Source organism: Mytilus edulis, chromosome 6 (assembly GCF_963676685.1).
Source record: "Mytilus edulis chromosome 6, xbMytEdul2.2, whole genome shotgun sequence".
Classification (NCBI taxonomy): Eukaryota; Metazoa; Mollusca; class Bivalvia; order Mytilida; family Mytilidae; genus Mytilus; species Mytilus edulis.
This window is the reverse complement of record NC_092349.1, coordinates 55,529,330-55,673,508: the sequence shown is the minus strand read 5'-3', so window position 1 is coordinate 55,673,508 and position 144,179 is coordinate 55,529,330. Positions and strand designations below refer to the sequence as shown.

The window sequence follows — 144,179 nt, the reverse complement described above, 5'->3', positions numbered from 1 at the left end:
AAGATCAATTTAGAGAAAAATAAGAACATTTTTGAAAATAGATTTGAAATAAAAACTTTGCTAAAAACTGTATACTCAAATGTGTCACATAGAGAGTTAGTGGTCATAAAATTTTAGAAATAGAAAATAGTGGACAATATAAAATTCCTTGAAAAGATAGAATATGTAAATTGTGCCACTTGCTGGACAATGAAGACCACTCCTTCCTTAATTGTAAAATTAAAAAAACAACTTGAGATAATCTATTTGAAAATTGTTCACTTCTCATAATATTGTCTCTTACTGAAGAACAAAAAGTGAAAGAAATGAAAAAAAATAAAAGGGCAGAAACCTAAAAAAAAATCCATGTGTTTTAATTTCTTATAGAATTGTTAATTCTTTGCATTATAATTGTTTTTTTGTTGTTTTTTTGTTGTTTTTTTTTGGTCACAAACTAAAAACCATATGTTTATATGACAATACAGACAATACAAATATTATCAAATTTTGTTGAATTAATGAATATTTTGAATATATTTATTCAATAGAGAAATAAGGAATTGCCTAAATTTTATTTAGAATAAGTTCTAAAGACAATCTTTAACATTTGTAAAACAGTATTGAATGCAGATAAGTCTATCTACTATGATTTAAGTATAAATCATTTTGATTTAAGAAAATTAATTTGAGAAACAACTTTTCAATAGAAAAAGGCAGGCATTAGGAAAGTTTGCATTATATTAGAAGATGATATTCATTTATTCTTCACTTACCATAAAGTACATGTAAAAAATAACTTAAATTCATTAAACAGGTAAAATGTCAAAACAAGTATTCGTGAGTCAAAATAAAAAAAAAAATCAACTAGTTATATTATTTAATTTATTTTTGAATTTTCTTGTCATAATCACAGTAATTAAATTTCACAAACACATACATGTATATTTTACCTGAGACACATGACCTGTAAGTTATATAATTTTAACACCTCAATGCAGTCAAGATTTACCTTTATCCTTGACTAGTTTTTGGTTTTAATACCTTGTGTATTAATTAAGCAACAGGGGGTATAATGATGGACATATAGGGCCACCATGGTGGACATAACTTTTATGGCCACCATGAATAAGATAATGTCACAGGTAGTACTGTAAAAGCGCGTGACGTTTAGCGCGGTGAATAACACTTTCACAGGTGAATATGCTTTTTTTATTCAAAATCCAATTCATATAGAAAAGCCTACTAAAATAATACCAATATGGAATAATATACAATTACTGTCTTTTGATGAGGTAAATATGCGGTTTTATTGACTTTTGAAAAAAATGATATTCATTGAGGCCGACGGCCGAAGTGAATATCAGTTTTTCAAAAGTCAATAAAACCCCATATTTACCGAAACAAAAGACAGTAATTGTTTTATTCCATATTCCGAGAAAAGAAAATGTATTTAATGACAAACATATACCAAAACAAATTTTTACACGAAACATTTTACCATAACGTTGCATGTAAAAGCGCGTGACGTTTAGCGCGGTGAATAACACTTTCTCAGGTGAATATGCTTTTTTTATTCAAAATCCAATTCATATAGAGAAACCTTCTAAAATAATTCCAATATAGAATAAACTGTTTTATTGACTTTTGAACAACTGTATTCAATGAGGCCAACATATGGCAGAGGTCATATTAAGTGCAGTATTGCGGAGCATGTATGAACGGATATGAACTCTAGCTGCGCCGGAGATTGACGTGTTTTACCAAAATTATGCACGTCATGACAAGCACGCCAATTTTGGGCGGTGGATATACTTTTTCCGCAGGTGAATATACGCGTATTTATTCAAAATCCCATTCAAATAGAAAAACCTACTAAAATTTTATTAATATGGATAAACATATATAAAAATTGATTCTACAGATCCCGTTATTTATGCAAACTCCGTCAGTGTCGCTTCTGAAAGACGTTCTGGTTTTTAGGCAGTTAAGCTGCCTTATGCGAGCACTCTGGATTTGTGTGCTACCCAATAAATGCTGAAATACGTGCCATTGTTATAATCTAGCTGGCTACTATATTATTTGTTACTTATTGGACAGTTTTTTTATACTTTTTATTCTGAATTACAAAAAATATGACCAGAAAAACCTTAAATGATCGTCGATTTTCCCAAAAGTTTTGAAGTTGCACATAGGAAGTAGAACACATTAGGAATCCTTATGTAGTTTATTATCCTCTGAGCTTTTGGCTAAGATGTCAAAGAACAAATGTATGAAATATCTAATCGCCGAAAATCTCTAAAGACAAGTAGTTAAGATTTCCCAAATTGCAAAAGTCGTAGGAATATTGTTTGTCGACAATACGTAGTCAACTACGTATATAAGTTCAACTGTTGGCGGCAATTTTGAATTTAAAAGAAGACGAAATTTTCGTATCTTTTCAATTTGGACGCAGGGGTTTAAATTAGCGGTGGTCCAAGGTCTGTGACCTTCCACTTTTGCAGTCGGACTTTCTACTTTGTTACTAGCTACGCACGACATGCCCGACGGACCTTGAAATAATATAAAAAAATAACTTTGCAAACATTTTTACCAAAGTTTCCTAATAAACGATCTCAAACTTATATTCATCATTACTATTCATGACAGCCATGTTCAATTTGTTCTACCGCTAGCTTTATACATAAAATCGCCGATAAATAATGTGTAAATCCGAGTAAAATCGTATCTCACTATCTGTCAAAAACAACATTGAAACCAAAATGGCTGCCACGAGATTACAATATCGGATCCGATTCCGGAAGCGGATGAGGGTAATCCCGGATTTGGCTACTAAAAAAATCCAGACAGGTTACAAAATACATCTATGCATCTATGCATGTTAATAAATATAAACACTAGAATTAAAAACCAAAAGACTTATATGAAAAAGAAAGAAAAAGCAGAAAATATTTTGTACACCAATTTTAATGTGAAAATCCAATACATTGTGACAGCTGGGAACAGTTTATCTAACAATATATATGTTCCTGGTAACAGTATAATTTTTTTTCATCAGTGATAAATGTTGGTAATGCATGTTAAATGCTTTTCAAGTTGAACATATTACTGCAATTTCAAGGGGTATTTTTTGGGGAAAGACGGCTTCAAGCCGTCAATTCCCTAATGGGGTTGGCCAGAGTATCGATCATTCCCTCACGTCAATCATTTTGTTTTGATAGTTTGGAAACCCCCTCAAAATGTCATACTGAAATTGATTACAAGGAGAACAGATTGACTTTAAATACATTTTTTACACATTTCCCTTCTGTTTCTCGTGAAATTATCGTATATTGAGCTTTCCCATACACTATATACGTTTCTTCTACAGTCCGGAAAAAACAGTATTACGAAATATTCTAAATATATCTAACCTAGTGACGTCATTGTTGGAATGCCACACTACACAGGGATATCCTTTATTCATTATAAAAATCATTCACAGTTTGTATACTAATTAAACATCCGTATTTGTTAAATGTAAACCTAATGATGTTTGCTGTAGTGAAGATGATTCACACACCAACATGCAATGCTTTAATCTGAGGCTATAATCAGATAATTTATAGGTCAACTTTCGCGGTAAACAATGTCAATGGGGATACATGAGATTGGGGAGAAAAACGTCAGTTTTCATTGTTTCTGTAAAGTTCTGTTTTTAGAATCTTCCTCCAATTCAGGAGCACCTCAATTGATGAGTACTTATACACTAAAGTCAAAGTAAATGTTTCTGAGCACTTAAAATGTGACATTTAGTATATGATAAGTAGTCTTCTATATAAAAAAAATTTGTGTACCAACATAATTATTGAAATGGTTAAAAAAAAAAATAAAAAAAAAAAATGTTGCTTTTTGTAGTTTATACCTATTGAGATTGGGGAGAGCAACTGCAGTTTTCATTCTTTCTGTAAAGTTATGTTTTTAGAATCTTTCTCCAATTAAGGAGTACCTCAATTGATGAGTAATTACCCACTTAATGAAAGTTAATGTATCTAAACACTAAAAATGTCACATTAAGTATATATATGATAAGTAGTCATCGATTAAAAAATAATTTTGCGTACCAACATAATTATTGTAGTGGTCATTTTTTTTTTTTGTCATTTTTTTTTTTTTTTAAATATTGCTTTTTGTAGTTTAAAGCTATTTATTCATGAATTTTACAGATATATCAAAATGTGGGATCTGGAAACAAACTTCACACAGCTTATATCAATCATATTTGATTTTATAAGTACATGTATCCCTGTGATGAGAGTTGTAACTGGGAACTTTATCAATGGAAAATTAAAACTGAATAGATTTTTCAGTCCTCACTTTCTTGAGAATACTGTCACAAAAAATTGAGAAAGGTCTTAGCCTGCCCTTCAGTTGTACATAATTAAAATTCTAAAATATAGTGTAGTAGTTGTTAAATTCAATTGAATTTTAGATAATTAACTCCCAACTTTAATCAAATGTTTTGATTTAGAAGGTGCAGATCTCATTGGTCCAAATTGTCTCTATGATGAATTCTTGACTAAGGAAATGAAATAACAATAAACAACAATTAGTTTCATTATTGTCAGCCTTTCTATATGTTCTAGCTGTTCTTTTGTTCATTCTTTGTATGTAGACTATCAAAAGATACCCCCCTAAAAATTGAAACAATGGCCGTCTTTTCCCTCAGAGCTCTTCAGCTCTTTGATTCCTTCTCAATTTTGATAGGTCAGTTAAAATAGCTGGAAGTTTCTTATATAAAAAATAAAGATGTGGTATGATTGCCAATGAGACAACTATCCACAAGAGACAAAAATGACAAAAACTTGGTAAAGGACAAGATCCCCACCCCTAAATCATATATATATATTCATGTATGGGACAATATAACAAATCATATGAAATATAGGTGGAGTTCGTGGGGCCACTCTGTTTGAGAATATATAATGGTCGAGATCCACAATCTTAAACAATATATATATTTATGTATGGGACAATATTACAAATCAAATGAATTATAAGGGGGTCCCTATGGTCACTGTACCCCCTCCTGTTTGAGAACTTGGAAACATTCGAGATCACCACCCCTTAACTATATATACTCATGTATAAGACTATATAACAAATCAAATGAAATATAGGGGAAGTCCCTGTTGTCACCCTACCCCTCATGTTGAAGAACTTTGAAACAGTTGGGATCCCCAACTCTAAATTAAATGAAATATAGGGGGAGTCCCTGCAGTCACCTGATTAAGAAATTGGAAAGAGTCGAGATCCCAACCTTTAAATTAAACCATATATATTCATGTATGAGCACTAATCAAATGAAATATAGGGAGGGTCCTTAAGGTCACCCTACCCACTCCTGTTTGATAACTTAGAAACATTCATTCATTCATATCTTTATTTCCTTTATCCCCACCCCTCAACCATATATATTCATGTATTGGACAATTTAACAAATCGAATGAAATATAGGGGAAGTCACTGGGGTCCCCCACCCCTCCTGTTGGAAAACTTGATAACGGCCGAGATCCCCACCCATAAACCATATAATTATATTCATATATGGGACAATAAAAAAAATCAAATGAAAAATAGGGATAGTCCCTAGGGTCACCCCACACCCTCTTGTGTGTGTTTTTAAAACTTGCAAAAGATTGAGATACCAACGCCTAAACCATATTCATTCCTGTTTGTCATTTCAGAAAAGATTGAATGACATACAAGGTCAATCTCATATGTGACACATATGCATATCACTTTGCTAGACCCTAACACCTGTCATTTTATTCCAAACTTAGACATCGTTGATTTGGGGTGAAGGTGGGAGTCGTTTACATTTACTATGGACAGGTCAGTCAGACCTCACCATTGATCCCTGTAGTAGTAAACATTTGTCTGATTTGTGTCTCATAACTTTTGTACTGTACAACACAAACTCAGTTTGCTTTCCAGGGAAGCAAGTCCATTCATACTTTTACAAGCTCGTACTAAAGTCATCTTGAACTACTAACAGTCAACTAATACGAACAATTACGATCAACTAGAAGAACTGCAATCATTGCAAATTTGTACCACTGCTGACTCATGAAAGACTCATGACCACGAATGGTCATGTGCGTTGCTATTGAAAACCTTAATAAAATGTGAATTATTTGCCTTAATAATTAATTCATTAAATGAACATAAATGTACAATTATATATGAATGTTTGATGTTTGTTCTTTTAAATCTTTAAAAAATGTTGAAGCAACATTGCCACAGTTTTCGTAATTATGTTTGCCTTGGTTTTTGGTTAACTGCCTACAGTGCTTACAGCGCTTTGATTTTTAGCTGGTTTTGCTTTGAATTTTGCTACTTATATATATATATATAAACATGTTTATTTACTACATGATATATGCCTTGATATATGATAAAACAGTGCTTTCTTTTTATAAATTTAAAAATTTGTCATATTAAACTTTTTAATTTGTTCTAAATTATTATTTAAAGTGCACCCAACCATATTTTTTCTTAAATTTATTCCGATGCTTATGTGTGTTTATCATGTGAACATTTGATATGTGTGATGTGTGATAACATTTGGGTGCATATGCGTACTTTACTTGTCTAAGTTGACATTTTGCAGCATTGTTTTGATTGATTGATAGATAGATTTATTGATATTTAAAACCCCCTTTTGAATGTTTTGGCATTGATTTCATGACCTTTTAAGTAGTTGATGTTTGAAATGTTGATTGTATTATGATAAAGAACACTATGACGACAGATGGCGCTCGGTTTCTTCTTCGGTATATAAGTCTCATGTAAGTAGGAGCGCCTCCACATAGAATAAAGGTCCAGGTCTAATAAAATCTGTGAGACAAACATGTACATCATGACATGTTTCCATACCAAATATAGTTGACCTATGGCATATAGCATCAGAAAAAAATACCAAAACTTTAAAATATAATTTTGACCACTGAACCATGAAAATGAGGCCAAGATCAGATGATACCGGCCAGTTGGACACGTACACATTACAATCCTTCCATACACCAATTAAAGTAGACCTATTGCTTACAGTATAACAAAAACAGACCACATCAGAAACAACTATAACCACTGAACCATGAAAATGTGGTAAAGATCAGATGATACCTGCCAGTTCGACATGTTTTCCATACAATCCTTCCATAAACCAACTATACAAGACCTATTGCGTATAGTATCTGAGATATGGACTTGACGACCATAACTTAACCTTGTTTACTGGTCCATGAAATGGGGTCAAGGTTAAGTGAAAACTGTCTGACAGGCATGATGACCTTGCAAAGTTATCCTATTACTCATCATAAGAGAGAAATTAACATAACAAAACATCTTAACTTTTAGGTAGTCACTGAACCCTTTAAATGAGGTCAAGGACAATGAACATGTGACAAACAGAAACAACGTATCATAAGGCATTATATACGAAGTTTGAAGCATATTGGTCTTCCACTTTCTAAAATATAAAGCTTTAATGAAGTTAGTTAACGCCGCCTCCCTCTCCCTATGTCGAGCTTTCTGCGTCATAAGTCGCAGGCTCGACAAAAACTTAACTTTGAACACTGAACCATGAAAATAAGGTCAAGGTCAGATGACGCCTGCTAGTTGGACATGTACAATTTACAGTCCTTCCATCGATACACCGAATATAGTAGACATATTGCTTATAGTATCTGAGATATGAATTGACCACCCAAACTTAACCTTGTTAACTTCAATAAATGAGGGCGAGGTCTGACGGGCATGCAGACCTTGCAAGGTACGCATATATACTAAATATAGTTACTAGTATTCTATTACTCATAATAATATAAACATTACAAAAAATTCAGACTTTTTTTTCAAATAGTCACTGAACCATGAAAATGAAATCAAGGAAAATCAGGCATGTAACACACAGAAACTTCGTAACATGAGGCATCTATATACAAAGTATGAAGCATGCAGGTCCTCCACCTTCTAAATTATAAAGCTTTTTTAAAAGAAGTTATCTAACGCCACCGGCGGATAACTATCCCTATGTCGGGCTTTCTGCGACAAAACAGGCTTTTTTTACTTTAGGAGAAAACCATTAACCATAACCCTTTTGAAGTTGAATGGTCGTTTCATAAAGAATAAAACTACAAAAGACAAACAAGACACTGCATTACAATCTAAAGACCCAACAAAAAGAGTGCATGCTCAGAAATAGTTTGCATATTCAGCTATACTATGACACCATTCTTGTTGCTCAGGCAAATACATCTTCAGTTCTGATTCTCATTAATTTTGGGGTTGACACAATATCAGACGTTATTGTGGTTACGATAATTTGGTGTACATCAATGGTCATCTGTACAGGAGTTATCCTATGATGATTAACTAACTCGTGATGATGTCAATAAACATATTCAAAGGGATAACTTGAAAATTACCGCTGGGAACGGACTATTTTTATTTGTTCGTTCTTATGTTGTACTGTTATACCACTGTCCCAGGTTGGGGGGAGGGTTGGATCCCGCTAACATGTTTAACCCCGCCACATTATTTATGTATGTGCCTGTCCGAAGTCAGGAGCCTGTAATTCAGTGGTTGTCGTTTGTTTATGTGTTATATATTTGTTTTTCGTTCATTTTTTTACATAAATAATGCCGTTAGTTTTCTCGTTTGAATTGTTTTACATTGTCTTATCGGGGCCTTTTATAGCTGACTATGCGGTATTGGCTTTGCTCATTGTTGAAGGCCGTACGGTGACCTATAGTTGTTAATGTCTGTGTCATTTTGGTATTTTGTAAATAGTTGTCTCATTGGCAATCATACCACATCTTCTTTTTTATATTGGTCTCCTCCTTGCAAACAGCAAAACCTTTCAATGAAATTATGACAGAAAACGCAAGCTATGGATGTTCGTATCAACTGAGATACAATGCAAGATAAAACCTAAGACTAATATATAAACCTAATAATCATTCCGTAAATCAAATATACTCCATTCTCAATTCTATCGACTTGTTTTCTTTTAATAAACATAGATACTTAATAATAATCACTAATCCATGAAAGGAAGTAAAATAACCTATGAGTCTCATCTCAATTAACTTTATTAATATCAGTAAAACCTTCTTTCTCAGTGGCTCCATTTAATAGCTGCAAGTCAATCACATTTTCAAGTTGGCTTTCATTTTTTCCACAGTCACCGTTGCAGGCTTTTGATAGTATCGGGGGCATGTCATTTATCAAATCTTTGGTGAATGGATACATTCCAGTATGTTTAAAACCAGTCTGCAAATTACTAGCATGCCAAAGAGCAAATATCATTGAGAGAAAGTGTACATCTCTTTGTTCTGATAGTTTCATGACACATATTGTTGAATTCATTTTGAAAGGGTCCATAACAACTTACGTGGAGTGGTTGTAAAAAGTTGCTAGTGAGTGCCGGAATTAATTGTAGTATAATATTATGACGCCTTGCCCATAGAAGTGTGCCAATAGGGATATGAGATTTATCTCCATCTAACAATAACAGTAAATGTCCTTCACCTGGGACAATTTTTTAAATGATTGCAGAGGAAATCCATAAAAATTTCAGAATTTGACCATCCATCCTTTGAGACTGAACAGGAAGTCCCCGACGGAGACCCGTCTAACAATTTATCATTCATTCGCTGCCCTGGTAAGATAAAGAAAGGAGGCAATGCACTACCAGCTGCGTTTCCACATCCCAAAATAGTGACGGTTTCATTCTTTCCACATATGGCAACAACCTTCTCGTCAACATTGTAGATTAAATGAGGTTTGTCAATGAGATCGAATTTTAGAAATGTTTTCTCCGGTTCATTAAAAAACTTAATAATGATTCCCTTGTATTCAGATTTTGTCCTTGCAACTGAAAATGCCCTTTGACTAACATCTTTAAAATCTGGCCACCGTCGAAGCATATTTCGAAACCATGTCAAACTTAAGGCCATACAATCTTTAGTTTTCCGAGCAAGCACTATTGCATAGTCGTTAGCTATGGTCGCCATTTCCTGACGACTAAGGTCATATCCTAGTTCATCCATTTCTATCAAGCGAGTCATTAATATGAGTTCTTCCTCTGGAGTAAATATAGGCATATTTGCCAAGTTAGAACACGCAGGAACTATTTTTTCAGCCACCATATATCTCAGTGTCTCGTATGGAACACCATACGACGTCGCTGCTGAATGGACTGGAAGCTTGTCATCGATAACAGCCTTATAAGCTTTTGACATTGCTGATGGATTGTACCCTCGAAAATGTTCCCTCTTCATCATGTTCATCTATAAAAGTAACCATAAAAATAGAGATATACACATATGTTATTATATTTTAAACAATATGTTTTCCAAGCTCTTAAAGAAGCACTAGCTGTCATATTCATGTTCACCGATTCTAATCAAATTCTCATATTTGATTTATAACAATGAAAAACATTTATCCAAACTATTAAAAGTCAAAATAAAACAATAAACAAGGCACAGGCATCAAAATACATAGCTTCGTTTCGTGTGTATTTGAGTCTAGACGTCATCTAATTATTTATCGAGTTGACCGTTAGTCATTCAATGACCATAAACGCGATGTAAACATAAATATAGATATAAAAAGATTAAGCAAACGTGTGCTGTTGAATTATTCTAGGTCTATTTAATTTCATATTACAGATAAAAAATAAATGTTTATCATCGTTTTTGCCTGTATTATAATGTTTATTTGTGGATCGAATCAGTCAATCAAATGATTTACCTTAATTTTGTTTCACTTTCAATGTTGACATTCTCTTCCTTTAAATAAATTTACACATACAATTCACGTGTTATTTATCTCAAGCTAAGGGGTTAAATTAAAGTTCACATGAACCCAATACGGATTCAATGAGGTCAAACTATTCATTTACAAGTGAATAATTTCATAATCAACGTTTTTTTGCTTATTTCAACAAAATTGAACTTTGTTGGCTACTAAAAAGGAATGATTATTGCACTATTTCTATTTCATTACTTATTGAACCAAAAAAAAATATATATATATTAGGTTTTTCATATATCTCGTACCTAGTGCCCCTTTAAGTCGTTTACCTGTCTAGACATATAACTTGTGCTGTTGGCAAATAAATAAAAAAAAATCCTACCTACCCAACCCTACAAGGTAATAGGTATGGACAAGTAACATCAAACAAATAATTTACTAATTTACTAAGAGTTTTCCAAATTTCTACCAAGATATGCTGTGTTCGTACAATTTGTTTTCCCTCACAGTATTTTTCGTACAAGAACACATGTGTGTTAAAATATTTCAAAATTACCTTTACTATCAACTTTTTGTAGTCATTTTGTCTCATCTTTAACATTGTCATGAGCTAAATCATTCTTTAATCATCCAGGTACACACATGGAGCTTTTAACTATCGAATTCAGTAAAGATTGAAACACCTTCTGGCATGAAATACAATTAGTTCAGTTGAAAATTACCATCTGTGTAGTTTTTTCTCATCCGATTAAAACATCATAATTTTACATTTTATAATAAGATGAAAAACGAAATGTTGTAAAAAAATCAAGGTACAATTCATTTTTGCATTCATTTTTTCAAATTCTTCAAGGTTTGGAAGACCTTCAATTAAGTTTAATTGACCACTTTTTCCATATTATTTTTAGTTTGCTTACAATTTTCTATTTACGTGTGTTACAGTCAACAGGAGTACAGTAGTAATTCAAATGTTTTAATGCATCATTTTTATGTAAAAGAAATGAGAGCTGCTACTAGCACATATAGGCGTGATTCAACAAGTCTTACTGGGCAAATGCTAGATTTAAGATCTCTTACACTATTCATTAATATAGAAGTTCTTGATTTGTGATCAGCACTATAGTCAATGTTTATTGCATTGTCGTGCTTTTTTGCTCTTTATTCAAAGTATCCGAAAACAAGACGTAAGTGACCAACACATAAAAAACAAAAACAAAAACAGATGCTCCGTAGGGCGCAGCTTTATACGACCGCAGAGGTCAAACCCTGAACGGTTGGGGCAAGTATGGACACAACGTTTAAGCTTGATACAGCTCTGAATTTGGATTGTTATTAAATAGTTGACACAACATAGGTTTCTGACGCAGAATGAATGTGGTCTAAGAACTTATACTTTAAAACTTCAAAATTTTAAATTGGACATTTATCTATTATGGTAAAATATTCAAAATCTAAATACATAGTTAGATTCAGCATATCATAGAACTCCAAGAATTGAACTTTTGATGAAATCAAATAATGTTCAATTTTAGATCATTTAGACCTCAATGCTATATCCCTACGTCAATACTTTTGTCTGCACTAGGTGCAAACGGAAGTTAGGGACTTATGACCTGCTTCACCATAGTTACAAGGTGGGGTATAGCATTTTATTTTGGCTTGGGACCTAGGGTTTGCTTGACCAAAATTCCACGACGGTAAATGTATATAGCACGTTTTTTTTCAATATCTAATTTAATATCTAATTAATCACAAAATTATCAGCTTCCGATCCACGAGTGACTGCTAACTTGAGCCTACTTGGATCTCGTTTTTGTAATTATATCTCCATTGCGAAAGGGACTGATAAACTTTATCCTGAATTACTCGAGTGCAAAGGACGCTCCGGAGTAGCATTTCTCATATCAAAAGCCATTTATCCGTTTACATCTTTAATTGAGGTTAACGCCGTAAGAATTATCGATATTGAAGTACATATATACCAAACAGTGAAAAATATCATGCGTTCTCTTTATACTTACCTGCAGTTGCACAACCGTACGAGTATTACCGTGAGGATGTAGATTTGCTGTTCAAACTGTCGTTCGTCTAGAAAAATTTGGTTCTGTTATTTTGAATGGGGGACTTCAATTCAAAAACTGGTGGTCCAAGGTGTAAAATAAAAAAACGACAAAAGAAGAAAACTTTGTAAAACTTTGATGTCAACACATAATATTTGTTAAGTAAATATGGAATAACGTTTAAAGGACCTGTTAATACGTTCCATCTTACGAAGGTGGTCTTCGACTTGTATACATTACGTCTTGATTAACTGTAAAAAATGTAACACGTTAAATAAGCTAAGGTAAGTCATGTAAGTGACCAGCATTCATTCGGCACGTCCGATCATCACCTTATATTATGTACCTTAGGGACAGAATCTTATCTTCATAATGCAGTGACCTAACTGTATATTGGGAACGTGCACGAAGTACAAAACTGTATAGTGGATTACAATTTTGCAGCATCAACAAATCTAAGGACGGTCCAATTTCCAAATACAGCCTTACCCGATGTGATCGAATCAGACTATTCTTGCATTGTATTGCATAGTCTGTGCTATAAAGAAAGACAAAAAAGCACTTATAACTATATAACAAGTTCAATCGCCACTCGAAACCGTATTGGAATCACAACCTTACAGTCTTCCGAGACCCGACGCGTAGTATTTGGAATGAAAAGACAAACAATTGTCACTGTCATGATGCAAACTGAGTTTTTTGTCAAAATTACAAGTCTGGAAATAAAGAATGTCGTACAGCTTTAGGAAACCCATTTGATAAATATGAAAGTTATTTAGCAAAAACTATCGAAAGTTACCTTAATAAGTGGCAGAAAACGGTTTGGAAAATCATAAATACGCAGTGCGTTTGTAAAAGATGGTGTTACTTAAATCGATCACAAAAAGATCAATGATATCTGGTTGTCTGATTTCCGTGATGTATTTTCGCCGTAGACATATACCGACCCGAAGCGTGAAACTGAAATTGCCGATACACTGTCATCCGTGATGATAACAACATAATTAAATTGTGAGATGTGAATGGAATTTGTTAAAGACTAAAGAACAACAAAGCTTGTTGCCATGACGGCTTGTTGAATAAGCACATACGATATGGCGGTAAATTACTTATAAAACACTTAAATCACCTTTTCTACTTGTGTATACAATGTGCGTACATTCCGAATGACTGGAGAAAGAGTACGATAATACTTCTTTATAAAGGTATTAACAAACAAAAACAGATACCAACTCATACAGAGGCATATCGTTAGTGCTGAGTATCACAAAGATCTTCGAGAGTATGATTGACTTGATACTTACCTTATTACGTTCTGACATTCTGAATGTCCAACGGGTAGCTTACAAAAAATCCTGTTTATTTTAAGTGCTTCATTCAACCTGAATATGTAGGCGAGTGACATTTTTCAAAAAGACTCATAGTTAACGACTATAATGCACCCACCTAACATACGGCTACATCATATATCATTTGAATGATTACTAGCTGTACTATCTGTTTTGCCCGGTCTTCAAAATGACGGTGCAATTTTCGTGAAATTTACCTCTGTTCGAAATTCATCAATCGATTGAGAGAAAAACACACCTCCAGGTTACAAGCTTAACCCGAGGGAAACGCATCAAATATAAGAGGAAAACTACTACACAAGAGAAACTCAACATTAAAATGTAACACACACAGAAACGAACTATGATATAACAATGGTTGTTTTAACCTGGTTTTGTGGCATGCCAAACCTCCCGCATTTATGGCCGTGTAAAATATAACATAGAAACGACAACATTACAAGACAGGACTACAATACAAATAAATGGGAGAACATATAGGACAGAGAAACACATGAATAATAGCTAACAAAAGGTACCAGGTTTAAAATTTAACACGCCAGACGCGCGCTCCGTCCACACAAGACTAACCAGTGAAAGTCAGATGAAAAAAGTTCGAAAGTCCAAACAAGTACAAAGTTGAAGAGCACTGAGCACTAAAAGTTCCAAAAAGTTGTTTTTCATAAAATCTAGATATTTTCTGAAGTTTGAATATTTGTAATTTTAAAATAGAATAGATTTATCGTGTAAAGGCCGAGGGATTTTTTTCATCATTTTAAACTGCAACTTATATGATATAGGTCAAAATGCATCCTTCCAGTGAAGCTTTTGCAGTTACCTTAACCAGGCATAAAGAACATTTCAGTGGCTAGCTTATGATAATTTTCACTTCCCAAGTCATTGCAAGATGCAGTATAATCAACCGAGAAAACATGTTAAAATTGATATATTGAAATGTCAAAGAGTTTCTCCAAAACTTTCCACTAAAAGCATGTCATTGAATGACATGTGTATTCTGTCCTTTAACGTTTTAGCCCTTTTTAGATCTGTGTTTTTCAACCTATTATCGACTACATACAAAATGTTTTAACAAGGGACAACTAAAAACCTTTCTTTTCGCAGATGGCGTTAGTTTGGGCAACTGCTTGGTTGTTAAAAATTGGCTGTTTTATAAACAAGAAGCGTAATTGCAGTAATATAATTATGTCAAAAACATCCTCAGCACTTTAGCTAAGTAAATGAAATTGAGAATGGAAATGGGGAATGTGCCAAAAAGACAACAACCCGACCATAGAAAAAAAAAAAAAAAAAAAAAAAAGGTCACCAACAGGTCTTCAATGTAGCGAGAAATTCCCACACCCGGAGGCGTCCTTCAACTGGCCCCTAAACAAATATATACTAGTTCAGTGATAATGAACGCCATACTAATTTCCAAAAGTATGTTATTTGGTTTTTGGTTTTATCAGTTTAATCACAGACAACAATATTGGTTTTCATGCATTTTTGTGATTTTCAATGGGATTTCTGGAGAGCGGCGCTATTCATCAAAAATCCGACATTCATATTTACAACTACTTTGGATAAGTTAGTATTAAAACCTGTTCTAACAGATTCTCATATATCTATACAACATATTAATATTCAGAAGACAGAATATGCAAATATGCTGACATCTTGAAACATTAGAAGTTGTCTGTCCGTGACCTTTCGTTGTAACTAGACAGAAACTGCACCATACGAATTTTTGACGACCGGGTAAAAAGATAGAACGTATGTCGTACGTTCGAATGGTATATGATTTAGCTATATTGTAGGTGGGTGCATTAAAAATAAAAATAAAATATGGTTAATGTCACTTGTCTAGTAGCTTGATAAAATCATTGATATAGCATTTGATACATTTTAACCATTACATGTAGTACCGTTGAGTGATACTTGTAAAGAATGGTTTGTTCGTAGAACGAATATATGTCCAGTTAAATGAAAAATAAAGCAAACTTTTAAAAGATTTACCATTTTTATCAGGTGGACAAAAATGGTGGAAGCAGATGACATATTTTACAAGACCTCGAGATGACTGTTATCAGTTATTTGGAATGTAAAACAAGATGGGCATTTGTCAGTGGTGCTACTATCAACAGTGGACATATTTATATACACGAAACTGGTATATCTGCCTACAGTGTAAGTTTCTATAGTTATTTACCACGACATGACGTTTTCAGATTAAATAAAGTGTTCCGCAATGACTGTGTTAAGCTAGCATTTGCAGATGAAGGTCAGGGATATAAAAAATGTTGAATAATAAAAAAAACCAGATACACACAGGAAAGAGGAACATAATAATATAAAACCGTTAAACGTCGTATTAGCCCGTACGATTTGTTATTTTAGTTTTTGTGATAAAAAAAATGAATAATAGAAGAAGAAGGATGTAAGAGTGCCATGGAGGACTATTTATGGAGTCTATGAGATATACTGTATAACATGTCCTTTTTTGTTGCAATGCGTTGGTAGGAGCGTTTTGAAACCATGCAAAAATATTTTGATGCCATTAATGTATTTAATAAGGCCTTAATTCGAAAACGATGTTTGCCGACTAGAACTAGGATATCCGTTGTCTATCGCATTTGTGTGGAGTTTAAATATATCGGCCGCGAGTTTCATATGAGAGACATGGTTTAATGAAATTGCATCTAGTGCAATACAATTGTTACCGTGAATTTTTCTGTAAAAGCACACTCCTCCGGGTGCGGGAATTTCTCGCTACATTGAAGACCTGTTGGTGACCCTCTGCTGTTGTTTTTTATTTGGTCGGGTTGTTGTCTCTTTGACACATTCCCCATTTCCATTCTCAATTTTATCATAGTACCTAAAATATTTGATTGACAATAAAATCCGACATGTTAGCATACGTATTGAATATGTACATCTTAGAAGGCTTTTAACTGTTTTTTTTTATTACAGGATGATAGTGGTGGTCCAATGACATGCTACTCTGGAAATACTCCATATCTCGCTGGAGCTACGTCTTGGGGAATTAGCACGTGCTATGGAAGCTTCCCAAGTGTCTACGCCAGACTGACATATTTCAGGTCATGGATCAGTACCTACGTCAGCATCTAATGTCAAGAGACAGATGGTTATTTGAACTAACTGCTATGATGAAATAAATACAATAACGCATCGAAATGTAGTTTATTTTATTAGATTCCTTTAACCATAAACATGTCAAAATTGAGGTTAAACAGCATCGGGGAACCAAATCGTTACTCTGCCTATAAAAACCTCAAAAAGATTAGTCTGTACCTATCATTTCTTACACCTATACCAAACCAATAGCAACCAAAACTTATAATTACAATTATATCTAGAAATTTACAATAATGATCTGTTAAAAAAACAAAACTTAACAACAAAATAGATCATTTCATCACCCAAAATGTGAATTTTTCTATCTAAATATCAACATTCCAGTCACACCTGCATACGGAGTAATATCTCCTAGTTAATGCATTATAACAGAGCTTTTATTTCCCATCATGATTTCCTTGATAGATGGTTGCTGCTCACGTGGAGGCTATCAAACCAATAGTACTTAGTTGTGAAATCATCCCTTTATAAATTTAACAGACGGCATCACGAGTTGATTGACCTTTATGGTATATCCGTTTTACAGATGACAGGATATATGTTCAAAATGTTAAAAACTACAATTCCGTCCTTTTTTCCAGAAATGTGACCTACGGAATTAGATTTGTTACCGGGTTTATACTTTTCACTAACATGATCAAAACGACGGGTGCCACATGTGGAGCAAGATCGGTTTACCCTTCCGGAATACCTGAGATCACTCCTAGTTTTCTGTTGGGTTTCGTGTTGCTCAGTGATTAGTTTACTATAATGTGTTTATTCTTTTGTTGTTCAGCCGTTTGTTAGTTGATGTTTTACCTATGAGTTTGAATGTACATTTGGTATCTTTCGTCTTTCTTTTTAAACTGTATTACAAGTATTTAGAAGACAATATCAAATGCAATCATTTTGAGTTTGTTTTATCTTCATCTGCAGTGATTAAAGCAATCCAACAAAGCTCCAAAAGCAGATTTCATTTTTCTGAAACACAAAATACATTAAACTGATATCTAGTGGATATAACGTTTTTAACTGCACAGGTTTGTCTGTACTCTGAGTACTTTATTACGTGGTTTTTGGGATTAGTGAGAAAACAAATCTATATAATCATTTCAGTTTAACAGATAATTATCATATACTGTTAATAGTTCAAATATTGCAATTTGTAAATAACAAAAACATAAATAGTACATTCGTTCAGTGGTTACAGTCACGGGGGACCGACAGTGTGTTAACTAGAAGTTATAGTTCGACTTGCAATAAATAATTTATTCAGTATTGTTTAAGTAGTCAAGACAGTATATAATGGAACAAGGATTTTGTTAACTCATTGTTCCCTGAAAAAAAAATGAGGACATTGCAAATAAGAGCCCATATCACGAATTTTCAAATCATGTATATGTTGATTGATTTTGCATTCTATATTTGCTTTAAGTGGTTGAAATTGAATAATTACTCAGTTTTAAATACCAATGATAATGATAACATAAACACCAAAGGTGAAACATGAGCATTATAAAACATTTAAACAGTAAATTTCTCGATCATAACAAAACACATCGTACTCATTCATATTTTATTATTTCCATCTCATATATTAACAAATTGTCTGAGGCTACAAGAAAATGTAATTTTCTCAGCAATGATCCTTCATAACTTAAGATGAATTGGCATTGCAAGGAAAATCAAAAGTAGCAAGTCCTTAATTTCAATTGTTTGACCAAATGATAACTAATATATTAATATGTTGTTAAAATATGTTGCTATGCGTCAATTTTCATGCTAATACTATATATGACACACTAGTTAAATACTTCCTTATCATTGAATTGTTTTCAAACATGTTATTGTTCAATTTCATGTTATTATCAATTGACGTTGTATGGCTAAAACGGTTATGAATATTATTTATCTGGCAAATATGTTAATTGTGTTAAGTAAAATTCAGTTTTCTTTGCAACTTAGTGGTGGTGTTTGTGATGACAAAGGGTATGTAAACTTTTATATAAATAGAATTGTGACTTGGCACACTCGTATTCCTGACTTGGTACAGGCATGATTCATGTAGAAAATGCTGGAATTGACCTAGTTGCATAGCATAGCTAGATTTTCTCTCACAAATATGTAATAAGAAATATACCTTCATGTGCTACTTTTAGAGATAAAAGGTGTAGAAATTTAAGACAATTTACTCAAAATTTAGTTTTTTAACATCCCTATCCTTTGGATAGACACAGCTAACTTCTTTATTTCAACATATAAACACAAGCGGATCTAATGTTGGAACATTATAAAAATCTACTTCTCATAAAAGTATTTTTAAAATGCACAACAGTTCTTTTAAAATACTGAACTTTTAACAGAGTTTCAGAAATTAGGTAATAAACGGCATTTGTTGCGATATTTATCAAATCTAAAAGAATTCTGACTTTTTCATCATAATAATCTAACACATAATTTTCCTACGTAATCAAACCTTATCCCATTTTAAATAAGAAGGGTCAATGTACTCGTTTTGTAGTTTAAATGATAAAAATCGGTCGAAAAGTTGATTCATATCGGTTGAATTTGACTATTTTTTATGGACTGACCCTTTTTGAATTTTACTTGGAGTTCGCTTAAATTGTTTATCTTTTATACTGAACAGAAACATTTACATTTTTACCAGAACAGAAGTACTAAACACTAAGAAAGATATTATAAATTGAGAAAATTGTACAAAAGATATTATTTTTTTTACAGACATGATGTATGTTGTTATAACTTTCAAAATATCAACAATGTGTGTACACGTAAGTGGTTATTATACTTATGGTTAAAATATTTGTGAAATGTATTCATCGAACTCCGATCAAAGTTATTAAATTCGTTCATTATTGGTAATGTTTTTAATATATCAAACTTTGGTTTGGCACTTCTTTTTCGGATATGAGGCCATTTACGTATTGATTTTTCAATCAAAATTTACAATAGTTACATGCAGATAAACACACTGAGCTGAAGCAAAAGCAAAATTGTAAACTGTTAAGTTCGACAAAATAATTACTTCAAAAGCATCTTAACAATTTTGCACACTTTGAAACGACGAAAAATGGGTTAATTGTCTGATGTAAAACAGTTAAACCGTTTACTGTGTTAACAAATCATTTTGGCTCAATTTCAGCGTGCGAAGTTGGAACTATTTCCCCGCAGGACGGACTATGTTTTCCATGCAAAGAAAATAAGTACGGCTACAAATGCTTGAATGATTGTATGTGCAATCATTCAGAGAGGTAACTGATATTTAGGACAAACCTTTATTAATTATAAATGCTGATGCATATCATTTCATATATTTTAACACATAATATACATAAACTATAACGATTACGCCATTTTATGGTGAGCTAAGTAGATTTCACAAATATCTGATGCATTTGAAATTGTGGTTGTTTGCTTTAAGATTGGTACTTTCAATTAGTTTGTATTTTGTGCTTTATATAGCTCAATCTTATTAAAGATCGAGTAATCTAAGTCTATTGGATGTCCCGAAAAGCATTAAAATCATTGAAATCTTAAAAGTGTTCTGTCAAAACTGTCTATGACTACAATGGACCAGCGTTATCAGGGGTTTGAAAAACAAAAAGTTTTCATGAATTAAATAAATATTTTATATACAGGTAGTACTGGCTAATTACCGCATTTTTAATAATTTATGTAAGCACACATACATATATGTCTGGGGAGACTCTGGGACCAAACGTTCATTATTAATGTCGAAGCAGTGGAAGTAGTTTTTTTCTAATGTTGTCACAACCTGTTATCCCTTTTTTATGTTATACCAACTCTTCCAAATTGGAATATCGTTTTTGAATTTTGAATCAACGAAAATAAATTTATTGTCGAAATACGTATTTGAAGCATCTTGAGCAGAAGAATTGAAACCGATAATTTATCAGACTGCCACTTGACCATTTCACTTCTATTGCACTGTAAGTCCAGGTTAATGCCAAGCTAAGTAAAAGGTGTAAAGATAGTACAAATTATTGAAGCTAGTTGATTGTTGGTGTATCAGAAATGAATTTTATTATTTCCTACATTTGTATTTTGATTGTTTAAGATTAGAAGTTGCCTACCATTTCATATTGAAATTTTCATTTTGGTTTTTTTCCAGGTGTGACGCAAAACTAGGATGTATTAGAATGACAGTAACAACAGTAGATGCCGGAAATAAAGGTATTTACTTTTAATTTGAGGGGAACATACCTATTTGAAACTATATGAAATCCAACAAATAAAAATTAAAACAGGTAAATGATGAAGTATAAAATATCTTACATATCTCATGTGAAAAAAACTAGACAACTAGGAACAAATGTAAAGGGGACATTAGTTACAATTAAGACAACATTTTTGTTTTGTTTCAAACATAACTTAATCATGTTAATGCGTTGTATTGAATTAATAACTTGCTATTAGCAGCAAGTAAGATTAATTTGCTGTAGCCAAAAAATAATCACTTGATATAGATACATAATTACGAATGTATTATGCATTGCATATTTTTTCCTTTGATATTTTTGTAATTCTGGTAAATATGATAGTAAGTTATAAACAAATTTAACATTTGAGTTCATACAGATTGCATTTGGCAGCTAATACAAAATAAGGAAATGTGGCAAAAAAAAAACACAATGAGAAAATTATCTACCAGAGTTGAAATGAAATGAATGTAATCAATTACAGAGAACCATACGGGCGTCAATAATGAGTAAAACCTATGCTATAAAAGGCCCCATCGTAAGAAATATGTAACAATTCAAACCGAAATACTTATTTACAACGAAATTATTTACGACAAACAATATGACAGACATACACCATGTACACCAATTCCAACCACTGTACTACAGGCCCTTTGGTACAGTTTACAAGGAGTTATAACGTTGAAAATTAGGAGTAGACTTATTATTAATGGTTTTATAGATGTATGAAATCTTTGAACAACAATAATAAAAACTACAACAACAAAAGCTATAATGCAAAGGAATGTAAAAGATCATTGACATAAAAAAAAAGACGATGTGATATGACAACTATAGGTCACCTTACGGCATTCAACACTGAACTGAAGTCCTTACGGCGTATTCAGCTTATGGTATGCTGATCAATTAAATTGAGAAATCGAAAATAAAAATAGTTAATTTCCTGAGAGGATTGTCATTTTTAAGGTATTGCAAATTATTGCAATACAAGTGATTCGTTGGGCAGGACAAGACCTTTAAATTTATTGACTGCACTTCATTAAAAAAAACCCGATGTCTTCGATTAGAAGCATCTTTCATTGAAAACAGAATATAAGAATTTAAAAATCAGTTACTTATACAAACACGTTCGGATTGATAAATAACATTGGTATGAATCCTAACCGAAGGCAACATACATTTTGTAAGGATATGTTTTGACATCAGCTTGTTTTATTAGTAAAATATAGTTACACATCACAGAATGTTACTACCAGTTATCTGTTCCGAGACAAAGCTTCAAACAGAGAAGGTCAGTAAATGTATAGTGGTATATAACATGCAATTATACATTTTCTTTTTGGTTGCACCGTAATGTTATTTCTTTTTTGCAAATATCGGGTAATTGTTTTTCGTAATGGGAAACATATTCAAATTCTGTGTGTAGATTTAGAAATCGTTGTAAAGCGAACAATAAGAAGGAGGAAAAAAGCAAAACAAATCACATTTTGAGTTTATCATCTTGTAAAACATCAGAAATCATACGCATAATATGGGAAAAATAAAACAAGTTGAATGTACGTCACTAAAGACCAATGATTAGCCACTAAAACAAAAGTCCTTAAACCACAAACTACGTTATTCATAACTGAAGAAAATTCAACAGGGATCATGTGATAATTTTGAAGCATGCGATAAATTTCATTTGATATTAGCTTACGTAAGTCAAGTGAATGTATTTTCTTCAAAAGTTTAACATAATCGGACATAAAAGACACAAGTAAAAAATACAAATAGTTATCAAAGGAAGCAGGATTATTATTTAATACGCCAGACGCGCGTTCCATCTACATAAGACTCATCAGTGACGCTCAGATCAAAATAGTTATAAAGCCAAAACAAGTACCAGGTTGAAAAGCATTGACGACCCAAACTTCCCCAAAATTGTACCATATACGGCTAAGGAAATTCATACAAAGGAACTTTTGAAATGTGGCCGATCTATATCAACATAGTTTTTCAAGTTGATTATCTGTTATAATATATGATTTTCCAAAATCAACCCTTGTTTGTAAAAGCAACTCCTGATAATTTTTTAGCTTGACGTCTTTCAAAAACTAGTGTTTGATTAAATTATGGTAAAATATTTTTCTGTAATCCGAAAAGTTTTAATAGTGTTATTCATAAGACGTTCGGACACAAAAACCTAATACAGTATTCCCAATAAGCAGTTTGATTTAATTTTACTTTTTCTTTTGCATTTTTGTCAACCTTAGCAATTCACATTTAAGAGCAGTAAACCTTGAAATCTACTTGTTGCATTCTTATAACTACAGATTTGAAATGCATCCTTCTGTGTGTTTAATTTTTTGAAAGCGGCAATTAAAAAATGACAAGGCAAGACAATCCATATTACTTAGGTTTATTAGATAAACCAATTAAACATTTCTAAAACAATTCTGACTAGAAGTGCCCGAAAACAAAGCAAAATAAACAATGTACGAACTATCAAATATTCACCGAAGATCTCTGGAATTTATTTGAAAAACCAATCGATGATGAATAATTATTCATTAGTCATAGATATATAAACATAAGCTTGGGATCTCACTATACATGTTCAACCCTGACGCATGTTTGCGCCAGTGCTTTATCACGAGCGTATGGCCTTTGTACTTTTATATAAGTTTTAGGTAATTCATATATTTTGGAGTTGAGTGTGACGTCCATTTCCACTGAACTATTACACCGGGTTGGGATTTTTTATCGCTGCGTTGAAAACCTTTTGATGGCATTCGGCTGTTGTCTGCTCTTTGGTCGGGTTGTCTCATTGACATACTCCCCATTTCCATTCTCAATTTCATTATACGACTTGTACAGAAACCCATCATATGGTTTTATTTTGTTGCGTCACTTAACTTTTAATGTTATGCTCTTCTTGAGTTCTGCTATTTTATCATAACGCTTTATTTTGTTGATCTTGTAGTTTCTTCAAACATGGACTTGATTGTTTACACACTCTGCGTTATTGGATTTCTGATAATTACTGGATTAAGTCATTTTGTTCGTTCTTACCGTAAACGATTTTCAATTAACTTACCAAAGGAAAACAGAGAAGATATAGGAAGTAGACCAGAAAGTGCTGAACTGTCATATATTGAAATATACGATGAAATTGACGAGAACTTAATGGGAGAGGACATCCGGGACACTGCAGTAAAACCACAATTAAGGAATACCAATGCAACTGTATCAAATGCTCGTCCTGATAAAACAACAAGTAGTCACGATGATACATCGAGTTATCTTGATCCATGTTTTACAGTAGAAGAAACCGATAATAAAAGTTCATCTAGTAAGGAATCCAGTTCAAGTCATTCCTCGAACTGTGACCTTGTCATTCCAGATCATACAGGATATCTTAATCCCTACCAACCTCTTCGTGAAAGACAACTGATATCAGATGGCTATGAAGTTACGGTTCATGTTCATAAAGATTCCGATAGTTCGTCTCGTTCCGAGTCATCGGAAGAAAGGAGTTCTAGTTATAAATATTCTCACGTTTATCAACAACTGCAAAAAGATCAAAGTACACAGAATCATGAATACGAGAAAGCAACGAAAACGTCTAATGAAATGAATATTGATTTGAGTGAGAAAAATGAGATACAAGACTATAGAAACAAAGTCAGTAAGGACGATAAATCTATCGATCTGCTAAACGGGAAGGAAGCATATGGAATAGATAATGAAAAAGGACAATTCAACGCAGATTTATTCTTTGGAGAAAAAATAGGGGATGTTTGTCGTGGAGTTTCAGAGAAATCATTAAATGAAGACAACGATTACATTGACTACACTGATAAGTCACTGAACACAGATATAAATCAGATGATGTGTGCCGGGGACTGTGACGAAGACCATGCACACGTTCAACGTTTCGATATTTCGACTGATTATTTAGATATGAGCAATTCTGTAAATACAGAAGAAATATAACACTAGCAAAATCTAAGTTTTATCAAACATCCAGACAGCTAAAACATAACCTGATCTAATTTGCAATAAAGTTATTTCGTAAATTTAACGGTATCATACCATTATATGACATCAATTGTTATAAAGGGCATTTAAGTTGTTTTTCATTGTATGGATTGAAGGTAATATAATGTGTGCTTTTGAATGAAATAACGTGGCAAAAATAAATTAAACTGATTTGTCAGTAGTGCCATTTTATGTCTGATATCTACCTTACGTCAGACTACGAGGACGTTACGCCCGTTAATGGTACTAGTCAGCGTTACACGACTTTCCTTATAATACGGTGATTTGGACGATTTCAAAGAACGTTTCAAGCTTTCGAGCGTGTAGTTGACGAGGTCAATTAATTGTTGTGTATTAGGTGTCCAGATTTTGATTGGTCGATAAATGAATAATTTTTACAAATGAAACTTAAAGTGCTCGTAAATATGAATTTACAAGAGTTGTCAGTCTTCTCCGGCCATAACCGAAAATTTTTCCTTTTTCCTTTTGCCAGCAGCTCACAGGAAGGAATGAATACACCAATTTTCAAATTTATACAGATTTATTTTAATACAAATTGGAGACATCGAATTTACATTCCCTACTTGTGAATATATTTATAAGTACTCCTTTTGTCGCATTTCTATCTGTTTCCGTTATTTTTTCCTTTTATTTTTATGTTTTATTATTTCCCGGTGCTTTCTTTGTCGCAACATATTTATGTAGTTAAACATTTTGGAGTATTTTTTTTTGCAATGCTTATTTGTTTGGCAGTCATCTGAAAAAAGTAAAATGGAATCATCTATTTAAGCAAACATTATTAGAGGTGTAACAAAATACGATAAATACATACATGTGTAACATAAAATCACTTTTTTTTTTATGTCTGTTGGAAATACACAAATACAGATTAGTTCTGTTCTAAAAAGGTAAAGGTTTGATATGAGTAATTCCTTCTATCCCTTCCCGGCCAACCTAAAAATGGAAAACAACTGAGTGAAGATTATCCATTTATTTCGTTTTTAACTTTTAGGAAACAATCACGTTTTTGATTGTTGACGTCAGCAAATAATGCAGCTTAGACGTCACTGAAAAGTACCTTAAAACAGATATAATATTGTAATCTGCTGTATAGTATTTATCTCCGATAATATATGGGACAATTATGAACTTAATAATGAATTTGCAAAAATGTTTGTCATATAAATATCTCCCTCGTGCACATATTTTGTGGCTCTTACATGTTCTAAATATAATAAAGACTAAATTATGAGTAAACATGAACAATGTTGACAATTCTCGCATCTTATGGTATTAATAATACGTGTAAGATAATACAGTTGAAATGTGCACATACTTTTGAATTATCCTTACACAAAAATTGCTTATATTTTATTAATTTATGGCATTTGCATTTGAACGAAGTTTCTAAAATAGTTTTAGATTTTTACTGCTGAAACCTTATGAATAAATATTAAGTAGATGGTACTTCGGTACAGAAATTAGCTGTTTTACAATTTAAAAAACAACTAGGGAATGTATCTCTGAATTGCATAGCTCTAATTGCTTGTCAGGGTTTGGCTTTTTACTTTTGATCTTTTTTGTTGTATAAGGTGTTTAATGCTAGTATATATGTTACGGCTTTTTCACATATTTTGTCATCGAACAGATACATACTGTGTCAAAACTCAATCTGATATCGGTAATGTTATAAACCAAATAGTTAAAGGTTCATATCCATTTAATCGTACGTATTCCTTTCTCCAACCCCTACAACCTCTTTCAACAAACCAAAAAAGAAAAGAAAAAGAGAGCATATCTTCATTTTTTATTTAAATAATCTTAAAAACAACGACGATAAGACAATCGGAAGGTTAATAAAGAAGGAAGGAAACAAAATCATATTATGAAAACATATTATCCAAAAATCATCAAAGATTCGTATTGCGATAAATGTGTACACCCAACACACGTTTGGTTTTACACTAAATATGCAAATACAATGTAGAAAAATAGGTTTTATACCACTTATTTGGGTCTTGTCTCAGAAAGATAGTTTCTACACATGGGTGTAAGGTGCAGGAACCTGTACTGTCTCATACGCAATTCGATACAATTTTAATACGAGAAACTATATAGTGTTGGTTTTTCAAGAAATGACTTTCACTTCAATTGAATTCAGAAGGTTTAATAGCTGCTTCTACTTAACGCTGAGGAATTAAACACAAAAAGCAAGGTAGCAAGGGGAGTTAAAGATTGAGAAGAGAAACATTTGATTTACAGTTTACTTAATATTTTAAATTTGGGTACATCTCTTCTCGGTTCATATCCTTCTAAGCATATTATTGATTTTTTTCAAAAAGTACACCGAACGGAAATAAAACTATAGAAGGTATAGGATATACGTCAATAAGGGATACACCATTTGATTTTTATGTGGAGGCTATGATGAAATTTGAAAGAAAGTAGAACAGAAGTTTTTAGTAAAAAAAAAAAGGCAGGATGATACACTTTGAAAAAAGGTCGGCATGACGATTTATGTATAAAAAAGTCAGGATGAACTATACAAAGAAACATAACCGAACAGTGATAGATAAAAAGACAGAACAGAAATTACAATTAAAGTAAATCCCACCCTCCTCCAAATCAAATCAATCTACTCATATGGTAGATCCTTACGACAGCAATCAACGACAAAAACAAACTAATTATAAGAATGAAGATGTGGTATGATTGCTAATGAGACAACTGTCCACCAGAGACCAACATGACACAGGAATTAACAACTATACAGCTATATATCACCATAAGGCATTCAACAATTAGCAAAGCCCATAATGCATAGTCAGTTATAAAAGACCCCGAAATGACAATGTAAAACAATTCAAACGAGAAAACTAACGGCCTTATTTATGTAAAGAAATATATAGTATAGTTTTCAACGACAGACAGACATTTACACGATATCGTCACTAATCTATATAAATATGGAGAACTTGATATAAAGTTAAACGAAAACGATGAAAAAAAATCTACCATTAAATGTAACTATTTAAGCCCAAGTCCCACTATACCACGATCGCACCACGCTCACCGCGATCTAAATTAAATTCAGATCGTGGTGAGGTCGCGGTATGAGCGGCATGAAAATGTAAATTTTCGTTGCTTTCACGATGCTACTACGTCCTCATTACGCTTCTACAACGATCCCGCTACGATTATAACACGTTCTCACCGCGCTTATTCAGCGACCTTACTACGCTTATCAAGATCTTTCTACGCTCGTCACGTTCTCACTACGACCATACCACGAGTTATCCGATTGCAACACGATCTTACCACGCTTCTACTGCGATTATAGCACGTTCTTACCACGATTACACTACGTTCAAACCGCGATCTTACTACGCTCTCAGCAATAACGTCAACATCGTGTTCCATATCAATACAGTATCATTCCTTCAGTTCTATTTCTAATTAATATGTAGATTTCTCGAAAAAAATACAATCAAGCCACCAAAATCTACTAGAACACGTGGGTGTGGTGTTAGGGTTGATGTAGAGGCAGATTGAGCTCTGATAGTAACGAATCTTGATCAAGTAGAGATGTCGGACCGACCAATCCGACCTATATTACAACCTATTACTGGTCCATAAAGCTGAAATGACGATATTTTAGTGAACCATAGGCTTAGCAGATATGAAACAGATGTGTCAATAGATATAGGAAGATGTGGTATGAGTGCCAATGAGACAACTCTCAATCCAAGTAACAATTTTTAAAAGTAACAATTATTGGCCAAGATACGGCCTTCAACACGGAGCCTTGGCTTACACCGAACAGCAAGTTATAACCGGCTCCACAAATTACTAGTGTAAAACCATTCTAACGGGAAAACCAACGGTCTGATCTATATGAAAACAAGAAGCATGGTTGAGCCGTTAGATAAAATGGACAAGAAGTCCCAATTACATACAGACAAACAAAACCTGAAGAGAATTTATATATTTTATGGGTAAATGACAATGAGAATATTGGTCGTAGTAAGAACGTAGTCAGGTCGTAAGAAGAGCGTGATGAGGACGGCAAGGGCGTGTTAGAATCGTACTATGGTCGTGAACAGTGTGGTATAGTCGTAGTGGAAGCGTAGTTTGGTCGCGGTGAGAACGTGATGATCGTAGTGAGGTCGTAATAACGTCGCAATGAGATCGTAGCGCAGTTTCTCCGAATAGAATCCCGCTTTCGCTACGCTCTCACTACGATGGTACAGCGACCTTTGCGATCTTACTACGATCTTAGTGCGCTCTCACTACGCTTCTACTACGACCTGATTTGGCCACGACCGCACCACGATTGTTTTGAACATGTTCAAAGTTGGCCACGCTCATCACGATCTTGAAGACCTCACCACGACCGTGATACGACCTTACTGCGATCTACACGATCGTACTACGATCATCAAAATTTTCCTTTTTTTAACAGATCGTAGTGCGATCGTGGCCTAGTGGGACTGGGGTATAACGAAGAAGCCTAAATTAAAAAAAAAAAAGAAAAGAAAAGCAATACCTTCCAACCTTCAACTACATAAAAGCGTATTTTCCCCTTTTTTTACCCCTGGCATAAGAAACTGTTATGAGAGCCATTGATTGCGGAATATCGACCACACATTTTTAAAATGATTATGTAAATTGATGACGGCAACATTTATTGACCAATCAAATCGGTATATATGGTTGAATCTGCACACTCAAGATGACACTTTAACCCGAACTCCTACTTTGTTCGGTTAATTAGGGTCACCTGAACTGTGCAGATTAAATTATATATACCGAATTGCTTGGTAAATATATATAACTTATATTTCTCTGCAATTAGACAATTTTACAATTAAAGGACCATTAAAAAAAACACTCAGAAAATCTTCATTGAACACAAGTGTCAGTACAATTGTATCTAATAAAATTGTATGACAGTTATTCTAGTCAATTAAAATCAAGAAAAGGTTTTTTATCCATTGACAACCGAATAGTGAACACTCATTTTCCATATTTTTTAATTCACTTTCAAGAATGCATTTCTTAAAAAAAAATCGCACTTTTCTCACTCAAATGAAATCTTTACTCCCTCATCCTTTCGAAAAAACAAATCTTCTACTGCAATGATCGAAGTAGATTACTTGAATAATACAAACTAGTTTCAAAATCATGCATGAACTAATTATAATACGAACACTACACAATTTTGACACGTTAACAAATATAACCAACACCAGTATCTTGTGTTTTAGAAATTAGTTTATAGTTATAATTTTAATTATACCAACATTGTCCAAAGTCTGTAAGAAAACATTGTTTTTCTATAAATAAACGAAACCTTAAAAATAACAAAATCGCAGATCTATATTTGGAATATGAAGGCCGTGTAAACTCAGTTTAAGGTCCGTGTGATTCATGCACCTGTGAATAACTAAGTTATCCCAGAAAGAATCATAAACGAAGTGTTCTAGAAACGTGGAAATCGTTATCAAATAAATCGTTAAACCAGCTTTTGGGTAATATGTATTTCAATTCTTTTAGTTTTATCACGATGAAGAAAATTATTTCATGCATTCAAAACAGCACCAACGGTTGTGTTACGTACCAACCGTACCAGATACGAAGCAAATCGGGAAACCTCTAATAAGAGCTGCAACAGGTGAGCTGCTTTATCTAAGCAATACCTCTGTTAATAAAAGATCGGTTAGTAAAATGTAGCCCGTTTCATAAACTGTCAATCGTTAGATATATTAGGCATAGTGTCATGGTGCAATTTATAAATGTTCATGTATAAATAATTGTTTTTGGTAAAACATAGTTTTAAATAATATGTATTAAGCTTTATCTGTCGTTATAACTTATATCTAAACACAAGTGATATTGTGTTTTGTTTACTAGTGATCAACAGTTCAAATATATCTACTTGTAACACTTTTATCATATATCACATGATCAAGAAAATCTATACGTTTACAATGTATTGACGCAAGTGTTAGCACATTATACTACTCTTTGCATCAGGTTCCCCGAAACGGTACCACTTTAATTATTTAAAATCAATTATGTACGCAGAAGTTGAACAGTGAGTATAAAAACGATTATGTATTGAAAAACAATACAATTAAGCTATTAAGGAATGTTAGTACCTTACTGCTTTGACAGTTCACCTATCATTAGCTTGATTGATTTGATCCGATCAGTTTTTTTAATTGTGTTTTCCACAAATAAAAAATTATAAAACAATATATTCAGATAAATCTGAATATTTCAACTTGATATTACATAAAACTTTAATTGAACGAAAGCGATATGTCTACAAAGTACACAATGTACCACAGAAAATAAAACGTTAAAATAGATTACATATAGTCTAATAAACGACCTACAAATTATCAGCCCTTATATCTTGCAAGATCAAAAGGCTGTCTATAACTGTTATTCCATGTTGTGTTAAGGGGGTTCGCGGGTCTAAATCATTTATATAGGATTTCTCTATATTTTTCTATAAATGAACTTTATCTTATAGTTAATAGAAAAATAAAATAAAAAAGTGGGGTCAACGTTTATTTGCGCTCACAATCTGCTTTCGAAAGAAGCATACATTTTTGTAAAGGTGGTTTTTTTTCTGTTGAAGTAATAGGAGAAATAAAGGTAATATCGAAAAGAAAAAAAAGAAATTTATTACAGAAATCGCTCAAATTTTACAATAATTTAGTTTAAGTACAGCTTATATGGAAATTATATTAAAAAATATAGGTCACCGATGAGTAAAAAAAGATATTTCAATTTTAAAGCCAGAAAAGGGCATTTTTCCACCAAAGGGAGATAATTTGGAACTTTTTCAATGATGGATACATTTTAAAAGTCATCCAACACGAATGGTTTGTTTTGAATGATTTTTGTACCATATGATAAGTAACAACTACAAAAGGTAACAAATACAATTTGAAACGAAAACAAATGTTTATTTTTTTTTCTGAAATTTTTATACCCTCGAGCCTCCTTAAGAAGCAATGAAGGTCACAGAAACACAACTTAGAATAAAAAAAATTATATTTGTATATTTACCAATCTTAAGAAATTCGCAGCAGTATAACCTCTAAACAAAATGATTTTTCTGAATCCCTTAACACAAATAGTCCTTTCTGTAAACAAAAGAAAACACAGAAATTGTTTATTACTGTCATTTAACTAATTTAGCGATCAATGTACTTTTACTGTCATTCAACTAATTTAGCGATCAATGTACTTTTACTGTCATCCAACTAATTTAGCGATCAATGTACTTAATGCAACTTTCGTGGGTAGGAAATAACACGAATATAAATTCGTTGCGAATGTGAAAATCAAGGAGATTCGATGATTAAAATACATCAAGTGAATTAGACAAATCGCGATATGAGATCGCTGTAAAGTGGCATAAAAGGGTACGCATGCGAAATAATATTACCTCAAAAAGGAATTGGTATACAGTATTTTGTATTTTAGATTATTGAAACGGTAATTGCATATGACTTCAAATGCCCAGCTAAAGCAGAATGGAGAATAAGAGCAAACGAATCCTGTTTTTCGGAAGACAAATATGTTTGTTTGTTTCATGTTCTAGAACAGAAATACCAGGACAATTGTTTAGGTTCAGAACGAAGTAGTATAGGTAAATCGTGTTTAGAGGTTTACTTCTCTATATATCTTAAACAGATAAGCGTTTTTCTGGCAAAAAATAAGTACTCACAAGAGTTCAATCGTATTGCTCAACAATCCTCCCTGTGTGTTGATTTTGATATTTTGTTATATCTTGAATTTGTGTAGTAAAGAAACCGACCATGAATGTATCGATAATAGTGGTATTTTCAAGGCTAAAATACTTGAAAATACAAAATATTGTATCCAATCGTGGAAAGCTAATAAAATCACGAAAAACCAAAAGGTATATATCAGATATGGAAATATAATCAGATTTTCTTGTATACATGATGGTGAATACATTTCTAAATTTGATATTATTTACAATAATTCCGTCACTTGCAATAACACATTATTTAAATACATAATTTCAAATAAACAACATCCGAAACGATTTTAAACACATAAAAAGCTATTTTCACTGATGACTGTTTTGTCTGTGTGAAAAAAGAGGAAAACAATACATAAACTAATTGAAAATAAACTCATCATAGATACCAGAATTGAAATTTTATATTTACGCCAGACGCGCGTTTCATCTACAAAAGACTCATCAGTGACTCTCGAAAAAAAATGTTGAAAAGGTAAAATAAAATACGAATTTGAAGGCATTGTGGACCTAAAAAACCTAAAAGTTTTGCCAAATACAGCTAAGGTAATTGAACATTGTTACACCATAACATCTGTTTGTGACGTAATACATCTTGTTATTTTTAGAATGTTTTTTTTAGAGCAACACTCTTTTCTAACCTCTGGTATGTATCATTTATCTTGTATCGGAATAAAACAAACCACGGATGTAACGGTTATTGCAAACAGAACAGAAATCTACGGAATACACATATATTTGTTTTCATTTTAAGGAAGTAAACTAGTGTTCCAACCACTGTTTAATATCGCAGAATGTAAGGCAAGGCGATATCAACCTATCATTTTCACCACCCATGGCAACGGTGAATGTATCTTATTCAAATCAAACTGTGACGAGTTGTTTACAGCAATGGTTCTGCTAGAACCGATACTACGTGCCGCTGTGACTACACAAAAGGATATACGTTTGTTTCGAAACCCCAACACAGTTGTTTTTGTATACCATCCGAAAAAGATTGCTTTTGTTTCAAAGTTGATTGTACACAACTATCACAAGGTAAGTTGTTTTGTCAAAGGCTATGCATAATAATAAATTGAGGAGAAACAATGTATATCATATACAGTGTATTTCCTTATGAAATATCTTTATTTCATCAATTCAAAGCAAAGTAAGCGGATTATCAGTCGTTACACTAGCCTTTGTGCTGGTGCAAAGATACAAGGAAAAGTTTCAATTGAAGAGCAAACACACAAATTATTGCGTAAACCACCATTTATTAAAGTATTGTTTAACTGAATCAAACGAATTTTATTAATATGAAAAATAAGAAGTGTGACATGATTGCCGATGTGACAACTATCCGCCATAGTTCAAATGAAGTGGATGCAATTATAGGCAATTGTTTTTTATCAGACATTAACGAACAACAACCACTAAATTAAAGGCTTCTAACATGGGGCTTTACTTATCAGTTCGATACAAAGACGAAAACCATCGATCAAATAACATAGACCGAATGGGAAGGATATTTATACATCCAAACAACAAAAAAGACACTTATACAATTGAGAATGGAACTATTACATATCTGAGAGTAATCTCATCTTTAGGCATCAAGTTCAAATAGAACAAATAAAAAAGGTTATTTATCTTAGACTAAAATATCAATCAGTACACATCCAACGTCCAATGAATTAAGTGTACAGACGCCATTAACAGTCAAATCGTCTTAATACAAATCATTAAATGAAGTATTCACATGACTCTTATATTCCTTGCAGATTACCAATGCATCCCTGACGAAAAGATAATAACGAATGTCAATTGTGAGGAAATACATCTGCAAATGTAAGTTCACTTGCCATTTGTCACTTGGAAATGTTTACCTTAGATACGGAATACTAATATTTGCTGTATGTAAAAAAAGACACAAAAAAACATGAAAATCCTTGAACTCCACACGAACCATAATTGGTACTTGGGCATGTTTTGTGTTTTTTGCGACATAGACGTAACAGCCAAGGCAAAAAATATCACTTAATGTCACGATAAAGGAGACTAAAGGTATAATCAGTTCTTAGATATAAGAAGATGCGGTATGAGTGTCAGTGATACAACAATCCATCCAAGTCACAATTTGGAAAGGGATTAATATAAGTTGCAAAACTTGTTTTCCAATCAACTATAAATAAATATGTTTAAACTAAGTCACAATTTGTAAAAGTAAATCATTGTAGGACAAAGTACAAAGTCTTCAACACACCAAACAGTAAGCTATATAGGACCCCAAAATAACTTGTGGTAAACCATTTATTTACATTTTTATCTGTACATAAAAAAAACTAAATACACTTATGAACCACATCAAGAAACGACAACCAGTGATCATATAGTGCCAGACTTAGAACAAGTGCAATCAACATGAACAAAACAGCTTACCTATTTCAAAATACACAAGGAATTGTGGAGAGAACTGTTCTAGAATATTTCAGAAAATAGTTTTAAACATTGTGTGATAGTCAGTTCTATTATGATAAGTCATTTTTAAAACATTTTTATTGTTACTGTTTTTCATTATTTTAATATATAACCATCTATTATTACTAGCGATTGCCACTATTTGCTTTAAAAAACCACACATGCAGCATTACATAAGAGTTTATTGTGTCGAGTAAATCCGTGTATAAAACACTTTCGAGAAAAAAGAAACGGTTATTATACAAACCATTTAACCTTAGAATAAGTATTCCAAATAGTTAACCTGTCATGAGTACCCGCTTCCCTATGTAAAATATTTATACATAAAATTTAAAAAAATAACTTCTCAAAGTAACACAATTACCGCAATAATTAAGCAATCGTATAATTTATAACTATATAAGTGTTTTCTCAAAGAGACACAGTTGTGCCACTTGAACATGTTGAAACAACCAAGTTGGAAGGCCAATTGAATAAAACAGTGCAATTTTTAAAAAAAATGTTTTTCTGAGCAGAATATAAGTAAAATTGTCATTTATAAATATCCTGATAGGTATCTCTGGTCTGAACATGTTAAAAGGGCAATTAGCTGTCGAAATCACGTTCACCGATTTAACTTAAAATCTCATATTTACCTTATAACATACTAAAGCGTATATAAAAAAAGTAAAAAATGCACAACGCATGCACCCGATGATATGTTTATGCGTTTCGTGTGTGTTTTAGTCAAAGTAATGTTTCATTTCACTGCATTATTTTTCACTTTTACAATAAATGAATTATTTAAAAGTCTGTCATTTTGTATCTTTTTAGGTTATACAGCAGACAAGACAATACCAAACTGTGAGAATCATTCAACATTAAAATTTTATATATTTCTGTTTACTTATACTAAAGTTATTGTGCGAAAACCAAGAAAAATGCTTATTTGAGACCTTTTTGACCCCTAATTTCTAAACTGTTTGGACCAAAACTCCCCAAATCAACCCCAACCTTTTTTTTGTGGTCATAAACCATTGTAAACCTTGTGTTAAAATTGTATAGATTTCTATTTAACTATACTAAAGTTATAGTGCGAAAACCAAATGTCTTCGGACGACGACGACTACGACGCCAACGTCATACCAATATACGACCCAAAAAATTTCAATTTTTGCGGTCGTATAAAAATCACAAAAAATAATGAGCTCCGAGGAAAAGGCAAAACGGAAAGTTTATAATTAAAAGGCAAAACACATCAAACGAATGGACATCAACTGTCATATTCCTGACTTGGTACAAGCATTTACAAATGTAGAAAATGGTGGATAAACCCGGGTGTTATCGCGCTAAACATCTCACTTGTATGACACATCAAATTCCATTATAAGCGCACGTACATTTCTGTTCATCGCTGTTGAGATCTTCAGATACTTTCTCAATATGTATTAAGTTCCGTATACTACAATAAGAGAAATGAGTGACGACAAAATAATTTCCTAATAAATTTGAAATTTAAATTCAAATGTCCATTACCTGGAATTTCAAAGTTTTGCCACATTATAAAGGTTAAAACTGTCACGCTGTTGATAAGAAAGCATTATGTGTAACAGCGTGACTCTTTATAAAAACTGTGAGGAAAGCCTTTTATCGCTGACCATGTGGTTTGGGCTTTGCTCATTGTTGAAGCCTGTATTGTGACCTATAGCTGTTAATTTTTATGTCATTTGGTCTGTTGTGAAGAGTTGTCTCATTGGCAATCATACCGCATATTCTTTTTTTTATATGTATGACGAGAAAAGCTCACTAACAAAATATCATACTCTCGTTATTTCGACATAATGAGCAATAGGCGGACAACTTATAATACAAATGTCGTTAATACAAATCAGAATTAAGAAACTGAATGGGTCCATCAATGCCCAAGCTACGTCAATCTTTAAAGACCCAAATGTTGCTAAACACTTATCCGACCTCCATGATAAATATGTTGTTGTCCCCGCAGACAAAGCCCCAAATAACATCGTTTTTGTCTGTAATAAAGTCACTACATTAATTGCTTGATAAACGAATTAGGTATAGACAATTCACTTGAAAACTCAACATATACCCTCACGACACTTACCAAAGAGGAAATCCTGGATAATCATAGGTCTGTTCTTTGTTCCTTTGGTATTTCAACCAAAGATGAAGAACTGGATCTTCCATCACTGTATTGGATACATAAACTACATAAGTGTCCTTACAAACAACGGTATATTGCTGGGTCTTCCAAGTGCTCCACGAAACCTCTTTCTAAATTATTAACATCTATTTTATCAGCAATCAAAGACGGGATTCAAAGTTATTTTGAAACTGCCTATTCTAGAGGTGGCGTGAATCAGATGTGGATACTTAAAAATTCCAAAGATCTTTTAGAGTACATACAATCTAACTCTCTTTCATCTTGTAACAGTATTAAAACATTTGACTTTTCTACTCTTTACACAAGTATTCCACATTCCAAACTAAAAGACAAATTGAAAGAGTTGGTATTACTTTGCTTCATAAAAAAGAATGGCCAACGTAGATACAAGTATCTTGTCTTAGGGAGGGATAAATCATACTTTGTAAAGAATCACTCTGATTCAAACAAAAAATTCTCTGAAACCGATATTATCAAGATGCTTGATTTCTTGATTGACAACATATTTGTAACGGTAGGAGGACGTGTTTTTCAACAGACTGTCGGCATCCCAATGGGAACAAATTGTGCGCCCTTCTACCTGCCGACTTGTTTCTTTATTATTATGAGGCTGACTTCATGCAGGAACTTATTAGGAAGAAAGAGAAGAAGTTAGCAATATCCTTTAACTGTACTTTCCGCTATATAGATGACGTTCTTTCACTAAACAATTCAAAATTTGGTGACTATGTGGAACGCATCTATCCCAATCGAGCTAGAGATAAAGGATACTACAGATACAGTTAAGTCGGCTTCATATCTTGACTTACATCTAGAAATTGACAATGAGGGTCGGTTGAAAACAAAACTTCACGACAAGAGAGATGATTTCAGCTTTCCAATTGTGAACTTTCCATTTCTAAGTAGCAACATTCCAGCAGCACCTGCATACGGGGTATATATCTCCCAATTGATACAATATTCCCGTGCTTGCATTTCCTATCATGATTTTCTAGATAGAGGGTTACTGCTCACAAGGAAGCTATTAAACCAAGAGTTCCAAATGGTGAAGTTGAAATCATCCCTTCGTAAGTTTTACGGACGCCATCACGAGTTGGTTGACCGTTATGGAATAACCGTTTCACAAATGATATCGAATATGTTCCTTACGTCGTAACTACAATCCCCGTCCCTTTCATGAATGTGACCTACCGAATTAGACTATTTACCGGATTTGTAATCACATAAGCAACACGACGGGTGCCACATGTGGAGCAGGATCTGCTTACCCTTCCGGAGCACCTGAGATCACCCCTAGTTTTTGGTGGGGTTCGGGTTGTTTATTCTTTAGTTTTCTATGTTGTGTCATGTGTACTATTGTTTTTCTGTTTGTCTTTTTCATTTTTAGCCATGGCGTTGTCAGTTTGTTTTAGGTTTATGAGTTTGACTGTCCTTTTGGTATCTTTCGTCCCTCTTTTATAAGGTATATTTAACACAAAACAAAATTACATTTTTAAGAAAGCAAATAGTTAAAACAGATATTTACTCAAAATCAGATTCGTACATTACAAGAAACAAGACAATATGTATGCTGTGATGAAAATTCATCATAATATGTATTTAAACATGATCGGCTTTTTATGTTCTCGGGACTGCTAAACAGCAGAATTATTTTCAATGCTGCATAAACCAGATTTTACAAATGCTTCGCCAAGAATTTCTTGAGAGAATGCTTCGTTGTATGCTTCACATGCCACATCACAAAAACAAATTTGTTCATTTGAATGAATTTTTCTAAGACAAAGTTCGTCATAACATTCCTGAAGCTGAGCACTACAGCATTGTTCTATTGGGCTGAGACTCGTATCGCAATTAGCAGGTATAAACAGTGTTAAAATGTTATTGTCTTTAGTAAAACCAATCAATTCAACGCAAAGGTGCGACTTAAATCCATCTAAAATCAATAGCACAGATTCGTTTGTGCGTTCTGGTAAAAACTTGATAAAATGGTTTTTCATGTAGTCCACAAATACAAAACTAGTGTATCCATTCTCCGACACAACAGTTGGGATATTATTCATGCTGTTTACGGCATTATCGTGAGTTTCTTGTTCTTGGAATACGAAATATGGAGGAATAGCGATTCCAGACGCACTTCCACATCCAATCACTCCTATACTTTGAGATTCTTTGGTTTTGATAACTGATACATGTAAATTGAATACGAAATTTGGCTTAAAAGTAAAATCATGTTTATCTAATAAATCTCCAAACTCTTTGAAAAATCTGTCCTTATTCTCAGCTGCCGCGGCTAATATATTACGCTTTCTAGGTCTTTTAGTATATAGCATTTGCAATTCTGGCCAGCGATTGAAGAATCCACGGTACCATTTGAGAGTCAGATGTTGATCACTGGTTCTCTTTTCCATCAGAACACAATAATCTGTGGCGATATCTGTAATCTCTTTACACGAATAAAAATAACCACATTTTGCCATACGACTGACCTCATCGGCTAATTTGTTCTCTTCTTCTTTGGTGAACAAAGTTCCTCGACCGATATTCTCACAATCTATACTCCTTTTCCCGTCTAATCGATCTCGGAGTGTTTCCCGGGGAATACCATAAAGTCTACAGGCGGTACGCACTGGTATTCCTCCATCTATTACGGCATAATAAGCATCTATTAAGGCTTGGTGGTGATACTGCCTATTCTTTCTTTTAGATTTTGGAGTATCAAATAAATCCTGAAAAATAGAGTCAAAAGATACGATGGGGACAATAAAAGTCATTACACCAAGCCACAAATAGTACAGATGACCCGTATCATTGTTCCGAATCCGACAGATTTTCTCTTAATTTAAGTTTCTAAATTAACTGACAGGAGTTCTGTTTCACTTCTGTAGTCTAAATGGGAAGGTATATTAATACAAGAATGTGTCAATAGTACACGGATTCCCCAATCGCACTAACCAAGGATCCATTAAGATTAAGTCAAAATTAACCACGTTTAAAGATTATTCAAATCGAAATTACATAATTATCTTGGTAAGGAACATCAGTATTCATTTGCAAACAAAATCCATCTAGATGCCTTCCAATACTGGGAGCCCTCTTCATTCATAAAAAAAAAAACAAGAATGTGTCCCCAGTACACGGATGCCCCACTCGCACTATTTTGGCATTAAAATATAAAATATTAAACTGTAAAGCAGTATTACATAATTATTTTATAGAATAAGATTATATAAATTACACGAATAAGTAGTGTGTGATCTCATTAAGAAGAAATTGGTAGCTCATCGTAATGAAATAAATATTATGCAAAGGGAATTATTTATTTGTGCTCTAAATTTTTCTTTTATGTCATGCTCATTTGGTAATCACTACGAAAATCCTTCGTATATGAATAACATGTGATATTTTTTAATACAAATAAATTAATGTTTTTATTCTTATTAATCTACTATAATACTGCTTATTCATGCGGGTTTTTTCCCATGCTGCGTGCTTTTAAGTTTTTTTGTACTCTATTCGTGTCATGTTGTCATTATAGCGATATTTTTAAATATAGCCATATAAGCGGCAGGTTCGGCTAGATATTTAACCTGTTCAACCATCATTTTTTTTTCAAATGTCTTGATCCAAGTCAAGAATATGATAGATGTTATCAAATAGTCTGTTTTTAGTAGGAATGTCAACTCGGTGAATATCTACTACTCCATTACTCGTTGGATTTACCGAGCGATACTAGAGTACTCGCTCGGTAAAACATTTACAAAATAAAAACTTACTGCCATTTAATGTACATGTATATTGTTTTTCGTTGTCTAATGAACGTATATTATTACCTAGGAAGAAATAATATTCCAAGGAGTTTTATATCATAGCATATAGCTCATTCACTACATGTTCTTATTACGTAAGCTGGTAATAATCTAATCAAGAAATTAATTAATATCTATAGAAAAAATATTACTCAAACAACAGTATTTAAGAACTGTAAAACACACACATTTAATGATCAACAAACAAAGGGATAATGATTAGAAATTTCTCATACCATTAATCATTTTTCTGGGGGTCGATACAGGGTGAAACAAGTTTGTCAAGGTCAACCTTTTCAGGACGTAGCAATTTCTCAAATGTGTTAGGTAGCTAACAGTTCTGCTGATGAAAATGTATGCTCTGACTGTACAGAGGTCGGGGAGTGGTTTAAATTTGCTAGAAGTGTCAGCCGTAGAAAAATGCTCATGTTCATATATCGTTTTATAAATATTTATTTATTTTGAAAAAATATATAATTTCCAGGAAGGTGCTATGAATACAAATATGTTTTACTTAAACTAAAGAAAGAAACAACACTCTTACATGCAGCCGATTAGTCGAGTACTAATTTGGTAATCGATACTCGGTACTACCGAGCGATACTCGAGTATTCGTTGACATTCCTAGTTTTGAGTCATGTAATGGCGTTACAGGTCGGGTCCTTTTTTCATGCGAACAAAAGTTATAACATATGTTTTAATATATATATGATTTTTGGTATTCAGTTGATTGGTTCATACATGTTTAGACTATGGAGAAGTGTCAGCCGTAGAAAAATGCTCATGTTCATACATCGTTTTATAAATATTTATTTATAAAAATATATAATTTCCAGAAAGGTGCTATGAATACAAATATGTTTTACTTAAACTAAAGAAAGAAACAACACTCTTACATGCAGCCGATTAGTCGAGTACTATTCTGGTAATCGATACTCGGTACTACCGAGCGATACTCGAGTACTCGTTGACATTCCTAGTTTTGAGTCATGTAATGGCGTTACAGGTCGGGTCCTTTTTTCATGCGAACAAAAGTTATAACATATGTTTTAATATATATATATGATTTTTGGTATTCAGATGATTGGTTCATAAATGTTTAGACTATGGTGTTTGAACATGTTGAACATCGTTAAACTACTGTTTCCTAATATATGATAGTATTACTAGTATTTGCAAACATTTACTTGCAATGCAATATCACTATTTATCATGTTCATTGTATCACCACCTGATCATGCAGAATACTTGTTATTCATTAGGCACTAACATATCTTTATTTATATATAAATCACTTATTGACTCTATATTTTTCCCTTGTAAATGTTGCCTTCGTACACCACGGCCTGTCAAGTACCTTTTACTCGCCCTTCTTTACTAACCACCAACAGAAAGGAGTTGAATGAACTTGTATCTTCTACATGTGCAGTGGAATTATGCCGTAGCGTATTACAAAGTTTTAAAAAGTGTAAAATTGGTACTTTGTATATGGCAAACCTCATACTCGCCAAGCGACAGGAGTTGTAAGATAAAAAAACATTTTTCTTTATAAGCAATTGACAAATAAGTGTATCAACGCCACATTGTTAATGTACATGTGACAAACGGGAAAAGGGAAATGCAGATTATAAACTCTAAGTACTGGAGATCGTTATGGAAATTCCTACTTTCCAATAGATAAAACACACTAAAGCGATTAAACATGTTAAAGGGAAGAAGTGTTGTAAATGATGATGCTATTCCTCTTGCAGAACTAACATCTGGGAAGAGCTTTTCAAACTATTTTCGTCGAACATCTCATGCGTAGGACTTGTCAACTTCAACATTGTCCAAAGAGTAATGAAATCATTTCACTTTAAAATTGGGTTACTGTAGGAGGAATGGGGCTGCCTGGAACATCAGTTTAACGATTAGCCAATCCTGGCCGTGATGTCTTCAGTTCTTTTGAAGATGCCAGTAACCATGTAACGAGGTTACAGACAATATATCTCTTGATGCAAGAAGAGGTTCGCATACTTCTACAGAAAAGTAAATTGGAAATTGTGAATGTGATGCTCAAGGTTACCATTCCTGTCATTTTGTTTCTTCCAATTATAAATCTCTCTCCCGACTACCAGTTTTTTATGGAAACTCATTTTATGATAGAGACCAGCAGATCTAAAAATAGCTTAATTAATTTCGAAATAATGTATCCACTAGTCTAATTTAAACCTTGTTAAGTTGTGTTACATACGTTTGCGTAGTTATTCCTATCCATCTATTGGATCAATATTCTAAATAATTTGAAGATCCAAATACAAAATATTCGCGTGATTTTCTTTTTTTGTAAAATAAATTGCTAACGAAAAATTTCAAAATAATCAGCTTTATATCCCCCGGAGAACCTTAGACACCCCCCCAATTTTACTGGCATACATATATTATTATAATCAGATAATCGTGCGATCTTTGTTGAGCTACGTCTATCTTGTGGGCCGATGCCACAGTGGATGAAGGTTCCTACCCTTAGGGTATCACCAGACCAGTGAGTCAGCAAATAGACATGTTAATTCTGTTAACATGAAATATCATTGATAATATATGTTCTTTTACATTTTTTGTCAGTTTACGGTTGATGAATGGATATCATTACTTGGCACAACTTTTTGGGGAGTATTCGGTTTTCATGTTCTTCATATCGCATTTTGTTTTGCCTTACAACTGTTTTGATTCAAGCGTCAACATGGTCACTATTGGCATGATTGAATCTTATGTTAACAAAGCACGCGCCTATTTTACAAATTTTAAGCCTGGTATCTTTTATGAATTTTTACAATCAATGTACATGTATAAATGTACGACGTGACTGGAGCTGCCAGACACTTATTTTCACATCCCTACTTCACATGGATTTCAAAAGTTCATAAGGTTTGCAATGAAAGGACTATATGTAAGGTTTCAATCAAATGAAAGATGGATTCTCTGATATATATATATATATATATACTTGTCGTCTAGGAAGTAGCACCTCACTAACATAAATAATGTACCGCCAATTGTTCATTAGTGTGGCTCTCGCTAGACGATTCACTTGTACAAATGTTTTAGTGTCCCATCTGTCTTTGGAACACTTTCAGACCAGCATTTGTTGTCAACTACTGATACCTAAAACGACAGTTGCCTTTCTTCATTACTATAAGGTCCTTAGAATTTCTTATTTTTCTTCTCTTTTCTGTCCTTACAAGTTACAAAGATAATCTCTTGTTTTGTGACAATCGCCATGCTCCATCTTAATTCCCTATTCTAGTGAATAGAAGTGGAAGCTCCTACTATCAGTATACCTCTAGTCTTTAATGGATACCTTGTTGCAATCAGTTTGAATCACAAATTGCACACATAACTTTCTGTAATACAGTCACATCAACATGTATGTGCAATGGATGAAAGGGCTGTTCAATTACATCCTTCCATCCTATCGAGTTTTTTTATGAAATCGTTGCAAGACCATTTGTATATCTCCAGCTTAACAAAAGCATGCATGATTTCCAAATGAACTTCAATATCTTCATGTTTTACAGACACTTCGTCTTTTCACAGGATAGAATTTTCTTTTTCGTTTGGACAAAGCTGCAAAACCATATATATATATTATATATTTCCATGCTTTGCTAAATTGCAGCTGTAAGGTCTCTTCAGATAGACATGATAAAAAGAAAATTCTGGTAAAACAGCAAGTTGTACTACAGGAGCAATCTGACTAACTTCATGTGCTGTTCATTTTTCAAAATTGTTAATTGTATCATGCGTACCAAAGAATATTGATCTAAACAGTCACTGTCATGAGTGTTCAAAAGTTAGCTGAAATATTTCTATGTTTCTTTTCAGAAAATGTTTGACACAAATTTACTAGCAACATAAGCAAAGGTTTCAGATAGGCTGTATGTAGAATTATCCAGATCTCTGGAGCTGAGAGAAAGTCACGGTGTCAGATAAGCTGTGTGTAGAAGTACCCATCTCTCTGGAGTTGAGAGAAGGTCACGGTTTCAGATAAGCTGTATGTAGAAGTATCCATCTCTCTGGAGCTGAGTGCAGGTCGCGGTTTCAGATAGGCTGTATGTAGAAGTATCAATCTCTCTGGAACTGAGTGAACGCCACGGTTTCAGATAGGCTGTATGAAGAAGTATCCATCTTTATAGAGCTGAGTGAAGGTCACGGTTTCAGATCTATAGGCTGTATGAAAAAGTATCCATCTCTCTGGAGCTGAGTGAAGGTCACGGTTTCACATAGGCTGTATGTAGAAGTATCCATCTCTCTGGAGCTGAGTGAAGGTCCCGGTTTCAGATAGGCTGTATGAACTATGGAGAAGTATCCATCTCTCTTGAGCTGAGTGAAGGTCGTGGTTTCAGATAGGCTGTATGAACTATGGAGAAGTATCCATCTCTCTGAAGCTGAGTGAAGGTCACGGTTTCAGATAGGCTGTATGTAGAAGTATCCATCTCTCTGGAGCTGAGTGAAAGTCACGGTTTCAGATAGGCTGTATGATGAAGTATCCATCTCTCTAGAGCTGACTGAAGGTCACGGTTTCAGATGTATGTAGACGTATCCATCTGTCTGGAGCTGAGTGAAGGTCATGGTTTCAAATAGGCTGTATGTAGAAGTATCCATCTCCCTGGAGCTGAGTGAAGGTCACGGTTTCAGATAGGCTGTATGTAGAAGTATCCATCTCTCTGGAGCTGAGTGAAGGTCGTGGTTTCAGATAGGCTGTATAAACTATGCAAATAAATAAAAAAAATCCTACCTATCCAACCCTTCAAGGTAATAGGTATGGATAAGTAACATCAAACAAATAATTTACTAATTTACTAAGAGTTTCCCAAATTTCTACCAAGATATGCTGGGTTCGTACTAATTTTTTTTCCCTCACAGTATTTTTCGTACAAGAACACATATGTGTTAAAATATTTTAAAATAACCTTTTCTATCAATTTTTTGTAGTCATTTTGTCTCATCTTTAACATTGAGCTAAATCATTCTTTAAGCATCCAGGTACACACATGGAGTTTTTAATTATGGATTTCAGTAAAGATTAAAACACCTTCTGACAATGAAATACAATTAATTCAGTTGAAAATGACCATCTGTGTAGTTTTTTCTCATCCGAATAATCATAATTTTACATTTTATAATAAGATGACAAACGAAAGTGTTGTCAAAAACTCAAGGTACAATTCATTTTTGCATTCATTTGTGAGATCTCAATAAACATGCAGTCCTTTTTTAAAGACAAAATAATTTCCAAAAATTTTCAAATTATTCAAGGTTTGGAAGACCTTCAATTAAGTTTAATTTACCACTTTTTCCATATTATTTTTAGTTTGCTTACAATTTTCTATTTAAATGTGTTACAGTCAACAGTACAATAGTAATTCAAATGTTGTAATGCATCATTTGTATCCAAAAGAAATGAGAGCTGCTACTAGCACATGTAGGCGCGATTCAACAAGTCTTACTGGGCAAATAATAGGTTTAAGATCTCTTACAATATTCATTAATATAGAAGTTCTTGTTTTGTGGTCAGCACTATAGTCAATGTGTATTGTCGTGCTTTTTGCTCTTTATTCAAAGTATCAGAAAACAAGACATCAAAAAAAAAAAAATATATAAGAAATCACAAAAAATAATGAGCTCCGAGGAAAATTCAAAACTGAAAGGCCATAATCAAATGGCCAAACACATCAAACGACTGGACAACAACTGTCATATTCCCGACTTAGTACAGGCATTTACAAATGTAGAAAATGGTGGATTGAACCGGGTGTTATCGCGCTAAACCTCTCACTTGTATGACACATACAGTCGCATCAAATTCAATTATAAGCGCACATACACTTCTGTTTATCGCTGTTGATATCTTGAGATACTTTCTCAATATATGTATTATGTTCCGTATACTACAATAAGAGAAATGAGTGACAACAAAATAATTTCCTAATAAATTTGAAATTTAAATTCAAATGTCCATTACCTGGATTTTCAAAGTTTTGGCACTTTATAAAGGTTAACAAGTCACTGTCACGCTGTTGATATGAAAGCATTATGTGTAACAGCGTGACCCTTATTAAAACTGTGAGGAAAGCCTTTTATCACTGACCGTGTGGTTTGTGCTTTGCTCATTGTTGAAGGCCGTATTGTGACCTATAGCTGTTAATTTTTATGTCATTTGGTCTGCTGTGAAGAGTTGTCTCATTGGCAATCCTACCGCATATCTTTTATTTGTATATGTATGACGAGAAAAGCTCACTAACAAAATATCATGCTCTCGTTATTTCGACATAATGAGCAATACGGACAACTTATAAGGTATATTTTACACAAAACAAAATTACATTTTTAAGGAAGCAAATAGTTAAAACAGATATCTACTCAAAATCAGATTCGTACATAACAAGAAACAAGACAATATGTATGCTGTGATGAAAATTCATCATAATATGTATTTAAACATGAACGGCTTTTTATGTTCTCGGGACTGCTAAATAGCAGAATTATTTTCAATGCTGCATAAACCAGATTTTACAAATGCTTCACCAAGAATTTCTTGAGAGAATGCTTTGTTGTATGCTTCACATGCCACATCACAAAAACAAATTTGTTCATTGGAATGAATTTTTCTAAGACAAAGTTCGTCATAACATTCCTGAAGCTGAGCACTACAGCATTGTTCTATTGGGCTGAGACTCGTATCGCAATTAGCAGGTATAAACAGTGTTAAAATGTTATTGTCTTTAGTAAAACCAATCAATTCAACGCAAAGGTGCGACTTAAATCCATCTAAAATCAATAGCACAGATTCGTTTGTGCGTTCTGGTAAAAACTTGATAAAATGGTTTTTCATGTAGTCCACAAATACAAAACTAGTGTAACCATTCTCCGACACAACAGTTGGGATATTATTCATGCTGTTTACGGCATTATCGTGAGTTTCTTGTTCTTGGAATATGAAATATGGAGGAATAGCGATTCCAGACGCACTTCCACATCCAATCACTCCTATACTTTGAGATTCTTTGGTTTTGATAACTGATACATGCAAATTGAACACGAAATTTGGTTTAAAAGTAAAATCGTGTCTATCTAATAAATCTCCAAACTCTTTAAAAAATCTGTCTTTATTCTCAGCTGCCGCGGCCAATATATTACGCTTTCTAGGTCTTTTAGTATATAGCATTTGCAATTCTGGCCAGCGATTGAAGAATCCACGGTACCATTTGAGAGTCAGATGTTGATCACTGGTTCTCTTTTCCGTCAGAACACAATAATCTGTGGCGATATCTGTAATCTCTTTACACGAATAAAAATAACCACATTTTGCCATACGACTGACCTCATCTGCTAATTTGTTCTCTTCTTCTTTAGTGAACAAAGTTCCTCGACCGATATTCTCACAATCTATACTCCTTTTCCCGTCTAATCGATCTCGGAGTGTTTCCCGGGGAATACCATAAAGTCTACAGGCGGTAAGCACTGGTATATCTCCATCTATTACGGCATAATAAGCATCTCTTAAGGCTTGGTGGTGATACTGCCTATTCTTTCTTTTAGCTTTTGGAGTATCAAATAAATCCTGAAAAATAGAGGCAAAAGATACGATGGGGACAATAAAAACAAGAAAAATACCATCAAACACGACTACATCCTTCACGGCCACACTCTAGAATCTGTCTCCTCCGCAAAATATCACAGCAATCAGACTTAAAATGGACACAGCATACAAACAACATGGCTTTCTAAAAAGAAATCTGAAAACATCCATTACAAACATTAAGTCTCAGGTAATCTAGCACTTGTCCGACCTAAACTAGAATATGCTTGTTCGGTTTGGAACCCTCATACTGCTGAACAATGCAATAAACTTGAGATGGGTCAACGTCAGGCTGCTAGATATGCCTGTAATCGTTATCACAACACCAGTAGCGTTACAGACATGCTCAATACTCTAAATTGGCCTACATTACAACAACGCAGACTTAAAATAAGACTTATAATGTTTTATAAAATTGTACCATCAACATTACTCATACAAACAGACAAGAGAATCCGACAATTTCATCCACAAACTTTCAGACACATACTTACATTTAAAGATTAATTGTTACAAATATTCATTTTTTCCGTATACTATTACACAATGGAATGTACGCTACCTCCAAAGGTAGTACTTTCTCCCACTCTAAATATTTTTAGAGAACAGTTGACACCTACTGTTCTCTACAATATAGAACAGTAAACCTAGGTAGTTATGTAAATAGTTTTAACCACATGTCATGTTAGTATTTGTTTATTTTTTGGCACTTTTATTTTGTAAATATTTATTTATTATTATCCTACGCATGCGCAGCAGTTAGTAATCATCAAAAATCTGATGGATAACTGGATACTATAAGAAGAAGAAGAGCTTTGTCTAAATTGTGGGTCGATGCCACAGTGGATGAAGGTTAATTACTACCCGTAGGGTATCACCAGACCAGTGAGTCAGCAAATATACATGTTAATTTTATTTACATGAAATATCATTGATAATATATGTTCATTTTACATTTTTTGTCAGTTTACGGTTGATGAATGGATATCATTACTTGGTACAACTTTTTGGGGGCTATTCGGTTTTCATGCTCGTCATATCGCATTTTGCTTACCCTTCCAAAGTTCTGCTTTGATTCAAGCATCAACATGGTCACTATTGGCATGATTGAATCTTATGTTAACAAAGCACGTGTCTAGTTTACAAAATTTAAGCCTGGTATCTTTTATAAATTTTTAAAATTAATGTACATGTATAAGTGTACTACGTGACTGGAGCTTTCAGATACTTATTTTCACATCCCTACTTTACCTAGATTTCAAAAGTTCATGAGGTTTGCAATGAAAGGACTATATGTCAGGTTTCAATCAAATGAAATATGGATTCTCTGATATATATACCTATCGTCTAGGAAGTAGCACCTCACTAACATAAATAATGTGCCGGCAATTTTTCCTTAGTGTGGCTCCCACTAGACGATTCACTTTTACAAATGTTTTAGTGTCACATCTGTCTTTGAAACACTTTCAGACTAGCATTTGTTGTCAACTACTGACACCTAAAACGACAGTTGCCTTTCTTCATTACTATAAGGTCCTTGTCATTTCTTATTTTTCTTATCTTTTCTGTCTTTTCAAGTTACAAAGATAATCTCTTGTTTTGTGACAATCGCCATGCTCCATCTTAATTCCATATTCTAGTGAATATGAAGTGGAAGCTCATACTAGCAGTATACCTCTAGTCTTTATTTGGATACCTTGTTGGAATCAGTTTGAATCACAAATTGCACACATAACTTTCTGTAATACAGTCACATCAACATGTATCTGCAATGGATGAAAGGGCTGTTCAATTACATCTCTCCATCCTATCGCCTTTTTCATGTAAACATTGCAAGACCATTTGTATATCTCCAGCTTAACAAAGACATGCATGATTTCCAAATGAACTTCAATATCTTCATGTTTTACGGACACTTCGTCTTTTCACAGGATAGAATTTTCATTTTCGTTTGGACAAAGTTGGAAAACAATATATATATTCATCCTTTGCTAAATTGCAGCTGTAAGGTCTCTTCAGATAGATATGATAAAAAGAAAAGTCTGGTAAAACAGCAAGTTGTACTACAGGAGCAATCTGGCTAACTTCATGTGCTGTTTATTTTTCAAACTTATTAATCGTATCATGCATACCAAGGAATATTGATCTAAACAGTCACTGTCATGAGTGTTCAAAAGTTAGCTGAAAAATTTCTATGTTTCTTTTAAGAAAATGTTTGACACAAATTTACTAGCAACATAAGTACAGGCTTCAAATAAGCTGTATGTAGAAGTATCCATCTCTCTGGAGCTGAATGAAGGTCACGGTTTTAGATAAGCTGTGTGTAGAAGTATCCATCTCTCTGGAGCTGAGTGAAGGTCACGGTTTCTCTCTGGAGCTGAGTGAAGGTCATGGTTTCAGATATTAAAGCTGTGTGTAGAAGTATCCATCTCTCTGGAGCTGAGTGAAGGTCACGGTTTCAGATAAGCTGTGTGTAGAATTATCCATCTCTCTGGAGCTTAGTGAAGGTCATGGTTTCAGATAAGCTGTGTGTAGAAGTATCCATCTCTCTGGATCTGAGTGGAGGTCACGGTTTCAGATAAAGCTGTACAAAATGTATGTAGAAGTATCCATCTTTCTGGAGCTGAGTGAAGGTCATGATTTCAGAGAAAATTATTTTTTAAGTTTTTTTTTTTTTAATATAAGTTGTGAATGTTTACTACATGTACTAGGGCGCGTGTCTATACATTTTTAAGTGCCTGTCATATATATGCCGGGATAGATTTGAACAAGACAATTTAAGTTAAAAGTATTCCTTATAATGAGATACACATAATTATTAACAAAAACGCACCATGTACACTGACTAGTCTAAAAGTTGGGATTTCATTAATGAGCATAAAAAGTATATAAGCAAGATATGAAAACAGGGAATTAAAATAAAATAACATAAAAAATGAATAATGTTAATATAAAAAGAAGCTGTGGTATGACATGTATGAGGCATCACTCCACAAGAGACCAAATGACACAGAAATTAACAACCATAGATCACTGTACAGCCTTCAACAATGACCTTGCTTTACAGTCAAAGAGAACAATAGAGTACATACACATGTATGATTTAACTGGGGTATTATTTTCTGACTCCAAGGTGAAATGTTCCCTCAAGAGTATCTGGTCGTGGTTAAAACCCTGTTCATATCAAACCACTATTTGATCTTATTACTACTAGTAATCAGAGAAACAGCAAATTTATACATGTTTTCTTCCAGAATATATTTGCATTTAAGTTGCTGATGAACGTAAAACAGCTATCCATTTCCATCATCCGGACTCCAAACTGACTTGAGTTATTTCATTGGCAATCACACCACACCTTCTTTTTCATATTGTCAGGACTCCCATTTTTACTTGGTAAAATTCATGGGAGTCTCTTAAACATATACATGATATATATGCATACATGTATGTTAAAACTTTGAGAACCCTGCATTTTTGTATTTTATGGCTTTCATTGTAAAATTTACTCATTTTCCTGTTTTTGTATTTTTCTCTTAGTAGATGTACATGTAGACTTCTAATACGTTCAGGTATTTCACATCCAATTTGTTATGGTAATATTCTTTATAAAGCACAAAGGTGTCAGTATTCACCCCAGAAACTTACAAAACCTTTGAATAGACTTATTAAGAAGGGATATAATTACGATACTGTTGTCAAGTCATTAAAGATTGCATATTTTGGCGTTAATATTGAGTCACTGATAAGGTCTTTGCATCGGAACTAAACACATTATTTTTAAAAACAGTTGTTGGCATGACACGGGTTATGTTCTTCTCATATATGTTATGATGGTATGATACTAAACCCCTAACGGGAAGGATTGTGCCTGATGTTCATATGATGAAATCATAATCTTTCAGTCAGTTTAATTGAAGTCTGGAGCTGGCATGTCAGTTAACTGCTAGTAGTCTGTTGTTATTTATGTATTATTGTCATTTTGTTTATTTTCTTTGGTTACATCTTCTGACATCAGACTCGGATTTCTCTGGAACTGAATTTTAATGTGCGTATTGTTATGCGTTTACTTTACTACATTGGTTAGAGGTATAGGGGGAGGGTTGAGATCTCACAAACATGTTTAACCCCGCCGCATTTTTGCGCCTGTCCCAAGTCAGGAGCCTCTGGCCTTTGTTAGTCTTGTATTACTTTAATTTTAGTTTCTTGTGTACAATTTGGAAATTAGTATGGCATTCATTATCACTGGACTAGTATATATTTGTTTAGGGGCCAGCTGAAGGACACCTCCGGGTGCGGGAATTTCTCGCTACATTGAAGACCTGTTGGTGACCCTCTGCTGTTGTTTTTTATTTGGTCGGGTTGTTGTCTCTTTGACACATTCCCCATTTCCATTCTCAATTTTTTTTTACATGGTAACCCAGCAATTACTTTTATTCCAGTTAAATGTCACTTGTAAACATATGTACATATTACACAATGTGGTATGAGTGCCAATGAGAAAACTTTTTTTGAAAGTCTCAATTTGTAAATGTAAACCATTATAGGTCATAGTACAGTCTTAAACACAGAGCCTGGGCTCACACTGCTTTATTTACATTTTAACATGTTTAATTTGTTTTTAAACATGTTCATCTTTTCTATTAATTCTATATTGTGTAATTAAAATTTATTTGTTTGTTGTATATACATGATATACAAATGATATATATGTGTATGTCTTTTGGATGGAGTAGAGCAATTTCAATTGATATTCAATAGACAATAGTGCATGTACTGATGTAGTGTCTTCTCACGTTGTCATGTGACATTTATTTCAAGTTAGGATGAAGGTTGACTCCTGTTTACATGTTTGTAAACCAGATGCGTTGATATGTACCTGTCACAAGTCAGAAGTCTGTTTTTTCTATGTTTACTAGTTGCCATTTGTTGGTGTGGTTCATTATTCATTAGTGTTTCTCATTTCTCGTTTTTTTTTATATAGATTTGAACGTTGGTTTTCCTATTTGAATCGTTTTACACTAGTCATTCTGTGGTCTTTTATAGCTTGCTGTTCATGGGTAAGCCAAGTATCTGTGTTGAAGGTGGTACTTTCACCTTAAACTGTTAATTTTTAATACATTGAGACTTGGATGGAGAATTGTATCATTGGCGCTCATACCACACCTTCGTATTTATCTCAACAAATTAATATTTGGAACATGTGGAATGTTGGAAATCAAAATTCAAGAAACAAAACAAGTTTGATCATACTTTTTTTCAGTGTGGTAATAATCATGTATTCATATTGAAGTAAATTACCTTTGTTTCCTTCTTTCCCTTTCGTCCTCTTTTCTTCTTTTCTCCATTTGTCTGGGAATCTCCTCCAGTAAACAGGCTTACACAACCTTTACATATGTACTGTCCATTCTTTTCCACTGCATCTTCTGATACTTTCTGACAAAGTTGACATGATTCCTGTTGCATTCCATCTTTACCTGATCTTCTCATGTCTGTGCTTGATAAGTTTTCATCTATATCTGACAACTCAATACATGCTGAATCAGTACTGGTTGACAGGTTTTTAGCTATATTCAACAACTCTGTTGTATTGTCTGCTTCATATGTGTGATCACTTTGTACAGGACTATTTGAAACATTTTTTGGAGATATCTTGACAAGTTTTGTCTGGGGTTGGAAAATATTTGGACTTGTTTGAACAACATTAAGTGTCTGCTTTGAAACTTTTGCCTGCTTTTTTGGAATGCAATCATCAGAATGTGTGGCCTCTGTATTGTTTTTTCTTTTAGTTTTTTCATTTGTATCCAATTTTATAACCATGATCCTATTTCTCCGTGGACTTTCTACACCAGATTGAGAAAATATATCTTTGGTTTTTAAACTATTGTCTACTATTTTTTCCATAATAATATTCGATTTCTGTACCTTTACAGGTACTTTAAATGGAGCAAAAGATGAGTCTTTGGCCATTTCTACTTCATAAAATATACGATTCATATTATTGCTTCTTCCACCTTTATCAAATTCTCGTTTTAAATTTGGATCATTATCAACAACACTTTGAATAGTAGTTGCAAATACTTTAACATTCAAAAATGTGCAGAGTTTCAAAGTATCAATTGCTCGATCATGACACAATGTCAAATTTCCTGTATAAAGAGCTTGTACAAAATCATAAACAGTTTTCAATGAGTAATCTTTCAAGAAAACTTGACATTGGGAACTAGAACTGGTATCTGCTGAAAGTTGCTGCTGAAGGTAAGCACTGCCACATGCCATTAGTACCAGTTTATGTACAAAGACTACCCCATCTTTACACACAAGCCATACATCACACAACACACCTGTCTGTTGTAACTGGTACATGTGTTTTGATAGATCTTGAGAGTATTCAGGAATGGTGATATCATAATCCATCATGGACACTGCTCCCTAAAAAAAAATGTGTGTTCGTTAATATTTTCAGATAAAAGCTCAATAGATTATAGAGCTTATGTTTATATGTCTGTGTTTTTATAAACTTGAAAGTGGTCTAATTAGTTTAAGGAGGATTGAGGGTACAAAAATTTCAGCAAAAATTAAAAAAAAAAAAATTTCATTACAAATTTTAATTATTACACTGTTGCAATGTATTGGTTGCTACTTTATGATATGGTACAAAAATCAATCAAACAAATCAATTCGTTTTGGCCCCAGATGACTTTTAAAATGTTTAAACCATTGAAAAAGCTCCTAATTATCTCCCTTTGGTCCAAAAATGTCATTTTTTGGCATTAAAAATCAAAATAACGTTTTTTAGCTCATCAGTGACCTGTATTTTTTTTTAAATCAAATGAGCTGTACATGTACATGTACTTAAACTAAACAATTGTAAAATTTAAGCAATTCTGTAATTTAGTCCTTTTTTATTTCCATATTACCAATTACCTATATATTTCTCCTATTAGTTCAACAGAAAAAAAGTACCTATATGTGAGCTTAATCAAATGGGGACCCCATTTTTTTTTATTTTTCTATTACATGTATTAAGACTATATATAAAGTTCTTTGATAGAAAAAAATAGCAAAATCCTATATTTAAAAAAAAAACATTTATTATTTTACCCTTGAGCCCCTTTAAGCTGTTATTGATAGGATACCTCTTATTAAATCAAAATATTTTTTTTAAATTAATAAAATTAATTAATATATAATTAAGATCGACTTGCATGAGTCAGGTATAAGTTGATGTTTAGTTTCAAATGATAATGATGATATATAATAGAGATATTGAACATATTGGGACTTTGGGTGATGGGAAAGGTCAGGAAAATCATTTTTCTTGACATTGTTTACTGTTGGCATCTAAAAAAATCAATTTTGAGCAGTTTTAGGATTGAATGATGTGTTGGAAGTGCAGAATAAAATTATAATTCTAAGTTCAAAGGATGTTAGAATTATATTACATGTACTATAATGAATTGAAGTATTATTTTGGGTGCAAAATGGGATAATAATACATTGTATCATCATTCAATCATTCATTGGATAAAATGGTGGCATAAAATTAATGGGTAATTGTGGTTTCTAGGATTATAATACTTAGTGGTGAAGATGTTATCTTACAGTGTACATGATGTGTATAACCAATCAGATTTGTGAATTTGTGTTTAGAATTGTTCTGAAAAGTCAATTCATGTTGTGTAGTGGATTTTCATCAAATTGTGGGTTGAGTTATTTCCCTTTGAACAGATCTAGAAATTATATCAATGCATTATATGTGTGGATCAATAATTATAGAAGTTTATAATATAATTAGTTCATAATTTGGGTGCTGCATCTTTTAACCTATTTATGTAGTAGAAAATTGATGAGGTAATTTTAATTGTTTAAATTATTAGTTTAATGTATGACACCGTTAACTGGACATGATGATTGACATCTAGGGTATACCGTATATATACATCTTATAAACATGATAAAGTGAAAATGTATTTTATATTCATGATAGTTGACTTGTATTTGTATTATAATTTAAGAAAAATTGTTTTATAGTCTCTCATAAGTCTTTCTAGAGTGGCTCTTGTTAACCATGTTAACTTGCGTTTTAAAAAGCTGTATATTTTATATATTGTAACAAGTGGTGAGACTTTAATAAAGTATTTGTCTTGTCTTGTCTATAAATGGTAATTAGGGTGGTGTAATTCATCTTTAATCAGACATATATATATACAAACATGCCTGTGCTTTTCCTAAATTTTGTAATGTACTTTTAAAAAAAATGAAAGTTTTAAAATAAAATGCAGATTGTTGTAACAAGGGTGTTTATTCTTGATCAATATTGCATGCATTTACTTATCTGAATACCCGATACCATACACTGTACAATACTAAATATAAATTAAATATAATAGGGAATAAAGATAACTTTTGTTAAAAGCATTTTGACCAGTTCAGTCCAAGTATTGGACTTTCTTTACATATTAATAACAAGGTAAACATGGTAAAGTATAGGATATTTTATATATTTATATATTATAAGTCTTTTAAGAAATTGCCTCTGATTAAAACATATCAATTTTTTGGAGGTAACAGAATAAACATGATAAATTTATAAGTTGAATTTGAAAGTTACTGTTTTACGTCTATTTGCATGCAAATTTACTGCGTCCAGTTCATAGCAGATACTATTAAGCATGCTAAGAAACTATTTCAACCAGAATATATTAGTTAAAAAGGTTGAAACGTTATTTACCATTAAAGTGTCTTAAATTCTTATTTACAATAGCTATATAATTATTACCCATTATTGACTACTGTTGTACAGTATGGGGTCTTACCACAAACTGTATTCTGGAGAGGATACATAAGCTCTAAAAACGTGCTGCAATACTAGTTGTATCTATTTCTTTTGATTTTCCATCAACATTAATGTTTAAAAAGCTTGCATGGATGACTATATTTACGAGGTTACACTATTTTCAAGCTGTGTTAATTTGTAAATGTATGAATGGCAGTCAGGGGTACTACTTGTACAAGTAATTTTTATCTACTAATTCAAGAAGAAGTAAAAAAAAATATACTTATATGAGTAAATTTGTAGGATACTTATACAAGTGAATTTTATTTACTGTTACTACATGTATAAGTAAAAAACAATTGACATAGTTATGTCCCTTAGACATTCAGATCTGTTTACTTAAATATAAGTGAAAAGGTCATCTTAATAAATCTAATCTTCATTTTCTTAAATTCATACCATTTCTTTGCTCTTATAAAATTTTAATGTTTCTGCCCATTGCAGATGTCTTCACTAATCAGTCAGAGCTCAGACATATAAACAAGTCGATTTTTGTTTTTGACTTAAAGAAGTCAAAACATGTATTTATCATAAAAATGTAATTTCAATTTTTGACCAACAAGTTAGGTCTATTTATGTTGATAAAAGAACTTAATTTTACTTGGTGGCCAAAGCACACCACCTATGAAAGCAAAAACCTGTCTGAGAGTTCACAAGGACTTGAGCTATCTATATTTAATTATCTAATTGAACATCTTTACTTAATTAACACAGATGTTTTACCTCATTAAGTGTGGTGCAGGTGGTTGCATTGTAAGGTTAATTAACATTATCTCCGATTTTTTAGACTCTCATTCATATTTTTCTTAGAAAGACAATTACAGCATTGTCTTTCAATGTTGTCATTATTTGATTACGATGCATGACCTTTTTATAAATATGCGTGGGTCTTGAAGTTAACCAATTTTGATAACTTATCGACTTGTACATGTAGGAGTCGATATTTGCAACTTTTTGCTTAATAACAATATTAGACTTATTCAAGTCATGTTTTGTCTTGCATGAAAGGGAGACAAATCCCAAAACTTACAAATTTAGACCTGTATGAGTCAAAAGCAGATTCAGACTTATTTATGTCTGAGCTCTGACTGCTAATCCTTTAAGTGTAATTTCATGGACAATGGAAATCCCATTTATCTTCAGAACACTGGTCATTTATAACATTTAATAGCCTCAAAGGAGCAATTTTTGAAGGCTTTGCGCAAATACATGTACATGTACTTCAGATATTTGAGCAATCAGTTTCTTTGTTGAATTAATATATGAAAAAATATGAGCTAACCTGGGAAAAATCATTAAACATGTTAAAGGCATGATTATACAGATCTCAAAACTTGAGAATTTTGGTGGGATTGAAAAAAAAAAAAAATTTAAATTAAGGGGAAATTATTTAAACATTATAAGTTACTTATATTAATATATTTTTTACTTCTTCAATTAAATAAAATTCCCTTGTACAAGTAGTACCCCTGAATGAATGCATGGTCTAGCACCTGATCATCTATCTGCTAAATTTACTGTGTGTACTGATCTTTATAATTATTGTTTCAGGATGACAATTAACATCAGGACTTCTTCATGTTTGAAGACCTAATTCTGAATGTTTACAAGGAACATTTATATAGTCTGGTCTTATTACCTGGAATAATTTAACAAATAATATTAAAAAATAGATAATTTAGAAAAATGTCAATGATTTGAGACCAAATGTTCAAGGGGTTGAAACCTCCCTTTTTTTGGATGATCAACGCAATTGAATGGGGACATACAGTTGGAACCCTCCTTTTAAAATGGCTGGATCCGCCCCTGAAAATTATATTCCAAGAAGTGAAACATCATTCAAATTACAGAATAATCATTTATTTAATTTTGGATTGTTTTGTATTCTGATAGATAAGTGGGGCTAGTTGGTACAGATTAGAAGAGTAGGGCGAGTTGGTGAAAAGTGGGGCGATTTGCCAGGAGGACGAGTTGTCTTGCTTCATTATCATTACTTGAAGGCAATAGTTAGAATTGAATATTATGTTATGACACCAGGCACTTGTTTTCTGTACATGACAATCTACTATCCCTATATATGACTTGCTCATAATAGAGAGATGGCAGATTTTGCCATGATTAGATAACAAGTGCCTGTGTTTTGGCGTCACGGAAGTGACAATTTTAGGGTGTAGTTAGGTCAGTCCACAGATTTGTCGTTCAATAAAACAAAGATTACCGTTGTTTTACTTAAACAACAACTACAATATGCGTGTATAATAAATTCATGTTTACCTGTTTAAACTAAACTGACTGCTATGTGTAACCCTTTCACTTTAACAATGTTTAAAACCAACTTCTATGTTTCGTCCATAGGCGAGGGCAAGGTCTTCGTGTATCAAATTGCGCCATAAGCAATAGTGTCCCTGACCAGATTGCTTCCAAGTATGGAGGCAAAAGATACGTGTACAAACCACTCAAAAGTTTAATTCACAACGCACCACAACGAATTGGCAATAAACCAAAAAAATGTTAGATCCAACATAACCATGCAATATATTATTAAAATAACTGATTAACACTAACGGTCTGGGTTCCGCGGTAACAAGGACTCTACTATAACTCATTTAATTATATTATATGATGAAATTTACGGTGAAAAATCCTGACATGCAAAGGGAACGATATTCGATTTATTTTGTGGTGTGTGCCAATAGCATTGCGATCGGGTTTGGCATATGATACCGTTTAAATTTGTTTATAAATATAAATATGGGATAAAGGTTAATTTGTTTCACTGGTTCAAAGGTTATCTTTCTAATAGACAACAAAAGGTTAGAGTAACTTAGATGGTCCATCTTGTGTCTTTTTCTGTCTTTGTTGTTTGTAAATGACAAAGAAGATGTAAGTTAAAAGCTAAATAGATAAGTTTTCAGATGATATATTATGGATTTTTGTAAAACTGAAATTGATTGGCAGTAATTGGAACTGAAAACTTAATTTTGCCTTTCTTATACCCATTTTGGAATATGGCACATAATCTGGGATAACTGAACAAAAGAAGAATCAGATCTTATTGATTCTGTACATCTATCTGTGGTGCTAAAATGGTATCTGGACTTCGAAAGGAAACACCTAGCTATGATATAGATGGCAATTATATACACGGAACTAGGTTTGGGATTGCCTCTGGAATAGGTGACAGAAATTAAATTATTGTTTCTTCATATCCATAAAACCGTTTCATTCCCCCCCCCCTTATTCCATTGCTGCTAATGTCTTGTCGTATGCAAACACTAGTGTCCAAATGGTGTAAGAAATAAAAAATAGTAAAGAAGTCTTAATATAAGTGTCGAACCACAGACTATGAGAACAGTCAGAATTATTCCACATACTCTTGAAAGTGGAATTAACTTGTCATGATGTAGAATAAAAAATATAATAAACTTTTAAGGATTCAAAATAAAGCTTTTCTTTTCCACTGTCTCATGGAAAATTGACATAATTCACTACCAGTTGAGAAATGCGTGTGGCGACCCGACAGAAAATAAACAGTTTCATTTCTTTTATGTTTGCCCATTTAACATATATCAGATATGGGCTCTTTCAAAAACTGAGGATATCTAACAAAAGCAACCTTGATGTCCTACTACATGACTACCGCGTGTTGCTCAGATCTAAATATTGATGAAAACACAGAGATAAACAAACTAGTACGCATTATATTCATAAGATAAGATAAGAAATTATTTTGATTCGGCATAAGTACAAATAAGTAACACAAGCTCTAAGGAGCTTTTGACCGATTATAAAAACATATAAATAACATAAAAACAGTGCATTTAGACATATAAAACAACCTGTAATACAAAGTTGAAATCTCACATACATATAGCATGCAATAAAAATAAGCAACACATTTTCGAATGAAGTAAAAACATGCTAGACCAGAGCAATCAAAAATAGCATAAATAATAAAGCATTATGGTGACATCCCATTAGTCCGACAACCATTATTCCGACAGCCCATTACTCCAACAGCCCACTATTCCGACAACCCATTACTCCGACAGCCCATTATTCCGACAGCTCATTATTCCGACAATGCATTTTTCTTATATATGTATGGATACATTTTCTCTAAAAAGACCAACTTCTTTCTCTATAATATTTGTGGTTGTCCGTTTTGATTCCAATTATTCTTTCCATGCGGGATATTTGTCTCAGTATATTGGAGTTGATACACATGATTATTGCAACCGCTCAGTCCTTACCCACGTCCATTTTTCGTTTTACGTGTCTGGGTATTTTATTTGTCTTTATATTTCGTCGTTTGTGTACGTGTCAACTGTCAGTCTGTGCTGATCTTGATCGCTGTATTTTTGTGTGTCTTGATCTACCTTCTTTCACTAGATCTTCGGTTTCCCCCTTTCGCGTATCAGGGGAGTGAGGTTTCATCAGTATTAACTGTATCAGTGTTGGATAACACTATATATAGCTTCCTGCCCCCTTTTGGTCGCAACACTTTCTTCCCCTTGTATCTGGCACTCATCAGAGTTTTATTTAAATTAATTTTGTCGCAGAAATAAGGGACTAATGTAATGTCAGTCAAAATGAGAAAAACAAGGAGACAAATACATGTCCAGATCCTTAAAAATAAGATGACAAATAGGACGAAATATATATGTGCTCAGAAAAGATGAGCAATACGGTATCATGTTCGGGAATGTGAATCCACGAAATACGGAGACAGTAGGCTACACAGCACTTCCAATAGCAATCGATCAGACATAGTCTGAAAGATGACACTCAATATATTTGTAGGGATACCGATTTTATATCCCGAGCTTATTTTAAAATCTAGAAAAATATGCCTCTTTTAAAATGGTTGGTGGAGATGCAGGAGTCAGCAGGACTGGTGATTTACAACAAAACTTATTACGGAAAACAAATAAGACGGACATGAACATTTCGGCAACTTCTATCTAAATATTCATAAGGAAAAGTGATATCGGGTTAGTGACTGTATATGACATAGAAATATACAGTCAACGCATTTTGACTTCTCAAATAGAACGAGTGCAGTATATATAAAAGCCAATAACAACTAGTAAAAAATCTAAGACAATGTCACGGTGACATTCTTGTCCCGCTTGTTTCTTTGTGAAATTGTCTAAATAAATTGTAAAAACTTAGTACATTATGTGTTTTGTGGCAACTTGACATTTATTTTTTATTTAAAGATTGTTTTCAAGAAGAAAAATATTTAGATATCATTGATTTTAAGAAAGGTAACCAGTACTTACCCATTACATGAAAAATTGAAAATGCCAGATACTCATAAAATCGTATTGTACAGCTGATCAAGTTGAGGATGAACGTCATTTTGCAATCGAATGCGCACTTCCTAATAGTTTGAGGGAGGAACTCTTTCAGCATATTTCTAGCACATGTCATAACTTTAAAAAGTTAGATAAATATGATAAATCTTCGATGTTAACACAAGAAAACTTTACTATTAGGGGGGGGGGGGGGGGGGGGAATGATGATTATATTGTTAGTTTTGAATTATGTAGTACATGTCTTGATACTGACTGTTATTTGATATTAATGTGATAGTTTTTTCTATTTTGTCATTGGCTCCGATTGTGACTGAGGCTTATGGTGCTATAAAGATTATTATATCATAGTAGTATTGTAATGTCTTAATAATAAATTGAGAATAGAAATGGGGAATGTGTCAAAGAGACAACAACCCGACCATAGAACAGACAACAACAGAAGGTCACCACTAGGTCTTAAATGCAGCGAGAAATTCTCGCACCCGGAGGCGTCCTTCAGCTGGCCCCTTAATAAATATATATACTAGTTCAGTGATAATGAACGCCATACTAAACTCCAAATTATACACAAGAAACTAAAATTAAAAATAATACAAGACTAACAAAGGCCAGAGGCTCCTGACTTGGGACAGGCGCAAAAATGCGGCGGGGTTAAACATGTTTATGAGATCTCAACCCTCCCCCTATACCTTTAGACAATGTAGAAAAGTAAATGAATACGCACATTAAAATTCAGTTCAAGAGAACAAGTCTGATGTCAGAAGATGTTACAAAAGAAAATAAACAAAATGACAAAAATACATAAATAACAACAGACTACTACTACATATTATTGTGAGGCAGGCAGTCAAAAGCCTTAGACTTATGTACTGGTTTTTATCAAGAGCTTCAAGCGAGTCTTCTAACACTCTGAGAAGTGTGGTCTGACATCCATGTCCACCTCTAAATGCACACAAAAATGGATTAAATATTCTATTAAAATAATCAGTTAATTGAATTTCATATTTTTTCAAAGATTTTAGAAAATATGGGTAAGACACTAACTGGTATATAATTTGTTTTTAATAATGTGTCACTCTTTTTATGAAGGGGGGGTCACTTGGGCTTCTTTAAGTTTATCAGGGAAACAGTTATTTTCAATTGACAAATTTACAAGAGTTTTCAGCTGTGGTGCAATATAAGATTTACAATTTTTTACTATTTTTGCTGGAATATCATCAGCTCCTGTAGCCTTCTTTATTGTTCATTTTATTTTGAAAAAATCTTCATTATCTTTAGATACTTTTTTAAATTCAAAATCAGGATCATGCTTTCTGTTATTTAAATTTCTTTTATACTTGGGTGATTCGAGGGGTCATATACCACATCTGCAGAGGCGGATTTAGGGGGGGGGGCAGGGGGGCCCCCTTTTTGGGAAAAAAATTGGTTGCTTATATAGGGAATCACTGAAGCGTGACCGGAGAGGGCCCCCTCTTAGGCAGTCAGTGGGCCCCCACTTATGAAAATTTCTGGGTCCGCCAGTGATCTGCTCCAATTTTGTCTGCTACTGTGGCATGTGTGGAGAAAAAATTATTAAATACATTTGAAACTTCATTTGAACAATTTACAATTTTGTCATTTTCACATAATAAAATTTTTTGCTCTCCACAGATCCCCTTTTTTGAGAAAAATGGTTTGACTGTTTTCCAAAAATCGCAAGATTTTGACCCACCAGAGCAACGTTCTAAAAAGTATACTTGTTACCAAATTTCTTTGTTTTCTAAATTTCTCCCAATTTTTGTCACTCCGATTTTGAGTATATTGTGAATAAAGCATTTGTTTCTATATATGGCCCCTCATGAACCTGAAAGATTTTTATACTATCTGATTTCAAATATTTTATGCCAAGTTGAAAATGAGTCTATAATCATAGTGTACTTTGTACCCGCACTCTTTATGAAATAATAATAATACCTGTGTCAAAAAAAAAAACCAGGAAATTGATAGTCTTTGTAGCAAGATGGTTTGCTAATTTACTTACGTTTTGCCGGAGACGTATTCCGTATATAGACATAGGAAAATGTGTACATGTATATATATGTCTCTGCCGTCTGGTATTACAAAACAAGGGGCATTCTAACATGACGTCCTTCAAACGCTTTGAGTACACACCCGTGGTAAAATATGAATATATTGCCAGTGCTGTTCCGATTGTACTCCCACGTCATATGCTTTTTTATGAATGAGATACCCGACGTCATAGAACAATGACGTTAGAATGTAAGCATTTTACGGGAAAATACACGCTTGTGAATCCGAAAATCATCACAAGGAAACATACACAAATGATGCTAAAATGTGGCAAAAGCCCTTTATTGTACATCATATAAGACATATAAATAAATTATCATTCAAATTCATCCAAAACTGTCTAAATACATTATTTTAAATAGTTTAAGCATGTCACTAATGCAGTTTGCTCCGTTCTTTTACGCTAGTTTATTAGTGCGTTTATTTATGGGAACGGCAAATATTTGCCTACACCTAGAGCGCTTCGATCCAAAAGAATTGCCGTATGTGTCCTATCAGAATCGAAATAATTCATGGGGGCTTGAATATATCTAGATTTTACCACGGGTTGTCCCTTTATGCCGATATTTTACCCCTCGCTATCGCTCAGGGGTAAAATATTTGTCATAAAGGGCCAACCCGTGGTAAAATCACGATATATTCAAGCCCCCATGAATTATTTCTTAAATAATTCTGATCATTTATACAAATAGAACAACTTTGTTGCAATTGTGAATGAGTAAATAAATCTGATAAGATTCCTATGAATATGTCATATACACAATTTTTGAAATAAAATATGTTTAAAATTGTAATGAATAAAATTAATTAACGTCCGTTGTTCTTCTGTTATGCTGTTTTCTTTTTGGGTCTATTTGTACGTCTAATTGATTCTATGAAGATACATACTTCTTAAGTGACGACGTCTGTACACCGGAAACTTAAGATGAAAGCAAAAGACCAAAAAATCGAGGTAGCGTCATGTCTGACCAACACAATTTATGAACTATCGTTTTGACAGTCTATACATGCTAAAACTATATAGTAAAGGGTTAGTATAGAAAAGCATATTTTTGTTCATCTGATGAGTTAAGCCTTTTTCAACAGATTTTTATAGTTCGTTCTTATGTTGTACTGTTATACCACTGTCCCAGGTTAGGGGGAGGGTTGGGATCCCGCTAACATGTTTAACCCCGCCACATTATTTATGTATGTGCCTGTCCCAAGTCAGGAGCCTGTAATTCAGTGGTTGTCGTTTGTTTATGTGTTACATATTTGTTTTTTGTTCATTTTTTTCATAAATAAGGCCGTTAGTTTTCTCGTTTGAATTGTTTTATATTTGTCTTATCGGGGCCTATTATAGCTGACTATGCGGTATGGGCTTTGCTCATTGTTGAAGGTCGTACAGTGACCTATAGTTGTTTATGTCTGTGTCTTTTTGGTCTTTTGTGGATAGTTGTCTCATTGGCAATCATACCACATCTTCTTTTTTATATTAGCTTTGAACTTGCTTTATTGTTTTATTTTAAAGACAGTGTCTACGAGACCCCATATGCGGGGATAAGTACACAGGCTGGAAGGCTTCCCAGAAACAACAAAATATAGCCTTGCCAGACATCATAATTATTTGGACTATGGCAGGGGGTAAGTCTACTGACTTGTTTTCATCTAAGACCCATGGCAAGATGTTATCGAGTTCATTAACCCTGATTACTGGCTAGAAATTTACCAACATCCACATTAGTAAGAAACGTAAATGGTTGCTAGATTTATACTGGTTTTGCATACAATTAGTCAAACCAATATATTCTTGGTGTTGGGGTCTTGACCGTTTAGTTTAAACAGGTTTATTTATAGTGGATTGGGAAACAAGTTATTACAACCAGAGACATAAGTCTCTGTTGCAACTTACATCAATTCCTTTCCACTTTACGGGTGCAAGTGCTGACTTGTAGCGGCATACTAGCATCTGAGCATGCTCTTTTTCGAAATCTACAAGGATTTTACTTGAATTGCAAGAGATAGTGCTCTCTCTTAACACAGGTCAGCCATTTATTGTTACCTTCCAACGGACTATCATCGTTTCTCAAGACCATACTTGTGACTGTCAAGGGAGAGCAGAACATTCAATCCCTGAAATTTTCTCATTGGAACAGTTATCAATGCACCAACCTCATGCCTTGGCAAAATTTATAGGTAACAAGTCATGCAAGTGAGAAAAATATATCGACACAGAGATATTGAATAATGGTACAAATTAATAAACTAAGCTTTCGCTTGAACCAGTATTTCTATCTTTCATTTATAGAAAAAATCTTACCTAGACTGTTTTCTTGGCCGAGCCATGATGAAATAACCAACCCAACAGTGAGCAGGGCGCTTATGTAAATGCTCTTTTGTTCCGACGTTGGAAAGTTCCGGGCGGAAAGAACTAACTAGCCGAAAAGTTCCAGAGGAACTTATTACCTACATGTAGTTACTTTGTTCTTCCTCTGGTTTAAAAGTTCCACCGGAACAAAGTGACTAGTTGAAAAGTTCCAACGGAACATATCAACTAGTTAAAAAGTTCCTTTTTTGCCAAATTAGTCAAAACCGGAACATGCGGAACTAACAAACTAACCTCAAAGTTCCTCTTTGTCAAATTAGTCATAACCAGAACCAACAAACTAGCCAAAAAGTTCCAACAGAACTTATCAACCAGTCACAAAGTTCCATTTGGAGAATTGATGCAAAGTAAAATAACAGAATAAGTTATAATTTATTCATACCCGTAGCCAGGGGGGTTTGGCGGACAAACCCCCCTTGAAAACAAATAAGCACTGTTAAAGTCAATGTTCTGTTTGGAATTGTGACTGTTAAAGTCCAGTTTGTGAGTCCATATAACCCCCCCTTGGAAATTCCTTGCTACGGGCCTCAGTTATTGTTATACATTAACCTGAAATTGATATTTTTAAAAGTATCCACATGAGGAGGGGGGTATTCTTCCATCTCTTCAGAGTACTATATGAATACTAAATTTGCATGATAATGCAACTTACATTGTATTCCGTTTTATGTGAGCTATGAAATACAACTTAAATTTTGCTACATGTAACTAGTTGCTCTGTTCAGCCAGAACTATTCATTTAGCTACATCATGTACATTGTTCTAGCTACTTTTTCCGGAACTTTTCGACTGCATTCGGAATAAAACAACTAGTTGGAAAGTTCCATCGGAATGAAATAACTAGTTGAAAGTTCCGCTGGAACAAAGTAACTGACGGAACACAGTGGCTGTTACACTTCCACCTACTTCATGGGAAAGTGAGTTGGGGATGTTTTGAAACACAACTACACTGTCACAATTATTTTAGTTATAGAACTTAAATAAAAGTTTGTTGCTTAGTTATCACGTTGATTCTGTTAACTTACTGTTTTATATATACGTCTTGGAATATTAAAACGGAGGGAATGTGACAACATTAATTTATGTCGTCTCAACAAATACTTTGTTATGCTGAGGACAACACATGCTTTGCAAGTCTTGAAAGCCTCCCAGGTGGAAAATACCTTGGGTTATACATAAGAATGATTAGCAAGGCGAGAACGTATAAACCAGACCACAGCAAAAGCTTCCAGATCTGTTGGATTCCTACATAGGAACCTCAGGAGTTGTCCTCAGGAAGTTAAAAGCCAAGCCTACACAACTTTAGTGAGGCCTGTCCTCGAGTATGCCAGTGCTACATGGGATCCCTACCATCAACAGCAAATCATGTTAAATTTTTCATATTAAATGGACAAATATGGCAGGATTTTCACCTCAAAAACTAGTCTGTGTACAGACTTACCTGTGCAGTTTGAAAAGTTTTAAGGCCTGACATCCACCATGTCCACTAGATATATAAAGTTAAAAATGCATTATGCATATCAGAATGATGATATAGCTTTTAGATTTTGATGGGCATTTTTTTCCCTTCCTGCAGAAGCTGTAAAAATAAACAAACACCTGAATAGCATTTGACATGTTTGATACTGTCCACTCAGGTTCTACCTTTAACTAACCAACATGACCAATACATGTAGATGTGTAGATCTACAATGTATATCTGTTGTCCATGCCAATCAAGAACAATCAATAAAATCATGACAATACAAACCTGTTTTTACCTGAGAAGGAGCATCTCAAAGTGTATACCAACTTTGTTAATTTTTACACATTCTGCATGAAGGGAAAAAATGCACATTTTTACACATTCTGCATGAAGGGAAAAAATGCACATCAAAATCCAAAAACTATTTCATCTTTCTGATATGCAACTAGAGATAGGCCATTTTGTACATACATACCAACATGACCAAGGGAAACTTTGTGCAAAGCATTATTATTTTCTGTTTTATTGCATTTAATAGAAAAAGTGGACTTTGTGACAAAACAAAAAATCCACAGCCTTTAATACAGAGATTTTTGTTATAAAATTTTAAACATAGATTACTCACTTACTTTTCTATGATGTGGTAGTGTTTATTTTTTACAAAAAGTTCTAAACAATCTTTAAGTTCCAAAAAACCTCGTGCTGATTCCCTAGCGTTGAGTGCACCCTGAAATATATTTATATTTGTTTTCAGCAATAACTAAATTAATACACTTGTTTTAAGGAAATCATTGCTAGCAATGCATGCAATAATCCTCTATCTATCAACCAGGGGTACTACTTATACAAGTTATTTTTATTTACTTGAAGAAGTAAATAAAAATATACATACATACATGTAAGTCAATTATAATGTTTGAATAATCTCCCCTTAGTTTTCGCAAAATTTACTTATTCTAGTAAAAACAATTTACAATCCCACCAAAATTCTCAAGTTTTGAGATGTAAAATCATGCCTTTAATGATTTTTCCCAGGTTAGCTCATAATTTTTCGATTAGAGTACAATGTTTCATCTCATTAATTCAACAAAGAAACTGATTGCACAAAGATCTTAAAAGTACAAAATGAAGTATTTGCCGAAAGCCTTCAAAAATTGCTCCTTTGGGGCTTGTAAATAACCAGTGTTCTAAAGATAACAGACAAATGGGATTTTCATTGTCCATGAAATTACACTTAAAAATGATTAGTAAAGACATCTGCAATGGGCAGACAAATCAAAATTCTATTAGAGCAACGAAATCCTGAGAATTTTAGAAATGATGATAAGATGAATTTTTAACATACAAGTAAAAAAATCTGAAAGTCTAAGGGACATAACCATGATAACTTAGTTAATTTTTTTACCTTTACATGTATAGAAGTAAATAAAATTCACTTGTATAAATATCCTACAAATATACTTATAAATATTTAATTTATGTATATATTATATATTTTTTACTTCTTCAAGTAAATAAAAATTACTTGTACAAGTAGTACCCCTGACTGTCAATCAAGTACCAAATTGCCAAATATGAGAGTACAATGGGAAAGAATGAGAATTTACTATAAAATTTCCATATATATATATATATATATTTAACATTGATTCAACACAAAGGTACAATTTGTACATCATCCTTAAAACACTTTGAACTCTTGTCTATTCATGTCATATAAATTATAATACATAATACATGTAATAATTGCCATTAGTTATTAAAATGATACAGAAATAAGTCAAAAGCAAATTGAAAATTGGTTTGACCAAATTGTTAGTTAACTAGTATCATGAGTATAGTCTGAAATTCTGAATGATGTTTTCTGTTTAAATTGTATAGAATAATATAACATGTTACATACTACAGATTAACATGATTATTAATGTATTTTTAAATAGGTGCTGAAACATGGAAGGCAGCTTTACCATTCCTAGTCATGCAGAGGACCTGACGAAATGTATGTATGAACTACAGCAGGATGGGACATTCTGTGATGCCGGCCTCGAATGTAAAGATGGCGTCATATTTGTTCATAAACTTGTTCTTATGGCATGTAGAAGTCCATATTTAAGGAATCAATTGATGTGTGAAAGTCAAGGTGAAAGAGTTTATGTCAGTCTTAAGAATTATTCATTAAAAACAGTTTGCCGTTTGGTGCAGACCCTATATACAGGACAGTTAAATATTTCTCAAGAGAATGAAGTAGATTTTAGACATTTGTGTGAGACGATAGAGCTTGACAATATAAAATCTGCTGCTGAAAATTTTATTCAGCAGGACCAAATTATTTATGAGGTGGAAAGCGTAAACCAATTTCGTGCTGTTCAAGTTGAAGAGGAAATAATAGAATCCCAGGATGGGATCACAGCACTGGTGGCATCTGTCAATCATGGACCAGATGACAACTTAGTTGACAGTACAAACACCGTTGATAATGGAGAGGATCTCAACAATGACAGCAGTGATGTAAAAGTTGGTGGTGATACAGTTAAAAGAAATCAAGATTCAGAAGGAGAAAGGGAGACCAACAAATCTTTGGATCCACCAACCATGGCCACAGGAAGAGAAACCAGAAGCAACAAAAGAAGAAAAATTTTCCATAATGAGAACCCTTCACAAGCAAATGACAATGCCACATCATCTAATATGGCTGAGATATTGACCATTGCAAAACAGTTGTCTGGAATAGATGAAGCCCAGCCATCTAAATCTGCTTCTTCTTATCTAGATCAAACTAAATCCAGTTTATGTTCTCTATGTACAAAAGAATTTGTCAATAAAGGGGAAAATGTAACAGATCCAGGCAAACCAGTTTGTACAGAATGTATGGTTTTATTTAGTGGAGAAACCAATGATGACCAAGAGATGGGAACTAAGTCAGACCAAACACAAAGTGACAACAGTGAAGATGGTGGAGGAGACAGCAAAAAGGTACTAGTAATGATAAACTTCTTCATATACAATTTCAATATGACCACAAAAAACTGTGTTCTTACAATGCTCTCATGTCATTCATGTCGTTGTCTGAAGACACATATGGTTTCCCAATAATAACTTTAGTTAAAGCGAATGGGTCTCTATTTAAGTTTACCAGCAGATTCTTGCAATAAAATAAGTTATCAGTTTGGTCTATCATCATGTTCACAGGAAATAAATACACTGAATGTACATGATGTATTGTAAGATAATTCTACAGAAGGGAATCTAAAAACAAAAAATAAATAAAAGTTGCCATGGTTATTCAGTGATCGGGAAGGACGTGCGCCCTGCGCCTTTAGCGCATATTGACTAGAAATGGCGCATACAGTGACACATGTAAGCGCCCACGTGGCGCACGATATTTTTCACTTGGTTTCCAAACATTTAGATATCGTCAAATGAATTTCCCATTGTGTTCCGTGCCGCCATGTGTGTGTACACAACTATGTAATGTTCCTCCAATAATAGGAGCACCTATATATTTTTGGGACGTCTCGGGTGTTTCCCCATGATAATAGATTTCCTATTGTAATAATAGAACCATGCGGTCTAACTGATAACCCGAAAAACGTAATTAACCATCATTCATGATATATTTTTTTTATAAACAACTTTAAATTTGTGAAATTTGGCTATATATATATATAGCTAGTACAGACGAGATTTAACTCTAATAATAATCTCATTTAGTTTAGCTCGATATTATTTCGATTGAAGAACCCCAAAGACTTTTTAGGAATATAGTTTTTGTCTCCATAAAAGACGCTTAACTGTCCTTGTCATTGTTTTGGTCTTTGGCTCGTTTTGACATTTTGTAAACATGACTTCAGCGATTTGTTGTTTTGTTCTATGAATTAATGGTACTCTATACTGTTATTCTTGTCACTGTGTTGAAGTTATAATAATACAAGAAGTGCAGAGGAAATGCCTGAAATGTCCTCTGATAAGGAACGTCTGGAATAAGTATGGTATCGACGAAGACCCAAATTTAATGTACAAAAAAAAACCAACATGAACATGAACAAGGCAACAGAACCAGTTTAAACATTGTAACTAAAGGTTAACTTAAATATTGTTTGGGTTGGAAGAATTTATTGTATATTCATTGAAATTGAAATTACAAAATTACACAGGAACAATATCCATGATTTTATTTAAAATCATAAAGGTATTAAAGTACCAACACCTCTTTACCAAAATATACTGATATTTTTTTTTTTTTACAGAAGTCAATTCAAATGGCCCACTCATTTGACAACATGGCCCATTATTTTTTTAAATGGCCCATTGAATTTATTTTTGAGGGGCCCTGGGCCCATAGTGAAAAAAACCTTCCAGATCACTGGTTATTGGAAGTTTTCATCTGATATGCAATTAAATTAATTCATACATAATTTATCCACATGTAATCTATGTAACATTTACCAGTATATATCTGTTCATCAATTAATTAATATAGGTCTTTTCATGTTCTGAATTAGCATGATTAGTTAACATGGTAAAAGATGAAATTAAATGCTCTCCCTGACACCTTAATGTCTCTGCATTGCTTAGTGTAAAGTTAAACAGTCTGCATTGTAATGACTGTCACCCACAAGTCCCATGCCCTGGACTAGTATCATTTTATTGGGACTAGTCAATCTTTCCTAAACTTTGTTTAGACCCATAAACATGTATATTATATAAGACATGTTGGGCTATTTAAATAAATGATGCCTTCTTCTTTGAACCATTGGCAGTCTCTTGTGTGATACTATATGTGATATTTTTATGTCAGATAATGTATTATGATAAGTTAGTTCTTAATACCATGACTACCAAAGATGGTAGCTGTATGTGCTATGAATAAAAAATTATGTCCAAAAATGTCTTTCACTGTTTTCATTATTTTTTTATGAGATTGTAAATTTAGAATTGATATCACTACTGATTTTCTAACATTCTTTATTTAAACAGCCTTATCAGTCAGGGGACTTACTCAAATAAGTGATTTTAATTTTAAATCACTTATTTGAGTAGCAAATTTGAGGTTTTGTCACAAATTGGGATTTTGTATTTTTTTCAAAATTTTAAACACATAGGTTTAAATAATGTATTTTAATTAGTAAAATTTAAAAAAAAATGAACTTCTTGCTTCTTTTAAGTAGCAAGGTTTATGCCTTTGATGCTATCATTTAGTTGAAAATTCTATTTTAGTTGAAAAAATGCTATAATAATGGCTTAACATAATGAACTGATACTTTCTTAAAAGATTTTTCCCAGCAGTGGGAGTATTTTTCCTGTGAAGTTCAAGGTTTCATCTTTCAAATTATGTAATAAAATTCTACTGTTCCGCGATAAAAATTTAACTGTTCGGGGCTGTTGAAATTAGTGGGGGTTATTAAAAGAATGATACTTAAAGAAGTGATTTTTGGAAAGGAAATTGAGGTCTGATACTTAAAAACAAGTGATTTTTATGTCATTATCCTAGATTCAGTACAAGGTCATCACCTGAAATGACCTGGTCATCCTAGACAACACAGATGTTGGTTCTGATAAGTTTAGAAACATAATTAGTCCCTGGATCATTAGTATTCTATATTTAAAGCTACAATAAAATTAAATCACTTCTTCTAGTGATTAATTTGTACTACTTAAATAGGTGATTATTAAAGAAAGACAACTCTAACTTCCAACCTTTATGGAAATAATGTTACTTGAATCAGTGATTTAGAAAATCACTTATTTAAGTAAGTCCCCTGACTGCTTATAGTAAGTGAAAAATATGTCAGATGGTTAACGAAAGCATCAAAAACATATGTTTGTATTTTTTAAATGAAGAAAGCTTAAAATTGACTGAAGCAATTGGTGTGGAATTTTCTGAGGATGTAATGAGATCATATATGTTTGATTTCTTGTAATTTTTATATAAAGTTTAAGGTTTTGCAAAGAGATATAAAAACTTTTGTTATATAATATTAAAAAATACACTAAAAATTGGTGAAATTTACGTATTTAAAATAAAACACCATTATATGAAGGAAAAAAAGGCAGAAAATTCAACTGATACCTGCCTTTTTTATGCCCCACCTACGATAGTAGAGGGGCATTATGTTTTCTGGTCTGTGCGTCCGTTCGTTCGTTCGTCCGTCCGTCCGTCCGTCTGTCCCGCTTCAGGTTAAAGTTGAAGTCCAATCAACTTCAAACTTGGTACACATGTTCCCTATGATATGATCTTTCTAATTTTAATGCCAAATTAGAGATTTTACCCCAATTTCACGGTCCACTGAACATAGAAAATAATAGTGCGAGTGGGGCATTCGTGTACTGAGGACACATTCTTGTTTCCTTCATAAAAAGGGATTTTTTTTAAATGAAGAAAGCTAATTAGTTAGTAATTATTCAGATTAGAACACGGGTATGTTTATATAACAATTATCAGCCTTTTCATTTCTAAAAGGCCAAAAATTAAATATTGTTTGTTTCCCCTCACACGACCGACCTGGTAAAATCACCACGACCCAAAAATTTTTATTGGCCATTCTTGTCCACTATTTTTTTTTTTTTTTTGCTATGTTGGTTATTGGTGTTATCTTTCCAATGCTGTAGTCAACGAGCGTTGGTTTTTGGTGATACCTTTCTGATGCTTAAGTCAACGAGTGCTTTTAATCAAGGTATTTTTGCAAAGAAGCGTCTACATGATTCAGAATCAAGGAAACAAACAAAATGCTCTGCCACACGATTTGTTTGTGTGCAAGGGTGATCTTTTTTAAAAATGAAATAAACCTGAAGCATCTTTCAACCCGCTGAGTGCATCTTGATTTGCTTTGTGTCTAACCTCTGTTCCTGTTTAAAGGATAAAATCTTTTAAGACTTTGAGTAAAAATGGTCTGAATCATGCTTTAAAATCTATCTACTTTGTCTTTGAACAGGTTGGGCACCAAGTCAGGAAATGTGGGGTACATGTATTCCCTGCTTTCTGGGAACGTCCCTGTTTTCTGTTGTAAAAAAAACCAGTTTAAATGGGATTTCCTTTTTCAATTTATGGCATGAAAATTACAAAAGGGCACGTTTTAACGTTATAACTGCATCAGTAGAATTCGTAAATACTTATTAAAAGTATTTTAGGAAATACAAAACATGAATATAAAGTGAAGCCTTGTTTCTTCTAGAACTCGAAAAAAACATACAAATCTTTGTTTAGGAATCAATTGACCAAGCTGCATGATCCAGGTGTAACTGAACATAACTAAATTATGTTCACTTCTATTTAAAATGTTTATTCATTGAATTTTAATTCCCAAGTGATTAACATACATGTATCTTTTTGTCATCTCATAATTGATGATCAAGGTATGAATTGGTGAACAAAGGAATTGTTTTGTTGTGAGTTATGCATCAAATTAGACTTGAAATAAGCTAGATTTTTCTAAAAAAAACACTTGCTATCATTAAGCATTGTTATCACAAGTAGAATGTGTGCTTTTGTAGATTTCATTACATTAAATGAATAGGAAAATAAGGAGATCCCTAGCCTGTTTACTGTTTTTTTTTTAACACCAGAAAACTGGGGTGTACACTGAATTAGAATACCGGGAATACCCCACTTTTCTTGACTTGAGCCTTACCTGTTGAATTTTATACAAATTCAATATAGAAAACCATATCAAGGAATAAAATAAAATAATTTGCCTACCTACCTACCCATACCCTAACAACCTCAGTCGGGTAAGGGGAAACAAAAATATTTTTAATGTTGGCCTAACATCATGAACATGTATAAGTGTTAATGACATGACCCTGTAGGGTGTTTATTTAGTAAATGTGATTGTATTTCTATTTGAATTTACCACACTGCAATAAAATGTATTTTTTTGCAAAGTATGAATTATTGAAACAAAGCTAGGAAATTTTAAAATAAGGTATCCTAAAATGTGCAAATTTTGTATTTTGCCTACATAGTGGAGAAGAGAATAAAAGAAAATTTTAGCAATGACTCCCAATGGTTATCTGTATAAAATGTATATATTTAGCTATAACACTTTGAAACTACCAAAAGTCTGACTCTTTTGTGTTGAAATAAGCTTAAAAAATCATATTGCCCAGTAATACCTGTTTTAGGGAGTATTGCCCAGCCCGGGAAAACACTGGTTTTCCCACCTGGGTTTTCCTGGGCGGGTAATACTTTGCCAACTCTGTGTTTGTCACACTTAGGCATCATATATTTTCTAATAGCCCTCTAACAATTGTCTTAGTGCTGTTGTTACAAGAGAAATGGCAGAATATTTATTATCTTGGGACACTTGAACATGTTGTCTGAATTTGAAAAAAAAAATTACATGTTTTATAATCTTAAATAATCATGTCCAGTAATGAGTTTGTATGCGCTAGACTTGTCTTCATCAATCTGTCTATGGTATTTCATGCTTGAATTGTTTAAAATGGTCATTTTGTGGAAGATTTTTGTTTGTACATGTATTTAACATTGTTTAAAAATGTAAATAGATACACATGTTTACAAAAATGTGTAAGAACATGATAAAATTTGTATGTTGTAATGTATGTAATAATTTAAGATATACAAAGCGTTTGAAGGACGTCATGTTAGAATTTAAGATATACATGTAGTCTAAATTGTATAACATGTATAAATGTAGATTTAAATAATAAAGTGCATTTGAAATTCTGAATGAAAAACAAAGAATTTCAATCTGATTATAGGATAGTGTTGCTTTGGAAGAGGAATGTTTAAAGAAGACTTGTGAAGAAGGATCACCACTTCCAGAAGAAGCTGATAGTGAACCATTACCATGGTTACAAGATAAGGTAGACGTTGATGGATGTGAAAAAAATGTAATTTCTGACAGAAAGCTTAGATATAAGAGCCAATCAGATAAAGGAAAGACAGAAACAGGTGAGACCATTCAAGAAAAGATGTGGCATTGTAAAAAGTGTGAATTTTCAACATGTGATAAGAAGGAACATGAGAGACACAGAAAACGTCACACTTATATCGAAAGAAAAAATAGAATATCTAAACTATGTAAACCTCCAAAATATTCATGTGATGAGTGTAGAAATGAATACAAAACTAAATGTGGTTTGATTCATCATAAAAAAATAGCGCATTCAAATAAGCCTATATTGAGATGTTTGCTGACAGGATGTAAAACACGTTTTGTGGAAGAATCTGCCTTACAAAAGCATATGGTATGGCACAATTGTCAAGGTGTTCTGAAGTGTAGAAAATGTGCAAAGGTATTTGTTCTTAAGGGTGCATTAGAAAGACACGAGGATTATTGTATCAAAAGAGTAATGTTCAGATGTGATATTTGTAATAAAGTGTATAAAGGCCAAAAAGATCTTGCTGACCATGTGAGAAAATTACATGGTAAAGTTAAAGGCTTCAAATATTGGAAATCTGTACACTTAGAACAACATGACCAAGAGCATGATTATAACGATGCAGTCACCTACAGTGAAGCACAAGTACCTAGTAAGATAGAAGGAATAAATATAAATGATAAAACAACTAAGCCTGAAGGTGATGTTGATAATGTTGACGAATTTGTAAAAGAGATGAATTCAATAATACTCTCCCAGAAGAATAAAAAAAAATTAAGCCAGACTAAAGACGTTTACAGATGTACGAAATGTGATTTCGCAACAGATGATAAGAGAAAATATAACAGTCATAGAGGGCACCATAATTACGAAATTCACAAGCAAAGAAGTGCAGAACCTCAAACATATACTTGTGATAAGTGTAAAAAAGAGTATAAAACTTCAGTTGCTTTGAAAAGTCATACAAAAAAAGTTCATACCGGTACTGTAATATTTGAATGCCCACAGAAAGGTTGTTTTAAACATTTTACAAATCAACACACGTTAAAGGACCATGTATTAGAGTATGAAGAATCTGGTTTATTCAAATGTGTAAAGTGTGCAAAATCATTTATTACTAAGCATAGCTTAAAAGAACATGAGGATAGCTGCACTCCTAATAGAATAGTACCATGTGATACTGCTCCTGAAAATAGTGGTGAAATCATTTCTGGTGATGATTGTGATGATGATAATGATGATGATGAGGATGAGGAGGATGATGACGATGATGATGATATTGAGAATATTGTTAAAACGTTAAATAAAGCCATTAATAAGAAAAGTGTACAGAAGAAAGTTTTTAAATGTAAAAGATGTAATTTTTCAGCAAAAGATAAAAAGTATTATTCAAAGCATTTGGATCACCACATGTATTTAGATAGGAAGCAGAGAACAGGTGTTTCTGTACCGAAGATGTATATTTGTAGTTATTGTGGATTGACATTCAGGTCCAAATCAGGATTGAGTAGACATGAGCTCAATTATCATTCAGACCAATTTTTAAGATGCAAGGTTGAATCATGCAGATGTGTTTATAAGGAAAAACAGCAGTTAAAAGAACACACATTGAAGCATAAACATAGCGGTCTTTTAAAATGCACAAAATGTGACAAGAAATATGTTGATAAAAGTAGGCTAACGCGACATGAAGACTCCTGCATAAGGAATATGACTACATATGAACAGGCTCAGTGCCACATATCCGAAAAGCAGTTTTTGTCATCAGAAAATGAAGAAGACAATGAGTCCGATGGGAGTAAAGAGTCCGACATGACCTCTTGCAGTGAAGAGGATGCTAACATTAACACTGAATGAATCTTCCACTGGTATATGGCAAAATGAATATATTAGTGACTACGTAGTGACATTGATCAGTATAAATAATATGTAGATGTTTTAGACCATTTAAGTATTTTGACCATACGTGTATGACCTTGACCATATTGGTATATACTCGTTTGGTTATTAAAAGGCCAGACAACACGATAATTCAGACCTTGTAGGTATTTTGTGTCCTTGTCTTGTGTGTATACCAGGTTATATTAAGTTTGGACTTACTTTTGATAAAAGAGTTCTGACATGTTGTCAAAGTTAAGTTACATACTTTAGTGTTATGCGGAATAGCTACATGTATATGGTAGCAATAAACAGTTAGGAAATGTTTTAAATTAGCACTCATAAATTTAACCATCCACTTTTCATTGCTTTCTTGCAATATTAAGCTAACTGTTTTGTGTCATATAACATGTATAATGTGGATATGTATGTAATCAGAATCTCCCTTAAATCGAATATTCGGTAAATAAAATGGTAAAATATAATTTCTTTTAGTTGTACCCATGACAAAAATCTGCATTTATTTGCTATGAAATATTTCAAAAAGAGGGGAAAAGCTGTCACATACTTCCTAAAAGTTTGGCTAGAAGTAAAAGTTCAAAAGTTTCGAATAATTCTCCAGAAAATATTTCAATAGTTTTAAAATTTATATTATAAATTTACACACTGCAGTTATTCATAGATAAATCAAAAAATGTATTGTACCCTTACATCCAATCACAGCGTTCCTAATTTGACTTCCTTCACCTGTCTTGGGTACACAAAAGGCCAACCTAATGCTGGGAAAATGTAATACCTATAGTACTTGGTGGGGTTCGTGTTGCTTATTCTTTAGTTATCTAGGTTGCAGGGATGGGGTCGATTACTTTAAAAAATGTAATCGATTGACTTACAATTACTTTGCTAATAAAATGTAATCGATTACATTACAAATTCAATTACACCCTATTTCATATGTAATCCATTACATTAGATTATTTTTCTTTGAAGTAATCATGATTACTTTAGATTACTTAATATGATTACATTGTATATTGCAATATCAAAGTTTTTTTTATAACTTTATATCCTCACAAAAAAGCTACTTTTGGTGATTTTTTGAAAGACCTTAATTTATTCATCTTATTTAAAAGAATTTATAGACAAGTACAGTGTAACATGTGTAATTTGATAAAATACCTATAGACAAGTGTCCTTTCTCCATGTTAAAGATATAACTTTATTTTACTCTACAAATTTTAACCAAGAGCCTAATTAACAAAAAACCTGAAGAAATAAGGAAAAATTAATTAAGTATGGTTTTATTGTCTGTTGGGACATAATTGGCACATCCATTAATGTTTTTACAGGTGTTAATCCCTTCTTAAATTTTTTTTTAACAATCAATAGGTGAGCTTGGGTATTAAAATTTTATTGTCATATAACAATTTCAATAAAGTTAAAAGTGGTTGATTGTCATTTTTTGTTTGAAAATATTTAATACTTGATCTTATCAATAATTACTAGAATTATTGTCAGGTGAAAGCACAAAACAGCGTTTTAACTTAGGAAAGTATATACATTTCTCTTTAAATTAAAAACAATTTATTGTAATAAAAGGTATTTTGTATTCATGAAACTTCTGACGTCACCTTTTGTTTGTAATATTATGCCATATGTATATACTGTACATGTACTTGTTTATACTGATGAGCCATAAGGGACCCCCCTAAGGCTTAAAGTTAATAAAGAATAAAAAACTAGAAAGCACATATTATACACGAATTTATGCAAAACAAAGTTTATTCAATTTGTCAATAAATGAAATCTGGGTTTAACTTCCATTTTGAATAAAGTGGGCTCAAATACATGTATTTATGTCAACCATCAAAGTCAAATTGGAACTAAATGTTTTCTGCATTTGAATTTCAATGTAGTTTAACAGTTATGTAAAATATTGGATAAACTTATATGAAATTGGAGTTAATATCAGAAGTTTTCAAACAAGGAAAAAAAGCTTTCAAGGCATATTCTTGTGTCATAATTAAGAGCTCAATCTCACAACAAAATATTGGAGAGGCAATTTCCTTTAGTTAACTGTTAACAAAATAAAACATTTGGTTATACAAATTTTTTATATATAAAAAAGAAGATGTGAGATGATTGCCAATAAGACAACTGACCACAAGAGACCAAAATGACACAGACATTAACAATATATACTTAGATGATACAATTTATCACATTAAACAAAGTCCCATCGTTGTAAATACTAGTTTTATGATTTTCATTCAAGCTTTACATTTTCTTATTTTCATCTTGTCTATCAAAAACTATTTTCATATATATATACAAGATTTGTAATCAGCAAGTAATCATATGAATGTAATCTTAAAGTAATCTAAAAGTTATCATGATTACACCTGTTTTTTGCAATGTAATCGATTACATTATGATTTCTTGTAATCAGAAATGGCATGATTACTGATTACATAGGATTACACTGCAAAATGTAATCGATTACAGCTGATTACGATTACTGATTACGATTACCCCATGCCTGCTATGTTGTGTCATGTGTACTATTGTTTGTCTGTTTGTCTTTTTCATTTTTAGCCATGGTATTGTCAGTTTATTTTTTCAATTTATGAGTTTGACTGTCCCTCTGGTATCTTTCGTCCATCTTTTATAGGAAGGACAATTGTTAAAAGATAAAATGGTAAATTAAGATAGTTGACTGATAACTCCACTGACTTAAATCATTGTTTATTGAGCGTATTTCTTAACAATGCAATAACCGCTTTTAAGAATTCATTGTTATTTAAATTGAAAAAAACAATCGTTGAAAGATGGACTGAAGATACCGGAGAGTCATTCAAACTCTAGATCGAAAATAGACTGACAACGCCATGGCTAAGAAAAAAAAAACAGATAAACAAAAGAACAACACAAGACACAACATAAAAGTTAAAGACTAAGCAACATGAACACCACCAAAAAATGGGGGTGATCGTAGGTGCTCAGGAATGGTAAGTAAATCTTGCGCCATATGTGACACCCGTCTTATTGCTCATGTTATTACAAATCCGGTAAAAATTTAATTTCTAAAACGTAAGCTCTGCAGGTATTAATTGAATTTGAAATTCTAAATGAAAAACCAAGAATTTCAATCTGCTTATAGGATAGTGTTGATTTGGAGGAATGTTTAAAGAAGACTTGTGAAGAAAGATCGCCACTTCCATATATCATTTCCTTAGAAGAAGATGACTGTGATCCATTACAATGGTTACAAGAACAGATAGAAGTTGATGGATGTGAAATAAATGAAATCTCTGACAGAAAGCTTAGAAATAAGAGCCAATCAGAAAAAGGAGAGAAGGGATCAGGTGAGACCAATCAAGAAAAGGTGTGGCATTGTAAAAAGTGTGAATTTTCAACAGGTGATAAGAAGGAACATAAGAGACACTATAAACGTCACCAGTACATCGAACGAAAACTCAGAATGTCTAACTTATGTAAACCTCCAAAATATTCATGTGATGAATGTGGAAATGAATATAAAACAGAAAATGGGTTGGTTATACATAGAAAATTAGCACATTCGGATAAGCCTATATTGAGATGTGTACTTAGAGGGTGTAAATCACGTTTTGTAGAAGAATCTGCTCTACAAAAACATTTGTTATGGCACAAATCACAAGGTGTCCTGAAATGTAGGAAATGTGCACAGGTATTTGTACAAAAGGGTGCACTGAAAAGACACGAGGATTATTGTGTCAAAAGATTAAGGTTTCAATGTGAAATTTGTAAAAAAATATATAAAGCCCAAAGAAATCTTTCTGAACACATGAGTAAAATTCATTGTGAGGGGGGTAAAGGCTTCAATTATAGGGAATCTTTACAATTTAGTAATAATATCAACAGTGCGACTTATGGAGTTAATCAGAATAAAGGCGCAAGTTTAACAGTCGGGAATATAAGTTTAGAAACCACGATGGAAGAGTTTAATTCTGATAATGTTGAGGAATTTGTTGAAGGGATGAATTCAATTTTACTCGCTCAACAGAATGAAAAAAAATTAAGACAGACTCAAGACGTTTATCGTTGTTTACATTGTGAGTTCTCAACAGAAGATAAGACACAGTATACTAAACATAGAAAACACCATGATTACTTAAAACTAAAGCAAAAGCAAAAGAGTGCAGAACCACAACCTCGTTCCTGTGATAAATGTGAAACAGATCATAAAACTACGCTTTCCTCGAAAGTTCATACGGAAAAAGTACATTCTTTGGTATTTGAATGCCCCGAGAAAGGTTGTTTTAAATGCTTTCCGGATGAACACCAGTTAAACGAACATTTATTAAATCATGAAGAAATCATTTTAATAAAATGTGGGAAGTGTGAAAAATCCTTTGATTCACAACATGATTTGAACAAACATGATGCTATCTGCATTCCTATAAAAACAGTACAATGTGATACTGCTTCCAAAAACGATGAAACAGGTAATGGTGAAGTTGATAATGATGACATAGATGGTAATGATGATGATAATGATGGTGGTGGGGGTGATGATATTGAGGGTATTGTTAAAACGTTGAATAAGGCTATTGATAAGCAAAAGAAGTCGAATGTTTATAAATGTAAGAAATGTAAATTTTCAACAAAAGATTCTAAGGAGAATGAAAGGCATAGACGCCGCCATCGTTATTTAAAAGACATGGAAACACAGAAACACAATTGTAGATATTGTGGATTGACCTTCAGGACCATACCAGAACTGAGTAAACATGAGGTCACCTTTCATTCGGATCAATTTTATAAATGCAAGGCGAAATCCTGCACAAGTGTATTTAAGTATAAACTACAGTTAGAACAACACATGTCAAAGCATAAAAATATGGGTCTCTTGAAATGCAAGAATTGCAAAAAGAAATTTGTTTTTAAAGATAAGCTAACACCACATGAAGATAAATGCATAAGGAATATGACAGCAAACGAACACTGTCACTTATGCGGAAAACAGTTTGGGAGCAAATCAGGTTTGTTAAGGCACATGAAGAAACATAATGATGGAGTGCGTGATTGCTTTAGTGGAAGAAACATTGACAGTATTAGAAATCTTAATCAGCATACAAAATGTCATAATGATCCTATGCTTGAACGATTTTGTGAAAAAGAGGTATCCGAAGGGAGTGATGATAGTACAGATTCAAATTCAGATGGAATGGACACATCTTAAAGTGCAAGTGCATAGTATAATTTGAAAAAGTACTACAAAAAAAGCAAAAGGTACTTGAATAATGGAATTGAAGAATTGGTTATAGAACATGTTTATATCGCAGATTGTCACAATTTGACACCAATTGTGATCATGGAATGGCAACAAAATTATGAAACAAGTGAGTAAGATGTGAGAAAGGAATATAAAAGGGTTTGGTGAAAAAGGGGATACGTTGATATTGATTGATAGTGACATGCTAAACATTGGTATTGAATAAATTTTTCTCTAATGTTGTAAAATGACGATATTATTTTATTTTGAGTCCCGTTTTCCAAAATGATTATGCTAAGGTCAAAAGAATCCTAAAATTCAATTTTGATTTCATTAAAAACCGGGTTTGTTTTGTTTTTGTTTTTTTGTTGTTTTTTTTTTTGGGGGGGGGGGGGTTCTTTGATATGCTGAATCAATCCATGAAGATTTTGGACATTGGACCATACTGTGTTGATGTATTTGTTTTAAGTTCAATTAGACCACATTCATTCTACGTCAGAAACTTATGATGTGTCAAATATTTAATCACAAAAAAAATTCAGAGCTGTATCAATCTTGAATGAAGTGTCCATACTTGTCCCAATTATTGTTTTTACTCCAATTTCACGGTCCATCGAACATGGAAAACGATAGTGCGAATCAGGTATTCGTGTACTATGGACACATTCTTGTAGGTTATTATCTTGAATAGTATAATAGATATAGATAAACTGTAAAAAGCATAAGTGCTACGCAAAGGAAGATTTACAAATAAGTCAACATGACCAAAATTGCCAATTGACTCATAGAGTTACAGCTCTTAAATGAAAAATTTTCATACATTTTTTATACAAAAATCTAACTAAGGTTATCTAGTTATAAAAATGTATCTGATGACCCTGGCCAGAAAGCTAGATGGCCAACATGGCTAAAAATAGAACATGGAGGTGTTGGTATGGATTATACAGTGTTTTGGCTTATATCTTTAAAATTACAGTATTTAGATAATATATCACGAGGGGTTTAAAAAATTTAGATGGAGATCTATCCGGCTAAAAATTTCCAGAAGCATCAGACAAACCATTGTAATGTTTCTCCACCATTATTGGTAATTTAAAGAAAATTTATAAGTTGCTTTCTGTTATAATCTCGAATAGCATAAAAGATATAGATAAACTGTAAACAGCAAAGGTGTAAATCAAAGTAAGATCTACAAATAGTCAACACGACCAAAATTGTCAATTGTTCTTATAAAAATTGATTGCTCTTTACTGAAAAAAATCACAATTTCTCAATCATTTTCTGTATTTTTACAAAAAATCTTCTCAGAAACTACTTCTCCAAAAAAACCATACTTGGCATAAGTCTTCCTTGTGGTATCTACTTTAAAATATGTATCCAATGACCTCGACCATACACCAAGATGGCCTACATGTCACAAAACAGACATGGGGGCAAAATGCAGTTTTTTTTGGCTTATTTCTCTTTAAAAAAGCTGTTAGATCAAATCTGACGAGGGGTTTAAATGTTAACATGTCTATTGGATCAAATCTAATGAGGCGTAAACATTTTTTTTTTATGCAGATCTATCTTGCTTACAATTTTCAGACGCTTCAAATAACCCATTGTTGAGTAGCTGCATATGCATTTGTAATTTTATGGAATTTATTTATTTTTGGTTATATAGATAAACTGAAGATAGCTAAATGGTTTAGCAAACTAGGACTTACAAATAAGTCGTCATGAACCAAATAACCAATCCCCATAAAGAATAATTGCCCTTTTTAAAAGTCTTTTTTTTCATAATTTTTCATGAATTGTTTGTACATTATTACAAAAATCCTTTCCTCTGAAACTACTTATAGATAGAGATAGTTGTAAATAGCAAGAATGTTCAGTTAAGTAAGATTTACAAACAAGTCATCATCACCAAAACAGAACTATAATGTATGTCCTATGTTTAATGTGCACATAGATCAAGGTGAGCGACACAGATTACTGAGACCCTCTAGTTTATTTTATAGTAAAATAATGGGTTTTTTTTAAATTGTAATCATGGTGGTGTGTATATATTTTACAAAAGGTGAGCATGGTGAGTTGTTAATAAAATATTGATTTGTATAATTAACTTGTATAAGCATTGTGATTTTTATTCAAATTAATGCATAAAGGAATATAAGCGCAAATGACAGGCTCAATATGAAACATGAGGAAAAAAATTTTGTCTCGCCTTAACGGAGTCAATTAGCAAGACATGTGCATGCTGTTTCCAGTGTCAAAAAAGTATAAGTTTGTGATTTGGTCTAGTTTATGGTGAACCACTAGTGATAGGTCATTATATTTGATCTGTATATGTATTAGCATTGGCTCTTCTCACTACAATGGAGCATAATTTACTATTCCCCCTCATTCATGATTTCTTGACTTCGAAACTTTTGCTTATTTTGTAAGTTTTAGTTTGTGAGTATGTCATTTTAAGTCCATCTATGTCAAGTCATTGATTTAAGTATGCAAATTTACCGGCATAATTTCCAAAGAGATTATATTATCCATGAAACCTTTCAATATGGGTTCCCATACTACAAAACTTTTACATAGTTAATGATTGTGTTAAATTTTAGGGGATTAACTTATGAAAATACAAGGGTATTTGGTATGCATTTGTATTAGCATTGGCACATCTGATTCCTTGGAAGTTATCCAACCCTTGACCTACAGTCATGGTTCATTGACTTTGAATATTTGCAAAACGTGCATGTTAAAGTATTGCTATTTTAATTTAACATTTGCATCAAAATAAAAAAATAGGTGCGACAAATCCCTGAGTTTAATGGTTTTAATATTTTGTGCAAGCGTTATTGGGAAGTTGCATAAAGAGACATAGGTATGATATGTTTCATTGCTTTTGTTGTCATAATGATAATTTGTGGTTGAACCATTCTGTGAAACAAGATATTTTCCTGGAAACTGAAGATTACAATAGTTTATCTTGTTTATGATAACGAAGAAAACACTTCTCGAGGTTGATGTACATAGTACATTAAAGAGATAACCTCCACTAAGCCATGTATACTATCAACAGTGGCGGATCCAGGAATTTTCATAAGTAGGGGCCCACTCCTGTCACGCTTCAGTGATTCCCTATATAAGCAACCATTTTTTTCCCAAAAAAGGGGGGGGGGGCGGATCCGCCTCTGATCAATATCATGTCAATAGCCTTTGGTTTTTTCTTATGAATCACAAAGCTGTCAAAATCTCATAGGATAAAAAAAAATCCACTGCAGCTGTGATTGTCAATCGCTCTTTTACCTTGTTATGAGTCTTTTTTCATCAATTTGAGTGAAATAAAAATATTTGATTCTCAACAGCAGTACTAGATACTTTGATGTAATATTTTCTGCTGGCGATCAAGAGATCAGTGAAAATGCTGACATAATTTACCCAAAGTGACTTCAGCTAGATAAATCTGGTCATACAACAGTCAGTCCTTGGCATCCATTGCAGATATATGTGTGTTTACGTAAAAGGGGAACATTTCAACTTAAACCTGCTTTCGGAGCATATGAGATCATCCCATTATTTTAGTGGGTTCGTGTAGTTTAGTTTTTTATGTGGTGATTGGTGTATTGTTGCTTGTCTCTTTGTCTTTTCTTCTTTAGCAATAGCGTTGTGAGTTTATTTTCGACTCATCATCTCATGAGTTTTAATGTCCGTTTCCTTCACCACTCTTTAAAAAAATACATGTACCAACATATTCGGAAAGCAACTTTGCATTACCATTTGCCGATACACCAACTTCCTCCATTATTAAAACAGACAATGATATTAATAGTAACGTTAAACAACCAAACATTTTACATCAAATTAAACATATTCATAATTGTTTTAAAATTTATATGAAAAAATCGAAAAGGGTTTTACTTTTGATCTAAATGTAGAATCTTTTTATGTGGCACATGGAACAACACATCAAAATATTTTGGTGTACCCAAACCCTACACAAAAAAAGGACCGACATATACCATAGTCAAACTGTCGAAGTCGAAATTAAACTGACAACGCCATTTGACTAAACAGATAAAGACAAACATACAAATAACAGTACACAAGAAACAACATAGAAAACTAAGGACTATGAACAATACTACCTCACAAAAAACTAGGTTATCTTAGTTGCTCAGGAAGGCTAAGATCATACCATAAAGAAGCGACTGAGGGTAGGTAGGTACACATTTTCTTTTTTTCGAAAAAAGAAATGAATGTATCGTTAGTATTACCTAGTATCTGATTAAAAAATAGCTTACATCAGAACAATAAAAGTTTTCGAGTAGACAGCAATTTTCTGGGTAGATAGGATTAGGACGAACACACATTTTTGGATACGATTGCTTACTAGCAATCTGTAGACATTAACCATTGGCTCAGGGCCATACCCTCACATCAATCGTTTTATTCAAACATTAAGAAACATCTCAGATACTTATGATTGTATTGTTTTAAAATGTAAAAGCATACAAATGGATTGAACTTAAACAACATTCCTATAATGTTCTCATTATCTTCATATTTCCATTGACTTATATGCGTGCTTTTAATAATACGGGAAATCGGAATTAAGCAGTATTAATATTAAGTGTTTTTATAAATTTAGAAACCCGTCAAACGGAATTCCCCAGTTTTGATAAAATGTGAGAGTTCTCTGAATTCCGATAAAACTTTTTCTGACATATAAGAACTGAAGTGAAGTTTTTCTTATATGTCACCGTTATGAAACTAATATTTGATATTGTACTTCCATAAAGAAATAGAGAATCATCTAGGTCGTTTAATTAACCTTGGTGAAAATATACGTTCTTGCTCCAGGTTTTGTTTAGGTATTCATGCGCATGCGTATAGTCTTCTTAACTTCAAGGAGTATTAGATTGAATGGTTGTTTTGGATTCCCCACTCCATTGATTACTTTGAAACTCATGGGACCCTAAGGCCTTTCTATGTATGCCTGCTATTGAGGGTCATTGTTGCATAATTTTAATTCACATGCATCATTTAGATTAAAATAAATGTAGTCAACATCGTAAAGGTGTAACTTCAACACCCCTCCATAAGAAAGTACATTGTTCATACACTTGTATCCGGGTTTAACTATTTTGCAACTATTCAGATTACGTAAATTACATTTCACATGTGCAGTTGAATTAGTTTTGAAAATAATATTATCCAGCCACATGTATACATGTGTCAATGAAAACAATGGCAATCGTTAATTTTAAGGAAATTTTGCTGTTTTTGGTTATTATATTTAGGAGATAACTTTATTGTATTTAAAGCTCCGACGGCATCAATTGGGGATTTGATGGTCGCAAATTAAGTTTACTGGCGACGCAAAGTAAGATTTACAAATAAGTCAACATGACCGAAACGGTCAGTTGACCCCTTTAGGAGTTATTGCCCTTTGAAGTCAATTTTCAATCTGCTTCCTTTGTTTAATATTCTCATAGACCAAGGTGAGCGACACAGGCTCTTTAGAGCCTCTAGTTTTAGTAGTTAATTGCTTGAATATCTCTACAACTACTGAATTTGCATGTCTAATACCCAAAACATATCAATTCCAATTCAGTGTTGAATACCATACTTTGGCATAAAATGGTTTACTTTACAAATTTTGACTTGGATGAAGAGTTGTCTCATTGGCACTCCTATACCACATCTTCTAATATCTTTATCAATTATTTCTTATTCACACCCAATAGAAACCATCTATGAAAACACGCAAACCATATGCCCTCTTAAATGAAATGACCTAGAAATTGTATATTGTTTCGGAAAAAGTAAAGTACTACAACGTGAGACTATATTCGACATGACTATGTTAATCGGGAAGTGTGTTTTCATCTCCTAGTTTAAAGAAAAGACTAATGAACTGTTGTTTATATTATTATAATTATTTTGTAGGACAATCAAGGAGAGGTTACGGAGATGAATTATGAAGAAAAAATGATTATAGCATACGAGGCAGTTGTATCAAAGAAAATGTCGTTTAAGGAAGCATGCACGAAATTCAAGATTCCTGATAGCACACTACGAGATAGAGTGAAAAAGGGAAATCCTACGAAAGGAAGAAGAGGAAAAAATGCAACCCTGGATCAAAATGAATCAGAAAAATTGACCAACTGTATAATGATGCTGATGAAACAGGGATATAATTACACAATCGATGAACTGTGTACGTTATCAAGTCAATATGTTGTAAGCATTGGCAAGCGTAAGCACGATAAACCAGTCACAAAACATTGGTTTTATTTGTTGTGTGAGAACTTTCCTAAGCTTAAAGAGTTGAGGATTAAACTTACACAAATGGATAGAACTCAAACACGGGATTTGACACGTGTCTCAAGTTTTTTCTCATATTTGTCTTCTTGTGTTAACAAATATGACTTATCCGAGAGGCCTTGTTCAATTTATAGTTTAAGCTCTACAGAATTATCTTACTCATGGCCTTATGCAATCAGAGAGGTCCCTTCTCATGAAGAAGCAATCACTTTGTTTATTTGTGCAAATGGCGCTGGCAACGTTATCCCTCCTTGGTATGTTTTTCCCGAGGGTAAATCAAATTTGGATATAAATCGTCTACAGGAAGATTGTAAACCAGGTTTCGGGTTTCTAGCAGAAGAGAGATTGTTTCCATCGGAGATATTTTTAAAATATCTGACAACTCATTTCCTTCGCCACACGCTACCTCAGGATCATAAGATTCTTCTCGTTGACGGACATGACCTGTATGTCTCTGTTGAAATATTGGAATGGGCAGAACAAAACCAAATTACTTTAATTGTTCTTCCTGCAGACGAATACAAGACAATTCAGCCATTACAAGTCGATTGTTTAAGTTCTTTTGAGCGTTTGTTGACGGAGAACTGTAAAGCTAGCATGTCAGGTTCGCAGTTAGAAAGATCTGCTTTATGTAAAGCTGTTTCAGATGCATACCAACAAGCATTTACAAGTGAAGAAATTCAGCGTTCTTTTAGAATGTCAAAAATATTCCCGATTCCTACGGAAATGATTTGACAGAATTGCACTTTATGTAGCTAATATCAAATACAATCGCTGTTAAGAATTAAAACTAAAAATTGTAAAGCGTAAGATACATTGAAGAAATGTCGGTGTATTTACATTAGAATGATTTTTATGTGTTTATCAAAGAAGAAAAGTAATATAAATACGTTCTGATCAATTTACAAACTGTTTTAAAGCCAATACATAATTCTACATGAACAGAAACTAGTAACACATTGCATGTTGAAATCATTTTGTACATAAACGTATAAAAAGAGGAATTATATTTCATAGTTATTCAAATAAATGTACGCTTCAATCAATATTTTTTTTATTATAATGATATTAGTAATGGAAGTCAGTTAAACCGTAATCAAGATATTTTAATTCATTTATAATTTGAGACGTTAATAAAATTGAGAATGAAAATGGGGAATGTGTCATAGAGACAATAACCTGATCTAAGAGCAGACAACAGTCGAAGGTTAACAATGGATTTTTAATGCAGGGAGAAACTCCTACACTCAAGGATTGCTTTTGCTGGCTTCTTAACATAATAACAAAAATGTATACTATGTCAACTAGTCACTTTGTTCCGGTGGAACTTTTAAACCAGAGGAAGAGCAAAGTAACTAGTTAATAAGTTCCTCAAAAACTTTTCGCCTAATTAGTTCTTTCCGCCCGGAACTTTCCAACGTCGGAACAAAAGAGCATTTACAATAACTTGGACATCATACTAAAATCAGAAAAATACACAAGAAATTAAAATTTAAAAAAATGTACAAAACAATTATGAAAAATAAATATGATATACAGCAACAATCACCACATTAGTGGGTCCACACTATGGACACTGTCACGGGTACACATATAATGTTGCGGTTTAAGCATCTTAACTGGCACAAAACTATCCCTAACAGAGGACAGTGCATGTGCATAATGTCAGACATTGAATCTTTATAAATATAAATTGGGAATAACTTTTGAAAGTGGTAGGATTGCATAACGTAAACATTACTGTACAAGCATTATTTGATACTTACGAGATAGCTGAGAACAATGCCCGAGATAAATATTTTGACTATTTCTTTACACTATTCATCTGAACTTGGCCAAGTTTGCCTATAGGATTTTGATTAACTGCCTATAGCACCCTTTGGTGCTTTGATTTGTTGATATAGTTATTTTTTTATGATCATATGAATGATATTTTATGTCAACAAAGTCTACTGAACAAAAATATCTGAGGAAATCTTAAAAGTTTCATTTAAACTAGTTAAACAATTTGAATTTGTATGATTTGTCATTATACCCATATTTTAGCATAAGTGAATATATTTATATATGATCAAAACGTTCACCTGTCCCAAGTCAGGAGCCTCTGGCCTTTGTTAGTCTTGTATTATTTCATTTTTAACCGGATTTTTGTGACAAAAATGTCGGTTATTGATTTGGGGGTGTACGGCGGGCGGGCGGGCGGGCGAGCGCGCGGGCTGCATTCAAATGTTGCCCGTGCATTAACTCATGAACCGTTCAACCAGAGCTTTTAAAATTTTAATATGTTGTTACTGACAACTTAATGAAGGTCAAGTTCAATAATGGCGATTTTGACTTTTACCATTCAGGAGTTATGGTTCTTGAAAGATTGAAAAATGGAGTTTCCAGTCGTGTTCGTGCATGTACGCATGAACTGTTCTACCAAAGCTTCCCAAATTTTAATATGTTGTTACTGATGACAAAATGGAGGTCAAGTTCAATAATGACGATTTTGACTTTTACCGTTCAGGAGTTATGGTTCTTGAAAGATTGAAAAATGGAGTTTCCAGTCGTGTCCGTGCATTCACACAGGAACTGTTCTACCAAAGCTTTCCAAATTTTAATATGTTGTTACTGATTGCAAAATGGAGGTCAAGTTCAATAATGACGATTTTGACTTTTACTGTTCAGGAGTTATGGTTTTTGAAAGATTGAAAAATGATGTTTCCAGTCGTGTCCGTGCATTTTCTCATGAACCATTCAACCAAAGCTAGGATGAAATTTGAAAAAAATAGGCAGGACAGGAGTTTTGAGTAAAAATAAAAGGCAGGATGAGACACTTGCAAAAAAAAAAGTCAGGACGACAATTTAGGTAAAAAAAAGTCAGGATAAACTAAAAAAAAAGGCAGGACCGAACAAAGTGAAAAATAAAGAGGCAGGACAGAGATTACAGCTAAAAAAAATGCAGGACAAAATTTTTCTTCCTAGCCCCCCCTTTTCCCCCCATAAAAATCAAATGGTAGCTCCCTAATGACAAAATAGAGGTCAAGTTCAATAATGATGATTTTGACTATCACCATTCATCAGTAATGGTTCTTGTGATATTGCCAGGACACAACTAAATGTTAATAAATCCGGTTTGCTGTCGTTGTGACAGCCTCTTGTAGTTTCTCATGTACAATTTGGAAATTAGTATGGCGTTCATTATCACTAGACTAGTATATATTTATTTAGGGGCCAGCTGAAGGACGCCTCCGGGTGCGGGAAAAAAATTCTCGCTACATTGAAGATCTGTTGGTGACCTTCGGCTGTTGTTTTTTTCTATGGTCGGGTTGTTGTCTCTTTGACATATTCCCCATTTCCATTCTCAATTTTACAGTAAATATCAACAGATAAAGTAATTATAAAAAGTAAAATTTATGGGAACGATGTTCATAAAAGGTCATCTTTTTTTAAATGAGCAAATAAAAAATGTTACGAATCCATAAAACAACGAAAAGTATAAAACATGGACTAATGTCAAATCGTTTTAAACTTTGAAGAAATAGAACAAAGCATCTGTTGTGTTGTACAATTTTTAAGTAAGGATGCAAATTTAAGAATTGATGCAATTTGGCAAGGATTTGTATAGTGATACTATACAAATTCTTGAATTTGGGTACCCCCAATTACAGGACCACGGTTCGATTGGAGGTCAATTCATACTCATTTTTCTATGATTCAAATAATATGGATCCCATATTAAATCGATGTAAGTAAATAGTAAATTTTGATAAAAGTACAAAATAAACCAACAGAATAGGTGCAGTTTGGATACCCTCACGTGACATGATTTTTTCTAAATTTGTTTAAGTAAATAATTAACGTACGTTGTACAATTATTATATTAATTTCTTTTGGGTTCATAATTAGTTTTACGTCTAAATGATTCTATGAAGTTACTGACTTCTAAGTGATATGAGTCTGTAAACCGGAAATGAAGGATTTTTAAGGATAGAAGCTAAAACCGAAAAACTGATCCCAAGGTAGTGTCATGGCTAAACTGTATTACTCTATCGTTTTTAACACTATAATAACAGTCTAAACATGCTAATGAAGATAAGGTACAAGGAAACAAAGAAATTTTTTATGAGCTCCTGTTTACCATTTGTTTTCTAGGACAAGGTAACTTAAAATCACAGACATTTTTGAACTTGTTTTATTGGGTCTCACTAATTAGCGACAACAAGCGTCAAGAAGCGACAAGCGACAACAAGCGTCAAGAAGCGACAAGCGACAACAAGCGTCAAGAAGCGACAACAAGCGTCAACAAGCGACAAGAAGCGACAACAAGAATTATTTTAGCGACAACAAGCGACAAGAAGACTATTTAGCGACAAGAAAACATTTTTTATTATTATTAAATATTAGATATTAAATATAAATAAATTTGTATGTAATGTTTTTTTCTAAATTTACGAGCAGATCTGTCTAATTAAAATGTTTTATTATATAGATAGACGAAGAAATGAAACATTTGTGAGGAAGAAAGAGATTGCGAAGTTTATATTAGTATATTGGTAGATGAAGAAATTAAACATTTGTGAAGAAGAAAGAGATTGAGCTTCTTTTTTTATTTCTAAATATGAAGAATATGTATAAGATAATGGATTTATCTGTTTTCATCAAAGTCAAAGTATGAATAAACGTACTTTTGCGAGAATAATACTGAAATGCTGACAATTTACTTTATACTAAACATCAAAGTTGAATGACTTCAGTCAGCTTGGTAGAGCAAAGGAAATGTACACTCTATAAAATTGAAACAAAAACAAAAAAAGGTCAACTTTCCTTTGAAGGATTTATTGAAACAAAAACATGAAATATTTTTTTCCTTTCTAACAGTATAATTCATTGTTCTTGATAGGAACAACATTAAGGTAATAACAGTACACACAATGTGGAACATCAAATGGAATGATCTGAGATTAACGACGCGCGTGTCCCCTGTTTTATTACTGCAATAACATCCAATTAACACCTTCAACTTTGTACACGCGTCAGACTATACAATTACACGCGCCAGAATATACAATCATTGTAAATATTTCAATTCTTTATTAACCAAATGTTTTACAACATATAGGTACATGTATAATATATTTTGATATGAGCGTCACTGATGAGTCTTATGTAGACGAAACGCGCGTCTGGCGTACTAAATTATAATCCTGGTACCTTTGATAACTATTAACACCACTGGGTCGATGCCACTGCTGGTGGACGTTTCGTCCCCGAGGGTATCACTAGCCCAGTAGTCAACACTTCGGTGTTGACATGAATATCAATTATGTGGTCATTTTTATAAATTTCCTGTTTACAAAACTTTGAATTTTTCGAAAAAACTAAGGATTTTCTTATTCCAGGCATAGATTACCTTAGTAGTATTTGGCTCAACTTTTTGGAATTTTGGATCCTCAATGCTTTTCAACTTTGTACTAGTTTGGCTTTTTAAATATTTTGATATGAGCGTCACTGATGAGTCTTATGTAGACGAAACGCGCGTCTGGCGTACTAAATTATAATCCTGGTACCTTTGATAACTATTAACACCACTGGGTCGATGCCACTGCTGGTGGACGTTTCGTCCCCGAGGGTATCACTAGCCCAGTAGTCAACACTTCGGTGTTGACATGAATATCAATTATGTGGTCATTTTTATAAATTTCCTGTTTACAAAACTTTGAATTTTTCGAAAAAACTAAGGATTTTCTTATTCCAGGCATAGATTACCTTAGTAGTATTTGGCTCAACTTTTTGGAATTTTGGATCCTCAATGCTTTTCAACTTTGTACTAGTTTGGCTGTTTAAATATTTTGATATGAGCGTCACTGATGAGTCTTATGAAGACGAAACGCGCGTCTGGCGTACTAAATTATAATCCTGGTACCTTTGATAACTATATATACTAAATATATATTACAAAAATATAAGATCAGGCCTAAAAAAAAAGATATGCGTTTCCGGTAACCTCTTTTTGAAAAATAGGGTCGGTAGGTCGGAATGTTTTTTTTTTTTTTTTTGACATCGTAAATGAAATCCGGAAAATTATCATGTTTTTTCCAAGTCCGGATCCGTAATTAGTTTCAAAAACCGGAAGTGTGCCATTTGCAATGTTTTTGAAGCACCTGCTGTGCAAATTTCTTGGATTTTAACCTAATTGGAACACCTTTTGACATTAATAAAATGTTTTACTGGCTTTCTATGCAAGAGGAAGCAAGAGAGAAAAAATATTATGTCATCTATCAGAAGCCTGTGTCAAAAACAGGGTCGGTTGATAATTTTTTTTTTTTTTTTTTTTGGAAGATCCAATAAAAAAGTTAGGGTTGGGGCTAAAAAACAGGGTCGGTCGGGTTACCGGAAACACGGCTCTTTTTTTTCTCGGCTTCGTGACAAAACAGACAGAAGTTTTAAAAACACAAAAAATAAAAACATATAAATATAATTCCAAATAGCAAATATTTGTAACAAATGAATTAAAAATTATTTGGACTAATTTTACTGAAGACAGTCATTTCTGAGCTTCAGTGCTCTAAATATATATCTTCCCAAGTTGCACAGGTCTTTTACATTAGTAGTGCTTAAGAATTGTAAAAGTTTATAAACAGATGGCTTACGCCAATAATATGGTTTAATCAAACATTCACGCAAATTAGAATATAATGGACATGTTCATTATCACTGAACTAGTATATATTTGTTTAGGGGCCAGCTGAAAGACGCCTCCGGGTGCGGGAATTTCTCGCTATATTGAAGACCTGTTGGTGACCTTCTGCTGTTGTTTTTTATTTGGTCGGGTTGTTGTCTCTTTGACACATTCCCCATTTCCATTCTCAATTTTATTTTATGATAAAATAAAATGCATTTCATCTTCAATATCATCAATTTACACAATGTACAGGTTCTAAGATTTCTACTAACATTGGAATACCTTCCCTTCTCTATAGCTAGATTATGTGATGACAATCTAAATTTAACAATACACTTTTTATAAATTTCGGGTATGGGTTTACACAAATATGACTGCAAAGAAAAATTGGATATCATATATCTATACAAAAAACATTTTGATGAACTTTCTAGAGTAGCATCAAACTCTTGTTTGACAATATCACAAAGTCTCTGTTTAATAACAATAATATGATCTTTACATAAAGAATTTTGTGAATACCACAAATCATTTAAACCAAGATGGAACAATTCCTTTCGTATATTACAAACCCAGTTATTTTTGTCATTTGGATTCTTTAAACACATATCATATAAATAATTGTAACAACCATGTAATATACAATTGTTATTATTTAATACTTTAATCCAATATTTAAATATACGTAATTGTCGCTAAATAGTTTCTTGTCGCTTGTTGTCGCTAAAATAATTCTTGTTGTCGCTTGTTGACCATGTTGACGCTTGTCGCTAAAATTCTTGTTGTCGCTAATTAGTGAGACCGGTTTTATTTTATTCTTACTGTACATGCTGTAGACTTCATCTATCAGCATCATGAGGGTAGGATAGTCCAAATATAAACGCCGAAATATAATACAAAATTTAATACACTGTGCCCTGACCCTTAAAATAAAAAAAAGTGAGGATGAAGTTAAGAACCCAGAAGTTGCAGTATATTATATATGCATTACAGGATTGTTTCTATCCATTTGAAGAACCACTATCAACGTATATTTACGTAAATATACGTTATTAGTAGGTCTTACGGGTTATCACAGAAAAATAACATACATTTCTTATTGTGGACTCAAAAATCAAAGAACTGTGTATGTTGTGTTTCTTATGTTGTACTGTTATACCACTGTCCCAGGTTAGGGGGAGGGTTGGGATCCCGCTAACATGTTTAACCCCGCCACATTATGTATGTATGTGCCTGTCCCAAGTCAGGAGCCTGTGGTGTAATTCAGTGGTTGTCGTTTGTTTATGTGTTACATATTTGTTTTTCGTTCATTTATTTACATATTAAAATAAGGCCGTTATTTTTCTCGCTTGAATTGTTTTACATTGTCTTATCGGGGCCTTTTATAGCTGACTATATGCAGTATGAGCTCTGCTCGTTGTTGAAGGCCGTACAGTGACCTATAATTGTTAATGTTTGTGTCATTTTGGTCTTTTGTGGATAGTTGTCTCATTGGCAATCATACCACATCTTCTTTTTTACATGTTACATGTTTCAATATATAATTAGTTACAAGTTCTAATGATATTACTAACTATCATATACTACCCTTACCGAAAAATAAGCCCTGCGGCAAACATCAAACATTGCCGCAAGCTTGCAGCAAACGTTTGCTGCAAACTTGCCGCAACCATTTTACCACGCAAATGAAGTTTGCCGCAAGCTTGCGGCAAACATAATTATGCAAATTAGATTTGCCGCAAGCTTGCGGCAATTGTTTGTTGCAAACTTGCGGCAAACTTGCAGGAACTACACATATACCAATGTCATGTGTGTAGACACATTCGTTTATCTCTTTTAAATTACACAGCAACATTTTTAAAAAGTCAAATCCTGTCTTTATACAAACAGTCATTGAAAGAATTCTTGCAAACTCGTGTGAGATGTGAGGAAATACATACATGCATTTGAGTTTTGAAAAGGAGGCAGGAGTCATTCTCAAATGACATAATTATATATACTGTACCAGTATTAAAAACTGAAATATGAAAATCTCAAGATGTATTGAGTATAAAGCTAGGTATAATTGCATTACATGGTGCAGTACATCAGTAACAAATTCAAACTTATAATAGCTTAAGTTTTTCAATCACACATACATGTATTTATAGTTGCTTACTTAATTATGTATGATGATAGCATTAATTATTTTATTAAAACATGCAGTTCTATGAATCATTTGTACTTACACAATTACTGATTATCCCATATTATTGAACCAAAATGCCTCCTTGATCTCTTATATGTGAAATGTATTTCCAAACACAACCAACATGACCGAGCCACACTTTCAAATTGTTAGCATCCAGGAAGTGCCAACTAGGCATGCCCAGTCAATATTGTGTAATTCCTGCAATGTTCTGGCAAACATATAGAATGGTCAAAGTTTTCTGCAATCTTGCGGCAAACATATTGAATGGTCAAAGTTTTCTGCAATCTTGCTAGCGGGGGCATCATTTGTGTCCCATGGACACGTTCCCTATTTTTGATAAAAGCCTTTAATATAAATTCACTTTCATTACAGTTGTATTGATTTAAGTTACTGTTACTGTCTTATTTATAAAAAAGGATGCGGTATTTTTTGCAAAGAACCAATGTTATCTAAAAGAGTTCAAAGGAGGAAAATGTGTAAATAACTATAGGCCACATTATGGTCGTCAATAATGAGAAATATTTGTACCATATACATGTAGAAAGCTATAAAAGGCCCCGATAGGAAATATGTGGAGCAATTCAAACAAAAAAACTTACGTGTTAATTTACTAAAAACAAATATGAAGGATCTAAACCAATAGAAAAATACTAATTCACAGGCCCTTGATGTTGACATGGCATGGGTACTTAAAAAGAAATTAACAGAGCTTTCTGTATATTTCAATATTTTAGATCTACAGTTTTAGGTTGCAATAGAAAATATCAAAACTTTTTATGACAAACATGAAAAAAAGTTATTTTTGATAAATACTGACGAGACAATGGTTTAGTTTAAAACATCCAAGCTGTGATGAAATACATTTTTAAAATAATACACGTCAATAACCTTTTTGGAATAATACGCAGCTACAGTTGCAAACTTTCCAGAGGTGCTGTCCAGCACTTTGATTGTATCTGCCTGCCAAACATATTTAGTAATCAATTAATAATTCATTAATAGTGCATAATCTTACTCGTTATTTGTTCTTTTAACTAATTAAGATCTACATGTTTATGTATAACATGTATAACACTTTCTATAGCTTGCGTATATTGCATGCAGTTTCCTTAAAAATTTCTAAAGTCCAATTTTTTAAAAAGGAATTGATTCCTTGAATTTCCTTTGTTCTTTGTTGTTGAGATTCAAACTTATCATTGACCCAGTTGTGTATTTTTGAATATACACTTACATTTTGTATATTTTTAGATTCCTACCAGAAAATATTTTTTTCATGGTGGAATTTTGAAAAATTCCTACCAGGTTTTCTAGTAGGAATTTTATTTTCCTACCAAATTATTCCTTCTAATTTGCATATTCCTGGTAGGAATATACAATATTCCTACTAAAAATTCCTGCTAATTTAAATTTTTCGGTTGTTTTCCGTGTGGATTCCTACTACTGTCTGACTAGAATATCACTCTTTTCTGGTAGGAATTCAAATCATTTTTCCTACTATATTCCGTGTACATTCCATACGGATTGTTTTGTACAGGGTAGTCTAAACTGAGAGTTGTAGATTTGTAGCATAACTGTACATATGTAGTTTTGAGAATATAGAATAGATAGGAAATATAATATAGTTATTAATTATTATTATTAGTATCCGAGCAAGTAAAACACGGATCTATCAAGTGTACTTAACAATTATTTGGATATTGAAAAGTATATTGCATTAAATGATTAAAATTTTTTTTTTTTTTTTAAATCATAGATAAATCTATCTTTTAAGTTTCAAACATAATTTAGAAAGTTACATTAAAAAAAGTGGACTTTTCCCAAAAGTGTTCATTATGTATTGTTATTTTTTTTTTGTCGATTTGTCCATATTAAAATGTTTTTTTCTTCTCTGTTGAGGCATATGATAGAAAGATTTTATATCGTATGTACTAAATTTGGGGTCCGACATCCGTGAACCGACGTTTCACTCTTTGAACTTCTATTTCGGAACCACGTAAAGGGACCAATATATACAAAAATGTATCAATCTGTTATTTTTCGCAATTGTTGAAGCATACTATAAAAGATCATAACATGTCATTTTTCATATCGCATATATTATCAGCCCTCGGTCAATATCAGCCCTCGAGTCATGTGGCTCTTGGGCTGATATTGAACCTAGGGCTGATAATACATGTGCGATATATGAAAAAATGCCATGTATTAATCTGATAATATTATCTTTATGTTTATGTAAAAATGTTTACTTACATTTTGTTTGTAACTATAGAAAGATATAACAGTTCACAATTTGCTAATTTGTATTTGGTTGTTTTGGCCCCAAACCTACATGTATGTGACCCCATGTTGTTCTGGCCAAAAGTCAATCTGGCCCAAGTCGATCCGGCCCAATGTCGATTCAGCCAAACAATAAAATAATGAATAATCTATATGGACAGAATCAATTGTGCAAATTACATTTTGAAAAGGTATCTTTCTATTTTTTGCTCACCTAGCCCTAAGGGCCAAGTGAGCTTTTCTCATCACTTGCGGCCACCCAAACAAGATGGCCGTAATGGCTTAAAATAGAACATAGGGATTAAATACAGTTTTTGGCTTATAACTCAAATACCAAAGCATTTAGAGCAAATCTGACATGAGGTAATTGTTTATCAGATGAAGATCTATCTGCCCTAAAATTTTCAGATGAATCGGACAACCCGTTGTTAGGTTGCTGCCTCTCAATTGATAATTTTAAGGAAATTTTGCTGTTTTTGTTATTATCTTGAATATTATTATAGATAACAGCAATAATGTACAGCAAAGTATGACCTAAAAATAAGCAATATAGGAAAGGTGTACTGACATAAGTAGTCTCGAAACACATTAACTCCAAATGGAGTTTTCGTTAGTAGAAGCCATATTAACTATGTGTATCAGTGAGAAAAATGTAAAAGCATAAAAATATAGTATATATATACCAATACACATAATTAACAGCGTCTGGTGATGTTTTATAGCCTGACCGGTTTCGGTCCATAAAGGACCTTCATCAGAGGCAGAATGGTGGATTAATGTTTGCACCCTATTTATATAGATATGGTAACCGGCGGTTGAGTTAACCGGCGGTTGGGTTGACCGGCGGTTGAGTTAACCAGCGGTTGAGTTAACCGGTGAAAATCCCAGTGGTATGACCTAAAAATAAGTCAACATGACCAAAATGAAAAAAAAACACATCACCATCACCAAAACACAATTTTGTCATGAATTCATCTGTGTCCTTTGTTTAATATTCACATAGACCAAGGTGAGCGTCACAGGCTCTTTAGAGCCTCTAGTTTCTGATGCCATCAGATGGGGTTAAAAATCAAATGCTTTATAACAACACCAAACAATTGGACAACAACTCATACATATCATGCATATATACTCAATAGGCTTGAAAACTTGTAATGGAAACATAATCAATTCAACATATGCATTTGTAGTTGTTTCAAACTTATCTAATGAAAATATTCGTCAAAGGCAAACTTTTTTTTTTCCGTTCACTGTCACCAATTATAATCTTATTAATTTCATAAACTTTTATCAGTGATTTACAATTCATACAAAATATATCTTCATTATTATATTTTTTATAATGGGCTGGATCCACTTTAGATATGGGGCCGGATTCACATGGGCATGATGGGCCGGATCCACTTGAGCTTGATCGATTTTGGGCTGGATAAAGCTTGCCAATTTTGCATAGTACACCTGTATTATTACAGAAAAAAATATGCCTGTAACAACCATGATAACTAAAGGGTGTTATCACAGCTTTTCTATATCACTCCAAAGCATTTGCTCAGACTTATATCATGGTTAATTACAATGTATTTTTATTCAGTCAGTGGTACTACTTGTACAAGTAACTTTTATTTACTTAAAGAAGTAAAAAAATATATAGACATAAAATATAAAAAAAATTGTAAGGGTTCCGCGGAACCCAGAGCATGCAGTGTTTCGCCTTCTTTTGCTGTAACTCCAAGACTCAACAAAAATGAGGAAAACAATCAATAAAAATATTCCTCTTGATACTATCTTGTGATTGTAAGAAGCTTCTTCCCAAGTTTGGTAAAAATTTCAGGATAGTTTATGAATCGAATAAATGTTTTAAAAACTTTAACTGCAGACTGTATGTAATGTTAACTGGAAGAAAAACTAAGTCCATTTATAAGTAAAATACAGATACACAGGTACCAAATATTAACAAAATTTCCTGTCTAGATACTAGCTTTTGATCACTATTAACAAGCTTCTGTCCAAGTTTGGTACACATTTAAAATAGTGTAAGAAAGTTATTATGTTTTTTGGAAATTTAACCACAGAGTGAATGTGTTGTTTCCTGGCAGAAAACCTAAGTCCATTTAAAAGTATAATACGGAAAAAAATGGATTTATTTTTTTACAAAATTTACTTCTGGATATTATCTTATGATCAAAAACAAGCTTCTGTCCAAGTTTGGTACAAACCCAGGATAGTTAAAGAAAGTAATTAAAATTTTAAAAACTTTAACCACAGAGTGAATGTACATGTAATGTTTTCCTGCAGAAAAACTAAGTCCATTTATAAGTTAAAAAAAAAATTGAAATTTTATTTTTGAAAACTGTACTTCTGGATACTATCTTATGATCATAAACAAGCTTCTGTCCAAGTTTGGTAGAAATCCAGTATAGTTTAAGTTATTAAATTTTCAAAAACTTTAACCACAGAGTGAATATTTTTGGACGCCGACGACACCGGAAAGTAGGATCGCTTAGTCTCGCTTTTTCGACTTAAGTCGAAGGCTCGACAAAAAGAAGATGTGGTATGATTGCCAATCAGACAACTGTCCACTAGAGACCAAAATGACACAGAAATAATTAACAACAATAGGTCACCGTACGGCCATCAACAATAAGCAAATCCCATATGGCATAGTCCGCTATAAAAGACCCCAAAACGACAATGTAAACAATTCTAACCAGACAACTAACGGCCTTGTCTATATATATATATACATTTCGTCTAAACATCAACCCAACAATGTTAGATCTGTAAATTTGCTTTCGCACATTTTTGGTTCTTCCCTCGCCGGGCTACTGTGATATAGTGACACCAAATCGCCTGCACTGCAGCCGTCCCGCTAGACCACACGACCACCTGGGCTCTCAAAAAAAGAGCTTTCGGTGGGAATGTGTTACCTTTCCACGTCAGTTTTAATCTAGCGGCGTACTACAGTACATGATATATAAGGCATGAAGATGTTATTGTTACAGATCAGCTAAATTATCTATAGTAAAGGATCCTACAAATTAATGTAAGATACAGTCACAGAAAATAATTATATTCATAAGTACGTCTGAGTCAGTGGCAACCCTACAACAGTCTCAGATGTATCCATCGGATCGCCATCAATGATGGTCATGATGATAGATTACAGATAATGGTTATGTCACTGTACACTTGATTCGGGTAACATACAGTTATGAACTTATTTTAAATGGACACTAGCTACAAGATATAAAAATAATCTAATATATTATTATTTTGGCTCAATCCTTAATGAAATGCGTATACATGTAGTAAAACAATAATATGATTTTATCAGCCAGTTTGGTTCAATTTTGTCAAAAAAAGCTAAAAAAAACCCCAAAACATTGATTTAAGAATTATTCACCTCAGTGCAAGTGAATAACTTGTGATTAGTATGTGTTAAGTTATTTAAAGAATGTCAACATTGAAAGTGGAACAAAGATAAATCATTTGATTGACTGATTCAATAGACAAAAAATCATTCTTATACAGGTAAAAATGATAATAAACATTTTATTGTTTATCTATAATATTTAATTAAATAGACCTGGAATAATCCTTTACCACGAGTTTGCTTAATCTATTAATATCTATAATTATGTTTACATCGCATAATATATGGTCATCAGATGACTTTAGAGGTCAACTAGATAATTAATTAGATGTCGCTCAGACAAAAATACACACGAAACCAAGCTACCGATGTTCATGCATGTGCCCTCTTAATTGTTAATTTAAGACTCTTAATAGTTTGGATAAATGTTTTACATTGTTATAAATCGAGAATTTAATCAAAATCAGTGAACATGAATTTGACAGCTAGTGCCTCTTTAAAGGAATTAACTGAAATGTACAGTGTGTCAAAACGTTTTTCTTGGAACTTTTCACATTTCAACATATGAAATTCAAAATCCAATTGCCAGCTTGGCGAGTTTTAAAATTTGAACTTGCCAACTTATCCATATTTTAATGCAATGTTATAATCATTGTCAGAAATGGCTATAATCTAGTTTTTCAGAAAATTATATCAGTGTCAGATTGTCTGGCAAAGTCAAGCATTTTTACCAAATAAATGAAAAATATACACTATTTATTTGTTTTAACATGTCCAATATTCATGATATTATATAAAACACTTTGAATTCTTATCGATTAATGCATAATATGATACACAGAGAGTTTTTGAAATCTCTTTATCCTGGTGGTCCCCGAGAAAAATATGGTGGTTCTCACTTTTATACCAGGTTACAAAACACGTACAACTGTGCTGTCCTGTGCAAATTTTGTTGGTCAAATGATAATGACTCAAATCCCTAGGACTCACCACCTTTCTAGAACTCTGTTCACATGATACATATATAAATGTTAAACATTATATTTGATTATATTGAAGTGTAAATTGTTTATGAACTATTATCACATATTTTGTACTGATATGTACGTTTTTGCATGGCCAATAATAGCCGGAAGTCAATGTTGGTTATCAGCCCTCGGGGCCGATATCGATATCAGCCCTCGAAATTCATATCAAGCCCCCGAGTTTAACTTCCGGTAACCTGTCAATCAAAGGCTATTTGTAAACAAGTTGAACACAATGAAAAGAAATTTAGAAAGTTACAAATGTGCTGTAGAAGAAAAAAAAGTAAAAATCAACAATGAAAATCACAAAAGTTCCCGTAAAATTTTGATGTCATGAAGAATTTAGAAAATATATGACGCCACACTGGAATTTAATATATTTATTGTTAATTATTTCTGAAACTTTTCACAAAACGTTGTAAACCTACTGTGATACGAACTTTTTTTTTAACTCACAGTTATACATTTATTTATTTTTTTCGTTAAATATCTTTTTGATTTTTGATGAAATATCAAACATAATTTGGTGTAAGCTATTTGTTTTCTCCTCCTTGAAAATATGTGATAAATAGATTATAACATGTCATTTCCATATGGTCCATGGTATCAGCCCACGACCCATATCAAGCCCTCGAGCTTAAGCCCTCTGGCTTGATATGGGAGTCTAGGGCTGATACCAGGGCCATATGGAAAATGCCATGTAATAATCTATAAGTACCATGAGTACATGATCATAATCTGAATGATGTTTTAGGTTATTCTTATATATTAAGCCAAAAAAGTTTAGCAACAAAAATGTGAAATTTTACTTTATTACAAAATCATAACAACAAATAATTTTGATAATAAAAAAATGGAATTATGACATGTCAAAAACAACATGAATGTTTATAACTCATATTCATTAGGATTTTCTTTTTATGGAGCGCGGGAGGGTCAAAATGCGGGAATGAGTATAGTGTTATTCAAAATCCATTTCTCAGCCATGCCCTAAGTGCACCAATAATGGATTGGCAGGCACACCAGCAGCTGCCCTTAGTCAATGCACTACTCATGTGGCCGGAAAAAACTTGTCACATGTTGACGTAAAGCGAAGGTAGCGCTCCTCCCTTGACAATATTTTTTTTGGTCTAAAAAATATCTACCTATCCTGTGCAGTTGTAATTTATCGAAATCTGTTTGCTAGTCTCTAAACTGTTGCATAATGCACATTAAATCGAGCCACGATGTTAGCAACACTCATTCCGGCATCAACCATTCAAAGAGCTTCCTGACGGTCATTTTCAGGTAGGCCAGGTAGATGCGCCTTGCAATTTTTTCAAAGGTGTATGTTTTTTTTCTTACAAATGGTGTGTTTCTGAACGTAAGGGAAAAAGAAATTTTTGATATCGTTTTAAAAGTTAAGCAAAGGAACAGAAGGTAAAACATCAATTACACGTGCAAACCTGAAATGGCGCGAAATCCATCACAAGGAATAAAGTACTACTGTTTTAAAGTACAAGTAAAACTAAGGATTATATCAATGATGTTTAATTATTTTTTTCTCCAGAAACAACAAAATTTGTTTTTTTAGAAAGTGTTGCTAAACTTTTTTGGCTCAGTATATTACATGTACAGTTCACAGAGGGAGGACATAATCTCATACTCCCAACACAAATTCTAGTGTAACCAGTGTCTCTCTGTGAAGCACATTTTTCTCTCATAGAAACACCAAGTAATTACTCTAATCTGGAAGGATATTATGACTTTTTGATTGCAGGTAATTATATATAAAAATCAACAAAGCATGATTATTAGATAGTAAAATCATATACCTTCTAACATCATTTGTTAATTATCAAAAATGTTTAGTTTGATTTATAGTCGGAATAAAAAAATATGTAATGATAAGAATAAATAACATGAATAAAAATGTATGTAAAAATATAAGCAACCAAATTTTTCCCCCAAATAAGGGAGCCCGGCCCCCCTGAGCCTCCACCCTAAATCCGCCTCTGACAGTGTTGGTAAGAAAGACACCAAGGTAATATACAATTTAGGAGCTTTAGGGAGAATTACTCCAATTTTCTCCCAATATCCTCCAAAGATTTGGTGATAGTTGCTGGAATTTCTTGGTGTGACACCAAGTTTTTACACAGAGTTTGGAGTATGAGATTATATCCTGTCTGTGTGTACTGAAACATGCTATCTTCTTATATCTATCTATATATAGTAACATTATTAATAATGATTTCTCACATTATCATTTTAAATAGGTGCTGAAACATGAAAGGCAGCTTAACCATTCCTCGACACGCAGAGGACCTGACAAAATGTATGTATGAACTACAACAGGATGGTACATTCTGTGATGCAGGCCTTGAGTGCAAAGATGGCGTCATATTTGTTCATAAAATTGTTCTAATGGCATGTAGAAGTCCATACTTGAGGAATCAATTGGCGTCTGAAAGTCAAGGTACAAGAGTTTATGTCAGTCTTAAGAATTATTCATTAAAAACAGTATGCTGTTTGGTGCAGATCCTTTATACAGGACAATTAAATGTTTCCCAGGAGATTGAATTAAATTTTAGACTTTTGTGTGAGACAATAGGGCTTGACAATATAAAATCTGCTGCTGAAAATGTTAGTCAGCAAGACCAAAATATTTATGATGTCAAAAGCATAAACCAATTTTGTGCTGTTCAAGTTGAAAAGGAAATATTAGAATCCCAGGATGGGATCACAGCACTGGTGGCATCTGTCAATCATGGACCAGATGACAACTTAGTAGACAGTACAAACACAGATGATAGTTTAGAGGATCTCAACTATGGCAGCAGTGATGTTAAAGTTGATGGTGATACAGTTAAAGGAAGTCAAGATTCGAAGGTCGAAAGGGAGGATAACAAATCTTTGGGTCCGCCTAAAATAAGAGAAACCAGAAGCAACAAGAGAAGAAAAATTTACCACCCTGATAACACTTCACAAGCAAAAGACAATGCAACCTCAGCTAACGTGGCAGAAATATTGGCCATTGCAAAACAATTGTCTGGAAAAGATGAAGCCCAGCCATCTAAATCTGCTTCTTCTTGTCTAGATCAAACTAAATCTAGTTTATGTAATCTATGTAGAAAAGAATTTGCCAATGAAGGGGAAAATGTTACAAAACCAAGCAAGACAGTTTGTATAGAATGTATGGTTTTATTTAGTGAAGAAACCAATCATGACCAAGAGATAGAAACTAAACCAGACCAAACACAAAGTAACAACTATGAAGATGCTGGAGAAGACAGTGAAAAGGTAACAGTAATGATAATTCAAACTATTTTTTATATAATTTTATTTGACCTCAAAGCATTTACCTTCATCATGTCATCATGGGTGTTATCCTCAGAAGATTCATTAGTTTTTTGTACAATAACTTAAGTTTAAGTGAATTGACCTCTATGAACTTTGACCAGAATGTTTAATACGTACCACACAATGCAGGTTGGGATTGATTTTGGGGGTTATGGTACTAACAGTTTAGGAATGAGATGTCAAAAACAAGCATTTTTAAATAACAAAAAAAATATTTTTGCAGTCTTTAATTGGTATCACGTTCACTCGTCCCTGTGGTCATCGTCATGTAATAAAGAATTTAATTGCCATAAAAGAATGGAATTAGAAAAAAAGCCAGTAGGTTATTGTAAAAAAAGGAGCATTCAGTTATTTACCATCATGACCATGTTCACAAGAAATAAATTGTAATATATTTTACTGTATGTACACGTTAATACTAAGAAGAAGAAAAAATGGTTATGGGAAGTTTTCATCTCAGACTGTACAATAGTTATCAAAGGTACCAGGATTATAATTTAGAACGCCAGATGCGTGTTTCGTCTACATAAGACTCATCAAATACGCTCACATCAAAATATTTATAAAGCCAAACGAGAACAAAGTTGAAGAGCATTGAGGATCCAAAATTCCAAAAAGATGTGCCAAATACGGCTAAGGTAATCAATACCTGGGATCAGAAAATCCTTAGTTTTTCGAAAATTCAAAGTTATGTAAACAGGAAATTTATAAAAATGACCGCATTATTGATATTCATTTCAACACAGAAATAAAAATAAAAATAAATAATAAAAATAAAAAAAAAAAGTGTTGACTACCGGACTGGTGATACCCTCAGGGACGACACATGTACTTTCTTTGTTTGTTATTCTTGTTCAACAAAATTCAATGACTACTTTTGAACAATTTCAAGCATAACAAATACATGAAATAGAAGATTAATAAATTAAACAAGTTAAACGCCATGAAAATGCTTTGCTGAGTATGATACGACCGCATATATCAAAACCTGAACAGTTGAGGCACATTTGAACACTATATTTAAGCTGATGTTAAACAAATGTGTTAATCATTTATCTAATGGAAATGCATCATATATATTGCCTATACGCAGTTAGAAACCATGTTTGTTAATTATGTTAACACAATAAGGAAGGGGCAATTTAATTTGCTTTCGAATTAGAACGGAAAGAGATTGTGATTGAGATTAAAATTTTCGTTTGGACTTGCTTTGTTAACATTTTCATTTGCATCAAACATGTTTCAATGGTAAGATTTTAAAAAAAAATTCGAGACCAGAATAAATCCTTCTAAAATCTTCCATGCCATCCAAGGAAAGTAAGACCACTTTTTGGCCCCAAAATATAGCAGTTTTACAAATTGTTAAAATGTTAACTTTTAGTTATGTATTGGACAGAAGAATGCTTCTACTAAATACATATGGGCTCTTTTTGATAATACAATGGGTATATATCGGGAACTAGCACCATTAAGTCATGCTAAATTACTGAAATCTTCACAATTCTAACATTTTAGTTAAATTTTAGACGGTTTTCGTGTAAAACCAAAGTGGCCGCATTCGTGTTCATCCTTAATATTGAAATGTAAGTTGTATTTTATGATAATACATAACATATATAAAGGTTGAGGATGAACACGGATGCGGCCACTTTCATTTTTGACAAAAACCATCGGAAAATTAACATTTTTCGCCATATTTGGTAGATTTTTCGTATTTGAGCTTGAATCGGATCGTTTTTAAAGACTAAAATCAGTTAAAATCTTTCACATAAACTTATTGATTCAAATGAAATAGACACTTAAGTGTTTAAAAAGTGGTCAAAATCATTCTTCAGAGGAACCTGAAATTTGAGGCCAAAATCGGCCCTTACCGGACCTACTCCTTTCATGATAATTATAAAATAGTCTTGTTTTTAAAAGCAGGTAGGTAACTACAAATTACCTTTAAAAAAAACTAATGAAATCACTTTCTCAAATTTATTTATGGTCAGCCTTAACAGAGCGACAGGCTCCTTGGGGCATCTAGTTTATTTTTAATCAAGTTTGAGTTTATTCCTTCTTTCCACTTTTAAAAATGAGTTTTACCAGTGAGGAAACCTGTTATATAAAAAACTGCCCTTGGATGAAAGTGATGTGATAAATTATCACATGAGAGATAGCACTTTTTTTACAAAGCTTTAAGGGCCGTATAAACGCCTTATTATTCACGTGTGCACTATTACGAAGAATGACATAAATTGTAAAAAGATAAAGTAGTCATTTGAGATATTTGACAAATATTAATGACTTAAATTGGGCTTATTTCCTGACATTGCAATAATGGCTTTAAACGTTCATTTGTTATATACCCCCGCTTTAAAAAAAGGGGGGTATACTGTTTTACCTCTGTCTGTCCTTCCGTCAGTCCGTCCGTCCCATGAATATTTTTCGTCACATTTTTCTCAGGAACTACAATACAAGGATTTCTGAAATTTGGTTTCAGGGTTTATCTAAGTCAGCTATACCGTGTGATGCGTTTTCAGATTGATCACTTGACAACTTTCTGTTTACCGAACACTTGTATGATTTTACACATGATAGCCAAGTTGAAAATTTTCGTCACATTTTTCTCAGGAACTACAATACAAGGATTTCTGAAATTTGGTTTCAGGATTTATATAAGTCAGCTATACCCTGTGATGCGTTTTCAGATTCATCACTCGACAACTTCCTGTTTACCGAACACTTGCATATTTTTACTCCATTAATATTATCCACTTGCGGCGGGGGTATCATCAGTGAGCAGTAGCTCGCAGTTTCACTTGTTTAAATTGAAAAAACATCACTAACATTTAAGATCTTCAAGAATAAATTGTATTTGAAATATTTAAAATTTTCGAGTTTTTATCTGATTATAGGGTAGTCATGGTAGTGTTGATATGGAAGAGGAATGCTTAATCACAACTTGTGAAGAAGGATCACCACTTCCAGACCACATTTCCTTAGAAGAAGGTGACTGTGATCCGTTACCATGGTTACAAGAACAGATAGTCAATGAAATAAACGATGAAATATCTGATGAGACCTATCAAGAAAAGTTATGGCATTGTAAAAAGTGTGAATTTTCTACAGGTGATAGTAAAGAACAAGAGAGACACCGAAAACGCCACTCTTACCTCGAACAAAAACTCAGAATGTCTAAACTATGTAAACATAAAAAATACCCGTGTGATGACTGTGGAAATGAATATAAAACTGAATGTGGTTTGATTCAACATAAAAAATTAGCACATTCGGATAAGCCTATATTGAGATGTGTACTTAGAGGATGTAAATCACGTTTCGTGGAAGAATCTGCTTTACAAAAACATTTGTTATGGCACAAATCACAAGGTGTCCTGAAATGTAGGAAATGTGCACAGGTATTTGTACTAAAGGGTTCACTGAAAATACACGAGGATTATTGTGTCAAAAGATTAATGTTTCGATGTGACATTTGTAATAAAATGTATAAAGCCAAAGAAACTCTTTCCAAACATATTAAAAAAGTTCATTTTCAGGAGGTTAAAGGATTCAATTACAGGGAATCTGAAGTTGATCAGAATAAAGAAGCAAATTTACCAGTCAAGAAGACAAGTTTAGAAATCACGATGGAAGAGTTTAATACTGATAATGTTGAGGAATTTGTTGAACGAGTGAATGCAATTTTACTTACTCAAGAGAATGAGAAAAAAATATGGCAGACACAAGACGTTTACAGATGTAAAAAATGTGAGTTCTCAACAAAAGATAAGACACAGTATATTAAACATGGAAAACACCATGCTTACCTTATTAGCAAGCAAAAGACTGCAGAGCTCCAATCACATATTTTTGGTGTTGGTAATGTTACTTATGCTGACATGGATAATGGTGATGATGGTGATATTGATGGTATTGATAAAACGTTAAATCAGGCTATTAATAAGAAAAGAAATTCAAAGGTTTATAAATGTGAGAAATGTAATTTTTCAACGAAAGATTATAAGGATTATGAAAAACATACACGCCTCCATCATTCTTTAGAACGGAAGGAAACACAGATACATATTTGTAGATATTGTGGGTTGCACTACAGACACATACAAGGACTGAAAAGACATGAGCTTACTACCCATTCGGAAAAGTTTTATAAATGTAAGGTTAAATCCTGCATTGGCGTATTTAAGTATAAACAGCAATTAGAAAAACACATATTGAATCATAGAAAAAGAGGTCTTTTGACATGCAAGAAATGTAACAAGAAATTTCTTTTTAAATCTCAGCTAACCTATCATGAAGATAAATGCATAAGGAATATGACAGCAAATAAAAAAACGCAGTGTCACTTATGTGGAAAACAGTTTTGGAGAAAAAATGAATTGGTAGTGCACATGAGAAAACATAATGATGGACTGTTGGATTGCTTTTGTGGAAAAACATTTGACAGTATTAAAAATCTTAATCAGCATAAAAAATGTCATAATGGTCCTATGCTTAAACATGTTAAATCTCATTGTGAAAAAGAGGTTTCCGAGGAGAGTGCAGATAGTACAGATTCAGATGAAATGGAAGATAGCACATATTAAAGTTGAATTATGCAAAGTATAATTTGAAAAGTTATGAAGCAATAAAAAAAGTATCTGAATAATGGAAATAAAGAGTGTGTTATACATTTTATAGAACATGCTTATATTGCAGATTTTCATAATTTAACATCGATTCAGGAAGAAGTGTCATCAAATGGTGATATTAAAGGGAAAATTCGCGATTTTTTACTTATGGTTTAAATATGTTCATTATGACATAATATATATATTCACAAAGTTTTATCGCTATATGTGCAGTAATAAAGGAGAAATTCAATAATTAATGAAAAAATATAAACAACTTCCTGTAGGTTGTGACGTTTTCTCCTGGTTTTTGCATGCCGGGATTTAAAATACAATCATTAAAAGTCTTGGTTTTTAATCATATTTTAACGTAATCGTAAGCGCGCCGATGACTTATGCTTTATCTAATAACCAGCTGCTAATAAGAAGATAAAACGCACAGACGTGCAATTGTACACATTCATGAGATCAATTTTCTATGTTAAACGTATATATTCGAATTATTTTTTTAGACAACACTAAAAGTTATAAATTTATTGTTAATTAATGCATTTTCGGACTGATAAGGTGAACAAATTAAAGTACAATAATCTGTAAAGTCAATATGTTGGTGTACTCTTATTGACCTTTTACTGTCTCTGCTATGACTAGGTTTCTACGATGTGTGTATTCACGGTTCTGTGGCAATACTCGCAGATGGCTTGTTGAAAGGTAAATTGTTATTTGCACTTCGGTATTTAACCACGCCTCTAGGGCACACCTTGCCAGGTGTGACTGTCTATTCGGATCAGTGGATTATAAAACAAGGGAGCATATAATACACACATTTAAAATACATATTCAAGTTGGTGACAAACGAAAATAGATCGCCGTGGAATTATCTAATTACATTTGGTGCTATTATTTATTTGAATTCAAATAAATTAATTTACTAAGGAATAAAAAAAATCGGTAAAAGACGGGAAACTTAATTCATGTGTCAGAATGAAATGATATACACCTCTTGTCCTTGATTTATATCTCATAAAAAAGGGGAACTTAGAAATTAGAAATAGCTTTACCAAATGCATTTTGATTGTCTTTATTGGGCAAAAAAGTGTACGGGAACACTCACATTTAGACTTTTGAAACCCATGTATTAATTAATATCTGAAACTATCTGAAGATAACTCTACCGAAGCGGAATATAATATGTACGAATAAAGAAAAAAATACTTTTTTTTTTTTTTTTTTTTTTTTTTTTTAATCTTTGCACATTTATGATTACTTATTGTTATCTATTGTTCATTTAATTACTTAATTAGTACCTAAAAATTGTATATGTATAGATAAAATATATATGTCTGCTTTTAAAAAATTCTTTCATGTTCAAATTTAGTTGAATTATACAATATACTTTTACTATTGTTCACTGTTGAAGGCCATACCGTGACTTGTATAGCTGCTTAAGTCCACTTCATTTGGGTACGTGTCTCCCAAGAAAACAAACCACAAGTTCTTATTTAATCAAATGACTTATCTTTTTGCGAAAGTTTGGTATACAAAAGTACAAAGTTATAAATGGGTGTCTTGCAATATCGAAGTGATAATCTATTTGTCAGATCTCTTATATCTTTTGACGAAATCAAACCATCATGGTATATTCTGCATTTGTATAGACCGAAGTGTACTAAATGATATTCATATTATATATGTTAAATGAATGAACAAATGTTATATTTCCTATTTTACAAATTCGGAATTTGTTACAGATATATTTTGAAATTCCGAATTTGTAAAATAGGAATTTCAAAATATATCTATAACAAGATAGGAAATATAACACAAATATTAAACCTGTCTTTTTATTGTTTTCCGCCCATGTCTGCTCAACGAATTTAATGTCATCTTTCCCTAATTTTGAATGTAATGATAAGTCTGTTCAACTGGCAAGACTACCCCTAAAGCGGACAAGCAGTTTATTCTTTAAATTGCTGTCAATGAATGTCAAGAAAGAAAATAAATCCCGAAATTGATTTAAAACTTTAATACTCAATAGTTTTCACAGAAAATATTCACATCCCTTGGGGATTATTAGTGTACGTCCAGTCCAGTTGCATATATATTACATGAATGTCGGAACAATTGTGATGATGACGAGTTTCTTCCTTTATTCGAGAACAATCTAATTGAAATATAAATCTGTGATTTTACTCTGTTCATAACTTCGATGAACTAAAGCAAGTTATATATCGACCTGTATTTAAATCAAATTGGTTCTCTTCTTCTTCTTCTTTTTGGTATACAATAGTCTATCGATTTCGTTGATTACATACTGTTGGCATACGTGGACTAGTTAGTCTATTTACAAAACCTTTACCCCAATTTACACAAAATGTATGTTTCTTTCTTATGTTCAATGTATACATGTATATATTTTAATTTGCGCTATAGTTCCGTAACTTTCTACCCAGGCCTATAAACGAATCGTCGACAAGTGCGTACATTTTTTAAATCAATATTTCTGGTATGTTCCAGTCTGTCCTTTGCTATTGACAACGAGTATATATTACATTTTCCCAAATTAACCCTTGGAAAAAATATGTAAATAGATTTTTATTTCTTCAAATATTTTTTTTGGGGTATTATTTATATTTTTATAAATAATATTCTATACACTAGAAATTTTATTTATAAACAAGCGTATGAGTTAAGTAATGACTAGTATATTATATCACTTTCGGACACGCAAGACAGAGATGTATATTATACACCTGATATTTCAAAATTGAAAGTTATAAGTTATCGGCCGTGTACACTGATCAATACCTACAGAAGTGAAACGATGCATGAACTTGCAAGCCCGACAGGAAATCGCTTGAATACCTGGACGTGTCACCTCACACCCCTCACAATACCTTTGGGAGTAATACCTTTATTCATGCTGGTGATCAGATGAGGGAAGATCCGAATTTATTTGTATAAAGTTTATTACTTTAAAGAATTATGAACGAATTAGATTTTCGAAAACAATTTTCACGGAACACTTATTTAAGATTTGAACTTTGACTTTTTAACTAATTCCAATATTAACAGTTTAAAAATAACAGATTATGGTTATTTGAACATTTTCCGTATCAAGTTAGTTAGTCAGATAAAACAACCGTACGATTGACAAGATATCGACACGCAATTACGACTACATCGGTTACTGTAGTTTTGGTCCTTTGTGGTTTATAGACATATCGTTATTTTTAATCATAGAAGATGACAAAATGGCGGTACGCAGAGAATTGATACTCAAAATTTAAAATCGATGGTGATCTCTTATCTAGCGGAATAAAACTTTAATATCTATAAATTTGAGAATTTTTATACAGAATGAACATAATATCAATTTTTGATTTTTTTGTGAAGTTTCCCTTTAAAGGTAGAAAAACAACATAAAATAAGTTAGATGTCATTTAGGAATTTTGACATGCCGTTTGGTGATTAAGGGGGTGAAGTAATATTGAACAGTAAAGAAAATTAAAGTGAAATGCTTAACATCAGCATTGTATGAATTATTCTCTGATATACTGTAAATTCAGAAATTATTGCGATGTTTTTATTATTGCGAAAAATGCGAAAGGGTTGTTTGTAATTGCATTAATGTAAACTCGCAATTTGAAACTTGTTATTTGAACTAAAAACAATTTTTTTCTAAATATTTTAATTTTTAGTTGTCACTTGGGAATTCTTGAAACTTTGCGCAGTAACTTAATACATAGCCTTGATAACTAATTTTCCAATTAAATTAATATTTTTTTTTTCAACCATGGTAAATCAATGAGACAAGGCTTTTAAGGGATAAACTTAGCTGTAATAACAAGGCTTAGTTATTACAGGCATGTAACTTATTATATGAGACACTTGGGAATTACTTGGAAGCTTGCGCAGAACCTCATTACATGCACTGATCATTATATTTCTTACAATAAATTAAAATGCATTGTGATTAAGCATGCTATATGTCTGAGCAAAGGCTTAAAGTGATGTAGAGAAGCTGCAATAACACCCTTTAGTTATCACAGGCATATTTTTATACGAGTTTACAACTTTGAATTACCTCCCTTACAATGCTTTTAAATTATGTTATAAAAAATGTTGTATTGTCTTGAGGTGATTAGGTATCAATTCATTTTTAGAAGTTACTATTTTGATAATTTTAAAATTGCTGATTGAGGTCAATTATTTTAGCTATGATTATGTATGTCATTTTCTATTTTAAGACTTTTATGATGTATTTAAATGGGTTATTATGGTTGCAAACTTCATTGGAAATTTGAATTGAGATTATGACCATGTCTTGAGGGAAAGAATTTTTTTTGAAAGAGGGGGGAGGTTAAATAAAAATTTGGGGTAATAAAAAAATTGGTGGTGGGGGTGGGGGGAACATTTTTTTCTCCTCAAGATTTCAGAAATCAAAAAGAAAATTTCTTCAAATATTTTTCTTTTTGAAAAAAAGGGTGGGGGTGAAAAAAAAATTGAAAAAGAAGGGGTTGAAAATTTATCTTAATTTTTGGAGGGGGAGGGGAGCGGGTCCAATTCGCAACAGCATAGTGTATTGCACAAAAGCAATAAATTGAATATAAATTCAAATCATATAGCCAATTCTAAGTTCTTTGACTACAGTTTGTCTGTGTCAGAAACCTATTATGTGTCAAATATTGAATTACAATCCAAATTCAGACCTGTATCAAACGCGAATAGTGTGTCCATTTTTGCCTCAATAGTTCATGGTTGGACCTCGACGGTCGTATTCGGCTGCGCTCGGCGAAGCAATTTATTTTACTTTCTTGAAAGTTTTTCAAGCTGGCACGCTAAATGTGAAGCGCACCTCACTGACCTGTCATTAACTGACTTTATTGAAATTAGACAACAAAACCTTCCATTTAAGTCCAATCTAAGGAACTCAATACTGCAACAAATAGTGGATTACACCTCAATGAAACAACAACCAAACCACACAAATATCTAAACATCTATTCAAAGGCCAGCGTACTGTCTTCAAAACTTGACCGATGTCTATACCATCTCAAACACAAGTTGTGAAGAAGTCGAGAATATCTATGTGATTATATTTATTATGAACAATCTACAATCTACCGAGTTCTCCACCCCCAAAAAATGTTACGATATATAACATAAGTATATACATCTGTACATGGAGAAGATACTTTCAAGTACAATCAACTACCACAAGTCGAAGATAATCTGACAACACCATGGCAAAAAAAAGAAAAATATACGAAAAGACAAACAATAGACAAATTAACTTGATACCGAAAACCAAAGATTTAACAACAAGGACCCGACAAACAAACTCGGATTTAATTATCTGAGCTTTCTCCATTAGTGACACCCTTTGTATTTCGAATGACAAATTCACTTTCGGCAATATGTCGCATTCCGCAACAGACAAGAAAAAGTATTCTAGATAGGATTGTGTCTCCATATTGAACATATACTATAGTACTCGTACCAAGACAGTCTTATCGTAGACTATGTTTATCAATGCCGCCTTCCTTCTCATTTCCCACAGGTTAAGATTATCGGCACATAGAAATTGCTTCAACGAAAACGCCACTCATAAATTTAAAGATGTTCCATTCTCCGAGCGCCTGTGATTTAGTCGATGATTTTTCAAAGCCAAATTAAAATTCTAATGAAAAGTGTTTCAACGCACAATCGGGACACGTTAACGACATTAAATTCTTACGTAATATACATGATATAGGTCTTTTAGTATAATGGTAGTAAAAGGTACAGTACATAGAAAAATCAATAAAATGTTTGATCACTATGCACTTAGAGCATGTAACCTTGGTCTATATAGTTTTCCACTAAAACTGTTATCAGCATATTCCATGAAGTACGATATTAAACAAATAAATATTGACATTCGATTTTGTTATTTAGCAATTCATTCTCCTCAAAATCTCTTTTTTGTTTTATTCAATTTATTTTTAACCAAAGGTTAAAAAAGAGTTCAGCCGTTAAAGTATGGTTACCATTGGTCTAGCAATTTCATTTTGACCATCATGTTATCATACACCATGAAATTGATATCCTACGCAACGAAATATCCCAAGCGTATGGTATAACGTTTTGACCCGTCAGTCCTGTTATTATCATCGCCACTTCTCTCAAACACACAACAGAATTTCAGGGAACTTTGTAGATAACAAGTACATACTATGTAGATGTACATATCGACAGGAAATTATGATTCAATATTTTAGAGTTATATAAAAATAGGGAGATGTGGTATGATTGCCAATGAGACAACTATCCACCAAAGTTCAAATGAAGTTGATGTAAGCAATAATAGGCAACCGTACGGCCTTATATAGTATAATGGGGCTATAAAAGACACCGACATGAAAAATATGAACAATTCAATTGAGAAAGCTTACGGCCTAATTTATAACAGAACAATTTACGATAAACACATGACCGACATGAACCAGCGACAACCACTGAACTACAGGCTCCTGACTTTGGACAGGCACATACAGAATGTGGCGGAGTTAAACATGTTTGTGAGCGCTCAACCCTCACCAAACCTGGGACATTGGTGAAGCACCACAACATAAAAAAACAACTATAACAATCAGTTGAAAAAGGCTTAACTCATCAGATCGATACAAAGCAGAAAACCAGCAAACAAAAACACAGACCGGACGTGGCAAGGTATTTATCCATCCCTCATCCCTTACAACAAAATTGACTTAAGTACAGATCTGAGAGTACTCGCAGCTACTGACAGCTAGTTCACAGTTAAAAACAACCTCTTAAAATATCATGTATCTAAGACTAGAATATCAATCAGTACAAATCTAACATCCAATGGATTTAGTATAAAGACGTAATTAACAGTCAGATTAAAACATGACCTTGTGCAATGTTAGAATATAGGTATCGACAGATTGTAGTACCGTAAAGAACATAGTATGCTTAAATAACAATAATATTTAGTGTGGATTTAATTTACTGATAACAAAATCAATATGTATACCAATAAAATCATATTCAAAGTTTTAATTACAGAAAATTTTCACTCAATGTTTTGGCTTTACTGTTATTCACGAAACTTGTATGCACCTTTGAGCTTAGAATTTTGGCCTTAGCATACTACTGCAACAGTTGTCATCACAACTCCTCTGAAAAAATGTGAAAACACACCAAATAATTTCATGAAACTTTGTAGATAATAGGACATACTACTGGCGCATATCAACAGTAAATTATGATTCAATTGTTTTAAGGAGATATGCCAATTTGAACTTAGAATTTTGACCTTACTAGGTCAATGATATTTGGTATGCAGTTGTACAGAATTAGCATTGGGAAATCTCATTTCCATGGAGATTAATTGGCCCTGCCCCCTTAGTCATGGTCATGACCTTAATATATTACCGCAACAGCTTGTCAGCTTAACTTCTGTGAAACCACACAACAGAATTTTACGAAACTTTGTAGTTAGCTGGGACTATTGTACTAACGGGACTGGAAACTGATCGATCTGTTGAGTTTTCATTGCTCCGATAGCGGATTATTGATTTTATGTTTTGATTGACAGCTTATCGTGTCACGTAGTAAATTAGCATTCGGTACATGTTAACAATAGATTTCGGCAAACAAGTCAGCATATAAAGAAAAACAGTTAAAATTGGTGCATTTGAAATAAAGAATAGTTATTGAATCAATTAGTTTAAATGCAAAAAATAGATATTTTTTACGAAAAATATTAATAAGTAGTCAATATATTAGTGTTGAAAATAAACCAGATATAGTCGAAATGCCGGCACTTTACTTGACCACTAAGAAAACAACGTGTCAAAGGTTAACAGATCATAAATAATCCGGATGAAAACAATAAATGTGCAATAAAAACAATGTTGACAATTTCAATTCCTAATTAATTCATATAACAAAAGTTACCCTGGTCTCGTGAAAATATAGCCACATTGTTTTGAACTTTTGTAAACTTCGTGTTGAAACCAAAATTTCAATATTGTGTTAAACATACACAATTAAACGTGCTGTCTTTGTTTAATATATGTTTACGCGTGCACTATTATTATTGTATTATAATTGTATACTAATTTCTCTATAACATCATGTTTATGAGAATAAAATATTCGTATATATTTGTTGTAGAAAGATAGAATTTGCTTTAAAATATAACAATGCATAACTTAATTTAACGTTTCAGTTGTAAATTTAAAAAATGTTGCAAATAAAATCCCTCACCCGGAGGCTGGCTTCACCTGGCCCCTAAACAAAAATGTCTACTTGTTTAGTGAAAATGGACGTCAGACTTCACATATAGATGAACTAAAACTAAAAAAAACATAGAAGACTTACCAGAGGCTCCTGACCTGGGACAGGCGCAAAAAATGCGGCGGGGTTAAACATATTTTGTGAGATCTCAACCCTCCCCTATATATACCTCTAGCCAATGTAGAATAAACAAACACACAGCAATACACACAACAAAACTCAGTTTAAAATAAATCTGAGTCCGATGTCAGAATAGGTAACAAAAGAAACTAAGACAAATGACAATGATACATAAATTAACAAAGGACTACTAGCAGTTACTGAAATGGCAGCTCCAGACCTCAATTAAACTGATTAAAAGATTATGTCTTCATCTTATGAAAATCAAGCGCAATCCCCCCCCCCCCCCCCCCCCCCGTTAGGGGTTTAGTATCATACCATCACAAAACCTGTCAGGTTTATAAGTACATGTATTCGGGTAACCTTTAAACAAATTAACTTTCCAAGAAAATCATGCACTGAAGCTAACTATGGTTTTCTCTGAACTCTTTTTTAAATCTTAACTACATAAATATTCGTACCATATATGTAATTTAATCTTTTAGTTTAGTCATGTGACCATTGTTTAATGTATAAAAGGAGATTGTGCTTTTAATTTAATCGCCTCATTCCAAAGTATGCGCACGTACTTCATCTATAGTAAATCTTAGGTAAGCCAATTTAGTATTTTCTTTCTTATTTCAATACCATTTCAGAAACATGACCATTTGCAGAAACATGGTATATGAAAGGTAGAAAATAATTATTCTCATATTATTTTCTTATTTGGTAGTCATTATTTTTTTACATTAATTAAAAGAAAAAAATTAATTCTAAAGTTTTAAATTAAAATTTTAAACACGTGCACGCAATTTTCTTCTTTTTATTTTCGATTTAATGAGCACTTAGACTGAACGGTTTGGAGTCTGATTTAAAAAAACAATATATTTACAATCACAATGTTACATGTCAGATGAATATGAATTTTGCTTTGAACTAAACTGACAGACTGAACCGGATTTTCAACGGACAAAGTATGCCCCTTAGCAGAGAAATGTTCCGATATGAGTATATCCGGACCGTTGATTACAAGTTTGTGCCAGTACACTTTTGTTTTATGATCCCGTTATTTTAATGAAACTTTGTTTTAACATTATTATCAAAAGTCTCTTTTTAAGAACTTATTAATGTATAGTGCTTTATTTGTTGTTTTAGGATGACTGATTTCTGACGAATATATTTTATAATGCAAACAAAAAACTGTGTTTTAAAGTTATTATTAAAAGTCTCTTTTGAACAAATTGATTATTTATACTTTTTATCTATATTATTGGCGCAAATGAAATGTTTCTTTTTTCGGCACAAATAAAATACCTTTTGGCGCAAAAGCAAAGCCCCGGATAACAGTGAACAGGAAAGGCATGTCACTCTTGTACCCAGATACATTATTCTAACTGTAGGCCGATATGTCTTTGCTCTTAATGTCGCGTTTTCATCGGGAAAGCAGCTTTGGTTTCACCTGATCGCAATGATAATTACTTTTTAATAGTTATGGTTAGACCAAATATCTACAAAATTGACAGAGCTGCATATCATTTCGCTTTTATGCTTGTGATTTTCTTAGAGCAATTTCCTAATGCATGTAGTTTAAAGGTTCGGTTGGCTTGCTTGCTTTGTTTGTATAAATGTTTGTTCAAGCATTGTTATTAAGATTGACATCTGCAATCATTAGATAGCTTGTATAATGTTATTGGATGTTAAGTATGATGCAGAGTATAATGTATTTATACAAACTTTTTCTTTTTCCAAACAACCTTTTCCTCTTTTTTCGTCGCTTGAATTTAAAGTATACTTGAACAATTTCATGATCAACTTTTGGTATGAAATATGTTTTATTTCTTTGTTTAATGAATATTTCTATTATCAGCCTTAAACCTGCCTATTTGGGAACAAGTCCCCGAAATTTTGTAACATGTGAATTTTTTCTTCATTCTGTGTATTTCTCTAACATCTTTTATTTTGATTTTATCCTTCATTCATTTTTTTGTACTTCTAAATGTTTCAATTATATATTTTGTTCAATTTGCAATTTATGTTATTAGAGTCTATTTCATTTTTTATAAAGTTAAAATATAGCTAGATTTTGTAAAATATTATTGTTCTTAATTTGTTTTGACAAAGTATCACAAAACAAAATATGTAAATAACAACTTTTCTCCCTGTTTATTTTAAGGAAGTTCGCTACTCAGTTTCAAAATAAATAGCTTTCCATAACACTAGTATACATTGATAAGGGATTAATTAAGGAAGCGAAAAAGCAAAAAAAAATTATAGAGGTCAATGTGCTTGTTTTCGAGATATTATCCATTGAAATTTTGGCGGGAAAATGTTCTCTATTGATTTTTCATTGCTTTATCATTGACACGTTAAAGTTCTCAACATCTATTAAAAACTAAATAAAATGTTATAAGACTTTACAAATGGCTAATAATTAAACATGTAAAAGATTTAAAAAAAGAAAAATGGGGGTCAATGGCCAAATTTTTTTAAGGAATTCAAATGGATAAAACCACAGGATTTCGAAAATCTGACAAAAATTCCAAAACATGACAAGCGAACATCCTTAAGTTACATAGATTATGTGATTCACACTCACATCAATGAAGTACTATCAAAATATTTCCTGATTGTTCAACATTTAAACTTAAAATTAGATGGTTTTCAAGAGAATAAACTGAAGTTCCTACTTTGTCCGATATCACTCTAACGACTGACGGCCTGTTTTAAATTACGACTTGCTTGGAACGGGGGACGTCAGACGTTAGATCAATCATGGAGTAGGTCACACGGCACAAACAAGTCTTAGAATGAATAGTCAGACGTCAGATCACATTGGAATATTTCCCAACGACAGCTGTAAAAATCTCAATATCTGATTGTTTTGGATATGCATTGGTGTGGACTCAACATCTAACATTTTAAAAACTTATTCCAAGTTTTATCATCATGTGTAGTTGATCATAGTAAACCGTCATTTTTATTCGACCTTTCGTACTGCAGCTCTGTGATTTTGACTTTTTTTTAGTGTTGTGACAATTATACCTTGTAAACTCAACTCTTCTGAGACCGTTTTGACATAAAGCTTTCATACTTAGTAGAATTGGTTGCCATCATCAGTAATTGACTATATTATGCCGTCATTTTGGTCTGACTACTTTACGGAACTTATTGCACTTTTACTATTTTTTGGATGTATTGTATTATTGTCACCTTATTAATGCAGCTCCTTTGAAACCATTGGACAGAAAATGCTGAAATTGTTCGCCATTATGTGTAAAAAGTAAAATGACAAAAATACCGAACTTCAAGTAAAATTCAAAACTGAAAGCCCATTAACGAATGGCAAAATCAAAAGCTTAACCACATCAAACGAATGGAAAACAACTGTCATACTCCTGACTTGGTACAGGCATTTCCGTATGTAGACAAGGCGGATTCAACATAGTTTTAGAACTAGCTAAATCTCTCACTTGTGTGACAGTCGCATAATATTCCAATTGACCCCATCATACCGTAATTTCATTTGACCATTGTAGTGCTATAGTCTTCTACCATAATTTGACAATCGTACCACAATTACACATTGTGACACACAATTCAATTCCTTCATTTATATGGCGCAGGTTACATTTCCCTACGGCGTAGAAAATCTTGTTTTATATTGATTTCAAAACCATATGGTTTATAGGTATGTGGAATGTAGACCATAAGTAGATACTTCCGCTGTCGGTGTCATTATATAGCGTACTTTACCCTGATTCTGAAAATGGAGCATATTTTAAAAGATTTATTCTTAAAATAAGTGTAGAAAACAATAATTTCAGTTTGCATAATATCACGTCTAGATAACCATTTTAAGGTCATGTCCACCTTTCATTATCAGAAGACAATGTGGTTTTTGTAATGCATCAGTTTGAAATATATTAAATTACTTTCAAATTAAGGATGTTTGCTACTCTGTTTAAAAAAAAACAAGCTTTTTAAAAGACTGTTATGAATTCAAGGAATATAAATAAAGGAACTAAAAAAGAAGAAAAAATGAAGGGTCCGTGTGCTTGTTTTCGAGATATAAGCCATGGAAATTTGGCGGGAAATAATTCTCTCTAGACTTTTCATATATTTAACATTAGCACTCTTTTTCTTTCAAAAAATATGAAAAAATAACAAAGATTTTATAGGATTTTTAAATATGGCTTTTTAAACTATGTGTAATAAAATTATGAAAAGAAAAGTAGGGGTTAGCGGGGATTTTTTTTTAAATGGCACTACATGGATAAAACCAGAGGATTCAGAAAATATTTCAAAATATTCAAAAACAAGAGGAGCGAATATCCTTAAAACATTTCAGTGGTAATAACACCTATATGAAGTCATATGATTGATTCAACTAAATGTATCAACATTTCAGTGGTAATAACACCTATAAGAAGTCATATGATTGATTCAACTAAATGTATCAACATTTCAGTGGTAATAACACCTATAAGAAGTCATATGATTGATTCAACTAAATGTATCAAATGAGCATTGCCAAAACCTTAACATCTATTTATACTTATACTTTATAGACACAAGAGACGCGATAACAAAAAGTAAAATAACAAAAATACCAAACTCCAAGGAAAATTCAAAACGGAAAGTCTCTTATCAAATGGCAAATCAAAAGTTCAAACATATCAAACACATTAATTGAATGGAAAACAACATAATCATAATGACATAATATTGACATATGACCTCGATATCAGATTCCAACGATTTTTAATGACTTGGTATCAAAATTAAAACAAATGTTCGATATCATATGACAATAATCCGAACAAAACCAAAAGGTATTCACACAGAAAGGTGGAAAGACTTAAAGAACTTAATAATATAACCAGATACTGATTCATTATTGATATATCCGTTTTCACAATATCAAATATTCTTATTGGTTTTTATTTCAGGCAGATATATTGCACACAATGATGAATATATTAGAATCCGTCGTTATTTTCCTATCTTTCAATTTTGTAAAATTAGAAGTATCTCCAAAGTTTGCAAAATGTATAGATCAGTTTTTCTATATGAACACTGCACCATTATCACAAGGACTGGTCGGTTCAACTCAAATCTGTCAACGACTTGGAAACCAATATTATTACGCTACTGAATATGACACAAAAAACAGAATTCCATACTATAGTTTATACACATTGTCGTTTGACAAGTGCGGCAGTCGCTATAATGGTTGGTTTGTTGAGCCTCAACTAGCCGACAAAAATGATCCGAGCATGGTACTTATAAGCGGGGCAAACAACAATATAGCAACTTTCGGGAGAAAACAAGCAGTAAATGTCGATTACACACGTAGCGGTTATGATAGGGGACATTTGAATCCACAGCTATACCATTGCGAAACTGAAGACAGTAGAAAAGCAACAAATTCTTTAACCAATATCGCACCTCAAGTTCCTACATTTAATCAAGATATATGGAAGAAATTTGAAAACACTCTGTATGACATATCAAAAAAGTATTGTAATTTTGTAGGAGCAAGACGTTATTATATTACAGGCGTATTACCGAGCAATAATAGGTTCATAAGTAATGGAAGAGTAAATGTACCTGATCACTACTGGACAGCCGTATGCTGTGATTCCTCTGGTGCGAATGGCGCCCTCCGTAACGAGGGGTGGTCGGCAGGATTTTTAGGTGGAAACGTAAATAACCCCTCAATTTTTATCTACTCAATACAGAATTTTTTACCAACCACCTCAACTACACTGTTTGCAGATTATAAAGATCAAAATGGAAATACAGTGAAAAACTGTCTGTTCAACCAGACTAAAGCGGACAATATTATTAACGAGATTGCCAGTACCGACGATCGCTTTATTAAAGAGGAGACTTCTTTCTTTAGTCGTGTATGTAAACATATTTACGATGGAGCGTGTTCCCTTTATAATATGGTGTTTGGATAAATATGTCCATTAAATATATCCATACATTTACTTGTTCTTTTAGATATAGTTAAATATTTTTTTATTTACTCAATAATATCCAAGATACTAATTTTATATACCCCTTGTGGTTTCATTAAAAATATATGTAAGCTATGGTTGTGTTTTGTTTTGTTTTGCTTTTGTTTTTTATCAATGCAGTAGGGTTATAATATTTTTCACAGCAGATGTGGTATCTCACGGTTTATATTGGTTACTAGTAATTAATTGTGGTTCTTTACTGCTTGTCGTGCATTCTGTTTGTTGTTGGATAGTTGTGTTATCTAGTCAATAAAGATGTATTGTGCTTTATAATAACTACTATATGCTGTTGTAGTAATATGCATATGTGTGATATTGTAGTATTACTAGGAGAATGTTACTATCAACATGATTAATGAGCATCTTATACGGTTGTGTCATACCAAATTTAATGTTCTTGATTTCGTGAACCACTATTAACGGATTTGTCTATTATGTTCAGATGTACATTTATCCTTTGACTTCGTACTTTATTTGGTATTTTAAATTTTCCGAGAGTCACTGATGAGTCTTTTAAAGGCGCGCGTCTGGCGTAAAAAAACTTTAATCCTGGTATCTATGATTAGTTTATTTATTGATCATTTATAAATTGACTAATTCTATACTCTCAGTGGTTTGCCTATGCTGGCCATACTGTTCCATATTACTTTTTATGCAGAGCTCATTTGGAGGCAGTGATGTGCGCAATAAAGTTGATGATTTGGTTTACGTTATGTAATACCTGAGTCACAGTTGAAGACGGCTATGTTGAACTTGTTTTTGCCATAATTACACCAATTTTCCCGGTTGAGACATCAACCAATTCGACTATCACAGACATTTTACTTCCAATGAGCGATACGACGGATGATAGTGGTAGAACGGGAACAGCTTACACTTCGGGAATACTAGCAATCACATCTAGTTTAGGTTATAAGGAGTTCCTGTTGCTTTTTGTAAAACATTTTTATTTCATTTCATTTTATTAATTTAGATTTCTAAAACAGTACTGGGGATAAAATTGAAGTATTTTTTTATTGTTAATGTATGTTTGAAAAGAGTATTAGAGAGTCCGCTATGTCTACATGTCTGATTTCAAGTGTGTACATACGCCTCTAAAAACCCGTCGTCCGAAACGCATTAGCTCATTAGCTAAAACTAAATAGTTTGATGTGCCGATGTGTCATGGGAATCGATCACGTGCTTTTTATATGTAGGTCACATGATCCATATTGTTCTTAGACACGAAATATCCTACTGTCAAACAATCTCGGAGTAAGAATGATTAGGAAGTAAAAAAAGGATTGAACTTCAAGGTATATGTTTCAAAATTCAATGTCAACCAATTTTCCCCTGTCGATGCAACCGGCCTCTTTTTTTTCTTTTTTAAGTTCATGCGGTTTCATCAATTTATGTTTATTACCTTGATTTGTCTTCTAAATAATTTTATGAGCTTGACTATCAATAAACTATTGTTGTCTAAATATTGCAATGATTTACACACACAACAACATGTACTATTCGTCACTTCAGAATCTAAAGCCCCATGGGTAATTTCATTGTTCGTAAACAACGTCACGTTGTTGGTTTTGGTGAACAGTTAATATGTTTATGTTATAGCAGATAGAGTATTTTTGAATCTTCATTGTACAATAGGATGACCCATGTCCGTTAGTATTCTACATATGGATGATTACTTGCAAGAATAATTCACTGATAGTTAATCATAGAAATTTGTTTTCCAGTAAAAACTGAAAACAACACGTTATATAAATTTCATGCGTTCGAAGCGCTTTTCTGGATTTACCTAATTTTACTGACTAAAAGATGTTTCAACGAGAAAGTCGCAATGTTTCTAACGTTTTGTATTTTGCAAAAACGTTTCAGTTAATTTGTTTGAAACTGCTGTTAGTTATAGATGATTATAGATTCGATCAAATAAATTTGAGAGCGCCGAGAGGTCTAAGTAGTTTTACTGTTTCACTTGCCTGTCAACATTGAGGTTGAGAGGTCAAACCCCGCACGTGGTAGTTGCGTTCGACTATAATCTTTATTCAATAGGATTGACAGATTTCCTGCAGAAGATCAGCGTTTCTCTCCAGGCACTCCGGCTTCAACTTGATTGAAACTGCTGTTGATTATAGATGAATCTAGATTCGATCCAATTGATTGAGGGAGCCTTCGTGGCCGAGTGATCTAAGTGGTTCATCTACTGTTTCAATTGCCTGTCAACACTGACGTTTAATTGACTGGAATTACCAGTTTTTCTACGGAAGGTTCTCTCCGGGAACTCTGACTTTCTCTACTTTTAAAAATTGATTGACTGTTCATACACATATCAAATTTCAATATAAATTGAGGTTTGTGTGTTATTGAAACAGCAACCCAACGACATAAAAATATTAAACATCTAAGAAACCAAACAAATAAAAGGACACATGTGAATGAATGAATGACACAAATAAATGAATCTTTTTTCAACTAATATGGATATAAAGATTTAGTAAACACAGAACATGTTGGAGCACGCGCATAACTACACAAAAAAAAACAGTATCGACATGCATTTGTAAAATACATATTATATATATACATTGATATTCATAACTCGTGGTTGTAAAAATAAAATGAATTATTGAGTGTTGTCGCTTCCGCGTGGTTCGTCGTCAATGAATATACATTTATGATTTTTGGTAAATATGACAATTACGCGATGCTTGAGTTGATTCAAATATTTTACGTAACATATTACCAGAATAGGTGAAATGGGATAACTTAAAGTTATAATTCTCAAATGTTGTATGCATTTCCCGCCATATCAAACCACTAATCAGTCTTCATTAGAGAAACAGATTATTCCAATTTACCCAATGAACGTATACACTATTTATATACTATCTGTGATTTCATTTTAAAAATTTAAGAATGGATAAATATTGTTATAAACGAGGCGTTTTGGAATAATCAACATTCTATTGAAACTCGGTGTTCTGAACACCATTTTGAATGCCTCCTTGCGGTTATAAATGGAGGTTGTTGGCTATGAACCCTGAACTATAGTCCTGTTGTTGTTGTTGGGTTGAAATATTTCCAATAACAGGCTGAAGTTGTACGGATGGTACATATTGATTTGTGATCTGTGGTAGTTGAACTGCCATCATCGTCGGTTATTGTTGCAGTTGTGATACATTCTGTTGTTGCTGAAAACTTGTTGCAGGTTGTTGATTGGTTGTCGATAATTGTTGTGGCATGTTTTGCTGTAGATTGGGTTGTACCTGAATCATTGTTGGCTGATGTACAATTTGTAGTGGGGCTGCTTGTTGTTGAATATTTTGTAGTGGCTGATTGTACCTGTTGTGGTATAAATAAGCGTCTTCAGTACTCTGAATTTTGTGAACTTTTATATGATCATGATATAATGTGTCTGCAAGAAACGAAGACTGATGATTTAGATACAATAAATCTTCCTGGTTTTATTTTTCATATGAAAAACAGACAAAAATATGGGAAAAAATCTGGTGGTATTATTCTAGCATATAAAGAAAAACTTAATAATTATTTAGAACTATTAGAAACAGATTCAAAAAATACATTCTGGTTCAAACTCTCTTCGGTTTTTTCAAAAATAGATGAGGATGTTGTCTTAGGTATAGTATACATCCCACCAGAAAACTCCGTATATCACCAGCCAGATACTTTCGATCAAGTTGAAAATGAAATACGTACCTTTTCTCAAAATTTTAAATATATTTGTTTATTGGGCGATTTTAATGGCAGAACTGCAGATGAACCAGATTATTTTGAGATCGAAACACATAAACACGAGCAAGATTTTTCGGAATTGATACAAGATAATTTAAATTGCTTAGAGACTCTTAATATTGACAGAAAAAGAAAGAGTATGGATACTGTAAAAACCCGTTCTGGTCAGAAATTATTAGAATAATGTAAAGGTAACGACCTGTTAATTGTTAATGGTCGTATTGGTGATGATAAACATGAATCTGGTAAATTAACATGTAAAAATACCAGCGTTATTGATTACTGTATTTGTAAATATGATTTTCTTAAATTTGTTTCAAACTTTAAAGTTAAAGAGTTTTCACGTTTATACTCAGATGTTCACTCTTCAATTACCACTTCTTTACACAGGAATGAATTTACTGCTGTCAATGACCAAATTGACAATACATGCGATAGTTCAGTTAACTGTAGAGTTAAAAAGTGGGACGTGTCAAAAAAAACTTCATATGTTGATAATATAGATAAAGAAAAACTTCAAGTTTTGTATACTGATTTGGAAGAAACTTTGAGTGACAATTTAGATAAGGATAAAGTTAATTCTTTTGTTAGCAAATTAAGCAATCTTTTTATTGAAAGTGCAAAGAATACTTTTGGTTCCCGAAAAGATACGCAAAAACGAATATCTACAAATAAGAAGCCTAAGGGAGATAAACCTTGTTTTAACGAAGAATGTAGATTCGAAAGACAAAACTATCGTAAACTAAAAAGAAAGCTTAAGTTTAGAAAAACAGATACACTTAAACGAGAGGTTTTAGAAGCAGAGGAACAATATAAAAAGACACTCGATGCGAATAGTAAAAAGTATAGAAAGCAAATGCGTAGTAAACTTAAAAATATGAAAACTTCCGACCCGAAAGAGTATTGGAATCTTTGGAATAGGGGTAAACAGAAAAAGCAACCAAATCTTCCGCTCGAGGACTTATTCGACTTTTTTAAAAACCTGAACCAAACGGTTGAAGAACCCCCTAATCGAGAAATGTCTAATACAGATATATTTGATAATGTTGATATTGATCATTTAAACAATCAAATTAGTGCCTACATTTCCAGAGAAGAAATAGCTAAATGCATTAAAAATCTGAAGAATAACAAAGCCTGCGGTGAAGATTATGTAGTAAATGAATACATGAAATCTACTGCAGATTTATTTCTTCCGATCTATGAAAAGCTATTTAATCTCATATTTGACTCCGGCGTTTTGCCCGATATTTGGCTAATTGGAAATATAAAACCTATATATAAAGGTAAAGGCAACCAGTTTGATCCAAAAAAATCCGTCCGATAACAATTTTGAGTTACCTTCTGGCAAATTATTTACAGCTATACTAAATGAAAGATTATGTCTTTTCTCTGAAGAAACACTCTTGCTAAATGAAAATCAATTTGGATTTCGAAAATCATACTCTACAACTGATAGTTTGTTTGCTCTACACTCATTTTTTGAAATTTTGAAATATAGAAATAAAAACCTGTTTTGTGCATTCGTCGATTTTGAAAAGGCGTTTGACACGGTTTGGAGAGAGGCTCTCTGGTATAAACTTCTTTTAAATGGTATTAAAGGGAAAATATATAATGTTATTTTAAATATGTATAAAGATATTAAATGCTGTGTTACATATAATAAACAGAAATCAGAATATTTCTCATGTGATATTGGTGTACGGCAAGGTGAGAATTTGTCGCCTTTTCTGTTTGCCTTATTTTTGAACGATTTGCAAGATTTTTTTGAAAAGGAAAATCTTCAGGGTCTTAACGTAATTTCAGATTTACTAGAAGATAAGTTAAACATTTACCTGAAACTTTTTGTTCTGCTATATGCAGACGATACGGTCCTAATGTCTGAATCAAAAGAAGACTTACAAAAAATATTAAACAAATTTGGAGAGTACTGTAATATATGGAGACTGAAGGTAAATGTTAACAAAACCAAAGTCATGGTATTTTCCAGGGCAAGGCCTTGTGCAGATTAAAATTTTTCCTAAAATGGGGCAGATATAGATATAGTTCATGAATTTAACTATCTTGGTATACTATTTAGCAGGACCGGCAATTTCAGTAAAGCAATAAAAAAGCAAGCAGAGAAGGCAACAAAAGTAATGTACGAGGTTTTAAAAAGAGGTCGCATTCATAATTTAGCAATTGAATGTCAACTAGAACTGTTTAATAAAATGGTAAAGCCCATTCTTTTGTATGGCTCAGAAGTATGGGGATTTTGTAAAAATATTCAATGTATTGAAAGGGTACAATAACGATTTTGTAAATTGTTACTTAAGTTAAAATCATCCACCCCATACTATATGATTTATGGTGAACTTGGCATTTTTCCTGTTCAACTAGATATCAAACTAAAAATGAGTTCATTTTGGACACGACTTTTATCTGGAAAGGATTCAAAACTGTCTTATTTAGTTTATCAATTATTATACAAATTGTCGGTCGACAATCGTTTTGAATCGCAATGGTTAAAGTTTTTGAGAAACATTTTTAATGGTACTGGCTTTTCCTATATTTGGACAACTCAGCTTGTTCCTAGCTCAGATTGGCTTATCCCTTCGATAAAAATGCGGCTACATGATCAATTTAGACAGGAATGGCATTCAGTTATGTTAAATTCACCAAAATCTATAAATTATAGATTGTTTAAGGAGACATTTCAGTTTGAATGTTTTTTAAATATATTGGAAGATAAAGATATCTATACGCTGTGTAAGTTTAGAACCACAAATCATAGACTTCCTATAGAAACAGTACGGTGGAATGGTATAGAAAGGGAAAATAGAAAATGTTTGAAATGTAATAATAACTGTATTGGTGACGAATATCATTATATTCTGGAATGTAAATTATTTGAAAATGACAGAAAAAACTAATTGATAAAAATTTGTGGCAAAGGCCAAATATTTTGAAATTCAAAGAAATAATGAGTTGTACTAACAAGCTTAAATTAGAAAAACTATGTAGATTTATACGCCAAATAAATAAATCATTTGTTCTCTAGGCAATAACATAACCCCCATTTTGTATATTCTGTACATACTGACATATGTGTATGTGTGTATTTCACGATAGTTAGTGTATGCCTGTGTGTATGTATGTTTGTGTATAAAATGTTATTATAAATAAGTTTGTTTTCATTGCTATATGTATGTATATCTCTGTACCGTTGTACCTTATGGTTTATGAGATTAAAGATTATTATTATTATGGTATGCAGTTGTACATAATTAGCATTGGGTCATCTCATTTCCATGGAGATTAATTGGCCCTGCCCCCCTTGGTCATGGTCATGACCTTAATATATATTACTGCAACAGCTTGTCAGCTTAACTTCTTTGAAACCACACAACAGAATTTTACGAAACTTTGTAGTTAGCTGGGACTATTGTACTAACGGGACTGGAAACTGATCGATCTGTTGAGTTTTCATTGCTCCGATATCGGAATATTGATTTTATGTTTGATTGACAGCTTATCGTGTCACGCAGTAAATTACCAATCGGTACATGTTAACAATAGATTTCGGCAAACAAGTCAGCATTATATAAAGAAAAACAGTTAAAATTGGTGGATTTGAAATAAAGAATAGTTATTGAATCAATTAGTTTAAATGCAAAAAATAGATATTTTTTACGAAAAATATTAATAAGTAGTCAATATATTAGTGTTGAAAATAAACCAGATATAGTCCAAATGCCGGCACTTTACTTGACCACTAAGAAAACAACGTGTCAAAGGTTAACAGATCATAAATAATCCTGATGAAAAAAAATAAATGTGCAATAAAAACAATGTTGACAATTTCAATTCCTAATTAATTCATATAACAAAAGTTACCCTGGTCTCGTGAAAATATAGCCACATTGTTTTGAACTTTTGTAAACTTCGTGTTGAAACCAAAATTTCAATATTGTGTTAAACATACACAATTAAACGTACTGTCTTTGTTTAATATATGTTTACGCATGCACTATTATTATTGTATTATAATTGTATACTAATTTCTCTATAACATCATGTTTATGAGAATAAAATATTCGTATATATTTGTTGTAGAAAGATAGAATTTGCTTTAAAATATAACAATGCATAACTTAATTTAACGTTTCAGTTGTAAATCTAAAAAAATGTTGCAAATAAAATCCCTCACCCGGAGGCTGGCTTCACCTGACCCCTAAACAAAAATGTGTACTTGTTTAGTGAAAATGGACGTCAGACTTCACTCCAAAACATATAGATGAACTAAAACTAAAAAAAACATACAAGACTAACAAAGGCCAGAGGCTCCTGACTTGGGACAGGCGGGGTTAAACATATTTTGTGAGATCTCAACCCTCCCCTATACCTCTAGCCAATGTAGAACAAACAAACACATAGCAATACACACAACAAAACTCAGTTTAAAATAAATCTGAGTCCGATGTCAGAATACTTAACAAAAGAAACTAAGACAAATGACAATGATACATAAATTAACAAAGGACTACTAGCAGTTACTGAAATGGCAGCTCCAGACCTCAATTAAACTGATTAAAAGATTATGTCTTCATCTTATGAAAATCAAGCGCAATCCCCCCCCCCCTAACCTTTAAACAAATTAACTTTCCAAGAAAATCATGCACTGAAGCCAACTATGGTTTTCTCTGCACTCTTTTTTAAATCTTAACTACATAAATATTCGTACCATATATGTAATTTAATCTTTTAGTTTAGTCATGTGACCATTGTTTAATGTATAAAAGGAGATTGTGCTTTTAATTTAATCGCCTCATTCCAAAGTATGCGCACGTACTTCATCTATAGTAAATCTTAGGTAAGCCAATTTAGTATTTTCTTTCTTATTTCAATACCATTTCAGAAACATGACCATTTGCAGAAACATGGTATATGAAAGGGAGAAAATAATTATTCTCATATTATTTTCTTATTTGGTAGTCATTATTTTTTTACATTAATTAAAAGAAAAAAATTAATTCTAAAGTTTTAAATTAAAATTTTAAACACGTGCACGCAATTTTCTTCTTTTTATTTTCGATTTAATGAGCACTTAGACTGAACGGTTTGGAGTCTGATTTAAAAAAACAATATATTTACAATCACAATGTTACATGTCAGATGAATATGAATTTTGCTTTGAACTAAACTGACAGACTGAACCGGATTTTGAACGGACAAAGTATGCCCCTTAGCAGAGAAATGTTCCGATATGAGTATATCCGGACCGTTGATTACAAGTTTGTGCCAGTACACTTTTGTTTTATGATCCCGTTATTTTAATGAAACTTTGTTTTAACATTATTATCAAAAGTCTCTTTTTAAGAACTTATTAATGTATAGTGCTTTATTTGTTGTTTTAGGATGACTGATTTCTGACGAATATATTTTATAATGCAAACAAAAAACTGTGTTTTAAAGTTATTATTAAAAGTCTCTTTTGAACAAATTGATTATTTATACTTTTTATCTATATTATTGGCGCAAATGAAATGTTTCTTTTTTCGGCACAAATAAAATACCCTTTGGCGCAAAAGCAAAGCCCCGGATAACAGTGAACAGGAAAGGCATGTCACTCTTGTACCCAGATACATTATTTTAACTGTAGGCCGATATGTCTTTGCTCTTAATGTCGCGTTTTCATCGGGAAAGCAGCTTTGGTTTCACTTGATCGCAATGATAATTACTTTTTAATAGTTATGGTTAGACCAAATATCTACAAAATTGACAGAGCTGCATATCATTTCGCTTTTATGCTTGTGATTTTCTTAGAGTAATTTCCTAATGCATGTAGTTTAAAGGTTCGGTTGGCTTGCTTGCTTTGTTTGTATAAATGTTTGTTCAAGCATTGTTATTAAGATTGACATCTGCAATCATTAGATAGCTTGTATAATGTTATTGGATGTTAAGTATGATGCAGAGTATAATGTATTTATACAAACTTTTTCTTTTTCCAAACAACCTTTTCCTCTTTTTTCGTCGCTTGAATTTAAAGTATACTTGAACAATTTCATGATCAACTTTTGGTATGAAATATGTTTTATTTCTTTGTTTAATGAATATTTCTATTATCAGCCTTAAACCTGCCTATTTGGGAACAAGTCCCCGAAATTTTGTAACATGTGAATTTTTTCTTCATTCTGTGTATTTCTCTAACATCTTTTATTTTGATTTTATCCTTCATTCATTTTTTTGTACTTCTAAATGTTTCAATTATATATTTTGTTCAATTTGCAATTTATGTTATTAGAGTCTATTTCATTTTTTATAAAGTTAAAATATAGCTAGATTTTGTAAAATATTATTGTTCTTAATTTGTTTTGACAAAGTATCACAAAACAAAATATGTAAATAACAACTTTTCTCCCTGTTTATTTTAAGGAAGTTCGCTACTCAGTTTCAAAATAAATAGCTTTCCATAACACTAGTATATATTGATAAGGGATTAATTAAGGAAGCGAAAAAGCAAAAAAAAATTATAGAGGTCAATGTGCTTGTTTTCGAGATATTATCCATTGCAATTTTGGCGGGAAAATGTTCTCTATTGATTTTTCATTGCTTTATCATTGACACGTTAAAGTTCTCAACATCTATTAAAAACTAAATAAAATGTTATAAGACTTTACAAATGGCTTATAATTAAACATGTAGAAGATTTAAAAAAAGAAAAATGGGGGTCAATGGCCAAAATTTTTTAAGGAATTCAAATGGATAAAACCACAGGATTTCGAAAATCTGACAAAAATTCCAAAACATGACAAGCGAACATCCTTAAGTTACATAGATTATGTGATTCACACTCACATCAATGAAGTACTATCAAAATATTTCCTGATTGTTCAACATTTAAACTTAAAATTAGATGGTTTTCAAGAGAATAAACTGAAGTTCCTACTTTGTCCGATATCACTCTAACGACTGACGGCCTGTTTTAAATTACGACTTGCTTGGAACGGGGGGCGTCAGACGTTAGATCAATCATGGAGTAGGTCACACGGCACAAACAAGTCTTAGAATGAATAGTCAGACGTCAGATCACATTGGAATATTTCCCAACGACAGCTGTAAAAATCTCAATATCTGATTGTTTTGGATATGCATTGGTGTGGACTCAACATCTAACATTTTAAAAACTTATTCCAAGTTTTATCATCATGTGTAGTTGATCATAGTAAACCGTCATTTTTATTCGACCTTTCGTACTGCAGCTCTGTGATTTTGACTTTTTTTTAGTGTTGTGACAATTATACCTTGTAAACTCAACTCTTCTGAGACCGTTTTGACATAAAGCTTTCATACTTAGTAGAATTGGTTGCCATCATCAGTAATTGACTATATTATGCCGTCATTTTGGTCTGACTACTTTACGGAACTTATTGCACTTTTACTATGTTTTGGATGTATTGTATTATTGTCACCTTATTAATGCAGCTCCTTTGAAACCATTGGACAGAAAATGCTGAAATTGTTCGCCATTATGTGTAAAAAGTAAAATGACAAAAATACCGAACTTCAAGTAAAATTCAAAACTGAAAGCCCATTAACGAATGGCAAAATCAAAAGCTTAACCACATCAAACGAATGGAAAACAACTGTCATACTCCTGACTTGGTACAGGCATTTCCGTATGTAGACAAGGCGGATTCAACATAGTTTTAGAACTAGCTAAATCTCTCACTTGTGTGACAGTCGCATAATATTCCAATTGACCCCATCATACCGTAATTTCATTTGACCATTGTAGTGCTATGGTCTTCTACCATAATTTGACAATCGTACCACAATTACACATTGTGACACACAATTTAATTCCTTCATTTATATGGCGCAGGTTACATTTCCCTATGGCGTAGAAAATCTTGTTTTATATTGATTTCAAAACCATATGGTTTATAGGTATGTGGAATGTAGACCATAAGTAGATACTTCCGCTGTCGGTGTCATTATATAGCGTACTTTACCCTGATTCTGAAAATATAGCATATTTTAAAAGATTTATTCTTAAAATAAGTGTAGAAAACAATAATTTCAGTTTGCATAATATCACGTCTAGATAACCATTTTAAGGTCATGTCCACCTTTCATTATCAGAAGACAATGTGGTTTTTGTAATGCATCAGTTTGAAATATATTAAATTACTTTCAAATTAAGGATGTTTGCTACTCTGTTTAAAAAAAAACAAGCTTTTTAAAAGACTGTTATGAATTCAAGGAATATAAATAAAGGAACTAAAAAAGAACAAAAAATGAAGGGTCCGTGTGCTTGTTTTCGAGATATAAGCCATGGAAATTTGGAGGGAAATAATTCTCTCTAGACTTTTCATATATTTAACATTAGCACCCTTTTTCTTTCAAAAAATATGAAAAAAATAACAAAGATTTTATAAGATTTTTAAATATGGCTTTTTAAACTATGTGTAATAAAATTATGAAAAGAAAACTAGAGGTCAGCGGGGATTTTTTGTTTAAATGGCACTACATGGATAAAACCAGAGGATTCAGAAAATGTTTCAAAATATTCCAAAACAAGAGGAGCGAACATCCTTAAAACATTTCAGTGGTAATAACACCTATAAGAAGTCATATGATTGATTCAACTAAATGTATCAACATTTCAGTGGTAATAACACCTATAAGAAGTCATATGATTGATTCAACTAAATGTATCAACATTTCAGTGGTAATAACACCTATAAGAAGTCATATGATTGATTCAACTAAATGTATCAACATTTCAGTGGTAATAACACCTATAAGATGTCATATGATTGATTCAACTAAATGTATCAACATTTCAGTGGTAATAACACCTATAAGAAGTCATATGATTGATTCAACTGTATCAAATGAGCATTGCCAAAACCTTAACATTCATTTATACTTATACTTTATAGACAGAAGAGACGCGGTAACAAAAAGTAAAATAACAAAAATACCAAACTCCAAGGAAAATTCAAAACGGAAAGTCTCATATCAAATTGCAAAATCAAAAGTTCAAACATATCAAACACATTATTTGAATGGAACACAACATAATCATAATGACATAATATTGACATATGACCTCGGTATCAGATTCCGAGTTTTATCCAATGATTTTTAATGACTTGGTATCAGGGCTGATATGCATAAAACTACTTAAGTTAAGATTTGTTCCGAACGGACGGATTTGTCTACATGTCCTACGATAAATTAGTACCACGACTTAACTTAAGTGGTTTTATGCATATCAGCCCAGGTCTTTGCAACTTACGAAATAAGGGGAAATAACACCTATCAAATGTCGCTGGATCGCTTCTGTCAGAACTGACCAAGGTATTATAATGCTATAACTTTGCTAACTGACGAGAAACGATGACACGAGGGGGTTCAACTCTTACAAAGAAAAGAGTTAAGCAGGATAAGTTTCAAAATTAAAACAAATGTTCGATATCATATGCTTAATCCGAACAAAACCATTAAATATATCCATACATTTACTTGTTCTTTTAGATATAGTTATATATATTTTTATTTACTCAATAATATCCAAGATACTAATTTTATATACCCCTTGTGGTTTCATTAAAAATATATGTAAGCTATGATTGTGTTTTGTTTTATTTTGTTTTTGTTTTTTATCATTGCAGTACGGTTATAATATTTTTCACAGCAGATGTGCTATCTCACGGGTTTATATTGGTTACTAGTAATTATTTGTGGTTCTTTACTGCTTGTCGTGCATTCTGTTTGTTGTTGGATAGTTGTGTTATCTAGTCAATAAAGATGTGTTGTGCTTTATAATAACTACTATATGCTGTTGTAGTAATATGCATATGTGTGATATTGTTGTATTACTAGGAGAATGTTACTATCAACATGATTAATAAGCATCTTATACGGTTGTGTCATACCAAATAAAATGTTCTTGATTTCGTGAACCACTATTAACGGATTTGTCTATTATATTCAGATGTACATTTATCCTTTGATTTCGTACTTTATTTGGTATTTTAAATTTTCAGAGAGTCACTGATGAGTCTTTTAAAGGCGCGCGTCTGGCGTAAAAAATTTAAATCCTGGTATCTATGATTAGTCGATTTATTGATCATTTATAAATTGACTAATTCTATACTCTCAGTGGTTTGCCTATGCTGGCCATACTGTTCCATATTACTTTTTATGCAGAGCTCATTTGCAGGCAGTGGTGTGCGCAATAAAGTTGGTGATTTGGTTTACGTTATGTAACACCTGTGTCACAGTTGAATACGGCTATGTTGAACTTGTCTTTGCCATAATTACACCAACTTTCCCGGTTGAGACATCAACCAATTCGACTATCACAGACATTTTACTTCCAATGAGTGATACGACGGATGATAGTTGTAGAACGGGAACAGCTTACATTTCAGGAATACTAGGAATCACCTCTAGTTTAGTTGATAAGGGGTTCCTGTTGATTTTTGTAAAACATTTTTATTTCATTTTAATTCATTTTATTAATATAGATTTCTAAAACAGTACTGGGGATAAAATTGATTTTTTTTTATTGTTAATGTATGTTTGAAAAGAGTATTAGTGAGTCCGCTATGTCTACATGTCTGATTTCAAGTGTGTACGTCTGGCGTATATACTAAATTTAGTCCTGGTGTCTATGATGAGTTTATTTACATACGCCTCTAAAAACCCGTCGTCCGAAACGTATTAGCTCAATAGTTAAAACTAGATAGTTTGATG

General features: G+C 32.7%; 4 protein-coding genes across 8 annotated transcripts; 3 read left to right on the top strand and 1 right to left on the bottom strand.

Annotated features, from left to right (window-relative positions):
• Positions 1 to 39,566: 39,566 nt before the first annotated feature.
• LOC139527926 (uncharacterized) lies at positions 39,567 to 60,685 on the bottom strand. Its single transcript, XM_071323610.1, has 3 exons — positions 60,603 to 60,685; positions 54,729 to 55,859; positions 39,567 to 40,726 (listed from the first exon to the last, which is right to left on the bottom strand). The coding sequence occupies exons 2-3, from the start codon at positions 55,845 to 55,847 to the stop codon at positions 39,635 to 39,637; spliced, it is 2,211 nt and encodes a 736-aa protein (XP_071179711.1). The 5' UTR covers positions 55,848 to 55,859; positions 60,603 to 60,685; the 3' UTR covers positions 39,567 to 39,634.
• A 5,892-nt stretch (positions 60,686 to 66,577) lies between these two features.
• LOC139527923 (zinc finger protein 595-like) lies at positions 66,578 to 85,451 on the top strand. Of its 2 annotated transcripts, none has more exons than XM_071323601.1 (3): positions 66,578 to 66,687; positions 71,428 to 72,460; positions 83,370 to 85,451. In XM_071323601.1, exons 2-3 carry the CDS (start codon positions 71,438 to 71,440, stop codon positions 85,431 to 85,433), a joined length of 3,087 nt encoding a protein of 1,028 aa, XP_071179702.1. In that variant the 5' UTR covers positions 66,578 to 66,687; positions 71,428 to 71,437; the 3' UTR covers positions 85,434 to 85,451. The 2 variants fall into 2 exon arrangements, with proteins under 2 accessions (XP_071179702.1, XP_071179703.1); XM_071323602.1 differs by lacking the exon at positions 83,370 to 85,451 and adding an exon at positions 78,209 to 81,965.
• A 118-nt stretch (positions 85,452 to 85,569) lies between these two features.
• On the top strand, positions 85,570 to 92,626 carry LOC139527927 (uncharacterized). Its single transcript, XM_071323611.1, has 2 exons — positions 85,570 to 85,593; positions 91,398 to 92,626. The coding sequence occupies exons 1-2, from the start codon at positions 85,585 to 85,587 to the stop codon at positions 92,508 to 92,510; spliced, it is 1,122 nt and encodes a 373-aa protein (XP_071179712.1). The 5' UTR covers positions 85,570 to 85,584; the 3' UTR covers positions 92,511 to 92,626.
• A 3,093-nt stretch (positions 92,627 to 95,719) lies between these two features.
• On the top strand, positions 95,720 to 115,305 carry LOC139527925 (zinc finger protein 271-like). 4 transcript variants are annotated; one of them, XM_071323605.1, is made up of 3 exons: positions 95,720 to 95,918; positions 109,564 to 110,587; positions 113,545 to 115,305. In XM_071323605.1, exons 2-3 carry the CDS (start codon positions 109,574 to 109,576, stop codon positions 115,231 to 115,233), a joined length of 2,703 nt encoding a protein of 900 aa, XP_071179706.1. In that variant the 5' UTR covers positions 95,720 to 95,918; positions 109,564 to 109,573; the 3' UTR covers positions 115,234 to 115,305. The 4 variants fall into 4 exon arrangements, with proteins under 4 accessions (XP_071179706.1, XP_071179709.1, XP_071179708.1 ...); XM_071323608.1 differs by having other exon boundaries at positions 95,731 to 95,779; XM_071323607.1 differs by lacking the exon at positions 95,720 to 95,918 and adding an exon at positions 97,876 to 98,062.
• The last annotated feature ends 28,874 nt before the right edge of the window (positions 115,306 to 144,179 follow it).

Coding starts and splice junctions, on each gene's coding strand:
- LOC139527926 (XM_071323610.1), bottom strand. CDS start 55,847: ATGATGGATTATGATATCACCATTCCTGAATACTCTCAAGATCTATCA. Junction 40,727..54,728: donor AGGGAAAGAAGGAAACAAAG/GTAATTTACTTC, acceptor TCTATTTTTCAG/GATTTATTTGATACTCCAAA.
- LOC139527923 (XM_071323601.1), top strand. CDS start 71,438: ATGGAAGGCAGCTTTACCATTCCTAGTCATGCAGAGGACCTGACGAAA. Junction 72,461..83,369: donor GTGGAGGAGACAGCAAAAAG/GTACTAGTAATG, acceptor ATCTGCTTATAG/GATAGTGTTGATTTGGAGGA.
- LOC139527925 (XM_071323605.1), top strand. CDS start 109,574: ATGAAAGGCAGCTTAACCATTCCTCGACACGCAGAGGACCTGACAAAA. Junction 110,588..113,544: donor CTGGAGAAGACAGTGAAAAG/GTAACAGTAATG, acceptor ATCTGATTATAG/GGTAGTCATGGTAGTGTTGA.